The sequence below is a fragment of the Manis javanica genome, chromosome 7 (assembly GCF_040802235.1).
Source record: "Manis javanica isolate MJ-LG chromosome 7, MJ_LKY, whole genome shotgun sequence".
Classification (NCBI taxonomy): Eukaryota; Metazoa; Chordata; class Mammalia; order Pholidota; family Manidae; genus Manis; species Manis javanica.
The window spans coordinates 135876304-136020482 of NC_133162.1; the positions used below are offsets into that span (position 1 = coordinate 135876304).

At 42.1% G+C, this 144179-nt stretch overlaps 2 protein-coding genes and 1 long non-coding RNA gene across 10 annotated transcripts; all 3 read left to right on the forward strand.

The window, feature by feature from the left end:
• The first annotated feature begins 7879 nt into the window (after nt 1-7879).
• Nucleotides 7880-14597, forward strand: LOC118967929 (uncharacterized). The gene is made up of 2 exons (XR_012133457.1): nt 7880-13290; nt 13412-14597. It is a non-coding gene; the product is annotated as an uncharacterized lncRNA (long non-coding RNA).
• Nucleotides 14598-20430: 5833 nt separating this feature from the next.
• On the forward strand, nt 20431-97388 carry MAP3K2 (mitogen-activated protein kinase kinase kinase 2). Of its 6 annotated transcripts, none has more exons than XM_036995942.2 (17): nt 20431-21340; nt 54222-54290; nt 64061-64179; nt 64770-64810; nt 66392-66491; nt 70354-70467; nt 70848-70935; nt 71798-71928; nt 72884-72963; nt 74274-74341; nt 74507-74602; nt 75577-75783; nt 77429-77577; nt 77939-78070; nt 82598-82727; nt 87570-87747; nt 88598-97388. In XM_036995942.2, exons 2-17 carry the CDS (start codon nt 54284-54286, stop codon nt 88821-88823), a joined length of 1866 nt encoding a protein of 621 aa, XP_036851837.1. In that variant the 5' UTR covers nt 20431-21340; nt 54222-54283; the 3' UTR covers nt 88824-97388. The 6 variants fall into 6 exon arrangements, with proteins under 6 accessions (XP_036851837.1, XP_036851836.1, XP_036851840.1 ...); XM_036995941.2 differs by having other exon boundaries at nt 21194-21330; XM_036995945.2 differs by having other exon boundaries at nt 21194-21330; nt 74510-74602.
• Nucleotides 97389-108491: 11103 nt separating this feature from the next.
• On the forward strand, nt 108492-136878 carry ERCC3 (ERCC excision repair 3, TFIIH core complex helicase subunit). Of its 3 annotated transcripts, none has more exons than XR_012133456.1 (15): nt 108492-108644; nt 108880-109085; nt 109745-109981; nt 111598-111647; nt 112056-112191; nt 112383-112547; nt 112971-113175; nt 114365-114679; nt 120194-120378; nt 123235-123437; nt 127765-127861; nt 128880-128997; nt 132941-133059; nt 133548-134126; nt 134992-135129. XR_012133456.1 is itself a non-coding variant. In XM_036996020.2 (15 exons), the coding sequence occupies exons 1-15, from the start codon at nt 108617-108619 to the stop codon at nt 136528-136530; spliced, it is 2349 nt and encodes a 782-aa protein (XP_036851915.1). In that variant the 5' UTR covers nt 108492-108616; the 3' UTR covers nt 136531-136878. The 3 variants fall into 3 exon arrangements, 2 of the variants coding, with proteins under 2 accessions (XP_036851915.1, XP_036851918.1); XM_036996020.2 differs by lacking the exon at nt 133548-134126 and adding an exon at nt 136399-136878 and having other exon boundaries at nt 134992-135144; XM_036996023.2 differs by lacking the exons at nt 132941-133059; nt 133548-134126; nt 134992-135129 and adding an exon at nt 129216-132927.
• The last annotated feature ends 7301 nt before the right edge of the window (nt 136879-144179 follow it).

Below are 144179 nucleotides of genomic sequence, written 5' to 3' on the forward strand. Positions count from 1 at the left end.
ATATCAATAATGCCTTAATAAAAAAATTTTTTTAAGGAAAAAAAATACTGAGCCTTTTAGTCTGTTAACTTGGTATTTCTCTGCATTTATTTTAGTCTTTGTTAATTTCCTCACCAATGTTTGGTACAGGTCTCTAACATGTTTTGTTAAACTTATCTCTACTTATTTTAAGTCCTTAAAATGTTATTGTAAATGGCATTTTAAATATTCAATTTACAATTGTTTGTTGCTAGTATATAGAAATACAATTTTTTAATACTGGCTTATATTTCTTTTTTTCCAGTTGTACTGACATACAACTGACATATAACATTTTATTAGTTTCAGGTATATAACATGATTTGATATACATATGTAAAATGATCACCATAATAAGTTTAGTTAGCATCCATCACTTCACATAGTTAGAATTTCTTTTTCTTTATTGCAATGAAGTTGATATACAATATTATGCTGGTTTCAGATGTACAACATAGTATAATTGTATACTTTACTACATGCTTACCACACTAAGTGTAGTTACCCTGTTATCAGACCAAGATACAATATTATTGGTTAGAGTCTCTATGTTGTACTTCCATTCCTATGTCTAATTTATTTACAGTCTGCAGTTTATACCCCTTTATCCCCTTTACCTATTTATCCATCCTTCCAACTGCTTCCCTATGGTAACCAACAGTCTCTTGTCTATTTTTGTGGGTCTATTTCTCTTTTTGTTTTTTTAGATTCCACATGTGAGTGAACTCATGGTATTTGTCTTTCTCTGCCTGGCTTATTTTGTGTAGGATGATACCCTCTAAGTCCATCAGCTTGTTGCAGGATTTCCTTCTCTTTTATATTGAGTATATTCTATTGTGTTTATGTGTATATGCACCACATCTTCCTTATCCACTTGTCTGTTGATGGGCACTTATCCACATCTTTGGTTGCTTCTATAACTTTGCTATTGTAAATAATGCAGCAATGAACATAGGTGTGCATATATCTTTTTGAATTAGTGATTTTCTTTTCTTTGGGTAAATTCCCAGAAACAAAATTACTGGGTCATATGGTATTTCTGTTTTTAGTTTTTTGAGGAACCTCCGTATGCCTTTCCACAGTGGCTACACCAGTTTATATTCCCGCCAGCAGTGCACGAGGGCCCCCTTTTCTCCACATCTTCACTAACTCTTGTTATTTCTTGTCTTTCGGACAGTAGGCATTCTGACTGGTGTGAAGGGACACCTCACTGTGGTTTTGATTTGCATTTCCCTGATGGTTAGCGATGTGGAGCATCGTTTCATGTGCCTGTTGGCCATCTATAAGTTTTCTTTGGAAAAACATCCAGGTCCTCTGCCCATTTTTCAACTGGGTTATTTGCGCTTTTTAAATTTTTTTTGGTGTTGAGTTGTTTTAATTCTTTATATATTTTGGATATTAGCCCCTTGTCAGATATATCATTTGCAAATATCGTAGGTTGCGTTTTTGTTTTGTTGAGGGTGGAATTTTTTTTCTTGTGACGAGAACTTTTAAGATCTATTCTCTTAGTAACTTTCATATATGCAATACCGATTATTACAGTCGCTATACTGTACATTACATCCCTAGGACTTATTTATAACTGTAAGTTGGTATTCTGACCCCCCTCACCCATTTCTCTCACCCCCTTAGCCCCTTCTCTGGCAACCACCAGACAACACGTTCTCTTCGAGTTCAGGTTTTTTAGATTCCACATATAAGTGAGATCACACAGTACTGATCTTGAGACTTACTGTTTCCTGACTCTACAAACACAATCCAGGGTGGCCACCCATCTCAGTGGGCTGGGACTGTCCTGATTTTAGCACGGAAAGTGCTACACCTGGTAAACTCTTCCCTGGGATGAGACAACTCCCAGTTTTCAGTGATGGATATACAGAAGGTTCCGGGAAAGGTACAAAGCCCAAAGGTGACTCCAGAAAGACGGGCTGAAAGCAGCGCTGGTTTCCTGCCAGCAGATGCAGCGCTTCCCCAGCCTCTGTTGCTGACGAGAACCCCAGTGATTCGCAGCATGCCCCGGACCTCCACTGTTACCCCGCCCCTATGGGTGTGACTCACATGCACGGTCATCTGGAGCATGAACACCCACTTTGCCTGAGGCTTAACTGTGCTTTGTATTGAGACAGTGTCAGTTTAATTTTTACCATGGTGAATATTGTGCCCATGTATTTTAAGAGTGCAGATGAAGAAAACGAGACTGACTACCACATGAAGGCCAGCGTGAACCAGACGTCACGGTCACTTAAGCTCAATGACAGCATTATAACGGCTGGAATAACACATCAACTGGCCTAGGGAGGTAAATAATCACAGAGCGCGCTGCACAATATACAGAAGCAAGCGGGGACATGCTGGAGAAAGGCATGTGAAAGCCATGTAGAAACTGATTCTCACAGGTCCCCCGCGAGACGGGCAAGTGCTTCTAAACTGGTCTCCGCAGAGACGGCAGTGCTCAGCGGCTGCTGAATGGGCTTGAACATACCACCCGAGGAGTGAGCGCGGTGCTCCGCTGGTTCGCCTGTTAGGCTGAGTAAAGTTACATTTCCTCCTTGAGAGGCTGTAACTGAAATATCCTGTGGGAGAAAAAGGCTACATTTTGGTAACAGATGTGCTGGCCCTTCACTGTGCAGAGCCACCAACAGTCCCCTTCCTACCGTGTACCCAGTACTGAGTCAGACCACGGCAATAACACATGTTCTTCTACCTCGGAAGTAGTCGATATGAAAAATGGAGCTTCAAATTGTCTTCTTGATTTGTGAAGATTTTAATTAAACTTTAGAAAAAAATAAGACAAAGGAATGTTGACGATATCTTGTCCAAGCATAAAGATTTTGTTAGCCTGTCTGCCTATTTGGCAGATAAAGCAAGTGTAAATGTGTGCGAATTCCATTCATCTATGAACTTTTACCAAAGTAAATGAAAAAGATCGTACCTGCTAAGTGTCCTGCACACATTGAATACAACAAGGCTAATGGCGTGTTTACTCCCTTGGACAGGTTTTCAGAATGAAGGGCTTGGTTGCTTCTTAGTTTCCTCAAAACATGCAGAAGCATTGAATGAGCGACTTGATGCCCTAGAAAAGGAAAGAGATGGTCTCCTCTGAGACTTGTGCCTACAAGGTGGCTGTCATTGTTGCCAGTCACAGAAAAGATGTTTAACAAGGTAGCCTGCCGTAAAGTCCTGTTTTCAAAGTGTGGGATGAGAAGAATGCCCTTCTTTAATCAGAAATACGTTGAGAATGAGAATGGAGAAAAAGACTGCTGTCAAACAGGAATTTATAAACTGTTCCTCTAAAAGTGTTTGAAGAGGCCATAAGGGCTTAAAAAGGATTAACCGATAACCTGAGTAGTTCAACTTTATATGTAGGTAGTGACAAAAACTCATATAATGAAAAATGATTGTTTTTGCAAAGTAAAAAGATGACACCAGAAAAGGACAACCAATTTAAACAGGACTGTCTTGCTTCTTTACTAAAACTGGAACTTATTTGTAATCACCTTTAATTTCACATGTTCGAATATCTCTGCACTTTAAAACCATTTTCCCTGAGGGAAAGTGATAAGTTTAACTTACGGCATCCAGGATGCTTCACAATGGTTACAAAGGATGGTCATTTTAGACATGAACAGCCTACATGATGAATTTATAGATGCAAAGGAGCTGACTGACAAACAGATGGTGTACAAACCAGCCTACAGATAAAAAGTGGGTGGTCATTTTTGGAGAGCTGGAAACTAATCCCTACAAGTGTAAAAACCTGCTGTTGCTGGTGAGATCCTATGTATTCCATGCTCAGATGATTTTGTTGAGAGGATGGTTAGCTTGCTGCTGTCACATTGGACGGATGGCAGGAATCAGTGTAAGATGGGCTTAAAAAGAGCAGGCTGCAAGGCAAAGGATTTTATGTTTGACCCTGTTCAGTTTGATCACTACATAAAAGAAGGGTTTCATAAAGTCTGACGGAAAAGGAACAGGAAGAGGTAAAAATATCCTTTGTATAACAGGACAGAAAGGACATTATTTTCATTAAATATTGGTAATATGTTTAATGAGCCCCATTTACATTCTTCTTTCAAAAAGTCTTACATGTATGTATCTTTTTAAAAAAAACTTTATTTTTGTATAATAGTTGTAGGTTCACCGCAAAGTCGAAGAGAAGGTAACAGAGATTTCCCATGTGCCCGGCCCCACACATGCACAGATCCCCCATTATCAACAACCCCCATCAGAGTGGGATGTTTGTTACAACTGATGAACCTACACTAGACACATCAAAATCGGCCAAAGCCCATAGTTTCCACTGCGGTTTGCTCTTGATGTACCTTCTATGGGTTTGGACAATGGAATGTATCCAACACTCCAGCCTTATGCAGAGTATTTTCACTGTCCTTAAATCCTCTGTGCTTCATCTATTCATTCCTGCCTCCCCTCACCCTTTGGTAACCGCTGGTCTTTTTACTGCCTCCACAGTTCTGCCCTTTCCAGAATGTCATACAGTTGAGAATCATACCGTTTGTAGCCTTTTTCATGTATTTATCTTAAAACAAAGTTTGTGTCCGATAAGGAGTTAAAATTGTTGTATAGGAGGATGGAAACATAAAACTATTTCTTTCTCACACCTTTGTTTAATTAGTCCTACTACTAATTCATTGCTGTTGTTACCAATCCTAGCATTTTTTAGACATTGCATTATTATGGGTTTTGGGGGTCTGGTCTGGCTGTGTCCCACGTGGGATTTCCAAAGTTGTTCGCCCGATTTACGCGTCCGCACCCCTCTGCTGCCCAGGCGGTTACTAAGCCCCTGGAATGCAGAGCCTACTGAGACCCGGTGGATGTCCTCAAGACGCCATCTGGAGCTGAAGCTAGACCCAAAGAGCGGCAGAAGGCAACGTCGCAGGAGCCAGGATGTGAATTCCCCCAGGTAACCTAGGGCGGGTCCTACCGGCCCCGACAAGGTGCTCCTGGAGGGCTTCCTGGAGGCGGAGTTCCCGCCCGGGACCGCGGGGCGTGTCAGTGGGCGGGTAAGTGGCCCCTGCGGCCCCCGCCGCCCCGCCCTCTCCTGGCCCGCCCCGCCGGCCCCGGAACACAGAGCCCACTACGGCCCCTTCCGGCCCACCCCGCCTCCCTGTGGCCCCGCCCCCTCAAGGCCGGCCCGCCCCCGCGGCGCCCCACCGCCCCCGCCGCCCCACTGTCGTCTGCGGGCCGCGCGCCTCCCGCTGAGTCAGCCGGTGAGTCAGCACCCCCTGACCGCGGCCGCCGCGACTCTGCCCCGGAAAAGGGCCCGCGGGGGGTGGGGGAGAGGACAGCACCGAGCCGGCAGGGCGGAGGGGGAAGCCCGGGGCGGGCCCAGGGGAGGGAGGGCAACTTCTAAAGCAGGGGTTTGCAACCTGTGGCGGGAAAGCCAAGTCTCCTTGTTCACCTCAGGAGTTAAGAATGGCTTCTACTTTTCTTAATTGTTGTAAGATACCAAAAGATGAGTATTATGTGACAAATGGAAATTATATGAAATTCAAATGTCAGTATTCATGAAACTTGGAACGGCAGCGCTCGGCGCTGAGACTGTAGAGCCCCCAAAGCCTAAAATGTTCGCTGACTGCTTTACAGAAGGCTTGTGGCCCACATTCCTGGGGCCCTCAAGCCCGGCCCGCCCCCATCTTAGGAAGGTCTCCTTTGCTGCCTCCAATTATTTGTCAGTCTGTATATCAGTAATACCTTAATAAAAAAATTTTTTTAATGATGACCAGGAAACACTAAGTGGATTTTACTACCTACTAATAGGGTCCAACCTCTGGTAGCAACTAGTGGTTTCCAGACAGGTCTGTCTTCTGTTCTTCAGTAAGAGGAGGCCGCCTCCGCCTGTCCGCAGGGGCTGCCTGACTGTCTCCTTGACTTCCTTTGACCTGAGAGGGGGAGCCCCAGCCTCCTTGAGCAGCACACACCCAGGCCTGATCATTTATGCGGATGTGCTCCGAATCCTAGTGACTGATTACCTGGGGCCCTGGGGCGGCGAGGACCTGCAGACAGGAAGAGGACTGACTTTCCGCTGTACTTGGCTGCTATTTGACTCTTGTCGCACCTACACTACTTTAAAATCTTCACTTAAAAACATTTAAAACCTACAAAAAAAAAAAAGGTGTCAGGAACAGAGGCAGAAGTCCTGTGCTTTTAGCCCCCCTAAGTTCATGCTCTCTGCTCCCTCCTACTACGCCCACCCTCTCCTCCCCACAGACACCCCGGCTCATCTCAGCACCTTCCCCTGGGAGAGGGTGAAGCCTCAAAATCCTTCTTGTTCTGGGCAGCCCTGACAGTGATTGAGTCAGAACTTGACAGTTCTTTGCCATCCTGACACTGTCTGTCAGCACTGTCTTTTAATTTTGAATATTTAAACTTAACAAAAACATATAGCGCCCTTCACTCAGATTCCCCAAATGTTAATGGCTCATATAATGACAGCGTAAGGATTAAAGCCAGGGAATTCACAGCGATGGGATGCTCTTAACCCGTGCACTGGCCTTATTTTAATTTTGCCAGATGTCCGTGCTTCAGGACTTATGTCCTGCTTCTGGTCCAGGACCCCATTCAGAATCCCACAGGGCCCTTAGCTGTCCTGTCTCCTTTGCTGCCTCCAATTATTTGTCACTATGACACTTTGGCCACTTATTTTGTAGGACAAATGTCACATTGGGTTTGTCTCATATTTTCATTACTAATTGAGGTTATGCATTTTGGGTAAGAACACGGAAGTGATGCAGTGCCCTTCTTAGGGCACCGGATCAGGTGTGTTGATGTGTCTGAGTACTGGTTATGGTAACTCTGATCACTTGGTTAATGTCATGTATCACTGAGGTTTCTCTATTGTGAAGTTATTCTTTCCTTTGTAATTAATAAACATCCTGTGGGGAGATGCTGTATGCTTATGTAAATATCCTGCTTCTCACCATACCTTTTCCCCCCAATTTTACTATCTGTAGATAATTCTTGCTTGCAACAATTATTACTTTGGTTTTTATCAAATGGTGCCTTTTCTTTCCACATTTATTAATTGGAATTCAGTAAGAGAGCTGTCTCTTTCCCCCATTTATTTATACCGTTTTATATCTGTATGCATGGACTCTTGAATATTCATTCTGTGGATTATAATCCATTACTTAATTATTTTTGCTGACATTGTACGAGCTCTGGCTACTGCGAAGTCCCCTGAGTTGGTGCCTGTGTCCTCTGACACATCCCCATCGTGCTTTGAGGACTTCCTTACTGTTGAGCACAAGATGCTGCAAGCCCATCTGCTACTTACCCTGCCCCCGCTTTGGGATCAGCCGTGTCTCTAGGACCCCTGGTTTACTGTATCCGAGAATGGGATTCCGAAAGTAACCTTCAGGCATATGTCAGATTTAACTTTGTTAAGTGAAAGTGTAGAATGGGGCAGCTTGGGATGGAGTGGGGCACACTGCAGGGTTTGGGCTCCAGAGAGGCAGGGTGACAACCAGCTGTGGAGACAGCAGAGCCAGCCCCTGGATGGTGTCTTGGCTGCTCGGTCTTTGGCTGGGAGCCCTTGTGGAAAGCACAGCCTCCATGCAAATGAGAGTGGGGATCAGAGCAGCAGCCCTGTTCTTCTGTTCTTCATGCACTGGGCTCCATGCTACCTTGCCTCAGGGGTGCACCTGGGGCGCAGAGTTGGGAGGGAGAGGACTCTTCTTTTCTCCCCTGCATCAGTACTGTATGAATTTTTTTTAAAACCATAAGCATCTATTATTTTTAAAACTGTACAGAAAAGATCTACTTTCCTATTTTTTTCTTTAACAATGTATTTATCACTCCCTTTTCTGAAACTGAAGAACAATGGAGGGGGCGTGGATGGACAGTGGCGGAAGGGGGTTCCAGCTGCGCTCCAGTTCCAAATGACAGAGTCCTTGGAGAACAGAGGGAGAGGTGCTTTTAAGTTCTCCTGATTGTAAAAATACATTTTACACATGTGAAAAATATATACAAAGTAAAAAATTTATTTAACAACATGCCCTACCATACAGGCACATATGGAACTTAAACAAATTCACAACACAACATTCACTCTTGCTATGTGTGAGACATTGTATTTTCTATTCCATACAGGTTATTCGCCGCTAGTTTGATTTCACAACCTACTAATGAATGGATCAGGACTTGCAGTTTGAAAAAACACACCTCTGGGCCAATCTCTCTCTTATTGTATAAACAGGGAAATGGAAGCCCTGAGAAGTGAAGTGAGTGCCCCAAATGCCGTGGCCTTTCAGGATACATTTACTTATGACCTTTAAAACAATACATTTTTTTTGCTATTAGGGAGAAACAGCTCTGAGTAATAAGAGTAGATCTGTAGAAGTGCCAAAAGCTAGATGAAATTAGGCTGAGGGCCTTGAACCAGGTTTCTCTGCCCTAATTCAATGGCCCCAAAATTTTTATCGTTGGAGACCTCTGGCACTGTAAGATCTACCCTGTCTTGGCCGTCGTCTGCCCTCTCACCCGCTTCCTTTCAAGCACCCGCAGATTCAGTAGGCAGAGGCAGGAGGGTGCCGTACCCTCAGGGTGCTCTGTCTCCCACAGGCCCTGCAGTCAGAGTTGTGCAGGGTGGGAAAGTCTGGGTGGAGTCTGGCAGGATGGGAGTGCGACCCCAGAAAAGTCACTTCCTGAGCCTGTTTCCCCCTTGTCCGAGTATGGTGCTGCTGGGGAGGGCCTCAGGAGAGCACCTGTGGGGGCCTGCGGGGGCTGGGGGGCTGGAGGCCTTGGACCTGTACCTGCAGGCCCCAGAGGGCCAAGGAGCACCGCGCGGGGACTGCTTGGAGGATCTGGGGCCTGCAGATCAGCGGGTGAGAATGACCAGCGGCTGGAGGCGCAGAGGCCCGAGGGCGGCCCTGTCTGCCCGACCCGCAGCGCACTTTAAATGCCGTTCTGTTGGCGGTGGCGGAACAAGTGCCCTGAGAAGTGGCCGGACTTACGTCCTTTACACCGACTGAAGGAAACGTGGTCAGAATCGGACACCACAGCACTTGGAAGACAGCCTGGGAAGTGACTCCGGTAGAGAACAGGGAAGCTGGGGTCCCCAGGGAGCCGCTGACCGCAAGAGCAGGCAGGCTGGGGCAGGAGGGCAGCGGCGTCCCCCGGCCGCGCCGCTGCAGGGCCCACGGGCGCTTTTCTGACTCAGCCAGGGCGCCGACAGCAGAGAGCATTCCCAGCCCTCGTCCTCTGAGGACCGCCCTGGAGGGCCACACCGGGCCGAGCCCGGGGACTCGGGCCTGAAGCCCTGTGGTGGCAGGCATTTGGGCGCGTGCGGTGGGGGCGGGGGGGGCTGGCGACCAGACACACGGGCCTCTGGACCCCACGGACCCGAGCTGAGCCCTGCCTCCTCCACTTGGACATCAGGCAGCTAGCAAAGTTACCTAGCCTCGCACCGGACTGCAGGTTCCTCACGGTCAGGTGGGGGGGGGTGAATGGGCTGCGAGTTTGGAGTCCGCGGTGAGCACCCCTACGGAGTCTCACATTGAGGTGCTCGTGCATCTCCTTTTACAGATGAGGAGGCAGAGGCCAGAGAGGGTACGCGACTTGCTCAAGGCTACGCACACAGCCAGGCAGAAGCGGCGGCCCCTGCTCCGTGGGGGAGCCGGCGCTGCTCCAGGCCGCGATCCCGCCGCAAGGGGCGCCCCGCCGCCGGCACCCCGCCGGAAACGACGTGCGCCCGCGGACCTCGTCCCAGGGGCCGGCGCGCAGCGATGAGTCAGCCAGACCAGTCCGGCAAGCCGACCCGTCCTCCGCGGCCGGCACTCCGCCTGAGACCCGGTTGCCAGGCAGTAAGGCACAACATATACAAATAAACGCGATCTCTGGCTGTGGGAGTGGGGCCCGGCCCCCGCGCGCGCTTTCCGCGTCTCCCCTCCGCCCCTCAGCAGGCCCTGCTACGGGGGCAGCCGGCTTGGCGTCGGGCTGGAGGGGCGCGCTCCGCGGAGCCGGCCGCCGGGCTGGACCCTCACCCGGGCGCCGACAGGGCGTGCCCCCTCCGCCCCACCCGAGCCAATCCGAGGCCGGCGGAGGCCGCCCCCCGGCGCGGGAGCGCACGCCCGCTTCCCAGGGCCGGGAGGGGCGGGGACCTCAGTCGGAGGACCCCCCGGGCACCTCTCCGCGCGCCTGCGCTTTTCCGCCTCGCATTGCCTCGTCCTCAGTGGAGCTGCAGGCCTTCTTGAGAGCCCTTGCTTGCACACTTGTTCTGCTCGTGCCGGGGACCGAGCCCATGGTAACGGCTTGTTATTTAGGACTCCTCTGGTAGGCCCTGAAACTTGGGGACTGCGTAGGTATCATCCTATTAACCCTCACAATGGCACTGTAATGTATTAATTTTTATCAACTTTGTTAGGCTTAATTTACATACAACAAAATTCACCAAATTTATGTGTACAATGAGTTCTGACACAAGTACACACTCCTCTAGCCACGACGTTCCTGACAGAACATCTCCCTCACCCTGCTGCAGAGAGTCCTGCACGCTTGGCCCCCGGCAGCCACTGACCGCTGGTTTTACTTTTCTCAGACGTTTCTGTAGGTCTAAAATCACATATTACATATAGTCTTTGGCTTCTTTCACTTGGCAAATGCTTTTGAAATCCATCCGTTATCATTGGTTTGTTGCTTTCTTTGCTAACCAGTTGAATATTTGGTTTGTTTCCAGTTTGAGGTTATTATGAGAAAAGCAGCTATGAATGTACAGGGACAAGTCTGTGTAGACACGTTTTTCTTTTCTCTTAAGGAAATACTCAGCAGTGGAATGGTTGGTTCATTCAATAGGTTTTATCTCCAATTTTCAAATGAAAAGATTGAAGCCCAGGTGGTCACCCATAGGACTATGTATTTTTGAGTTAAGTGCCCTTCGTTGTTCAGTGGTCACTGTCGTAATGTGTACATGGGCTGAATTTCGGTGTGTCAGGTTCATAGCTGCATAAGTACACAGACACTGCCCACAGGGACGCAGGTCATTCTTTGAAGGCATTTCAGCAGGTTGACTTCTGGAAGCCCAAAGTGCCAGGTCTGCAGGGTTTGGGACTGCTTCCTTTCAGTAAAGGTGGTGTTTGCCAGGCCTGCACTGTAAAGTTATTACTTTCCCTTTGTAATTAGTAATGTGACAGGAGAGACTTTAGAGAGTTAAGTATCCTGTTCCTCACCAAGCCCTCACCCACTGGTTTAATATCCACTGTGCATTTCCTAACACCTCCCCTCCCCCATCTCTTCATTGGCATTCTCCTGCTGGGGAGGGAGCGCCTTCCTTTCTTCCTCATTTGTGTTTATATCAGTATGCCTCCTGGACTGTTTTATTATATGGGATATAACCCATGAATATTATTGGTTTAATGTTCAACAAGTTGATCCCTCTGTCAACACGGTGAACCAGGTGATTTTCTGAGCACTTCCTTACCCTGTGGTGTAAGACTTTCCACTCTAGTACCGCTGCGTCGGCCCCAGGCCCTTTTAGTGGAGAATGCCTCAGAGACCCAGACCGGAAGGCCGGGCATCCTTGTTCCTTGGATGCTGACTTCTAGGCCCCCTCAGGCTGCAGATTTTAGGCAGCAGGGTTAGATGAAAGGCAGGCCATGAGAGCAGACTTGTTAGCAAGGTCTCAGCAAAATCAGGCAGCAGCCTGGTGCCAGTTCACTGGGTGAGGGAACCCAGGCCAGGCCGACCAGGAGTGCAGTTTCTCTGTTAAGAAAAGTCTTTACAAACTTCATAAATTTATAAAGCTGCTGGGAGGTGTCATGTCTTCCGGCTCTTCTCTTTTTTGGCAGTAATTACTTCTGGGGCAGAGGATGTGAGGCTGACTCTCAAGGATACAGAGCGGGAGGAGGCACAGCAGGGGAAAGAGGGTCTCAAGGGCTCTAAAGATTGTGTCTCTGTGGTGACAGGAAGCTGCACAGATTTATCCTGGCACACACCCTGTGCTGTGCTCAAGGCTGGTCACTGGAGTGAACTCCAGGAATTAAGAGGTGGTGACTGATAACATGGCCCAGTCTCAGAATTGGTCTCCCTGAAAATATTTCAGTCCTCTGGCCGTGTTTGGGTGCCCTCTGCTCTGGAGGGCTTGCTGGGAATGGCAGTGCCTGCCTCTTGTGGGCAGCAGGTGGGAGCAAGTGTCATGTTCTCAATGGCTTTCATGTGCCCTACCCTGCTGGTTTCCGCCCCAGTGCTGGGGCAGGCAGCCTTTCTCTGTCTTCCAGATGAGGACATGGTGAGCTAGGCTGAGAAGAGCCGACGGCAACCTCTGCCAACTCTAGTGTTCTCTGTGGTTCAGACTGGGCAGAGCTAGCAGGCTCAGTGGTGGCAGGACAGCCAAAGGGAACCTCCTGAGACTGAAAAGCCTCAGCTGTCGGGAGGAACCACGGGCTAGAGGCACTGAACCCTGCCCCACTCAGCTTCCACGAGTCTGGCCCAGGATAAAGACCCAGGCCTCTAGATGGAGAAAAGCTGCCAGCCCTTGTGACTTAATCGTAGGAACCAGCTGTGAAGGAGCCACCTCCTTCTGGGTTGAGGGGTAGGATGTGCCAGAAGGATGGGGATGACTGTGGGTAAAATTGTAATATTTCCAGAATATCTCGCCTGCCTTTGGTACATCTGCATATCAATAAGCGTTCAGAGGTGGAAAAAAGTATGACTTTAATACGTTCGCATCATTCCTCAGGGGTGGAGAGAAGTTCATCTCCATATTAATGGCTAATTACCTGGGCAATGGAGGATGTGAGACGTGAGGAGTGGTGCTGGTTTTGCTTCTGCCAGAGCAGGAAAGAGGGAAGGGCCCGGACTGCAGTTTGTAAGCAATAAACGGGTTTTAAACTTTATTTCTCCCTTTGACTGATTTCAGTTTTTAGAGGTATTTTGCGACAGGATTTCCTCTCCCCGGACTTACATCTGGTGTAGTTGGCAGGGTTTCTCTGAACCTGGAAATCCATTATAATGGGTGCGACCTTTGGGAGGGCCACCCCTATAAATGATGGGGAGAGTGGTGCTCATGCTGAGGGACATGTGTCTACACTCGTGTGGTCGTGGAGGTCCCACCACCACTGCTGGCCGTGCCTCCCCAGCCCATGGCTGGAGCCTAAGGCTACTGCTTCTGCCACTGTTGCTGCTCCACCTGCTGCTGGAGCCTGGTCACCACTATGGAAAGGAGCAGAGGTCCGGGTCACCTTGACAGAGAAGCAACTGGCTGCTGTGTACCACACCTTGCTGGCTACGGAGCCCACTGCCGGAACGGCTCCGACCAAGGTAATAACCTCCTATCCCATTGCAGGGTGGGTGAGAGACTGGACCCAAAGGCCACGGAGTGGTGTGGCACAGACACCTACTGTATATCGTGTGACTGGACATTTGCCTTTGGCATCCCCAGGGAATAATGAAGCAGACGCATTGGCCCAGGTGCACTGGCTAGAAGGAAAGCCTGCCTCTCACGTGGCCAATGGCTACATCAGTGTTTGTTGCACATGGGGCAAAAGACAATGTGAGCTGTAACCCATCGGGGCTTTCCATTGACCTTTGAAGAAGTCAGCTGAGCCCAGAAGGAATTCCCTGCACGTTTTGCAGATCAGCAAACCACCGAGAGGAGCCTAGAGCGTCTCTTTGCAGCCAACGGCAGGCCACAGGTGATTAAGAGCAATCAAAGCACCCACTTTATTGGACATGTGTTGCAAGGATGGGTGCAGCAATTAGGAATAAAATGGACGTGGCCTTGGACATTTCAACACATGGATCAGTGATGGCTGGCTCTCCTGGCACCTTGGGGAAAAGGCCTGGAAGCTGGCCTCCTGTGTAGTCCTGGAGTAAGAGCAAAGTGGCCCCCCAAAATCACAGTTATTTGCTTCTATAGCCCTTGTGTCCTGGATGCATTCCATGGCTGCAGCTGCTGCATGATGGCTGGAATGGATGAGCTTCGGACTTAATCTGCATGGGACTTTGAACCTAGCTGAATCCTCTGGCTTCAGAATTATCATGATTGTATTGCTTTTGTCAAGAAAAAAATGCCTAAAGAGAGGCTTGATTTTGTCTAATGCTCAGTAAAAGTTTTGAGTAATCTAGCATGGTTGTTAGGAATGAGTAAACAAGTCTGGAAACATATTTTGTGCTTAGTGAGAGATTGTGCTGTGAAGTACATTTACTTAATCTGCATAGGATGAATCCCCTGGCTCGAGGATTATCATGATTTTATTGCTGTTGGCATTGTATGTCATTAGTTTCGTCAGAAGAGGGGGAATGAGTAGATTGTAAAGCGAAATTTCTGGAGGGGTGGCCTGTGGGTAAAATTGTAGTATTTCTAGAATATCTCGCCTGGCTTTGGCCATCTGCATATCAATAGGCATTCAGAGGTGGAAAGAAGTATGGCTTTAGCGTATTTGCATCATTCCTCAGGGGAGGAGAAAGTTCATCTCTGTATCAGTGGGTAATTACCTGGGCAACGGAGGGAGGGCTTATCTGTACCTGAGAGGTGAGGGGTGGTGCCGGTTTTGCTTCTACCAGAGAAGGAAAGAGAGTAGGGCCCGCACTGCAGTTTGTGAGCAATAAACGGGTTTTAAAGTTTATTTCTCCCTTTGATTGATTTCAGTTTTTAGAGGTATTTTGCCCCGGGATTTCCTCTCCTCGGACTTATACTAACCCTTTACTTGGCTTTGCTGGCATCCACCCGCTTAATGGTGGCCTGAAAGGGCGGTCCTGCAAACCAGCTGAGGGTCCAGGTGGGACTGGAGCGGAGGAAGCCAGTGGTTTTGACTAGCAAGCTTTTGTGAACCTGGAGAGTGGAGCCCCAGGTGTGGGGAGGGGCAGCTGAAGACAAGAGACAGGGAGTGGCACCCTGAGGCACTAAGCAATCAGGGAGGGGCTCTGGGACCGGGCAACCGGCCCCAGGGACAGTTTGGACTGATGGACTCTGCTCAGGGTCACTCCATTCAGTGTCCCAGGGGCTTGGTGACTGCAATCCAACCTTTCTCTGCCACTTTTTCCTTACATGCAAATGAGAACAGAAGTTCTTCTGACCTACTTCTCAGGATGTTTGTGAAAAACAACCAATAAAACATAGTAAATTACAGAGAGTAGGGAAGAGGCAGAGGGAAAAAAAAGAGGCACAGGGAGAGAAAAAGACCGTACAAACAGGAGAAAGGGAAGAAACAGAATCCTCAGTTTGCTGTCAAGGTACAGAGAGGAGCAAACCCTCAGTGGGATCCCACAGTGGTGGGGACTGGGGACCACCAGGCCACAAGCTCATGGCCAACTTCTAAAAATCAGGTGTTCTGATTATTAATAATTTGATGTTATAAAAGAGTATCTTTTTCTAGAAACTCTTAGAATGCACTAACTCGGATAAATCCATAAACTTAAGCACCTCTGGGTCCTTTTCCAGAAACAGGAAGACCTCCCCCAATGGTAATCCATAATCCTTTTTCATTGTTATCATGAAAGTGAGAAAAGTTAGCTCTCCCTGGGACAAGGGCTAAGGGCATGTGAAAAGGACAGTCATTCCCTGTGTGAGCTTCACTTCTCAGATTTAAGTTAGCATTGATCTCTCACGTGGTCTCTCACTCAAACACTAAGGGCAAAAAGGACTCTATTGATTCCCCAGCAGCCAAGAACTGTCATTAGTTCTATCTATTTTATGAGCATCTTTCATTTAAAAAAGGTGGAGTAAAATTAAAATTTTCGGCATGCGTACCAGCTATTCAAATTTGTTTGTAAGTATAAGGGACAGAGCGACAGTACTTACACTGTGCAAGTGGAGAAAGAATACAAAATTTTGGCAACTATCTAAAAACTATCTAGAAACACATTTAAAAATAAAAAGCCCAGCAAAACAAAGCTGTACACATAGAGGAAAAACTGGATAGAAAGAGCTACAGAAGGAATGGCAATTTTTCCTCCTCCCTTGTATTTTCCACATTTTCTATTATTAATACATATAACATGGTGAAAAATATGTAACCAACATAATTTAAAATAAACATACTAGCAATGATAAAGAATTAGGAGATGATCAAGATCATAGAAAATTCAAGACAATCCTCTGTTAGAAATCTTGTCACATGGCCTCTTTCTACACTCAGAAAACTTCTGGGGCAACTGGAGATAGAAGAAACCCTAGAAATGACTTTTCTTTGGCTGTAGAAGCACCATGCACTTTTTAGCAGGAGAGATGACTTACTAATGTTTTGCTTTCTGAAACAGCAAAGTGAGTTTCCACCCCAACTGCTTTGGGGATACTACTACTAATAGGCCTGCCACAGCTCACTTACACAGTCTAAGGGTTTGGCTCGGCTCCCCAAATCCTGACTATCCATGTGCTCCTTAGGACAGACACCATTGGCTGCTAAGCACCAGCCAGCCCTCCCTCAGCTCCCTTGTAACCTAACCTGGGTTTCTATCCAGAAATGGCCTGGCAGTGGGCCCAGCCCATGGGCAAACCTCATGTGGGGTGAACCCACGATGGTAATGCTGACTCCTGTGCAGGTGCAGGCCTGTGGCCCAGCTCCAGCCCACTGGATGCTATCAGTAGGTTGAGTTATGGGTGACAGACATTCACTCTTCTTATGTAGAGTTGGGAGCCCTGCGGTCCAGACTGGGAAGGTGGGTCTGCTTCCAGCCCCAAAATTCCTGTGCAGACACTTTATCCTCGCTTTCCAAGATGGCCTGTAGGTATCCCAGGATGGAGGAATGGATGAAGATAGAGGGGCAAAAGCAGTGGTCTCTCAAGGAAGGTTCTCTGATGGACATTTCCACTGATTCCCCTTTTGCCAGTACTTGCTCACATGGCTGGTCTAGCTGCAAGGGAGGCTGGAAAATGAACTTTTTATTAATGGGGGAGAAGGGACTATGTGCCCAGCTAAAATTTGATTATGATGGAAAGAGGAGAATGAACTTGGGGGCACCATTAGCAGACTTTGCTGCAAAAATAAAAGGGGCAGTATGCTGGCGGAGCTGATGTAAGACTGTCCTTAATCAAGAGAGGATCCCAAGAATCTCAGACCTTGGCTTCTAACTCCATTCTCTAATAAGCTCCTGAGCTCCCTGGAGAAATGGCTGATTCTAGGAGTAGGACAGGAAACACAAGATGAATCTGGCATATCTGGTAATGGCAGAATGTCAGGAAACTCAAAAAGTATACGAAAATGAACCCCACAATGATGTGGTATGTGAAAGGGTCACAGGGGCCAACAGAATAAAGAGCTCTTAATGGCCAAACCTTGAACAACTTCAGAAACAAAATACATAATGTAGTATTGATTACAACCTAAATAAATATCCATAAGCCCGTACTAACGTAAATGACTGAGCAAGTCGTAACTGACAGAGAAGAAATAAATCCCCCGTGTGGAAGAATTCCAAGGAATTTCTGTAGATACTCTGCACTCAGGGAAGTGGAGCATGACTTCCCCTCTTTCCTGTGTGGAGGTCGTAATATTTGGACCTGAGGTATCCATCCATTTGGCGCAGAGATGACAGTTCACAGTCCTAAGCAACTGGGAACCCATCTACTGGATTTCTGTTTTGAGAGAAAATAACGTTCACTAAGCTGTTCTGGGCCAGGTATCTTGTTCCTTTTAGCTGAATGCGTCCCGACTCACACCCGTCATGTCCTTCTCACAGGCAGTGCTGTGGTTTAGACCTTCTCCTCCTTGCTGAGGTGTTTAACACGCTCCAGCACCTGGTTGCTCTCTTCCTTCTCTGCCTTTACCCCCTGCTTGCATCTCTCTCAGCACCCCGAGGCCAGCAACTCTCGCCATTCCCTGGACAGTCATGTTTCTTACACTTCCAAGCTTGTGCACACTTGATTCTATCTGCCTGGAATATCCACTCCTCCATCCCTATTTCTCCAAGCAAAAACTATCCCTGAGGCAAATTCCAGCTGTGTGTATGTGGTAGGCAGGATTCTCTTATGTCCCTGAAGATCACTGCCTGCTGGTGGGACATGGCCTGCATACCCCCTGGGTCCTGTGAATAAAATAGATTTAGTTGTTCTCCTCTGGTTACGTTGTATGACATAGTGCACTTTAAGAATTATCTGGGCAGGCCTGATTGAATCATATGAATTCTTTTAAAGCAAAAGAGGAAGTCAGAGATTCAACAAGCTTGGGGGATCTGATGTGCAAAAATTCTCTGATGCTGGCTTTAAGGATGAAGGGGGTTCACACAGCAAGGGAAGCTGGTGGGCTCTGGATGGTGAAAGCAGGCCCTGGCTGGCTGACTGAAAGGAAATGGGGCCCCCAACCTTACAACCACAAGGAACTGAACTATGCCAACAACTAGAATGAGGCTGGAAGCAGATACCCCGATTTCAGCCTTGTGATACCGAACAGAGAAGCCAGCCGTAATGTGGTACAAACTCTGACCTATGGAACTGTGAGCTAATAAACAGGTGCTGTTTTAAGCCACTAAGTCTGTGAGAGTTTGTTATGAAGAAAGAAAAAACTAACACAGCATGCCTCCTCTCTGAAGTCTTCCCTCATTCCTCAGGCATATCTGTGGTATCTTCCTCTCTGCTGGTGTGGCACCCACACCCATCTCTGGTACAGGGCAAGTCACTCGGTATTGTAATGGTCCACTTCCCACCAGACTGTGAGTTCCTGGGATGTGATGCAATCCCAGGCACAGTGCAGGAAGGCAAAGAATATCTGCCACATGAAGGTTTTATCAAGAAAAAAAATTCCAAGATCACTAATTTGTAATCCTATGCACTAAAATAACCAAAGATGCAGGAGAGTTAATGTCTGAGCAAGAGGAATCGTTGCCAATGTAAAAAGGGAATGGAGGAAAAAAAAGAATATTATTAATCTACATGTGGGTGTTTCTAACGAACCAGAAGTGAATGAAGTCTGGTAGGTAAGGTAAGGATCTCTAGATTACTCAGTAAATTCAGACTGAATGCTTCTAAATAGGCTAGGAAATAGGGAAAACAATACACAAGTTCAAGATTTACATCCTGCCCTCAAGGATATGGACATCCTCCTTTCTGTGGCATACTAGGTTTAGGATGTTAGAACCAAAGGTATCTTAAAGACTTTGAATTCTGAAGTACATAAGCTTGGAAGTCCACTTTTTAAACAAGTAGAAACAAAATGATTTCTGTTGAGTTTTGTATTTTTGCCGTCCTCTGGTATCGGCCTTTCTTTGTGTTGAATTTTCTGCAGAACAGATGAACAATTATTTATCACCTCAGTCTTGTAGGTTGTTTTCACTGTTACAAACACCAAAAGGTGCCAATGAAAACCTTTGTTCTTGTGTTTTGTTTCTGTGCCTTTGACACCTCTGCTAATAGGTGTGTAATAAAAATTCCAGGAAGGGGACCCAGATTTTATTATGCACATTCGGTCCCTCAGTCCCTGCCAGTTCCCTCGGCCCGATAGGGCCTCTGAGTTGGGGCGGTTGCTTACCTCTGGGCCGGTGGGTGCCACTCCCATCTCCCTCACCCCAACTGCTGGGGTGGAAACGTGGTCTGGGATAGGCTAGAAGGGGTGGGATCAGAGCCCAAGCAAGTAGACGTGAAAGAGGGAGAAAACGGCACAGGAAGTTTTAAGAGGTACTTGAGGCCAAACCTTGAACTTAATGGCCAAACCTTGAACAACTTCAGAAACAAAGTACATAATGTAGTATTGATTACAACCTAAATAAATATCCATAAGCCCGTACTAACGTAAATGACTGAGCAAGTCGTAACTGACAGAGAAGAAATAAATCCCCCGTGTGGAAGAATTCCAAGGAATTTCTGTAGATACTCTGCACTCAGGGAAGTGGAGCATGACTTCCCCTCTTTCCTGTGTGGAGGTCGTAATATTTGGACCTGAGGTATCCATCCATTTGGCGCAGAGATGACAGTTCACAGTCCTAAGCAACTGGGAACCCATCTACTGGATTTCTGTTTTGAGAGAAAATAACGTTCACTAAGCTGTTCTGGGCCACTGAGGAGATGGGGAGGGAAAGATGCTTTCTGGATCAGAACAGCGGCGATCAGACACCGCACAGGGCCGCGCAGGCTAGCGCGGTGAACTTGAACCTCATTCTGCAGGAGACGGGGACGACGGGGGCATCCATCCAGAGCCACGGGCTTCAGCCTTGAGGTCTGCGGACGGTTCCCCAGCTGTTACACTGGAGAAGCAGCATCTGCCGGGCCGACCTAGAGTGCGGCTAAGAGCGAGACCGAGCGCCTTACGGAAAAGTCCGCGCGCCCATGTCCTGGCGGGGGATGGGGGGGTGGCTTACGGCTACGTGACAAGCCGACAATAATTTGTGACAAGCCGACAATAATTTAAGTCCTTTAGAAAAAAATTCTGAAACGCTCTCCAAAAATAAGAAGCAAATGGCTTTTCGCCTGAGAACGACTAGCTGCGGACTGGAGTCAGTGGCAGCTCCTCTCGCCCTGCGGGCAACCCGCTATCACCGCGGCCCCGCTTTCCGGGTCCGGCACGGAGACCCTTCCCGCTGTGCCCGGAAGTCTGCGCCAAGGACCCCGCCGTGCAGACTCCGACGGGCCGAGTGCGCGTGCGCGGGGCACCCAGCTGGAGCCGGGGCGGAGCGGCGCAGGGACCGAGGTGGACTGGGAATCCCCGTTCCGCCGACGGGCGGCGGCAACTGGGTGTGCGTGGGCGCAGCCGTGTACCGCGCAGGCGCGGGTGCGCGCCCCGAGGCCTCCGTGTAGTGCTCCAAGCTGGGCGCGCGCCCGCCGTAGGTTTCGTTCCTGGCGGGCGGAGGGCTGCGCGCGCACGAGCAGGCCGGCTGTGACGTGCGCCGCGCTACGCCCGACGTCATAGGTCCGTGTGTAGTGGCGGCCGGGTTGCCCTCAGCGGCGGCGTCTGACGACGGTGGCGCGGCTGCTGGGCGCGGCGTTCGGGGGTCGCGCGGCCGGCGGCGGCGACGAGGACGACGACCCGGAGGCCCGGCACCCCACGCCGCGCAGTCGCAGCGCCAGCCCCTTCTCGGGCCTCCGGAGGCGCCCGGTCTGCAGCTTCCTCCTTTCCTGACCAGCTTCCCGCGGGCCTTAGGGTCGCGGCGGGGAGCACCCCCGAGGGGCGCCGAGAGCCCCGGCCGGCCGCGAGGGACCACGCACCCGCCGTCCCGCCCGGGCCGGGCTCCATGTGAAGGAGGAACGGGCCTGGCCCCCCCGGCCCGCGTCCTACTCCTCGCGCGCCCCTCCAGCCCCCGGGGGCCCGCGGCCTCCCCAGACCGGGGGGCGCGGTGACAGGCCGTGCGGGGGCGGAGGGGCGGGCTCGGAGGCGGCGGCGACGGCGGCCCCTTCTCGGGCCTGCAGCTCCCTGCCTCCTCGCGGAGCGGCCGGTACGTGCCTGTGAGTGTCAGGGGGCGGGGGCGCGGGCCGGCGCGGGGAGGGGGCCGCCGGAGGCCTGTGCGCCGCTCCGGGGGCGGGGACTTTGCGAGGTGCTAGCCCGGCTCCTGGTGGGCGGGTCCCGGGCCCCCGGCTCGAAAGCCTAGGTCCCCGCGCAGTGGGCTGCGGGGCTGTGTAGCTGTCAGAGACGTACTCTGCAGGGGTTTCAGAAGGGAGATTGCAGCTGGTCCCTGGGAGAAGCAGAAATGTTCCAGGCAGCAGGCGAAAACGTGCTTGTCTGCGCTGCCACGGTGTGGTCGTCTGTTGACAAGGGTTGAGTTCCCGTTCTCTGTGGAACGTTCAGCCAGCGCTCAATTCAGTGTTGTCGTGCATTGTCTCGCATCATCTCAGTGGGTACGTGTCTCCACATTTTACAGATGAAAAAAATTGAGTCTCAGAGATTAAGGCATTTGCCTACGGTCGTGCAGCTGGTAAACTGGGAAGCCTTGATTCGACTATGACTTTTCTGTAGGACTGTATTTTTGCGTCTTGCAAAATAAATATGAGGAAAACGAGAATTTACTTCCTGGGGGTAAATTCGAATACATTGGTAGATGTAGTTTACTTGCCGCTAACGTAGGCTGTTCGATGTGTTTTCCTGCAGTTTAGCCAAATCATTTTCTTGGCTTTTTAAGAGAGAATTACTTTTAAAAGGTGGTTCCGGGCACCTTTACTTTTTTTGCAGTAAGGACTGAACAGGGAAAGATTTCCCCGTATCAAAAAGAAGAAATACGTTTGGTAAAACTGCATATTGAAAAGTTAAAATTTTACTTGTGCAGTTTTTTCTTGACCTGCATACAGGGAGCTCGCAGTTGGTTTGTTTGCTTGAGATTTCCTTATTGCAAAATTTGTAGCTGGACTATGTGGCAATGGCAACAACACAGTAATTTGTGCATTGTCTTATGCAATATTTTTGAGTTCAGTGTCAAAATTCAATGTGTAGAATATTGTAGAAAGTTATCCTTTAATGGTGTTACTTTTTCTTTTCATTTGTGTGTACTGACTAATCAGTGTTTATAAACTAACTGAAAATTCTCACTAGTTCTTTTGAGTATAACTAATGAAGAAGTAAAGAGCTTTTACATTTTTCTTTACAGAAGAAAATTCGTGAGAAATTCCTTTGAGTAGTTGAAGCTTCACGCATAGTTGCAAGTGTTTAAGAACTCTATTGATGCCTAATTATAGTACTGCTTTCTCTAGTATATTACCAGGTTTAAGAAAATTTGTGGTTGAATGTCGTTGTATTGTCTGCAGAGAAAAGGTCAAATTTTCAAGTTAACGAGTGGATGGTTCACAAATTGATTTGTTGTTTGGTTAAAATATAAGCCAGTGTTGAGTCATGTTAAATATGATACCATTATAGGATGGTTATCTAGTCATGCTCCCCCTGTGTCTCTTTCAAGAGAAGTAGATGTTGATTAAAGACTTATCTTAAAAAATTGGATTACGTTATAGACTCAGTTTTTAAAAGCAGTGTTTTAGGTGGAGCTTTCATTCCCAGTTTACCTCATTGCTACCAAAGGGATAGGTAAATTTAATAGATGCTATATTACATTGAGGTCGTGTTGGTTCTTAACAGTTCCCATAGCTTTGGTTTGAGGTTGGGTTTTTTTTTTTCCTTGTAGAGTTGGAGCTGTCTAGGTTCTCCCTACCCACACTTGTTATTATGAAACAATTTCATGCATACAAGAAATTGGTAATAGTGAAAATCCATATGATGACCCTCTATAGATTCAACATTTGTTGACATCTTGCCATATTTGTTTTATGTATAAATATGTGTATGTTATTTTAGGCTCAACCACTTGAAACTAAGCTGTAGACATTATGACACCTTACTCCTAAACTCTGATGAGTTTATTAGATTTTTTCAGTTATATTTTTTATTGTTAATTAATAGTTTCTTATTTATATTTCCTTAATGCAATTTAATACACATCCATATTTAAATCTCCCCATTTGTACTGAGAGGTCTTTCATAGCTTTTATTTTATTTCTATTTTTATTAAAGTATCATTGATATACAATCTTATGCTCAGGTTTTGCATGAGCAACTTTAATATCTTTTACATCCAAGCACACCAAATCAGGATCCCATCAAGGTTTATTCACTGCATTTGGTTAAGTTTATCATCTCTTTTAATCTACGACAGCCTTACCTCCATCTTTTGAAATGATGTGGATTTTTTTTTTAAGAGATCAAGCCAGTTGTCTTACAGAATGAGAGGTTCTTTTGTCTGGTTCTTTTCACTCATGGTGTCATTTAGAGAATTCCTCTATTCCCCTCATATTAGCTACCTGTAAGCTAGGTTTAAAGGGTTGATTAGTTTCAAATTAAACATTTTGGGCAAGAATACCTACTAAGTAATGCTGCTTGCTATCAGGAGACATACACTGTCAAGTCCCATTATTTGTGATGCTGTTTGATCACTTCATTCTGGGGGTTAAGGTAAGTTATATTTTCCCCACTGCAATTAGCAAGTAACCTGTGGCATAATAAATTAGCACTAGTAAATTATAGCCTGTTCTCCAGCAGAAATCTTTCGTCTAATAGTTGTAGCATCTCTTGATGATTCTTGTCAGGCAAACTTTTGAATTTAACTGTTAATCTTTTGTTAGTTTATAGATAGAAGAAAAATCACAAGAAATGTAAAATATCCTATACAAATGTATTAGTCAGATTCTGATTTTGTGGATTTTTAAGATTTTTATTATGAATAGAAACAAACCTGGCTTGAGAAAAGGGGGAAGAACTCAGTGTCTGCCTTTTCTTATACTATCACTGAAGGAATATGTTCCTTTTAAGTTTTTCTTACCCAACATATGTTGCACAGAAGTAGCCAGAAGTATAAAAAGGGAATGTGGATTTACTAAAAAAATTTTGAGGAAACTGTTTTCTGGTGTAACACAAGGAACACTGCACTGGGAGCTTCAAGATCTAAATTCCAGTCCTAATCCTACCACTATGTGAAGTTCAGAAATCATGTTTTTTTAAACTTCACTTAGTGTTCTAATTTTATAGTGGTTACATTAGTAACATTTGTGAAGTTCTTTTTTTATTGAAGTATAATTGATATACAGTACCCTACCACGTTCACGTGTATATCATGATTCACTTTTATACATTGAGATGATCCCCGCTATGAATCTAGTCACCATCTGTCACTGCACAAATTTATTACAATATTATCAACTGTATTCCCAATGCTGTGCATTACATCCCCATGATTTATTTTATGAGTACATGAATTTCTGATAATGAGATATGTTGGTTACCTTTAGAGTTGCACCTCATTTTAATTAAGCCAGATAGAAATAAACAAAGTTGAATGTAATATAAAATTGAATTTATTTCCCAACAAATTAACTGACAGTAGGTGATAGTGATAGAGAAGAGTTCTTATAATAGAATTAAATTACTTAAGTCACACGTTCTCTGCTTAATAACATGATTCAGTTAATGAAACAGTTTACTTGAAGTTTTTCCACATATCTCTTTTGTAAATCGAGATAAACTGTATATGGAAATAAAAAATCTTCTATTCTCAAATGTTGCATATACACACACAGATTGTAAGACATGTATCTGTAATCTTGCCTTTTGTCTTGGATATCCCTGGGATTTATTGGGAGAATAGGTCGACTGCTTTTTTCTTGGTGGTTAATCATATATTTCCTTTGTAATGTCTTTTGCCTTTATTATTGCTTAACTCTTAGATTGTTGCTTAATTTTTTTGTATGCTTTGTTTTCCCAACTTGTGTTTTCTCACCTGACTGAAGGCTAGGGATAGAATCATCTTTGGAGTTCTTTCTGTAACTAGTACACTGCCTGTCTTCTGAGTGCTCAAGAGTGTTTTAAGACGCTTAGTACCATAAATTTAAAAATTAACACAACGTGGTTTATAAACTTTGGAAGTTTTTCCTAAATGTAACATTCCTCCTGCCACCCCTCCCTCTTTATGCATTTAGTCATTCAGTATGGACTTTAATAAAGACAAATTTAAAGAATAGTTTAAGACATGATTTTGTATCAGTGTTCTCTTGCTAATTTCCAAGTTAGGGTCCCTCAGCCGCAATGCCTTGGGCAGAATGCCCCTCCAGCACACTTCCCCACGGGGCCTAGAGCCAGCTCTGTCTCCCAGTAAGGGGTTAGTTTTGAAAGGAGAGAGACAGTGCTTCGTTGATTTCGGTGCCCCAGCAACCTAGCACAGTGCCTGCAGCCAGGTGTTTCTTTGAGAATTACAGACAGAAAGGACCTCCTTTTCTAGTGTTCTAAGATTGTTAAAAGGTGATGCCTACCGAATCACTATGACTTACAAAAGTTTTTTTCTGAATTTACTGGTCGAGTTTTCTTTGCTCTCTCTCATTGTATTATTTTATTTAGCAAACTTAAACAATTTCTACATTTTAGGCACTGATTTAAGTACAGTTGACTGTTGAGCAATGCAGAGCTTAGAGGCACAGTCCCTTGCACCGTCAAAAATCTGGGTATGACTTTACTCCCCACTTACCTACTAACAGCTTACTGTTTGCTGTTAACCAGAAGCCTTACCGATAACACAGTCGATTGATACGTGATTTTGTATGTGATGTGTGTTTTACCCTGTATTCTTACAATAAAATAAGCTAGAGAAAAGAAAATGCTTTTTCAAATTGTTGGAGATCTCCAAAAAATTTTCTAGTATATTATTGAAAAAAAATCAGCATATAAGTGGACCCAGGCAGTTCAGACTCATGTTGTTCTAGAAGCAATTGTACTACTTTAAAGATATTAATTTAATCCCTATTAACAACTCAGTGAATTAGTTACTTATACCCATATTTGAGATGAGGAAACTGAAGCACAGAGATGGTAAGTGATTTGCCCCTGTTCACACTCCTTGTGCAGCATGGTGGAGCTGGGACTGGAATGCTTTCTAAAAGCAACCAGAAAATTGGAATTGCTTTACCAAAGTAAAATTGTCATTCCTGGAGTGCCTGTTTCATACTGGGGCGGAAAGTGTTCTTCCAGAAGGCCCTGAAGAGAAGGCCACAGTTGAACTAAATTAACTAAATTAGCACATCCTGCACATTAACTGATTGTGATTATAATGTTTATTGAAAAGTGTTTTAAATATAGAAAAGATAAAAAAGAAAATAAAAGTAGTGAGCAGTAAAGTATATATTTGGGAGTCAGACCTACATGTAAGCCCCAGTTCTACTGTTTAACCTCTCTAAGCCTTACTTTCTTTATTGGAATATATAGGTAATAGTACCGAACTCATAGGCATGCTTTGAGGTTTAAATGAGATAATATGTTAGAAACCTAGTATATTATCTGTTCAAAACACATTGTCATTATGGTAAAAATCTCCCATAGTCCACACAACTTGTGTCTATTCTAGTGTACATAGAAACCCTCTTACTGTGATTAGGACCAGTTGTGTTCAGTTTAATTTTTAAAAAGTAATATGAAGGAACAAGACAAGGATCACCACTCTCCTCACTTTTATTTGACGTAGCACTGGAGGTCTTGGCCACTGCAGTCAGACAACACAAAGAAATAAAAGGCATCCAGATCGATAAGAAAGAAGTTAAACTGTCACTGTTTGCAGATGACATGTACATAAAAAAACTCTAAAGAATCCATCCCAAAACTGCTAGAACTAATAACTGAATTCAGCAAAGTTGCAGGATACAAAATTAATACACAGAAATCTGTGGCATTCCTATATACTAACGATGAACTAGAAGAAAAAGAAATCAGGAAAACAGTTCCATTTACAATTGCATCAAAAAAAATAAAATACCTAGGAATAAACCTAACCAAGGAGGTAAAAGATCTATACCCTGAAAACTACAAGACACTCATGAGAGAAAAGAAGACAACAATAATGGAAATACATCCCATGCTCATGGATAGGAAAAATTAATATTGTCAAAATGCATGTCATGCCTAAAGCATTCTACAGATTCAGTGCAATCCCTATCAAAATACTGACAGCATTCTTCAACAAAGTAGAACAAATAATTCTAAAATTCATATGGAACCACAGAAGATCCCTAATAGCCAAAGCAATCCTGAGAAGGAAGAATAAAGCTGGGGGATTATGCTCCCCAACTTGAAGCTCTACTACTTAGCCACAGTAATCCAAGCAATTTGGTACTGGCACAAAAACAGACCCATAGATTAATGGAACAGAATAGAGAGCCCAGATAACAGCCAATTAATATACGATAAAGGACTATGGATATACAATGGGTAAATGACAGCCTCTTCAACAACTTGTGTTGACAAAACTGGACAGCTACATGCAAGAGAATGAAACTGGATTATTGTTTAACCCCATACACAAAAGGAAACTTGAAATGAAAAACCATAAAACTCTTAGAAGACAATGTAAACAAAAATCTCTTGCATATAAGCATGAGCAACTTTTTCCTGAACAAATCTCCTAGGGCAAGGGAAACAAAGCAAAAATGAACACATGGGACTACATCAAACTAAAAAGCTTCTGTACAGCAAAGGACACCATCAGTAGAACAAAAAGGCATCCTACAGTATGGGAGAATATATTTGTAAATGACAAATCTGACAAGGGGTTAACATTCAAAATTATTATAAAGAACTCACATGCCTCAAAATTCAAAAAGCAAATAACCTGATTAAAAAATGGGTGGAGGATCTGAAGAGACAATTCTCCAAAGAAGAAATTCAGATGGTCAACAGACACATGAAAAGATGTTTCACGTTGCTAATTATCAGGGAAATGCAAATTAAAACCACAGTGAGATAACACCTCATACCAGTTAGGATGGCCAACATCTAAAAGAAAAGAAACAGCAAATGCTGGTGAGGATGCAGAGAAAGGGGAACCCTCCTACACTGTTGTTGGGAATGTAAATTAGTTCAACCATTGTGGAAAGCAATATGGAGGTTCCTCAAAAAACTAAAAATAGAAATACCATTTGACCCAGGAATTTCACTACTAGGAATTTACCCAAAGAAAAAAAGTTCTCAGATTCAAAAAGACATATGCACCCCTATGTTTATCACAACACTATTTACAATAGTCAAGATATGGAAGCAACCTAAGTGTCCATCAGTAGATGAATGGATGAAGAAGATGTGGTACATATACACAATGGAATATTATTCAGCCATAAGAAGAAACAAAATCTTACCATTTGCAACAATGTGGATGAAGCTAAAGGGTATTAATGTTCATTGAAATAAGCCAGGTGGAGAAAGACAAGTGCCAAGTGATTTTCACTCATTTGTGGAGTATAACACTTAAGTCAAAACTGAAGGAACAAAACAGCAGCAGACTCAAAGAAAACCCAAGAATGGACTAGTGGTTACCGAAAGGAAAGGGAATGGAGAGGATGGGTGGGGAGGGAGGGAAAAGGGGATTAAGGGGCATTATGATCAGCACACATAATGTAGGGGGGTCATGGGGAAGGCAGTATAGCACAGAGTTGACAAGTAGTAACTCTCTGTCATCTTACTATGCTGATGGACAGTGACTGCAATGGGGTGTGGGGAGGGGACTTGATAATATGGGGTGAATGTAATAACCACAATGTTGCTCATGTAAAACCTTTATAAGGTTGTATATCAATGATACCTTAATAAAAACAAAGTAATATAAAGGGAATAAAAATGATACCTTTTAACCCTACATACTGTATTTTGTTTAAAATATGTAGAGATGTAAAGCTGTGTGAGGTTTTTTTTTTGTATCATTAATATACACTTACATGAGCAACATTGTGGTTACTAGATTCCCCCCATTATCAAGTCCCCACCACATACCCCATTATAGTCACTGTCCATCAGCATAGTAAGATGCTATAGAATCACTACTTGTCTTCTCTGTGTTGTACTACCTTCCCCGTGCCTCCCTTCCCCCACATTACTTGTGCGAATTGTAATGCCCCCTTTTCCCCTTATCCCTCCCTTCCCACCCATCCTGCCCAGTCCCTTTCCCTTTGGTAACTGTTAGTCCATTCATGGGTTCTGTGAGTCTGCTACTGTTTTGTTCCTTCAGTTTTTGCTTTGTTCTTGTGCTCCACAGATGAGTGAAATCATTTGGTACTTGTCTTTCTCCACCTGGCTTATTTCACTGAGCATCATACCCTCTAACTCCATCCATGTTCTTACAAATGGTAGGATGTGTTTTCTTTTTATGGCTGAATAATATTCCATTGTGTATGTGTACCACATCTTCCTTATCCATTCATCTACTGATGGACACTTAGGTTGCTTCCATTTCTTAGCTATTGTAAATAGTGCTGAGATAAACATAGGGATGTATATGTCTTTTTCAAACTGGGCTCCTGCATTCTTAGGGTAAATTCCTAGGAATGGAATTCCTGGGTCAAATGGTATTTCTATTTTGAGTTTTTTGAGAAACCTCCATATTGCTTTCCACAATGGTTGAACTAATTTACATTCCCAACAACAGTGTAGGAGGGTTCCCCTTTCTCCACAACCTCACCAGCATTTGTTGTTGTTTGTCTTTTGGATGGTGGCCATCCTTACTGGTGTGAGGTGATATCTCATTGTGGTTTTAATTTGCATTTCTCTGATGATTAGCAGTGTGAGTTTGTGATCCATCTAGAGTTGTATGATTTTTTCCCCCCTAGTCTTTTGCAGTTTATTCATCTATGCCTCCTTTACCTTTTCTTTATTTGTAACTGGCCATTGAGTCTTTCTAAACATCAACTTTATTTTCATAGAAACAACTCTCTCTTCCACATTCACAATTTCATTGTTTTTATCTAATACTAAACTATGTAATTATCAGAACAAGTACATAAACATACCTAATTCTTGAAAGTTGATGGGAGCAGAGATGTACTGATTTTGATTAAAAAATAAACTTAATTAGTTTTGAATGTTCAGCAGTTTATCAGAGGGTTTCATAGAGAGGATGGAGAATGTTGGTTTGCCAAATTGGTTTGTTAAGGAGGTTGGCTAAGAGAAAATATTGTTTCCTTGCCTTCTGTCTCTGAGTATATGGACATACGTATTACACAATATTTTAAAAAGGATTCAAGCTACATAATTATACCTCAATTTGATTTCATCTCCTTCAGGGTTTTTTTTCATTTGTACTTTTGCTTTTTCTTTGTATTCTGGTTCCTTGGAGGTGTGTATAGTTTTTAGATTTTCATTCTTTATATTTGTCATTGAATCTCGGTATTTTCATCTCTTTGTTATTTTACTGTGCATTCTAGGAGAGCTTCTTGGGTGTGACCTCCATAGCCACACTGACAGTTCTGTTCTTTATGCCCTCCAATATATATTAAAAAATATTTTTCATCTCATGAGTATTTTAATTCTGTAGTTGCAGCTCTCTTATCTTGGCAGCCCTCAGTCTTGCCCGTTTCCTTTCCATCCTCCCTTTGCGTCTCAGCTTGGTGTCTCCTTTAGCTTTCTGTCTTTGTTTCATAAAGGCATGTCTTCTGGCTTTGAAGATATCTATCACACAATTTTCTGTAAATTTCAAACTAGGGAGGAAGAAAAAGTAGTATTTGAGTGTTTCATGTGTCAGAAATTTCACACACATTAATTTCACAGTAACTATGGTAGATTGTATTCTGATTTTATAGGTGAGGAAATGAGGCTTAGAGATGTTAGGAATCTTGCTCAGAGTAGCAGAGTTGGGGATTTTATATGGCTTTTCTATTTAGAGCAAGGGTTCCCTGGCCTTCTCTGCCTCTGCTTTGCTTACATGCTCTCATTACACGCAGCATTCTGTATGGGAATATGTGCACTGGAATTTTCTGGGGGTTGGGCTAACATGATTTTGAAAAAAACAAAACATTCAAGTTCAGATGCTATTTTCACTTCTCATCCTCAATGATCGCTAAGTCAAAGAGTTCTGATGAATACTTGGGTAAACCCTAATGGTTATCCTATTATGTGCACTTTTCAGTGGGATGAGAATAAATTAGTCTAATTTGAATAAATGGTATGGGTAGTGAGTTAATTATTCTGGTATCTAGGAAAAGTAGTATGGGAGAGTTTAATGTACGTGGTCACAAAACTGAGCAAATTTCCTGAAAATGAATAGAATTAGGAATTTTCAGTGGAATTCTTTTAAGTTTTTGACTTATTTTGAATAGGCTATGAACAATAGCCCTCAAATCTCAGTGACTTAAAACAACAGATGTTTATTTTTTGCTCATGCTGTGTGTTCGTTGAGGGTCAGTTGGGCTTCTGCCCAACGTTGTTGTCCTTAGTTTCTCACTTTGGGACCTCACTTGGGAGCAGCCACTATCTGCAACAATACTGGTTTCAGGGTGTAGAGAACACAACGCACTGTATTTTTTTCCTTTATATTACGTTTGTTGGGGAGGAAACATTTTTCCTCTATCTTTTCTGGGTTCTTTGGCTGGTAAGTTAATGTAAGACATTAACAGGATAAAAAAAAACCTAATTTTTTATGTACAAGAGCACCATGAGACTATGAGACTAGCAGGCAGGCAGTTGAGGCTTACAGGCCATCCTGAGCTAAGGGGAAGGGGTTGGGGCCTGAGACTTGAAAGGGGAGAAAGGCAATTTACAGGAAGGTGGGCAGAGCAAATGATTGGTAAACAGTGTTTGCCATGCCATGTAGAGACCATGGGACACAGAGAGGAATTTGATCTCCAGGCCCTTCCAGGTTCCTTCCAGGTTCCCACACCTTGTCCATATTCTTTGTAGTTACCCCTGGTGATAGTTCTCTTCCTGGACCACGCCCTCTATGTAGATGCTTTGAGGCAGTTGAAGGGGGGCTTAAAGTTCTTCCTGAGTCTTTTGGGCCTTGATTGACTTGAGTTCAAGGTAATCTATATGCCAAAGTGGCATATTTTGGGGAGGCTCATTCTGCACCTCTTCATACTCAATACTTTCGATACTTCTGATCACCAAGTATATGTGGGTGAGGTTTTCCATACATCCAGCAATTCTGCAATGCCAGCTGGTATGCTGCAGTTTAACTCAGTTTTGACGCTAACTTGGAGATAGTGTCAGATCCCACAGGTTAAGGGCTCAGTCCCACACACTGCCTTCCCCCCTTCAGACCCAGTTACAAGGCCAGGTAGTAGTTAGCTGTGCTTCCAATGAACTGTTTAAATGGGAGATTCCTATCACCCCTCCTTGGGTTCAGTTAATTTGTTAGAGCGGCTCACAGAACTCAGGTAACACTTTACTTACTAGGCTATCCGTTCGTTACAAAGGGATATAACTCAGGAACAGTCATATGGGAGATGCATAGGGCAAGGTTGGGGAAAAAAGAAGTGGAGCTTCCATGCTCTCTCCTAGTGTGCCACTCTCCCAGCACCTCCAGGTGTCTAACTAGCCCAGAAATTCTCCAAACTGCTTCCTTTTGGGTTTTTAATGGAAGCTTCATTATCTAGGCATGATTGATTAAACCACTAGCCATTGGTGGTTGGACTTAATCTCTAGCCCCTCTCGCCTCCCAAGAAGCCAGGGAATGAGGGTGTAAATTCCAACTCTAATCACCTGGTTGGTCAGTATCCAGCATCCATCACTAGGTGCTTTTTTCAAGTCCTCTTGTTGACATAAACTCAGGGGTGGTCTAAAGGGATTTGTTATGCATATCCAAGGACACCCACATTGTTCTTACCACTTATGAAATTACAAGGGTTTTAGGAGCTCTGTGCCAGAAATAAAGATAAGACCAAATATATATTATTTTAAATCACCATGTCCCACCAGGATAGAGGGAAAACAGAATGTGTCAAAGCACATGCTCGCTTTTTAAAGCTTCCACCTGAAGGGAACATTCACCACTTCTACCCATAGATATTGGCAGGAGGAAATCTTGTGGCTGTAGCTGATTTGATCAGGATGGGGAGGTTCAATATTTCCTTATGCCCAGGGGGAGAACATCAGGTATTTGTGAACAGCTCTATTGCAGAAGCAATGCTGTGGAAAAATGTCTGAAAATTGTTAATAGGAGCCAGAGAGAAAAATGTTAAGTTGATTATTTTTTATAAGCCTTTGGAAACAGATCGGTAGTCTAAAATGAAGCCAGTTTTTGATTTTGTTCTAAATGTTCCTAAGTTGTATTTTATTTTAGATTTGTTATCATTATTTAATAAGTTTGTGAATGTTCTAATTTTGACTGACGTGGCTACATTTGAATGGTATTCGTGAAGTTTGAATGCAAAATATTTTGTTCTTTAATTACAATAAGGAAATGAGACTAATGTCCTTTGATTCAGTTTAAGGAGAGAATAATATGATTTATTATTTATTTATTTATTTATTTATTTTAGATAATTATTTTTTATTGAAGGGTAGTTGACACACAGTATTACATTAGTTTCAGGTGTACAACACAGTGATTGAACACTTAAATACATGATGATTCTAGGTACCAGCTATCACCATACCAAGTTGTTACAATATTTTGACTATATTCCTTATGCTATACATTACATCCCGGTTACTTACTTATTTTACAATTGGAAGTGTATACTTTTTTTTTTTTTTTGTGAGGGCATCTCTCCTATTTATTGATCAAATGGTTGTTAACAACAATAAAATTCTGTATAGGGGACTCAATGCTCAATGTATAATCATTAATCCACCCTAAGCCTTAAATTTGGTATTCTGTCATTTTTTTTTTTCCTTAGGAGAGCAAGGTACCGGCTTTTATTTAGAGATAAAGTGAAAGGACAGAGCTCCTGGCTCATGCCAGGAGGGGATAAAAGAGTCTGTAGTGGTGCATCGCCCAGGGGTTTAAACAGGCAGTGGCGAGCTTTTTGAGAACATGAAAAAAGGCTTAGGGGTGTGGACTTATTAAGTGGTTCCTGAATATTTAGTATTAATTTAACACAAGCAACTTCCTGCTCTGATGATTTTTCTCTGAGATACCAGAATCTTGGTCTGGGGGCATATGAAACAAGGCCACCTGCCCAGCCCCCAAGGTGGGCTGAGGTATTGTTCGCTAAAGAATTTCTAATGTCTTAACTTCTTGGGTATTAAAATGCAATCTTATCTTTAAGGTGGAATGCTTCTTGCCTTTTACTGTGTGGTTTATGGCTGGGCCTGCGTGCTAAATTAGTTGCCCAGTTTGCAAATCACCTCATCAGACAAATCTGAAGGAGGAAAGACAGCACATAGGCTTGGGCTTTTTACTCTGTCATTTTTAAAGCAGGTTTGTAAGGGGACATATTTATACACATTAGGCAAGTGTTAAATGTTGATTAAAGAAATAAATAAATGGGAGGCAAAAAGATGTAGCGTGTAAGAGTGGATTCTGAACAAGATTGTCTGGGTTCTAGTGTTAAACGTAATAAATGTTAGGTCTTGCTATTTTTTTTTTACAGATGAGAAAATGGGCACCAAGAGCCATTATATCATTATTGTGAGTGAATGTTGAATGATGTTTCTGATAAACCAATTATGAGTTTTTCTTATTAGTGCCTGATAGAAATATCAGGGAATGACAGGGTACAAATACCTTTCTGCATCAGCCTGCAGTGATTTGAGAGTTTAAAAAAAACCTGAATTTGTTGGAGTATTGATTTAAGAGTTGCTCCCTTCTTTCTCCTTTAAGATAAGCTGATACAATGGAGGAAAAAATTAAGATTTGTACACTTTTAAAACAAATTTCCCAGCATCCTCAGTATGGTTTAAGAACTAAGAGAAAAAAAAAAATCCTAAATGTATCAACTTCATTTTAATAAACATTTACTAATTATGACTACATGTCAAGCCCCTTCTAAGTACTTAACAAACATTAACTTGTTTAATTCTCATGACAATCCAGTGATGGTATCCTACCAGTGTAAATCTTCATATTACAGATAAGGCAAAGAGATTGAGTCATTTGTCTAAGGTCACACAGCTAGTGAGCAGCAGATGCAGATTTCAAAGCTGGGCAGTTCACCTCCACAGTCTGTTCTCTGCTTGCACTGTGCTCTCTGTTTTTATTTTTGTAAGGAGCCTGACCCATTGGGAGATAAAACATGGATTAAGCGTGAAATAATGTTGCACATTACAAATATATTTAGTTTCTGTGTAATACTTTAAAACGGAGAAAAATCAAAATTTGTTATTTAGAGTTGAATCCACCTTTAGCTGTGAGCTATTTGGAGGAGAAGAAAGGTACTACTGATGTTTATTAAGTTATTCTATGTCAGATACTTGTGTTAGGTGCTGTATATGATCTAACTCAGTGCTTAACACAAACCTGGGATTATAATCTCTGCTATCTTCATTTCATTAACAAGGACATTGGTATTCTGATTGCATTCAGAATGGCCAGTCACACACAACTATGGCCAGGTTTTGAACCCAAGTTCCCCTGTGACTCTAAAACATTGTATTCCAGTATTCTGCTTCCCAAGGAAATGTGAAAACAAAAATTTGGTTGGCCAGATAAACTACATATTCTTTTGAAATGCCAGTTTAAGAAATGATAAAACATTTTATTAACTAAAAAACCCTTTAGAACTTTAAAAGAGAAAGGAAGCAAGTTTATCCTTTATCCTAAATATGATTAACATGACAACAGGGACCACTAGATGAGAATTAGATTTTTCTCTGCCTTTTGAGGATGTGCAGACCTGTTTACAGATGATTACCACTCAAATTATATATGAGTATGGGTCTAAGTTATTAAGAAATAACCAAATGTATTGACCATAGTTAAATATTGCTTTCTTTAAACATTCTAGGAGACTATATATTTATTATTATTAGTTACATTATTGCTTAAGATGCTTTGGGAACACTTTTAGGATTTTCTTCAAATTTGAATTTTATATGGTTTTGAGTAGATAATATGGTGCAAAGTTCAAAAAGAATGAAAAGATACACACTGATACTTTCCCTCCCCAGCCACCCTGTTCTTAAACAGACTGTGACCATTGTTACTAGGGGAATACTTTTGTAGAAGTTGTCTTCATAATTTTTGAATACCTGGAGCTAGGATATACCTGACCAATGATGGCAGATTTTATTTTTTAGAGTCAGAATTCATTCATAGTCTGACAAGGGGCTAGCAGTTTGGGTAATATTTTTAAAAATCAAAAGGGAGGGGTGTCTGTAAGGTAATGAGATTTGTGGTGTGACTCATAAATTGGCTTAAAGAAAGCGGTCAGTTGCTGCGCTAGTAGCACTATAAAATACAATTTTTGTAGCTTGATATCAATTGATACAAACTGTGCATTTAAAATACGCACTGTGGTAAATTTTGACATGTGTATATACCTGTGAAACCACCATCCCATCAAGATAGTGAACATACCCATCACCTCCAAAAGTTTCTTCATGCTCCTTTGTAATCCCATTAATATCTTGTCTCTACCTGTTGTCCCTAGGCAACCAGTGATTGGCTTTTTGTCATCATAAATTAACTTCACCTGGGGATGGACATTTGAGTTTCTATTTTGGAGCTGTTACACATAAAGCTGATATTTACATTTGTGTACAAGTATTTGTGTGGACATATGCTTTCATTTTTCTTGAGTAATTACCTAGGAGTGGAATGGGTGGGTTGTAACAAATTGCCAAACTGTTTTCTGTAATATTTCTACCATTTGACATTCTTACCAGCAGTGTGAATGTTTTAGTTGCACAACATCCTTGCCAACACGTCAAATGGCCATTCTTTTGGAATCTCATTGTGGTTTCTGTTTTTTCCCCTTTCTGAAGGTGAAAAGGAATTTCATTCCTTCTGAACCCCTTTTAGTTTCTCCTTTTATTAACATCTTGCATTAGCACAGTACATTTCTTAGAATTGATGTACCCATATTGATACATTATTATTAACTAAAGTCCCTAGTTTAGGGCTTGCTCTTTTTGTTGTACTTTGTATGGGTCTTGACAAATGTATGACATGTATCTACCATTATCACAGTACAGAATGGTTTCACTGCCCTGAAAATCTCCAGTGGTTCACCTTTTCATTCCTCTCCATTCTCTGAACCACTGGCAGCCACTGATCTTTTTAATGTCTTCAAAATTTTACCTTTCCCAGAATGTGTATACTTGGAATCATATGTAATGTAACCTTTTCAGATTGGCTTCTTTCACTTAGCAATAGGCATTTGAGGTTCTTCCATGTTTTTGTATTTGTAGCTTGATAGCTCTTTCTCTCTTTTTAAATCACTGAATAGTATTCCATTGTCTGGATGTCCCATGGTTTGTTTATCCATTCACCTACTGAAGGACTTCTCAGTCACTTCCGAGGTTTGGTAGTTATGAAGCTGCTATAATTGTCCATGTGTAGGTTTTTTGTGGGAATATAAGTTTTCAACTCCTTTGGTTAAATATCAAGGAGCATGATTGCTGGATTGTATCATAAGTGTATATTTAGTTTTGTAGGAAATTGCTAAACTGTTTTCTAAAGTGATGGTACCATTAGACATTCTCAACAGCAGCGTATCAACATTGTATTTGCAGTGTCCTTTCCAACATTTAGGATGACCAGTCCTTGGGAATCTCATTTTAGTTTTGATTCCATAATGATGAACTTCTTTCATGTGCCACTGTATCTCTTACTTGGTGAAATGCATATATGAATCTTCTGCCTTTTTAATACATTGCTTGTATTTCTTTTTTGGACTGTATGAGTATTTTATATATTCTAGATACAAATCCTTTGTTGGATATATGTTTTTTATATGTATTCGCCTAATTCTGTGGCTTGCATTTTCCTTCATAGTTTTTTTTTGAGAATGAAAAGTTTCTAATTTTGGTGAATTTCAGTGCATTTTTACTTTTAAAATTTGTATGGTTGCTCTTCAAAAGACATTAAAAAATGAAATATTTGCCAAATTCAAGGTAACTTTTTTTTTCTAGTAGCTTTATAGGTTTAGCTCTTGTATTAAGATGTGTGAGCCATTCTGAGTTAATTTTTGTATGTTATGAGGTAAGGACTGAGGTATCCAATTGTTCTGCCACCATTTATAGAAATTTTCTTTCCCAAATAAATAACTCTAGTACCTTGTCATTGAGCTATAATTCACTTACCATACAGCTCACCCATTTGAAGTATACAGTTCATTGGTATTTAGTAATATTTACAGAGTTGTGTGACTATCATTGCAGTCAACTTTAGAACATTTTTGTTACACCAAAAAGATGCTTTATACCCTTTTGACATTACCCCCCAGTCCTCCCATTTTCCCCCAGTCCTCCCATCTCCCAGTGCTGGACAATGACTAGTTTACTTTCTGGATCTATAGATTTGCCTATTCTGTACATTTCATATAAATGAAATCACACAGTGTATAGTGTTTGTGACTGGTTTCTTTCATTTAGCATAATGTTCATGTTGGATATATCAGTTCTCCACTCCTGTTTATGGCAGAATAATATTCCATTTTGTAGATACATCACATTTGTTTGTTCATTCATCCCTTGATGTACATTTGAGTTGTTTTCACTTTCTGGCTGTTTTGAAAAATGCTGCTATGAACATTTGTTTACAAATTTTTGTATGGACATATGTTTTTGATTCTCTTAGTAGAATTGTTGTTGACTTGCATAGTAACTGTATTTAACCTTTTGAGGAACTGCAGACTATTTTCCAAAGTGGCTGCACCATTTCACATTTCTGCCAGAAAAGTACAAAGGTTCTAAGTTTTCACATCCTTGTCAGCACTTGTTATTATCTGTTTATCATAATCATCCTAGTGTATGTGAAGTGGCATCTCCCTGTGGCTTTGATTTGCATTTCCCTGATGACTAATGATGCTGAACATCTTTTTATGTGCTTCTTGACCACATCTGTGTCTTATTCAGGGAAATACCTATTCAGAGTTTTTGCACATTAAAGAATGTGTTGTCTTTTTATTATTGTGTTGTAAAAGTTCTTTATCTATTCTAGATATGAATCCCTTACTATATAGGTGCTTTGCAGAAGTTTTCTCCCATTCTGTGGATATTTTACTCTTTAGTAAGAGTGTTTAAGTAGAAAAATTGTTTATTTTCAGTAAGAGTAGTTTATATAGAATTTCATGCCAATTTTATTCAAATACATTAACTCCACTCAAAAGTTTACATTTTATCAAAAGTTTAGGAAAGGATTTTCAAAACACCTCTGTAGAAGAGGGTATAGCAAGCATTGTAATAAAGAGTAAAGATGCGGAGTCAGAACAAGGAGGTTTGACTTGAACTTCCACTAGTAGCTGTGGAAACATGGGAATACACCTCTGTATTACTTAATTTTTTTATTGCGAGATTTTATTGAGAGCATTAGATTAATTTCAGGTTACAGCATAATGATTTGATATTTGTACATATTGTGAAAATGATCACTACAGTGAGTTTGGTTAACATCCATCAATGCACAGTTACAATTATTTTTTCTTGTTGGGAGAACTTTTAAGGTCTTCCTTTACAACTTTCAAATGTACAGTACAGTATTTTTCACTGTAGTCACCATGGTTACATTATATACCCAGGACTTATTTTATAGCTGGAAGGTGGGACCTTTTGACTACCTTTACCCATTTTGCCCCTCCTACCTTCTGATAACCACTGATCTGTTTTCTGTGTCTGTGAGTGAGTTTTTCTTGGGGGATGTGGGAGGTGTTGTCTGTTTGTTTTTTAGATTCCACATGTGAGATCAAAGGTATTTGTTTTTTTCTGACTTACTTTACTTAGCATACTGCCCTCAAGGGTCCATCCATGTTGTCAAATTGCAAAATTTTCCTTCATTTTTATGGTTGAATAATATTCCATTATATATATTTTTGTTACCTGTTTATCCTTTGATAGACACTTAGGTCTCTTCCTAAGTTCACAATGTCTTAGCTACTGTGAATAGTGCTGCAGTGGGCATGGGGGTATGTATATATTTTTGAGTTAGTGTTTTTGATTCCTTTGGATAAACCCCCAGAAGTGGGATTGCTGATCGTATGGTAGTTCTACTTTTAATTTTTTTGAGTTGCCACCATAATGTTTTCCATACTGGCTGCACCAATTTACACTCTCACCACAGTGCCCAAGGGTTCCCTTTTCTACACCTTGCCAACACTTTCTCTTCTTCTTCTTCTTCTTTTTTTTTTTTTTTTGTGGTTCAGAACTCATTTTATTTTATTTATTTTTTATTTTGGTATCATTAATACACAATTACATGAGCAACATTGTGGTTACTAGATTCCCGCCATTATCAGGTCCCCACCACATACCCCATTATAGTCACTGTCCATCAGCATAGTAAGATGCCACAGTAGTCAAGACAATTTGGTACTAGCACAAGAACAGACCCATAGACCAATGGAACAGACTAGAGAGCCCAGATATAAACCCAATCATACATGGTCAATTAATATATGGTTAAAGAGCCATGGATATACAATGGGGAAATGACAGCCTCTTCAACAACAGGTGTTGGCAAAACTGGACAGCTACATGCAGGAGAATGGACCTGGATTATTGTTTAACCCCATACACAAACATAAACTTGAAATGTATCAAAGACCTGAATGTAAGTCACGAAACCATAAAACTCTTAGAAGACACCATAGGCAAAAATCTCCTGGATATAATAAACATCAGCACCTTCTTCCTGAACACATCTGCTTGAGCAAGGAAAACAAAAACAAAAATGAACACATGGGACTACATTAAACTAAAATGCTTCTGTACAGCAAAGGACACTATCAACAGAACAAAAAGGCATCCTACAGTATGGGAGAATATATTTGTAAATGACATATCCGACAAGGGATTAACATCCAAAATATATAAAGAACTCACAGCCTCAACACCCAAAAAGCAAATAGCCTGATTAAAAAATGGGTGGAGGATATGAACAGACAATTCTCCAAAGAAGAAATTCAGATGGCCAATAGGCACATGAAAAGATGCTCCACATCACTAATTATCAGGGAAATGCAAATAAAAACCACAATGAGATATCACCTCACACCAGTTAGGATGGCCAGCATTGAAAAGACTAAGAGCAACAAATACTGGCGAGGATGCAGAGAAAGGGGAACCCTCCTACACTGCTGGTGGGAATGTAAGCTAGTTCAACCACTGTGGAAAGCAATATGGAGGTTCCTCAAAAAACTAAATATAGAAATACCGTTTGACCCGGGAATTCCACTCCTAGGAATTTATCCAAAGAATACAAGTTCTCAGATTCAAAAAGACATATGCACCCCTATGTTTATCGCAGCACTTTTTATAGTAGCCAAGATATGGAAGCAACCTAAGTGTCCGTCAGTAGATGAATGGATAAAGAAGAAGTGGTACATAGACACAATGGATTATTATTGAGCCATAAGAAGAAAACAAATCCTACCATTTGCAACAACATGGATGGAGCTAGAGAGTATTTCCTTAGTGAAATAAAACCAGGTGGAAAAAGACAAATACCAAATGATTTCCCTCATTTGCAGAGTATAAGAACAAAGGAAAAACTGAAGTAACGAAACAGCAGCCGAGTCACAGACTGTAAGAAGGGACTAGTGGTTACCAAAGGGGAGGGGTGTGGGAGGGCTGGTGGGGAGGGAGGGAGAAGGGGATTGAGGGGTATTATGTTTAGTACACATGGTGTGGGCAGGTCACGGGGAAGACAGTGTAGTATAGAGAAGGCAAATAGTGAATCTGTGGCATCTCACTACACTGATGGACAGTGACTGCAAGGGGATATGGGTGGGGACTCGATAATATGTGTGAATCTAGTAACTGCATTGTTTTTTCATGCGAAACCTTCATAAGAGTGTATATCAATAATACCTTAATAAAAAATAAAAAGAAAAAGCACAAACTCCCAGTTATAACATAAATAAGTACCAAGGATGTATGTACAACATGATCATTATCGTTAACACTGCTGTTTGATATATTTAAAAGTTATTAAGATAATAAATCCTGAGGGGAAAAAAATCCAATTTGAGTAACTTTCTTTTAATTCTGAAATTCAGAACATTTGTATTTAATGAGATCATCTCTATGGATTTAATCCATTATTTTGCCTTTTTTTTTGGTACTATTGGTCATTTTTTAAATTATTGCATTTTATCTTTTTTTGGAAAATCAGGTCTTGCTTTTTAAAACTTTTTGTAGTGTTTGGTTTAGAGTTGATAGTATGGTTGACCCTTAAACAAAGGTTTGAACTGCATAGGTACACCTATACATGGATTTTTTTCCCCCAGTAAATCCTGTACAGAACTCTTAATTTACTCTCTCCTCTTTATGGTTTTCTTAATATTTTCTTTTCCTTAACTTGCTTATTGTAAGAATACAGTATATAATGCATATAAAATGCAGAATATGTGTTGACTGCTTATGTTATTGGTAAGGTTCCCGTCAGTAGTAGGCTTAGTAGTTAAGTACTTGGGGCATCAAAAGTTATATACCCCAACTCCTGCATTATTCAAGGGTCAACTGTATATACCTTTAAATTTTACCATTTAAATGATAAAGTGGCAAAATAAATGCCATTTTATGTAGAATGTAATATTATATTCCTATTCTCCATCTCCCTCCTTTTCTGGCCTTTGTGATATTTTTAATTTACATACACATATTTCTTAAACCATGTAACACAGTTATCTTCTTAAAGAGACTTTTAAAATAGGAAAAAAATTTCTTTTATGTATAATCCACATATTTACCGATTTTTTGTGCTCTTCATTTCTTTGTGTTTTGCCTGATTTACATTTGATGTCATTTTCCTTCTGCCTGAATGGCTCATTTTAACTTTTCTGGTCTTTTGGAGCAGGTCTTCTTGTAATGATTTCTTCAGCTTCTTATTTTTATTTTTTAATACCGCTAAGACTTTATTTCTCCTTTACATTTGAAAGATATGTTTCTGGGGCCTAGCATTCTAGGTTCACAGGTTTTTTTCTTGCAGTACAGACAGTCCCCAACTTAGGATGGTTGAACTTTAGATTTTTCAATTTTATGGTGCTGTGACAGCTACATGCATTCAATAGAAATTGTACTTGAGATTTTGAATTTTGACCTTTTCCTAGGCTAGCACTGTGTGCTATGATCCTCTCTTGTTATGCTTCACAGTGGCAACGAGCCAACTCCCAGTCATCACTGATCATGAGGGTAAACTGATAAATTTACAGCCATTCTGTTTTTCACTTTCAGTACAGTATTCAATAAATTATGTGAGACATGCAACACTTTATTATAAAATAGGTTTTGTGTTCTATAATTTTGCCCAACCGTAGATTAATGTAAATGTTGTGAGCATAGTTAAGTTGGACTACATTAAGCTGTGATGCTCAATAGGTTAGGTGTAGTAAATGTGTTTTCAACTTAACCATGGGTTCTTGAGAATACAGTCTCATTGTAAATCTAGGAATATCTTTATTTTAAAGATGTTCTCCTGTCTTCTGCCTTACTTTGTTTTTGATGGGAAACTTGCTGTCATTCTTACTGCTGTTTTCATGAATGTGATGTGTCTTTGAGCAATTTGATTGTGATGTGGCTTTATATAGTAGTCTTCATATTTCTTAACGCTTCGTGTTCATTTAGCTTTTTGGATCATTGAATTTATAGTTTCTGTCAAATTTGGAACAATTTTGGTGTTTCTTCAAGTATACTTTCTCCCTTGCCCTACTTTTACTTGAGGACTTGAGTTATATGTATGTTAGGCTGCTTCACATTTTATCACTGATGCTCTTTTCTTTCCCCACTCTTTTTACTGTTTCATTTTTTAAAATCTTTTTTTGTTATGTGTTTACTAATTTTTCTCCAATGTCTGATTTTCTGTTGTTAATCCTATGTGATGTATTTTTTTTTGAAGTGTAGTTGATACACAGTCTTATATTGATTTCAAGTATACAACACGGTGGTTCAACAGTTACATTATAAAGCCTACCCCAACTAGTGCAGTTTAATATCTGTCAACACAGGAAGATGTTACCAGAGCCATTGGCTGTGTTCTCTCCATGCTGTACTACCATCCCTGTGACCAACTTATGTTACGATTGAGAATTTTTACACCCCTTAATCCCCTTCCCCTCCTCACCCACCCACTCCAGCCCCTCCCCCATGGTAACTACCCGTCACTTCTCAGTGTCTTTGAGTCTGCTGCTGTCTTGTTCTTTTTTGTTTTGTTTTGTTTTGTTTTTATATTCCAGAAATCCGTGAAATTAGTGGTATTTGTCTTTCTCCACCTGGCTTATTTCACTTAACATAATACCCTCTAGTTCCATCCCTGTTGTCACAAATGGGAGGATTTCTTTCTTTTTTATGACTGAAATAACATTCCATTGTGTATATATGTATCATATCTTTATCCATTTACCTATTGATGGACACTTAGGTTGCTTCCATTTCTTGGTTATTGTAAATAATGTGGTGATAAACATAAGGGTGCATATATGTTTTTGAATCAGGAATTTTTGGTTTCTTTTGGTAAATTCCTAGAAGTAGAATTACTGCATCATATGGCATTTCTATTTTTAGTTTTTTGAGGAACTTCTGTACTGCTCTCCACAGTGGCAGTACTAGTTTTCAGTCCTACCAACTGTGTAGGAGGGTTCCTATTTCTCTGCTCCCTCATTAACATTTGTTATTTCTTGTCTTTTGGATAGTGGCTTTTCTTACTGGCATGAGGTAGTATTTCATTGTGGTTTTGATTTGCATTTCCTTGATGATTAGCTATGTGGAGCATCTTTTCAGGTGCCTGTTCACCATCTGTATTTCTTACAGCCATTCTAGTGGTTGTGAGGTACTGTGCCATTGTGGTTTTGATTTGAATTTCCCTAATGACTGATGATATTAAGCATCTTCTCAAGTGCCTATTAGACATTGTTATATCTTCTTGGGGGGATTGTTTGTTGAAATCCTTTGCCCATTTTATAATTGGGTTAGTTATCTTATTGTTGAGTTATAGCAGTTCTTTATATATTCTGCATGTGTGTGTACAGACACACACACACACACACACACAAACACACATACACACACACACACTACAGAACTGACCTTTGTCAGGTCTGTAATTTGCAGATATTTTCTCCCAGTCTGTGGGTTGTCTTTCATTATCTTGACAGTACTTTTGATGCACAAAAATGTTTAATTTTGATGAAGTGCAGTTTATTTGTTGCTTGTGCTTTTGATGTTAACATTTAAGAAACTATTGCCTAAATCTGAGGTCATGAAGATTTATACTATACTTCTGTTCCCTTGTTGCAGTTTCATCAATTTAGCTTTTACGTTTACGTCTTTGATCTATTTTGAATTAATTTTTGCATATTGTATGAAATAGGGGTCCAAAATAATTTGACCATAGAGGTTTGGGTTTGTTTCTGGATTATCAGTTCTGTTCCACCTGTCTCTGTCCTTATGTAAATACCCTACTGTTTTGATTGCTATAGCTTTGTAGCGAGTTTTGAAATCAAAATGTGAGTCTTCCAACTTTATTTTCCTTTTTCAATATTTTGTTTCAGCTATTCAGGGCCCTTAGTGGTTCCATTTGAGTTTAAGGGTCACCCTTTCCATTTCTGCAAAAAAAAGGCCATTGAAATTTTGATAGATACTGCATTGAATCTGTAGGTCACTTCAGGAGTATTGCTATCTTAAAAACACTGTCTTCACGTCCATGAACATGGATATTTTTCATATGTTTAGATCTGTTTCAGTTTATTTCAGTGTTTTGTAGTTTTCAATGAAGTCCTGTGTTTTTTTATTAAATATATTCTTAAGTTCTTTATCCTTTTTGATGCTATTATAGTTTATTTTTAATTTCATTTCCATATGTTCATTACTAGTGTGTAGAAATATAACTGATTTTTGAGTGTTGATCTTGTGTTCTGCAACTGTGCTGACCTCCTTCATTAGCTCTAAGAGTGTTTTTGTGAACTTTTTAGGATTTTCTGTATACCAAGATTGTTGTCATCTGCAAGTAGGGATAGTTTTTCTTCTTATCCAACCTGGATTCCTTTTTACTCATTTTCTTGCCTCATCTTCCAACTAGAACCTCCAATACAGTATTAAAAAGGAGTGGCAAGACTGGATATCCTTGTCTTATTCCTGATCTTAGGGGGCTTTCTTCTAGCCTTTCACCATTAATGTGATGTTAACTGTGGGTTTTTCATGGATGCCCTTTATCAGTTTAAGGAAATTCTGCACTGTTCCTAGTCTTTTGAATATTAAAGGCAGTTGGATTTTGGCACATGCATTTTCTTTGTTGGGATGGTCATATCGTTTTTGTCTGTTTTATCAATGTGGCTTATTACATTGATTGGTGATAGCTCACTGACCTGCTTTGCTTTTGTGGGATATGTCTTGTAGGTTTGTGGTGTACAATCCCCTTTTTTATGTTCTGGATTAGGTTTACTAGTATTTTGTTGAGTACTTTTGTATCTATTTTCACAAAGGTGTTGATCTATAGTTTTCTTAAAGTGTCTTTGGTTTGGTTTGGTTGTCAGTAGTAATTGCTTCAGTTTTCTGTTTTTAGTAATTGGTGGTAATTTTTCTTTAAATATTTGAAGCCGTCTGGTCTGGGACTTTCATTTTTGGAAAGTCTTTCATTTCTAATTCAATCTCTACTTTATTTTACAGATCTATTTGTGTTTTAAATTTTTTCTTCATTGGTTTTAGTAGTTTTTTTCCTTCCGTTTCTTTACCGTTTATGAGGTAATTTGTCTATTTCATCTACGTGATCTAATTTTTTCACACAGTGTTCATAGTATTCCTTATCCTTTATATTTCTGTGAGGTTAGTAGTAATGCTTCTTTAACTACTGAGTGTAGTTGTTTGTGTTTTCCCTCTTTTTTTCGTGGCTATTCTAGCTAAGTTTGTCAGTTTTATTGATCTTTTCAAATAACAGATTGTTTGTTTCACTGATTTTTAAAATTTCTCTATTTTTTATTTTCTAGTTCATTTATTTCTACTCTAATCCTTATTATTTCCTTTCTTCTGCTTGCTTTGGGTTTACAGCACACTTCTTCCAGTGTCTCAAGGTGGTAGATTGGGCTATTGACTGGAGATCTTTCTTGTTTTTTAATATAAACATTGCTATAAATTTCTCAAAGTTATACTTTAGGGGCATCTAATAAATTTCAGTATGTTTCATTTCACGTGTTGTCTAATTTCCCTCATGACTTCTTCTTTGACCTGTTGGTTCTTCAGGAGTGTGTTGTTTAATTTTCACGTATTTGTGTATTTCCCAAATTTCCTTCTCTAATCAATTTCCAAATTCATTGAATTTGTCAGGGAACATTTCATATGAGTTTAGTATATTTATTTATTTTTTATTTTTTTTAGGGCTTATTTATTTATTTTTAATTTTTATTTTGGTATTATTAATCTAATTAGATGAGCAAGATTATGGTTACTAGACTTCCCCCATCATCAAGTCACCACCACATACCCCATTACAGTCACTGTCCATCAGTGTAGTAAGATGCTATAGAATCACTAGATATCTTCTTCAGTATATTTATTCTTGCTGAGATTAGTTTTACTGCCTAACATATAGCCTGTCCTGGAAATTGTTTTCTGTACATTGGAGAAGAATATTCTGTTGTTTTGTGGTTGAGTGTTCTAAAGATGTCTGTTAAATGTAATAGATTTAGTGTTACTGAAGTCTTCAGTTTTCTCATTGATTTTCTATTTCTTTATCCATTATTGAAAAGAGGGTATTGAAATCTCCAACCATTGTTTTTCCATTGTCTGTTTCTCCATTCAGTTCTTTAATTTTTCTTCGTGTATTTGAGAATCTGTTGTTAGATACATACATGTTTACAGTTACTGTATCTTGTTGATGCATTCACCATTTTTCATTATAAATGTCCTTCTTTGTCTCTAATAACAATTTTTGTATTATATTCTGTTTCCTATTACTACAGCCACTCCAGATCTCTTGATTACTGTCTTTTTCAATTCTTTACTTTCATCCTATTTTATCTTTGAATCTAAGATGTGTCTGTTGTAGATAGCCTGTAACTGGATCATGTTTCTAATTTATTCTCCTAATCTCTGTCTTTCAATCCATTTATAATTAATGTAATCACACAAAGTAGGATTACATTTGCCAGTTTGTTTATATATGTATTAATGTGTTTTTTTTGTTCCTCGCTTCTCCATTGCTGCCTTCTTTTGTGTTAAAGAGATACTTTCTAGTGTGCTATTTTAATTCTTGTTTTTTCTGCTATTAAAAATTTTTTTAAACCTGGGGATTAAAATTAACATCTCAGCATAAAACAGTGTAGTTTGGGTTAATCCTAACTTAATTACAGTGGTCTACAATCACTTTTATATATTCCATCCCTCTCCTTTGTGCTCTTATTGTTAAACAAATTACATCATTATATATTATATGCCCAGCACACTTACAATTATTGCTTTTGCAGTCTCTTTAAGCTTCTGTATTACTTTCCTGTTGCCCCTTATGTATAGAAAAGAGGTAACATAGCAGGCCTCACTGTTTATCCTTAGACTGAACCGTTTATGAGGTCTGCCCTTGACTAACATCCAAAAACTTAGGAGGGGTCCCACCTGCCTAACTGATAAGAGTGGCTCACTGTACTGAAGTTGTTTATACAAATCAATATATTTTATGCTGAAAACATGCTTTCTTCTGGGAGTCTGGAATTTTGGTGTGCCAGGCAGAGGGTGCCTATATGATTAGCCTCTACTAAAAACCCTGGGCACTGAGGCTGTAATGATCCTTCCTGGTTGGTCACATTTCACAAATGTCATCGTAACTCAGTGCTGGGGAATCAACTGTGACCTTCATGGCTGTCCTCAGAAGAATTCTGAGGTGTCCCCCTGCCTCCCTTGGACTTTGCCCGGTGTGCCTCTGCCCGTGATTTTGCCTTATGTCCTTGGCTGTGATACATTGTAGCTGTCAGTACAACTGTACTGCTGAGTCCTGTGGGTACTCTAGCAAGTCTTTGAAACTAGAGGTGGTCTTGAATAAGGCAGATCTTGTTTTATTACTCTTTGCTTTACAGATACTGCTTCTTTTTTTCTTTTTTTTTTTTTTTTACAAATTGAGGGTTTGTGGCAACCCTGCATCGAGCAAGTCTGTTAGCACCATTTTTCCAACAGCATTTGCTCACTTTGTGTCTATTTGGTGTCTCACCACATTTTGGTAATTCTCATAATTCACACTTTTTCATCATTTGTTGTGGTGATTTGTGATCATTGATTATGATTCACTGGAAACTCAGATGATGGTTACCAGTTTTTAGCAATAAAATATATTTTTTGTTTTTTTATTAAGGTATCACTGATATACACTCCTACGAAGGTTTCACATGAAAAACAATGTGGTTACTGCATTCACCCATATTATCGAGCCCTTTCCCCCATACCCACTGCAGTCACTGTCCATCAGTGTAGTAAGATGCCACAGAGTCACTCACTACTTGTCCTCTCTGGGCTACACTCTTCTCCCCATGATCACCCCCATCCCCCATACCCCTCAATCCCCTTCTCCCTCCCTCCCCACCTGCTCTCCCCCACCACTCCCCTTTGGTAACTGCTAGTCCCTGAGAGTCTGTGAGTCCACCGCAGTTTTGCTCCTTCAGTTTTGCTTCGTTGTTTTACTCCACAAATGAGGGAAACCATTTTGGTATTTGTCTTTCTCTGCCTGACTTATTTCACTGAGCATAACACCCTCTAGCTCCATCCATGTTGTTGCAAATGGTAGGATTTGTTTCTTTCTTGTGGCTAAGTGGAACTCCATTGTGTATATGTACCACATCTTCTTTATCCATCCATCTACTGATGGACACTTAGATTGCTTCTATATCTTGGCTATTGTAAATAGTGCAGCAATAAACTTAGGGGTGCATATGTCCTTTTGAATCTGAGAACTTGTATTCTTTGGATAAATTTCTAGAAGTGGAATTCCTGGGTCAAACAGTATTTCTATATTTAGTTTTTTGAGGAACCTCCATATTGCTTTCCACAATGGTTGAACTAGCTTACATTCCCACCAGCAGTGTAGGAGGGTCCCCCTTTCTCTGCTTCCTCTTCAGCATTTGTTGTTTGTAGCCTCTTCGATGCTGGCCATCCTAACTGGTGTGAGGTGTTACCTCATTGTGGTTTTTATTTGCATTTCCCTGATAATTAGCGATGTGGAGCATCTTTTAATGTGCCTATTGGCCATCTGAATTTCTTCTTTGGAGAAGCGTCTGTTCATATCCTCCACCCATTTTTTAATCAGGCTATTTGCTTTTTGGGTGTTGAGGCATGTGAGTTCTTTATGTATTTTGGATGTTAACCCCTTGTCAGATATGTCATTTACAAATATATTCTCCCATACTGTAGGATACCTTTTTGTTCTGCTGATGGTGTCCTTTGCTGTACAGAAGCTTTTTAGTTTGATTTGTCCCATGTGTTCATTTTTGCTTTTGTTTCCCTTGCCCTAGGAGATGCGTTCAGGAAAAAGTTGCTCATGTTTATTTACATTCAGGAGATTTTTGCCTATGTTTTCTTCTAAGAGTTTTATGGTTTCATGACTTATATTCAGGTCTTTGATCCATTTCGAGTTTACTTTTGTGTATGGGGTAAGACAATAGTCCAGAGTTATTCTCTTCCATGTAGCTGTCCAGTTTTGCCAACACCAGTTGTTGAAGAGGCTGCCATTTCCCCATTGTATGTCCATAGCTCCTTTATCGTATATTAATTGACCATATATGCTTGGGTTAATATCTGGACTCTCTAGTCTGTTCCATATGGGTCTGTTTTTATGCCAGTACCAAATTGTCTTGATTATTGTGGTTTTGTAGTAGAGCTTGAAGTCAGGGAGCATAATCCCCCCAGCTTTATTTTTCCTTCTCAGGATTGCTTTGGCTATTTGGGGTAGAAATAAAATATTTTTTCATTAAGGTATGTACATTTGTTTTTTTTAGACATAGTGCTGTCGCACACTTAATAGGCTACAATGTAGTGTAAATACAGCATTTATATGTGCTGGGAAACCAAAACATTCATTTGACTTGTTACTGTGACATTTGCTTTATTGCGGTGGTGTGGAACTGATCTCTCCAAGGTATGCCTATCTTGTCTTCATACTGTAACGTAACAGATCACCACACGTTTGGTGGCTTAAAACAACGTAAGGTTAATGTCTTAGAGTTTTAGAAGTGCGAAGTCTGAAATGACTCTCACTGGGCTAAAATTGTCAGCAGTGCTGGGTTCCTTCTGGAGGTGCTGGGGAAAATCCATTTTCTTGAGTTTCCAATTTGTAGCAGCTGCCTGCACTCATTGCCTCACAGCCACCCGATTCCATCTTCAAAACCAGCAATGACTGGTCAAGGCTTTCCTATGCAGCATCTTTCTGACACTCACTTTCCTCCTTGTTCCTTTCATTTATAAGGACCCCTATGATATGTTGGGTCCAGCTGACCAATCCAGGGTAATCTTGCCATCTTAAATTTCTTACATCTGCAAAGGCTCTGTGGCTATGTAAGGTAATAACATATGCAAATATTCTAGAAATTGGGATGTGGACATTTTTTGCAATGGACCATTTTTACACCTACTACGTTGAGGTAGGAGAAATAAAGATTTAGAAACATTTATGTTGTCTTTTATCTTTATTTATGTAATTATTCTTACTGGTGCTCTTGTGCATGTGCATTGGACTTACTGTCTAATGTCTCCTATTTCAGCCTAAAGGACTTCTTTTATATTCTTGTAGGGCCAGCTTGGTTGTAATAAATCTCTGTGCATGTTTAATTAGGAATATCCTAATTTTGTCTTCAGTTTTGCAGGGTGGTTTTGCTGGCTGTGGAATTCTCAGTCTTTTTCTTTCAGCACTTTGAATATGTTGTCCCACTGCTTTCTGGCCTCCTAAGTTACCAGTGAGAAAATTGGTTGAGCATCCTGTATGTAGTGAGGTCCTTCTCTCTTGCTGCTCTTAACATTGTCTTTAACAGTTTGATTATGGTGTGTCTAGGTGCTGATCACTTTGATTTTATTCTGTTTGGGAGTTTGTGGAGTTTCTTGGATGTGCAGATTGTTTTTCACTAAACTTGGGAAGTTTTGGGCTATTATTTCTTGAAATATTCTCCCTGCCCCTTTCTTTTTCTCCTTTTCTTCTCTCCTTCTGAGACTCCCATTGTGCATTTTTTGGTGTGCTTAATTGTTTTAGTTAGGATACTTTCCAACTCAAGAATTTCAGTCTGGTTCCTTTTAATAATTTTTGTTTCTTTATAGATACTCTGTGTGGTAAGAAGTCATTCTCATACATTCTTTACTTCTTTAGAGATGGCTTCCTTAGTTCAGACATATTTAAAACAGCTGATTTAGTGTCTTTGTCTAGTTTGTCCAACATTTGGGCTTCCTCAGGGTCAGTTTTTGTTGTTTTTTCCCCCTGTGTATGAACCATATGTCTGTGTGTCTCATAATTCTTCCTTGTAAACTGGACATTTTAAATACAATAATATGTCACCTTTGGAACTCAAATTCTCCTCCCTCCCCTGTATTTTATTTATTGTTATTATTTATTTGGTTAGTAGCTTTTTAGAACTAGTTTTTTAAAGTCTGTATTCTTTGCTGTGTGTGTTCACTCAAGACTAGATCAGTTAATTTAGTTGTGAGCTAATGATTAGACAGAGATTTCTTTAGATGCCTGGAACCAAAAAGTCTCACCATATGTTTTTTGTTTGTTTGTTTTATTTTTTATTTTGGTATCATTAATCTACAATTACATGAGGAACATTATATTTACTAGACTCCCCCCTTCACCAAGTCCCCCCCACATACCCCATTAGTCACTGTCCATCAGCATAGTAAGATGCTGTAAAATCACTACTTGTCTTCTCTGCACTGCACAGCCCTCCCCGTTCACCATCTGTTTTGAAAGGTTCTCTGTGCGTGTGTTGGAGCTGGCCTTCAACACTGCCACAGACATTCACAACTCTGACTTAGCCTTCACTTACTGCTTCACAGAGCTCAGGGTCAGCTAGCAGTGAAAGCCTAAGGCTTGCTTAGGCCTTTCTTCTGTACGCAGCTGCCCTGGGCATTTGTGTGACTTCTACATTCCCAGGAATCTCTTGGAGTTTTTCAGGTCTCCCTATGACATCTCATTCCTCAGCTTTTCTAAAAAAAAATTTTTTTATTAATCTATTGTTTGCCCCAATTCTTCTCCCCTTCCTCAGACAGTTGAGATATGCGACAATTGACCTGATTGCTTTCAACAAACACCCCAAGGTTTTGCACTGGAAGAGCTTTGAGACAGGTTAAATAAAGACAGCCTCCCAAGTGGGGTCTACCAGGCCATCACTAGACAGATCAAATAATGACAATTTATTTGAAATCGGACTCTCTTGGAATCAGATTATTTTCATGATCTGTGGGCTGTGGGTTTACATGACCACTTTAGAACTGCGGGTTGGGGGTGGGGGAATTGGAATAGGGAAGGTCAGAACACCACAAGCCTCTCTCTTTTTACCAAGATTTGTAAATGCTGCCCAGATCGCTGCAAGCCTTTGGTTAATTCCAGAGTTCTAAAAATGCTGATGCTGACAGTTTCTCTTTTGTGGAAGAGAGAAGTTTTACAGTTCCTACTGCTGCTGTTTATGTCTTTCCTTCTGCCCCTAAACATAACCTTTTCCACTTAATCTTTCTATATGCCATTGCCTTGTAGGGATTTGAGTTTCATTAGATTATATCAAGGTTTTTGACTTCAAAAATTCTGTGTGATTTTTCTAACTTGGGTAGCCAGGAGCCTGAAAAATACTGAGTTAAATTTAATATAAAATAATAGTGGTCTTTAGCACATTCTGAGTAATTTGAGTATCTGGGAAAAAATAAAGCACCTCTACACCCCAGCTTCTCATTAGTATTGATGTTATATACTTCTCATTAGTATTATTTATACTGACTTTTTTCTTTTGGTTGCTGCCTCTTCTGTTTCTTCTTATTAACATGTTTATCTTTTTACTTGCTAAGGCAGTAAAGAATGCTGATGGGACAACCGTTTCCCTGATTTTCATATTGTTGAGCTGCTTACCATGATGGGTGAGTTCAAACTAAAAGCATTTTTCCTTTGTATTTAAAGGATAAAATGGAGAAAATTTTTTCTCTTTGATTATAAGTAACATTTTTATAAAGAAATTTTACTATGTAGGTTTATGTGATTTTTAAAATATTTATTTACTTAACAGATTTTCAGTTAATGCACTTTTTGTTAGCTGTTACAGTTTTGGAATGCCCATTTTATGCAGGACATTGTAGGGACATTAAAAGTAAACAGATGGAGAAGGGAGCCAAGATGGCGGCATGAGTAGAACACTGGGAATCTCCTCCCAAAAACATATATTTTTGAAAATACAACAAATACAACAATCCCTAAAAGAGAGACCAGAAGATACAGGACAACAGCCAGACACATCCACACCCGCCAGAACCCAGTGCCTCGCGAAAGGGCTAAGATACAAGCCTCGGCCCGGCAGGACCCGAGCGCCCCTCACCCCAGCTACCGGTGGGAGGAGAGGAGTCAGAGAGGGAAGGGAGAGGGAGGCCAGGACTGCTAAATAGCCAGCCCTAGCCATCCACACCCAGGGCGCAGACACACAGTGTGAGGAGTGTGGGGAACTAGCGAAACGGGACAGTAAAACCTGCGAGCGGGTCCCTGCAGCTGGCGCCCCTGGGACAAAGAAAAGCGAGTGCTTTTTGAAAGTCTTAAAGGGACAGGGACCCCACAACTGGACAGAAGCGTCCCAGGACACTTAGCCCGGCAGCTCGGAATCCCGGGGAAGTCCAGGCACCTTAACCCCCTGGGCAGCAGCGCAGCTCTGAGACCCCTCATGGCGATAAACAGCCCCCCGCCCGTTTCCCCTCCTGTGTGGCCCCTGCCATAGCAGAGTAGCAGCCTGCGGCTGGCCACACCCTCAGCAAGGGAGCTTCCTCCATAGGGGCCGGGCAAGAAACAGAGACCCAGTTTATGTGCAACTGCCCAACACAAGCCGCTAGGGGTCGCCATTGTCCCAGTAAAGAAAGGCCAGGAGCAAGTGGGAAGGGTCTTGGTTCTCCCAGCTGACAGACGAGCCAACAGCATACCACTGCATCTATCAACATGAAAAGGCAGAAAAATTTGATCCAGACCAGACTAACCCAGACATCCTCCCCTGAGAAGGAATCTGGGGAGATAGATTTAACCAATCTTCCTGAAAAGGAATTCAAAACAAAAGTCATAACCATGCTGATGGACTTGCAGAGAAATATGCAAGAGCTAAGGAGGGAGAATACAGAAATAAAACAATCTCTGGAAGGAGTTCAAAGCAGAATGGATGAGATGCAAGAGACCATTAATGGATTAGAAAACAGAGAACAGGAATGCAGAGAAGCTGATGCAGAGAGAGATAAAAGGATCTCCAGGAATGAAAGAATATTAAGAGAACTGTGTGACCAATTGAAACAGAACAATATTCACATTATAGGAGTACCAGAAGAAGAAGAGAGAGAAAAAGGGATAGAAAGTGCCTTTGAAGAAATAATTGCTGAAAACTTCCCCGAACTGGGGGAGGAAATGGCCTCTCAGACCTCAGAAGTACACAGAACTCCCATGACAAGGGACCCAAGGAGGGCAACACCAAGACACATAATAATTAAAATGGCAAAGGTCAAAGTCAAGGACAAAGTATTAAAGGCAGCCAGAGAGAAAAAAAGGTCACCTACAAAGGAAAACCCATCAGGCTATCATCAGACTTCTCAGCAGAAACCCTACAGGCCAGAAGAGAATGGCATTATATACTTAGTGCAATGAAACAGAAGGGACTCGAACCAAGAATACTGTATCCAGCACGATTATCATTTAAATATGAAGGAGGGATTAAACAATTCCCAGACAAGCAAAAGTTGAGGGAATTTGCCTCCCACAAACCACCTCTACAGGGCATCTTACAGGGACTGCTCTAGATGGGAGCACTCCTAAAAAGAGCACAGAACAAAACACCCAACATATGAAGAAGGGAGGAGAAGGAATAAGAAGGGAGAGAAATAAAGAATCATCAGACCGTGTTTATAATAGCTCAATAAGTGAGTTAAGTTAGACAGTAAGATAGTAAAGAAGCTAACCTTGAACCTTTGGTAACCACGAACCTAAAGCCTGCAATGGCATTAAGTACATATCTCTCAATAACCACCCTAAATGTAAATGGACTGAATGCACCAATCAAAAGACACAGAGTTACAGAACGGATAAAAAAGCAAAACCCATCTACATGTTGCTTACAAGAGACTCACGTCAAACCCAAAGACATGCACAGACTTAAAGTCAAGGGATGGAAAAAGATATTTCATGCAAACAACAGAGAGAAAAAAGCAGGTGTTGCAATACTAGTATCAGACAAAATAGACTTCAAAATAAAGAAAGTAACGAAGGATAAAGAAGGACATTGCATAATGATAAAGGGCTCAGTCCAACAAGAGGATGTAACCATTATAAATATATATGCACCCAACACAGGAGCACCAGCATATGTGAAGCAAATACTAACAGAATTAAAGGAGGAAATAGAATGCAATGCATTCATTCTGGGAAACTTCAACACACCACTCACTCCAAAGGACAGATCCACCAGACAGAAAATAATAAGGACACAGAGGCACTGAACAATACACTAGAACAGGTGGACCTAATAGACATCTATAGAACTCTACATCCAAAAGCAACAGGATACACATTCTTCTCGAGTGCACATGGAACATTCTCCAGAATAGACCACGTACTAGGCCACAAAAAGAGCCTCATTAAATTCCAAGATTGAAATCCTACCAACCAACTTTTCAGACCACAAAGGCATAAAACTAGAAATAAATTGTACAAAGAAAGCGAAAAGGCTCACAAACACATGGAGGCTTAACAACATGCTCCTAAATAATGGATCAATGACCAAATCAAAATGGAGATCCAGCAATATGTGGAAACAAATGACAACAACAACACAAAGCCCCAACTACTGTGGGATACAGCAAAAGCAGTCTTAAGAGGAAAGTATATAGCAATCCAGGCATATTTAAAGAAGGAAGAACAATCCCAAATGAATTGTCTAATGTCACAATTATAGAAATTGGAAAAAGAAGAACAAGTGAGGCCTAAGGTCAGCAGAAGGAGGGACACCATAAAGATCAGAGAAGAAATAAATAAAATTGAGAAGAATAAAACAATAGCAAAAATCAATGAAACCAAGAGCTGGTTCTTCGAGAAAATAAACAAAATAGATAAGCCTCTAGCCAGACTTATTAACAGGAAAAGAGAGTCAACACACATCAACAGAATCAGAAACGAGAAAGGAAAAATCACGACAGACCCCACAGAAATACAAAGAATTATTGGAGAGCACTATGAAAACCTATATGCTAACAGGCTGGGAAACCTAGGAGAAATGGACAACTTCCTAGAAAAATACAACCTTCCAAGACTGACCCAGAAAGAAACAGAAAATCTAAACAGACCAATTACCAGCAACGAAATTGAAGTGGTAATCAAAAAACTACCAAAGAACAAAACCCCCAGGCCAGATGGATTTACCTCGGAATTTTATCAGACATACAGAGAAGATATAATACCCACTCTCCTTAAAGTTTTCCAAAAAATAAAAGAGGAGGGAATACTCCCAAACTCATTCTATGAAGCCAACATTATCCTAATAACAAAACCAGGCAAAGACCCACCAAAAAAGAAAACTACAGACCAATATCCCTGATGAACGTAGATGCAAAAATACTCAATAATATATTAGCAAACCAAATTCAAAAACACATCAAAAGGATCATAAACCATGACCAAGTGGGATTCATCCCAGGGATGCAAGGATGGTACAACATTCGAAAATCCATCAACATCATCCACCACGTCAACAAAAAGAAGGACAAAAACCACATGATCATCTCCATAGATGCTGAAAAAGCATTTGACAAAATTCAACATCCATTCATGATAAAAACTCTCAACAAAATGGGCATAGAGGGCAAGTTTCTCAACATAATAAAGGCCATATATGACAAACCCACAGTCAACATTATACTGAACAGCGAGAAGCTGAAAGCTTTTCCTCTGTGATCAGGAACCAGACAGGGATGCCCACTCTCCCCACTGTTATTCAACATAGTACTGGAGGTCCTAGCCACGGCAATTAGACAAAACAAAGAAATACAAGGAATCCAGATTGGTAAAGAAGAAGTTAAACTGTAACTATTTGCAGATGATATGATATTGTACATAAAAACCCTAAAGACTCCACTCCAAAGCTACTAGAACTGATATGGGAATACAGCAAAGTTGCAGGATACAAAATTAACACACAGAATTCTGTGGCATTCCTATACACTAACAGTGAACTAATAGAGAGATCAGGAAAACAATTCCATTCACAATAGCATCAAAAAGAATGAAATACCTAGGAATAAACCTAACCAAGGAAGTGAAAGACCTATACCCTGAAAACTATAAGACACTCTTAAGAGAAATTAAAGAGGTTACTAACAAATGGAAACTCAACCCATGCTCCTGGCTAGGAAGAATTAATATCGTCAAAATGGCCATCCTGCCCAAAACAATCTACAGATTTGATGCAATCCCTATCAAACTACCAACAGCATTCTTCAATGAACTGGAACAAATAGTCAAAAATTCATATGGACACACCAAAGACCCTGAATAGCTATAGCAATCCTGAGAAGGAAGAATAAAGTGGGGGGGGGGTGGATCTCACTCCCCAACTTCAAGCTCTATTACAAAGCTACAGTAATCAAGACAATTTGGTACTGGCACAAGAACAGGGCCATAGACCAATGGAACAGAATAGAGACTCCAAACATTAACCCAGACATATATCGTCAATTAATATTCGATAAAGGAGCCATGGACATGCAATGGGGACATGACAGTCTCTTCAACAGATGGTGCTGGCAAAACTGGACAGCTACATGTAAGAGAATGAAACTGGATCACTGTCTAACCCCATACACAAAAGTAAATTTGAAGTGGATCAAAGACTTGAATGTAAGTCATGAAACCATAAGACTCTTAGAAAAAAACAGGCAAAAATCTCTTAGATATAAACCTGAGTGACCTCTTCTTGAACGTATCTCCCCGGGCAAGGGAAACAAAAGCAAAAGTGAACAAGGGACTATATCATGCTGAAAAGCTTCTGTACAGCAAAGGACACCATCAATAGAACAAAAAGGTATCCTACAGTATGGGAGAATATATTCATAAATGACAGATCCGATAAAGGGTTGACATCCAAAATATATAAAGAGCCCACACACCTCAGCAAACAAAAAGCAAATAATCCAATTAAAAAATGGGCAGAGGAGCTGAATAGACAGTTCTCTAAAGAAGAAATTCAGATGGCCAACAGGCATATGAAAAGATGCTCCCCATCACTTGTCATCAAAGAAATGCAAATTAAAACCACAATGAGATATCATCTCACACCAGTAAGGATCGCCACCATCCAAAAGAGAAACAGCAACAAATGTTGGCGAGGTTGTGGGGAAAGGGGAAGCTTCCTACACTGCTGGTGGGAATGTAAATTATTTCAACCATTGTGGAAAGCAGTATGGAGGCTCCTCAAAATGCTCAAAATAGAAATACCATTTGACCCAGGAATTCCACTTCTAGGAATTTACCCTAAGAATGCAGCAGCCCAGTTTGAAGAAGACAGATGCACCCCTGTGTTTATCGCAGCACTATTTAGAATAGCCAAGAAATGGAAGCAACTAAGTGTCCATCAGTAGATGAATGGATAAGGAAGATGTGGTACATATACACAATGGAGTATTATTCACCCATAAGAAGAAAACAAATCCTACCATTTGCAACAACATGGATGGAGCTAGAGGGTATTATGCTCAGTGAAATAAGCCAGGCGGAGAAAGACAAGTACCAAATGATTTCACTCATCTGTGGAGCATAAGAACAAAGCAACAACTGAAGGAACAAAACAGCAGCAGAATCATAGAACCCAAGAATGGACTAACAGTTACCAAAGGGAAAGGGACTGGGGATGATGGGTTGGAAGGGAGGGATAAGGGTGGGGAAAAAGAAAGGGGGCATTACGATTAGCATGTATAGTGTGGGGGGGCACTGGGAGGGCTGCGCAACACAGAGAAGACAGGTGGTAAGTATACAGCATCTTGCTACGCTGATGGACAGTGACTGTAGTGGGGTGTGGGGGGAACTTGGTGAGGGAGCCTGGTAAACATAGTGTTCTTCATGTAATTGTAGATTAATGATAGAAAAAGAAGTTTGTGTGTATAGAGGGGGAGTCAAAAGGAGAGAGGATAGATGGTGTAAGGAAGGAAAATAAATACAGCAAAATGTGAATTGTGTGAAGGAAAAAAAAAAAGTAAAGATGGATTGTGATTCTTGGAGTCTGATGGCGAGGGAATACTAGATAAAAAACCTGATTTTAAAAAATTGAATAAATGCTGAGGAATGAAATTGTTATAATTACCTAACAGTATAATAATATAGATGGCCTAAAGAAAATAGCAGCATAAAACAAACTTTTATAATAGTGTCGCAAATCATTGATTCTCAGAGCGGATGGATATATTAGAACTCTTGTGAATGTTAATGGAAAGAAAGGCTAAATATGGGAATGGATTGTGGCTATTCATTTTACATATCATTTTGTTTTCTTTTTTACTTCCTTTTTTCCCCTTTTCACCTTGGGGTTGAGGGTTTCAGTGTGAGACAGGGAAACACTAGAAAGAAATGGAGCAAATGGCCTGCCTTATCCTAAATCGGGGAAAAAATGGACTGAGTAGTTGAATTTAAAGCAAAGTTTTTAAACTTAGACTGATCCCGGTATCTTAACTGTAATGTACCCATGTCAAAATATTGTCATCACACTTTTTCTTACCATTTGCTTAACAGATTGTATTATTTCCTTTTATATGGATATATATGACTTTACAAGCCAAAGAGCTTAAGTTTGTCCATGTTCTTTAGTGGAAGGGCTAGCACACTTTCAGTGGCTACTTGTGGAAAGTGTATAATCCAAAGCTCCACCTTACTGTTTTTAAAATTTCCACTTTCCCTTTTTGTAACTTTAACTGCAGTGCCATCATGTGGCCCAGATTCTCCACTCTCATCAGCTTCACCTCCAGTTCCAAATTGCATGTTTTTCCGGAAGTGCTCTGAGTTTTTTTTTCATTTTAGTTGCTCTCACTTGCAATATGAGCTGTTCCTTAATCAGATGTATTTCTACCATATTTCTCAAATAATACTTCCCAAGAAAGCAAAGAACAGCCCTTGCTTGAATACATATACAAATACGTATGGATGTTTGAAAGTGTGAATCACAGATACTTGTGAATTTTTGATTGAGGATATTCTGTTTTCAAGTATGATGAATAAGCATGGCATGGTAGCTAAATATTTCTGATGGAAGATTTTATTTGAATTCATTTCCAAATACTTTGTGTTTTTGTGCTCAATTAAATGTCCTTTGGACTTGTGTCAGAAGCCCACTGCTGCTGCTTTGTGACTGTTGGTCGGACTGGGCTCCTCTAGGTATTCTCACTGCCTGTTGGGTCAATTTAGGAGCCTGTCTAATCTGCCTAGTATGTATAGCCGCCATGTAATTTCTTAGTAGAGTGAAATAGTCTTAAGAATGATCAGAGCAGTGCTTATATTATAGTCCAAGTACTTTCACCACTTTGGCGTGGATTTGTTAGCTTACATCTTGTTAGCCTCTTCAAAGTAAGTTTCTTATTGGGTACTTATGTATCACGTGATTCTTCTCTAAGGCAGAAAAAGAAAGAACTCGATTACGTTGCACTTGATTTGTATGTTATCTAAGTTACTTTTATTCAAATGATCCTCTTTTTTATATCTACTATAGAAAACATATTTTTCATTTTAAATTTCACTATCCACCATGAAAAGGAGGGAGGAATTAATTTGAATTCAAACTGATTTATAATTTTGATATGATAATTTATAAGTTAAAATTGTCAAAATTTCTTTGCTGCTTTCTAGGATTTTTTTTTTCTAGATGGGAAGAGTAGAAACAGGGCAAGGTCTTTTGTTTTGAATTAAAAATTTTTTTTTTATATTGAGGTACATAACATGCACAAATCTTAGTGTACAGCTTGGTGAATTTTGACATTTATACACTCATGTAGTCACCACCCAGATCAAGATATCAAATATTCTAAATATTTTTCCTTCATCTGTTCACCCATCTCTCCAGGTACTTTTATTTTAATGAAGAAATCAGTATATGTAAATATGGCAACAGATCTAAGCCAAATCCTTCCCAGGAATTAATTTTTCTTTGGCGTTCTGATATTAAACACGTGGAAATGTCTAAATTCAAGTATTCTTTGAACATAGATATATTTAAGTACTGGAGTTCCCTTCTCCCCCTTGTAGAATTAAGGATCTTACCTTTCTTAAGAGGTTTACACCAGATTAACTGTATTACAGTTGAATCATTCTCAGCTTATTCTCTCTCTTCCTAAGGGAAGATTTATTTTTACCAATAAATGACAGTCTGGTTGTGACCCATGGCCAGCACATCTGTTGTGATTACATTATACCTGACTGGCTCAGTTGCTGTTTGGCTAAGCTGACATGATGAAATTTTATCTTACAAAGGATACTTTGTGAAGGACTATTAAAGTTTTTCTAAACCCGGAATTAATTAATAAAACCCTGGGAGCCATTAATTTTAATTTTAATATGCAAAGAGTTTCACTGCAGAGATTGATTGTTAATACATAATGTGTTAATAAAAAATTCATACATTAGAGAAGTCAACTATGTTTTTGAAAGACTCATGAAGCCATTGAGTTGACACATTATTTTTAATGATGCTCTTACAAGATAAAGCATGTTTTAATTATTACTATCCTGAGAGATAAATTATTGCACACCAAAATGGTTATGTTTTAAAATGTAAGCTATGAAGTCCTTCAATTCCTTTTTTTAACCAATTATAGATTATCATTAGTAGAATTGGTTTACTAGTAAAAATAATTTAAATTGTCTCTGAAGTTTCCCAGAGAACATGTACTTGGCATTACTAAGAGGTCTTACAGTCTTAGAAAATGTGTGATGTATCTGGAAGAGATTTTAAAAACTCATGGTTCATGACCCTTTCACTTAGTTTTATGGATTCAGTACTTTTTTCTAAGTAATGAGTTTTTCTTGCATTGTTATCATTTAACTGGTCTGTTAAATGTTTGTACTCTTGTTGAACCTTAGGTGAAGAAAGTTCAAGAAAACACTTCTAAGTATCAGTAGGCCATTATCTACAGATAAAACTTTTTGTTTCTGACTTGAAGTACTGATGAAAGAAAAACTCTAAAAGGAATTCTGTACTTTGAACATAAATGCTAAATAGTGATGATATTTATAGAAAGTTGTTTTTTTCCTCCTACTTTAAGATTTTAGATAACTTGTTGATGTTGTTTAGGAGTCATAGAGAAGAATGTCAACACAGGGCTGTATTGACCCATATCCTGTGATGCTGCATTGTTGGAACGAGTCAGAACGCTTTTCTCTTGCCTTAAATGTCTCGTGTGGACACCTGGCATGAGGCTAGTGCTTCAGTCTAGTGTAATTCTAAGATTACTTGTCTTCACTTTTTAAGTAATTTTATTTCAACAGAATAACAGAAGTTAAGGCATTGAAATGTTCTGGATGCACTTTTTTGCATTAAATGAATACATTTGCATTGAATTTCATTGTAAATTTTGTGTTTGATGTTTGGTAAATAAATACTGAAATTACAATTCTGTGTATATGTTATTTTTTAAATACCTAGATGATCAACAAGCTTTGAACTCAATTATGCAAGATTTGGCTGTTCTTCATAAAGCCAGTCGTCCAGCATTATCCTTACAGGAAACCAGAAAAACAAAATCTTCATCACCAAAAAAGCAGGTATTTGTTTCAATAATATTTTAACATATATAGTTCTATGAATTACTTTTCTTGAATACACTGATACTGTAGAGGGTTTGTTTAAAGTGTCTGTTACACTTTAGAATCAGATACTGGTGTCTGTCGTAATTTTTTTAATAAGGGCATTAAAAAAGGTAGCATTTCATTTCATTTGCTGTTTTCTAAAGCTGATACTTCATCCATTCTTAAAGCACTTAAGATAAGCAAATTGTTTATTTAAAATAATCTATTCAGTATATTTACAAATAAGGATCATTTTGATTTTTAAAAATTTATTTGGCTGTCCAACATGAAAAATGAAAATACAGTGTTCTGTATTTCCCTCTAACAGGATTAGCAAATGTCTCATACCCAGATGCCTTTCTGGTGCTCTTTCCTGTTGAGCCCAAATTCAGCACCATAATTCTCAACTCAGCTCTTTGTCAGACACTATTAATTGATTGGAGTTCACACTGAAAATGAAGCCTCCTTCTCCCCTGCTCTGTTTTAGGTGAATGACTAAGAAAAAGTGATTTAGAAATTCTAAAAATTTTACCTGATCTCTGAAATGATTTATCATTTCATTACAGAATGATGTCAGAGTCAAATTTGAACATAGAGGAGAAAAAAGGTAAGGAAAGAAACATTACATGTCAATTTATTGGTTTAATCAAGTGTGTGTCCTAGTTAAAGACATGAGAGGTTTTTTCCTAGATTTAAATGAAAGTTCATGGCTTGCAAATTGAGAATGGAATAGACCTTGGTAATGTGTGACATGTACGTAGACTTAAGATAAAATACCCTTGAAAGAGCAGGCTAAGTATTTGAAATGGTTAATGTTTTTTACTTCGCAGTATTGTATAATACAGCCTTTAAATATTACAATTTTCTTCTATTTTTACTTTTGGAAATTAAATATATTTCTCCTTATAATATCTCCTTGAGATACTGTACAAAATTGATGGTATGTGGATTTAACATACACAATTTTTGATTATTGTCGAGATACCTCAATCATATAACATGTATTTGATTAGTAGCAGTGAGGAAGGTGAGTTGGAGTGGTGGCTGTAGGTAATTTAGCAGAGGTGTAAGCATAGCCTTCCCAGGGGTACCTGTGTCTCAGTGCACTGGTAGAGGTGGTGGTGGTCATGGCAGCTGCCAGCAGAATTGCTAACAAGCCTAATAGGAGTTAGAGAAAAAGTGATTTCATTTCTGTAATTAGTGTCTCATTAATTTAATGGAAGATCTGTCCATTAAGGACTTTAAAAATCAGGCTTGAAGATTATATAACCTGAAAATGTAAAAATGTTTTACTCAGAGATATTAACAAAAATGAGATATACCAGATATAATTTGTTTTCCAATCCACTTTTTCCCTATTTACAAGTTCTTTATGGATATTTTCTCATTTTTTTTTTCATTTGTTGACACTGTTTATTCAGTACTTACTATATGCTGGGCCAAAAAGGATAAAGTGAGTGAAACAGACATGATCCCTCCTCTTACAGAGCTTATAGTCTGGTCTAGTAGTTTCCAAGTTCAGAATAATGCTCCCCAGGGCAGCATAGGCCAACCCATTGTGATAGGAAGAAACTACTAGATTTAAACATACTTATTTCGGAGGGATGCTTACATGGTATATATGTGCTCAGAAGCATTGATTGAATTGATAAGGGTACAGAAATAAAAACATGAACCTCCAAAGAACAACTTTATATTCTTTTTTTTTTTGAGAGGGCATCTCTCATTTATTGATCAAATGGTTGTTAACAATAAAATTCTGTATAGGGGGGTCAATGCTCAATGTACGATCATTAATCCATCTCAAGCCAACTTTATATTCTTTTTAATAGTTTTCATAGCATTCCATTGTATGGATGTCACATAATTAAGTTCAGTCATTTTCTTTAATGAATATTTTGCATTGCTCTTTCATATAACAGTTTCAGTGCAAATTATAAACTGCAGAATGTTTTGAGAACTTTCCTCTTAGAATTTTTATTAGTCTAGAACAAACTTGAGAGTTTTTGAACTTCGTGTTGAGAATTACTGTATCTGATCAAAAAAGAGCCATTATAGTGTTCAAGTACAAGTACACGTTTACGTTGTTACTTAATTTTGTATTTTTCTACCCAAGAGATAACTGTTGCATCTATGTCATTTAATTATACCTAAGAAAATAAAATATCTTAAAATTCTGTCTGTATAGAATCCTTCAGTTTCCTAGACCAGTTAAACTGGAAGACCTGAGGTCTAAAGCTAAAATTGCCTTTGGACAGTCTATGGATCTACATTATACCAATAATGAGGTAAATGTGTACAGTCTAACTTTAGTAGTTTTTATTTTGGAAAGTAGTGTGTTCATGCCAGAGATTATTTTGGACTGTTGTGCCTATATTTAGGGATTGATAAGGATATGGTATGTGAGAGGAATTAAGGTATCACAAGTAAATTTGTTAATTATAACCGATTAAAGTGGATTTTTTCCATTGTGGAAAATATTAGAAGGTGCTACCGTACAAATAATTGAATGAGAAACTATTAAAGGAGGAAATATGTATTACATGGAAGTTTGCTCTTTATTTGTGCTGTATTTTTACTCTGTGTACTTCCCGATGAACTTTTTCCCTCACATTCCACACATGACTGCAGAGACAGTAGAGCTTTGCCAGTTTAGTTTAAACTTAGGGAATTGTTTTCTTGGTGGTTAGGACATGATCAGCTCATTATGTTTATGTTCAGGAGTTCAGTACATGTGATCTTAGGAGCTTGCTCAGTTACTGAGGAGCTCTGTGTTCTGAGGAAACCCGTTTTGAACCTCTTGTAAAATTCAGATTGGGTTAGATGATCTCTGAGGTTTCTTTCAGATCCTATGAGATCTCAAGCTACTAAGATCTTAAAATTTTCAGGGACAGTTTTATCAGTTGTCAGTTTGTTCTTTTTTTGTTGTTGTTTAATTTGCCAGGCAGAATGCTGTGATTTATGAATTACAGCCCCTTGTGGAGTTTATAGACAGTAAACTAATGGATGATGTAAATATATGAAGTTCTTTGAAGGAAATGGATAGAGTATTGTGATAAAGAACAAAGGCGAGGGCAGTAGGTGTCCTGTTTAGATGGTACTATGGAAACAGGGTGGGGTGAGGGGTGGGTCATGAGATGAGCCTCAGGGATGGGGTGGGAGGTGGGAATGGATGGGCCCACTTACCCTGTGACTGCTGGATAACACACCCTGCACGGGCCCCTCTTCCTCCTTCTCCTCATCTGCCTACCAGTGGTCGGCTGTATCTTTCCATATAGAAGCACTTGGACTTGGATCTTTACCTCGTGGTATGATTCTAAGGGAACCCAGATATATCTTTCTTTATGTTTGGTCTGAAATTGTGTGATGGAAAGCTTTCAAATGCCAAGATACATTAAGACTACAATTTTGTCTTAATCTGCCAGTCTAGTAGGTCTATCAAGAAAAACGAGGTTAGTCTGACATGTTTTGTTCATACTCTACCTATTCCAGCTCCTACAATTGCTGTTTCTTTTCTGAGTCCTCCCAATTTGTTTATATAATACTTGATATAATTTTTTCTAGGGTTTTCTTCAGGATTGATATCAAGCTAACTGATCTGTAGTTTCAGGAGCTCTCTCCTATTTTCTAAAAATGAAAAATTTCTCAGTTTTCAGTGTTTTTCTTTCATGCTTTCTGAAGGATTTCTGGGAGTGGCTCTGCCATTATATCTGGGTGTTCTCTTGGCAGGAATATAGTAGAGGGAGCATTAGGGTCAGATGATGATGTTTAAAATTTCTTGCAACCCAGATACTGTGAGTTAACCATGTCCTGATTCACATGATGACAGACCCAGTGCATGCCCTCGGACACTGGGCATGCTAGGAAAAAACTTCAAGGGTTGTTAGTTTTGTGGACCTGTGGACAAAAAAAACTTTCTTATAGTACTTTGTTAATCCAGTTCTATAATTTTTTTCTAGTGTAATATAAATCTCTCTGTTCTAAAAGAAACATTACTCTGTAAACTTGCAATTTGCCAGAATTGAAATGACCATGAAATTTAATCTGGGGTTGGTTGGATTTGTTAGTTGTGCTCCTGTGTGTCTAATATGGTGTCAGGGTATGTGTGTCTGTGTGTTGTCATGGGGGATAGATTTGGGGATGTGCAAGCAATCTAAGCAGGTTTTCTAAGATCGTTCCCACTTCAGATGGTTAAAAGGGGAAGGCCTCTTTATGGGCTATTTTCATGTTTCACTATGTAAAGTCAGGAAGATAAGTCACTTCCTTTAAACTTAGGTTCTATTTAGTGGGTTTTGAACTCAATTTTTAGCTTCCTTTCCAGAAAGGATTATGTTAACATACAACTGATTTATCAATAATAAGCCAGAGGGAAATAGATTTATGAATGAAGCTGAAATGAATTCAATAAGCAGGAAAACGTTATGTGATTTATTTAGTATAATTTAGACAGACTGGGACTTGTTCTTGATTCTTAGTCCTCATCTTAAAATTTGGAATAGGTGACCTTAAAACATAAGAGGGATCATCACATAGGAACCACTAGGTAGTAATCCAGCCTGCCTCTCCGGAGCGTCCAGATTTCATATTAGCTAACTGAAAAAGAGCAGAATCATTATGTTAGTATTTTGTTACTGTGATTTAAACTAGTGTCTTTTCCTCCAAAAGCAACAGTATGTAGTATCTAGCAACAGAAGTAAACAATCCAGTTATTAATAAATGTATAGTAAAAGTAAATATTCAGGTTTTCTCCTCAAATGAAAAATTGGAAAACAGTTCCCATCATTGCTTTAAAATGTTCTGTATTGCTTAAAATATAATGAAAAAAAGATAAGATGTAACAAGATGTGCTAATATTCATAATTGATAGGAAATGAAAAGAATTAAGTAGGTCAGGCTTGTTCTATGATACCAAACAATTAAAATTCTTTTTTATTCTTATTAAAAAATTCTCATAGACAAAAAGGCCTGGTTAGTAGATAAGTTGTAGTAGTATGGGAAATTATCTACAGAGAGAAATTGGGGCTGTAATTTCAAGTCCAGGGTAAGTAAATATAAGCAGATTGTATGATGGGATTCACATTAGTCCTGCTTTATATTTGTGTCTGAGCCTTTCTGAGAACAGGGAATGTACAGCTAGTGGGCTTGGTGCAGATGAAGCTCTCATCCTGTTACTTACTAAAAACAATTATCAAATGTTTGCTCCTTGCTGTACTCTGTTAATTACTATTGTGGGCGGGGTGGGGGGTGTTCCTTGTCATCAAGAGGACCCCAAACTAGCTAGGCCTTTATATTCGAGCAGTTTATATACAGGCTCACAGTTGTGGAATTTGTTTACTTTTTCTTTCAATGAAATGGAATATACCCTGAAGACTATTGATAGAATCATCTTAAGCTGCTAAGTTTACATTAAAAAAAGACTGTTTTATTTTCTTAATCAAGTTGTGTGAAGCATGCTTTCTCTCATATACCTCTCAGGTGCTTTTGTCCTCATGTTTGATTCATGAGAAGATTAATGAAAGCAAATTTCCACACTCAGGGTTTACTATAGGATGGCTGGCCCATTTAGCTTACTTGTTTTAGGGTGTAGAAGTAGAAGTCAAGTCACCAGGGTCAGAGAGAGGAGCCCTAGGTGGGTTCTAGATTGCGGGTCCATTACTACTGGCACCCTCCCTGGCAGCTGCCACAGGTGCTCATGCATTTAGTATGTTGATAAGCACATGGGAGAGAGTGCAGATCCATGGCTACTAATGAAAAAAAGCTAAAAAGGTCATCAGTGCAAATGGAAGATAGTACTTTTGTTTTAAATGCTTGTGTGTGCTCCTTAATGCTGTTTTGGCATGAAGATACTGTAACTTAAGTTTAGCAATATTATGCAGATGTCCTAGAAAATCAATTTGAAATATTTGAATATGTCTTCTAGAAGAATTTAATGATTAATAAAGCAAAAAAAATTCTCCATATTCTATGATTTTAGTGGCGGTAGGATGGGAAGAGCAAAATAACCTACAGATATTCATTCAGAACTTCATTTACTCACAAATTAAAGAGCAAGGTATTTTGAGATTTATAATTCTGTAGTAATGGAGTCGCTCCTGGATGGAGTTGGCTTGGTGAGATGGCTATAGATTCATTATGCTCCTTTTTGTTCAGTTGGTAATTCCATTAACTACCCAAGATGACTTGGACAAAGCTGTCGAACTGCTGGACCGTAGTATCCATATGAAGAGCCTCAAGATATTACTTGTAATAAATGGAAGTACACAGGTATGAACTGGGATTTTTTTCAATAGGGGTTATAGAATTTATGCCTTTAAAAGTCAGTGTGTTAAATATAGTACATTCTGTAATCATTGATATATTGTCAATATGATTAAATATAAACTTAGACATTGTAATTGCTATATAGTTGAATATCCGTGCTTCTCAAAACTATAGAGTCCAAATTACAAATAAGTATAATGTACTGTGTATATGAGACATATAGAAATTGAGACCTGGGAAGAAGTCTTAGAACTAAAATTTCTAAGAGGAGATTTGATCAAACCCACAAACAATAAAGAATATCTAGGTTTACATGTTAGGGGAGAAGATTCTGTTTGCAGCCCTTAAGAAGAATAGCGTCAGTCATCCTTTTTCCTTTGTAGGCCACTAATTTAGAACTGTTGCCATCACTCGAAGATTTGGATAACACAGTATTTGGAGCAGAGAGGAAAAAACGGCTCTCTATAATAGGTAAGAATTTGTGTCTGAATTATGAAATGGGTGATTTCTCAGTTTTTTCTCCATCCTTTAATGTAGAGTGACATGATCATGATAAATGGTAGCCAGTTTCTGTATTACATGCAATTTATCTCAGGGACTCCTGAATTCAGATTCCAGCTCTCTACTTAACCTGAGCGAGACTAACTTTGTTCATCTTGAAATCATGGGATTATTGTAGCCAATAAATTGAAAGGAAAATTTTAAAGTACCTTTTACTTTTCAAACTAGAAAGCATGACTATTACTAATCATACATTTCTTAATTTATTCCCTTTTCTTATCACATTATAGTACCTATCATTTTAAAGTAAAAATTTGGCAGTTTACTATAGTTGCATTAGGCAGAACAAGCTAAGTGCACTAGTTAAATTGACGCTTTAAATACATTTTAAATCAAACTGAGTACTGAATAAACTGAGACCTGACTTTAAAGCCCATATTCTTTTCACTACGTCATGATGCCTTCCATAAGTTATGTTAAAGGGCAACATATACCTGGGTACAAGTGATCTCTGAAGTTCAAAAGCAGTGGCATTTAGTTAAAAATCTTTATTGTATTATTAACCCTATAATGTAGTTGTCAGCAGTCAGAAGAACCTAACACAGAATGTAAGAATATTACAGTGAGGTTAATAATTACAATATGGTGGGAGTTTAGGAAGGTATAAAAACATTTAAAGTTGTACAGACATGAATGTTCTGCTAAGTTGTAATAAATACTGGATTTTCTAAAACTATTGGTACCATAGCCCAGAAATTCTGTGTGTATGTTTAATAAAATAAAAATTGTTTCCCTGTGGATATTTATAAATTCATCGTTTTTCTCCTTTGAGGTCCCACTAGTAGAGATAGAAGCTCCCCTCCCCCAGGATACATTCCAGATGAATTACACCAGGTGGCCCGGAATGGGTCCTTCACCAGCATCAACAGTGAGGGAGAGTTCATTCCTGAGAGCATGGACCAGGTAAGCAAAGTTGGACGTGGTTTTTCATTCATTTAAAGGGATGCTTGTCAGGGTCATTGTGGTTTGGCAGGTATCTGAGGGTGTGGGTGGTGGTGGTGGCAGCGTGTGGATGCGCGTGCGCATGTATGTGTGTTTTACCTCTTCTCCAATCCCGTATTTTCCTTTATAACTGAACAAAACAAAAAATACAGGAAAATGTCCACTAATTTACATGTGCCCATGTGCATTCATGTATAAACAAAGCCAGAACAATCTTTTATTGTCCATCCATAAGTGATTGAATGCATTTGTTTATAATCCTGGGATTAACACTCAGATTTGTGACATTTGAAAACTACAGCAAAATTATAAATGTTTAACTTTGTGAAGCTGATGTTTGTCAGCTGTCTAAGACATATTAAAATGTTTTTGAAAACTCTGTAGTGTTGAAGTATTTTCACGGATTTGCTCTTGTCTCTTCAACATTACGCTGGCTGCTTGTACTACTGTAGTTTACATTTCCTCATAATGTGGCGGTCACAGTGTCGTTAGTGGTGGGGTCAGTGTCACGGTGTCAGTTTGGCTGGGGCCATTCTTCAATTTTCAGTAAGCAAAACTATGTGAAATCTTTTAGTTTTTAGTTATTTAGCTAGTAATCCATAGAGAAAGAATATTTTTCTCTTAGGAAATTTTGAAGTTAGCCCAGCTCCAAGGGACAACTACATTTAAAGCATCTAAAATGAGTAACTGTGGTGGGGGCGGCTGCTCTTGGGTCTGTGGTTTCTCTCTGGCACTGATAGTGCTCTGAGGTTGTGGTGCTCGTCACACGACTTACTATAATGAAAATCATTGAATTGTACACTTGAAAGGTGTGGATTTTATGTTTACATGAATTATATCTCAGTAAAGCTGATTTTTAAAAAAACAGTGACTTCTGGTGGTAGCACACTGAATCATGGTAAAACTATTTTTCTAGATGCTGGACCCATTATCTTTAAGCAGCCCTGAAAATTCTGGCTCAGGAAGTTGTCCATCACTTGATAGTCCTTTGGATGGGTAATGTTGATTATAATTTGTTTTTTAATATATGTGGGTAAGTGTGCACATACATAGCATGTTGAATTAGCAACTCTTGTGCTGCATTCAGAGGATTTAATTGATACTCATCTGTATACTTAATGGCAAATGAATTTTTTCACAGTTTGGACAAATCCTTTAACCTCATGGTGCTTAGTATCTTCATTAGTTAAAATATATCTGGTTATAATATTTTGGGTATCCCTGCTTGTCAAAAGTATGTGTTTGAAGCTAAATGCAAACTTAGAATTTATATACCTTTATTTTTAAAACTGTTGGTGAAACTGTATCAAATTTTTCATTAATATGTTTGGTTTTGAAATTTCTTGAGTTGTTTCACCTGTTCAGGAATATGTTCATTCTGGCATCAAAATATCACTAACTTACGATCTTAGTAATTGTGGCCCAGTATGTTGATTGTCATTGAAATTTTAAGTACTTTTGTTTTGTGAAATAGCTAGCTATTCAGGAACATAAGCCCTTTAAGCCGGGTCAAGTTGCACCTGTGGATTTTTGTTACAAGTGCTTCCTCACTCCTGGTCTCAGTAGCACAGTTCTCACCTGTAGCACACAGAATCAGTATCTCTAGTAAAATCTTTACCTGTTTAACTCCTCTCAGATTGCTTTATGAAAGCAAATTCTGAAAATATAACTAACATAGGAATATACGTGTAATTTTCTGTTAACCATATACATGAAACCTTTGAGCCCATGTCTACCTCCAGATAGACATTTCAAACATTTAAGAAATTCAGGGCAATAGCAATGTGAAAGCTATATATCAAACAGTTAATATTTGAAAGACACTGTCCTGAGTACCGTATATATCTGTCTATCTATCTATCTATATATATATATACACACACACACTCGATGACTTGGAAATTATTACCCCCTTTTTATAGATGTGGAAACAGTCTCAGAAAGGTGATTTGCCACAGTTGCAATACTAATTAAGTGGCAGAGCTAGGATTGAAACAGGTGTTTGCAAGCACCTATAGTTTTAAAATGTATTATTATTACCCTGATACTATGTGGATTATTTTTAGAAGACAATTTGCCTGCATATACCAAATAAGTGTTTAAAAGGAAGTTTCTCTTTCTCCAAGTGTTTAAAAGGAAGTTTCTCTTTCTCCAGTTATGCAAACATTTCAGAGTGACCTCCTTTATTTATATATGTACATGTATCTCTACACATACATACAGATAGATATTGATATTGAATAAAGTTCTTTTTAAATGTCTATGTACATACTTTTTAAATTTAACATGACCTTTTCTACTCTTAGAGAGAGCTATCCAAAATCACGAATGCCTAGGGCACAGAGCTACCCAGATAACCATCAGGAATTTTCAGGTTAGACCATCAGCATTCTAAATGTTTAAATGTTTATGTTATTAAATAGTGTTTTGTTTGGGAGGGAGAAGGGAATTTTTTTTTAATCAGATTAAAATGTATAGATGTTTTTCATCGTTAGAAATACTCGACTTTTTCATAACATAACTTTATTACACGTTTTAGTAGACTATGATAATCCTATCTTTGAGAAATTTGGAAAAGGAGGAACGTATCCAAGAAGATATCATGTTTCATACCACCATCAAGACTATAATGATGGTAAGTTTCTGGTAATTAGACCATAAGAACAGTTAAAGAATAAATCAAAGTAGAAAATTTTAAATTGCTTATTTAAATAATATCATTAGAAATAAATTTGTTCCTCAATTGTTTAGTTTCCTTCTTAAAAAAAGTATTTTAATTGAAGTGTGGTTAATAGACATTTTTTATTGGTTTCAGATATAGAAAGTGATTTGACAGTTACTCACCTTATTAAATACTCCAATAAATGTAGTTACCATCTGTCAACAAACATACTATTTTTGACTATATTCCCTGTGCTGTACTTTTATCCCCATAACTGATTTATATTATAATTGGAATTTTGTGCCTCTTAATCCCCTTAACCTATTTCACCCACACCCTATTAAAATTTTTTTTAAAGAAATTGGATCAAACTGAAACTATAATAATATCCTGGCTTTTGCCAATTTACCTTATAATCCTTATTTTTCCCTTAGAAGAAAAGGAGTAATTAAAAAATAATTACTTAGAAAATTCCTTCTTGATGCAATTCATACTTGCATTGTCCTTTTAAGGAAAAAACTGCTACCTATAAACTGTCCAATTTTTTTTTAATATTTTGAATCATTATTGGAAATGATAATAAAAAATACATTTTTTTCTTTTTGTCTAGCATTTGCTGGAGTTTTTTGATTTTATGAATGTGTGTATTTATTTTAACATGAGATCATTTGGATTTGCATTCAGATCCTGTTTCTTTTTTCCCCCTTTTCCTTTCTGCTTTCACCTTTTTTCTTCCTTTTGTTGCCATTTTTTACTTTATGATTCATTGCTAACAAGGATATTTCCTTGAACTCTTAAAAAATACTACTCTTAAGTATAATCATTGCTATTTTAGTTTCTAGCCTAGTTGCAGGACAAATTTCTATTCCTTAATTATAAATTTTAAATACTTTGAATTACAACATATCAATAAGAGGTTGTAAAGCAATTCTCGTCTGATTTTGTAGGTCGTAAAACTTTTCCAAGAGCTAGAAGAACTCAAGGGACCAGCTTCCGGTCTCCTGTGAGTTTCAGTCCTACTGATCACTCCTTAAGCACTAGCAGTGGCAGTAGTGTGTTTACCCCAGAGTATGACGACAGTCGGGTAAGAAGAAGGGGCAGCGATATAGACAACCCGACTTTGACCGTGATGGACATCAGCCCGCCCAGCCGCTGTGAGTAATAGGGACCGGTGTAGTGACATGTATAGCATTAAAAGCAGTACATGCCAAGCCAGTCCTCTGGGTGAGACCAACTTTTCAAAAGAGGTAAAAATAATACTTCTAAAGGTGATTGTAATGTCAGATATTAGCACGGTATTACTGCTAATTACTGTAGACGAGTCATTTCTTCACTTTTATTAGGAAAATTGGTACCAATTAGTCATTCATTTCATATATCCTTGTTGAGGACCTGACCCTGAGATTTCAAGTAGAATCTGTAAGATGTAGTCTAGTGCAGGAGAATGATGTGTGGAGAAATAACTGTAATTATATAATTACAAATTATACTGCACTATATTCTTATATAGTTTGTATATATTTTATATATATGTATATACATATACATGTGTGCATATAATAACACTTAATCTAGATTTTTGACACGTGCAAGAGGCCATGGCCAATTCTGAAAATAGGACATAGTTTGTTTTTGGCTGAAGTGGAGGCTATCTTACTTGAAACAGTGGAGTTAGGACTAGAATAGTAGCTAGGGCCGGACTGTAACGTGTTTGGACTGTGTCACTTAAGCAGTGCATGCATAATCTACGCTCGAAGGTGTTACTGTGGCAATATCTGCATACTCCCAATTTCTCCCTTTTTTGTTAGTGTTGATATATTTTACTCTCATATCTATGGCCTCACACTACATTGCTGCTGTTTTTGCTTTAGACAGCTTTATTTTAAAGTGATTAGAAAAAAGAGAAGAATGAATTTTATAGATACCTTCAGTTTCTTTCTTTCTTTCTTTAGATCTTTATTTATGTAGCTCCAAGATTCTGTCAGGTATCAAATTCTTCTGCTTGAAGAATTGCCTTCACCCTTTCTTGTAGTATCAAGTCTGCTGGTAATAAATTCTTTCAGCTTTTGTTCATTTGAAAAAAGTCTCCTTTATTTTAAAGTGTGTGTGTGTGTGTGTATGTATATATATTTTCTTTTTTCTGGTAATAAATTCTTTCAGGTTTTGTTTGAAAAAGTCCTTATTTCTCCTTTATTTTGAAATATATATATATATATATATGCAGGTGTGTGTGTGTGTATTTATTTTTTCTGGTATAGAATTCTCGTTGGTTTTTTTTTCAGCACCTTAAAGCTATGTCTCCATTATCTTTTGGCTTGTATACTTCCTGAGGAAAAGTCTGCTATAATTCTGTCTTTGTTGCTCTGTAGTATGCATTTTTCCCCTCGACTGCTTTTAGGATTTTCTCTTAGAATGAGAATGATGTTCTTTCCAGCTTTGTACATTGTAGGCAGATAGAAATGTGATTGCAAATAGATTGGTGCAATAAAGATTAGAAACACAGCACATCTTACAATCAGTGGCATCTTAGTTTGAGTGCAAGATGCTATTACATTTGTAATCAGGAAAAAATCTGGGAAAAAGGCATCATGGAGATTGAACCTTGTTTGGGTTTAGAATTCTTAGAGAATTGAGGAGAAACATTTTGAAAGGTGATCATTATGAATTCAGATAATCATGATTTTCCTTTATATCCAATGATATTCAATTAAGGGTATCACTAATGCAGTATACTCATTTAGTCCTTAAACACTTGTATGCCATCTGGCTTTTCCATTTTAATAAATTGTTCTTTTTTAGCACCTCGTGCTCCAACCAACTGGAGATTGGGCAAACTGCTTGGCCAGGGAGCCTTTGGCAGGGTCTACCTCTGTTACGATGTTGATACAGGAAGAGAACTGGCTGTTAAACAAGTTCAGTTTGACCCCGATAGCCCTGAGACCAGCAAGGTAAAAAAATCACTGTATAAGCTTTGTCACATCACAAGAAGTATTTTTACTAAAATAAATATAACACACGATAGGGTTGTTTTTTTTCCCTTAACATAAATTATTTGTAAAACACATGGATAATTAGATATGTTTACCTACTTTGTGCTGGGAATTTTCTCTTTCAGTATCACTTGTATTCCCGATCTCATTTAGTGCTGCTTTATCATACCATCAATGGCTTAGAATAGTTAGTGTTTGGAGACTTGAAAATACTTATACCTTGGAAAGTAAAAATTTCAGAATGATGTCCTATGAAGTTGAAATTGTTTGCTTGTACTAGCAATGCCGTAAAAACTTAACCAGGAGTTCTGTCTTTCAGGAAGTAAATGCACTTGAGTGTGAAATTCAGTTGTTGAAAAACTTGCTACATGAGCGAATTGTTCAGTATTATGGCTGTTTAAGGGATCCCCAGGAAAAAACACTTTCAATATTTATGGAATATATGCCAGGGGTAAGTAGTGTATCCTTTGAAAATAGACATGTTCTATTTAAAGTCTTAGTTGAAGAAAAAAAACAAAACTTTCATTGTAAAATGTTAGACCTAATTAAGGACATTTGAAAGAGTTTTAAATTAGAGTTGAGTAATACAATTTTATTTTCTATCTTCTTCTGCCTTTGTATTCTTTTAGCTAATTTTTTTAAAATGCTGAAATATATTAAAATAGGTTACAGATAGAGCAGTCCATACTCAGATTTCCCTAAATGCCCTAAAAATATCCATAATAGCTGGTTTATCCAAACCAGGATCTAGTGCAGGACCAAACATGACATTTAGCTGTCCTATCCCTTACTCCTCTTTTAATCTCACTTTATGGATTTCTCAACTTGCATCCTCATTGTGTTGTTTAATTTGTTCCTTTATTCTGTTACTTCTTATAAACTCTAAGTTAGATCTAAAGTCTAAATTAGATTCAAATTCAACATTTTTTATTTCTGATCTAACACTGTGCACTTCGTGTTGCGTCGTGTTAAGAGACACAATTTCTGGTTGTTCTACTGTTAGTCACGCTAAGGTTGATTGCTAGATCAGGATGATTGGCATCCTGATTCCCTCATTGTAAATTTCTGTTTTTTCTTGAAGATCAGAGAGTAATCTGAGCTATAGCAATGGCACATACGGGTGAATATCCAATTCCTTTTCAGCAATCCACCTAATGCTTCTACACAGACTGATAATCATTGCCTGATTCAATAATTTCATTAGGAGTTGCAAAATGTGATTTGCAAACTCCTGTTATTCCTTCTGTGTTATTTTTAGTATTTGTAGGGTACATTCTATACTAATTATTTTTAAGATGGTGATACATTTACTCATCTAAAAATACATGCATTCTCATAATTTAATAGGCAGTATATTTATTTATTTTTATTATGGTATCATTAATAAACAATCAGATGAGCAGCATTATGGTTACTAGATTCCAAGTCCCCCCCACATGCCCCATTACAGTCAGTGTCCATCAGCATAGTAAGATGCTGTAGAACCACTACTTGTCTTCTCTGTGTTATACTGCTTTCCTTGTGCCCCACCCTATATTATGTGTGCTAGTCATATTGCCCCTTTTTCCCCTTATCCCTCCCTTCCCACCCATTCTCCCCAGTCCCTTTTCCTTTGGTAACTGTTAGTCCATTCTTGGGTTCTGTGATTCTGCTGCTGTTTTGTTCCTTCAGTTTTTGCTTTGTTCTTATACTCCACAGATGAGTGAAATCATTTGGTACTTGTCTTTCTCCACCTGGCTTATTTCACTGAGCATAATACCCTCTAGCTCCATCCATGTTGTTGCAAATAGTAGGATTTGTTTTCTTATGGCTGAATAATATTCCATTGTGTATATGGAATATTCTTTATCCATTAATCTGCTGATAGACACTTAGGTTGCTTCCATTTCTTGGCTATTGTAAATAGTGCTGCAATAAACATAGGGGTGCATATGTCTTTTAGAATCTAGGATCCTTCATTCTTAGGGTAAATTCCTAGGAGTGGAATTCCTGGGTCAAATGGTATTTCTATTTTTATTTTTTTGAGGAACCTCCATATTGCTTTCCACAATGGTTGAACTAGTTTACATTCCCACCAGCAGTGTAGGAGGGTTCCCCTTTCTCCACATCCTCACCAACATTGTTGTTGTCTGTCTTTTGGATGTTGGCAATCATAAATGGTGTGAGATGATAATCTCATTGTGGTTTTACTTTGTATTTCTGCGATGATTAACAATGTGGAGCATCTTTTCATGTGCCTGTTGGCCATCTGAATTTCTTCTTTGGAGAACTGTCTGTTCAGTTCCTTTTTCCATTTTTAATCAGATTATTTGCTTTTTGTTTGTTGAGGCGCGTGAGCTCTTTATATATTTTGAATGTCAACCCCTTATCAGATCTGTCATTTAGGAATATAATCTCCCATACTTTCAGATGCCTTTTTGTTCTACTGATGGTGTCCTTTTCTGTGCAGCTTTTTAGTTTGATATGGTCCCACTTGTTCATTTTTGCTTTTGTTTCCGTAGCCTGGGGAGATACGTTCATGAAAAAGTTGCTCATGTTTATATTCGAGAGAGTTTTGCCTATGTTTTCTTCTAAGAGTTTTATGGTTTCATGACTTACATTCAGGTCTTTGATCCATTTTGAGTTTACTTTTGTGAATAGGCAGTATATTTTTAAAAACAGACTTGCTTTCTGGGTCTTCAGGAAACAGCATATTAGAATTACACAGAATGTACAAAGTTGCAGTTTGAGCTTATGGATCAATAAAACTAAAGATCAATATCTGATAGTAAAGGTCTTTAATCATTCTCAGTCTCAAAAAGCAACAGTAAACTTTGTTTCTTTTTGTCATGAATTATTGTTAATAGTGACATTATTGTCATTGCTACTTTATATTAAAAATTCTATTGACAGTGTAAATTGGTTATGTTTAAAATCCCACTTGGAAAAAAAATTGGTGGGATGTATTAAAGGCCATAAAAATATTGAAGCTTTTTGACCTGGTAGTTCCACAGAAATTTATTCTGCAGCAGTAACCTAAAAGAAGAAAAATGTTGTGTACATTCATCTTAGTATTATCTGTGACAGAAGTATCAGTACCCACAATGGAAGTAAATTGTGATGGCATTGTCCAAGAGAATGTATGTTAAAAATTAAAAATGTGAAGGCTATTTAGCAACGTTGAAGAAAGCACTTAGGAGAGAGATAAATAATATAAAATGCTTTTTAATAATGATTATGATAATTTTAAAAGTCTGTATTTGGACAAGGACAGAAGACACTTAGAAAAATGAAAATTTGTTTTGTTGGGATTGTGATTTTTCTTTTGTTCAGATTATTACTGTTATGCAATAAATATTTAAATTAAAAATAGGAAATAATTATGAATAATTGGAGACCTAAATTGTTGAAGATAAGATTAAAATGTTTAATTGGTTAGAACAGGTTTACAGCACAAATGGACATGGGTGATCTTTATAATGGAGCAATCTTAAAACTAAACCAGGATGTTCAGGGAGAGAGTTACATCATGTTTCTCATTATTTACACTTGGTTTTATAAAGGCTGCTCTCTTCAAAGTATAGGAGTTCCTTGAATTTGAAAAGCATGTTACTAAAGTTTATTGACAATTTAAATAATATATGTATGGCAAGCCCATGGCCTATATGGGCTGGACATACACGTTCTTAGAGTTGCCTGATCTCCAAGATTGTGAATGATGCTATATAATTTCTTTCATTAAATTTAGTATGAAGGAACTCTTTTATGCCCTAGATTTAAGCTTTGCCAAAATTGTCATTCCATTTTTCAGTTTTCCCAAATGCAGCATTCCATTCCTTGGTTTATTATCTAGAACTACTTTTAGACTAGAACTGTAACATACTTTTATTTTCCATACCTGGACTAGCATTTAATTTCTTTACCCTCACCCACCACAAACGGTTTTCCACTGTCACAGTGCTTCCCATCCTGTTCCAGTGGTTCAGACTGAAGAAGAGAACATTTTACTGGGATGCGGGGATAAATAGACTATGCTGATGGAGCTGCTAGAAGCTGTGGGCCACTGCCCCAACTGCCCAAGGGCCCAGAAGACCCCTGAGTCATCACTCATTTGCAGCCTATATGTATTTGGGGGGCTTATTGTTTGTAAAGCTCAGAATTTTACTTTGTGTGTTCCTGTAAATAGGCTGAACAAATGAGCCACATTGAATTATGGGTGTCGGTAGTTGGCAGGGTTCACTTACTCCCGAGGGCACTTTCTCACATGTGTCTGCAAGCTTGGGTCAGCAGAACTGCATCTCGCTGTCTCTTGAGGGATTGCCCATGAAGAGCAGAAAGAGCAGAGGGGCAAACCTGAAAAATCCAAAAATCTACTTTTATGGACAGTTTTTAGCATTTTTCAGAGATGGCACTTCATCCTACCTTAAAAATCACTTTAAGAAAATTTGAAATTCCTCTTCTATGTATTTTCTTGTTTTGAACTAGAATATTGAGTATATAACTTAAAAATCTCATATTCTGTTTTTCTTTTCATACCCATTCTTTATCCTAAGAAGTAAATCAGCAGATATCAAAACCTGGTTTAAAAACAGAGTAAGAACAAAAATAATATTGAAATAGGACAGATAAGAAGAGCAAGTAGGAAAAACAAAAATACATTCAGGGCAATAAAAGGAAGGTAAAAGTACCGGAGAATTTTTTAAAACATGGTTGCAGTGGGAGATAGAACTCTTGTGTCGTAGAAACAAGAGAATCTAGTCAAAAAGGAGTTTTAAAGGATTCCTTTAGCTGTGACCCATGCACTTCCAAGGTTCTAGTCAGGGAGGATAGCAGTGGGGCTTTGTCTTAGATCGGATGGCCTATAATGTCCTTACTGAGAGATTCCGGTGCTCTCCAGCTAAAGCCTCCCAGCAGGGACTAGGGTTCTCTAAAAAATAAAGATGTAATAGTGGTTTTTATTTCGAACCATATCAGTTTTCTCTTGTTCTCTTTTATTTAGGGCTCAATTAAGGACCAGTTAAAAGCATATGGAGCTCTTACTGAGAATGTGACTAGGAAATATACCCGTCAGATTCTGGAGGGCGTCCATTATCTGCATAGTAATATGATTGTTCATAGAGATATCAAAGGTAAGTAATGAGGTTGTTTAAGTACACAGTTCTTTTTCTGTGAATGTGAGTGGAACAAGTGATATGGTTAAGAAATTTAACGTTTAAATGAATATGTCTATCTTTAAAATACCATAGGAAAAAAATTCTGCTTTCTCACTGACTCAGTCAATATTCTTACTAGTCTTTATGTTTGGGTCTCCACAAATGGGTAGCTTTCCTAAGGGGTTTCACAGAATCAATAAAGTTAAAATTATCATAAAAATGAGACCATGTTTTCATAGAGAGCATAGTCATTAGAACATAGTGGTTAAGCGTAGAGGCTCTGATACCAGATATCCTGATTCAAATTTGGGCTTTATTTGTCACTCACTTTGTGATCTTGGACAACAATCTGTCTATGCCTCAGTTACTCATTTTTTAAGGAGGTTGGTAATAGTATCCAACTCATAGGATGCTTGTCAGTATTAAATGGTTAGTGCATATAACATGCTTAAAACTGCCTGGTACCTAGAAAAACTTGGGAGTCGGCTCTGCTGGTACGTACTTCATGTTGAAGTCACACTGAAAGCCATGGGAATGGATGTCACTACCCGGGAGAAAATAGGAGAGGGGGGAAGAGAGCCGAAGGCTGAGCTGTGATGAGCTCCTACTCAGTCAAACTCACTTTTTAAAATTCAAAAACTCAGCTTTTTTCAGGGACCAGGTACATAAGGTAAATGTGTAAAGTGAGACAAGTGAGTAGTGGAGACCGGTAAGATCTAAGAGTGCTTAAAATTTTCTACTGCAAAGCATAGCTGGACGTCTGATTCTATAAAAACTGGGCTGTGACCACTTAATTCAGTCAATCAGTAAGAATAAATGCATACACTTTAATAAATTAGAAGTTGGTTTTTTTTTTTTGGTCTTTCTGAGGGTTCTTCTTATGAACTCCCAGGTATTTGCTTCCTTCCTGTGCTATGCCACATCCTGGAAAGAGAACATTTCTAACCAGTTTCTGGGGAAAGAGTTGAATCTGCGGCAGAATACCTGTGCCCAGTTGATGTTATGGAGTGGAGCTTACACTAGCCTGAGAGGATGGGGCCGGGGCTCATGATCTAGAAGTACTAGGAGCTTGTCTTTTACCTCCAGATCTACCTGACTTACGCAGACCTTAGGGTCAAGTACAAAGCCTGGTAGTGTGAGCCACAGAGGGAAATTAGTTCCAAATTAGTCTGTTAGGAATAATCTCTATTCAAGCCAGCTTTGCTTTAGCTCTTGGGATGAGACAAAGTAAAGGACCTCAGGGGAAGTCCCCCCAAGTAGATCCTCCTCTAACCTTGGCCAGGAATGATGAACCATTCTGGTAAAATGAGGAGGTTGGAAACAAACTGATTTAAAAGCATTATAGGGCAAATATGTTCATAAGAGAAAAGTAGGATATAAAATTGGATATGCAGTATGATCTCAAATTATAAAATTGAAGTGTGACCTAGAAGAAAAATTTCCATATGATGAGCAGTGGATATTTCCAAATGACAGGATGAGTGATAGTTGTTTTCTTTTGCATATTTTTTGCTTTCTGTATTTTCCAAATTTTTATAAGGAGCAGTTTTTAAATAGCATGGGAAAAAGATAGTTGATTACTCTTAAGTTTAAACCCAAGAGTTCATAATGAAGCTTAGGATAACTAGGGAGGATGGGTGGGAAGGGTGGGATAAGGACTGGAAAAAAGAAAGGGGGTATTATGATTAGCATGTAATTAGCATGTGGGGGGGCACGGGGAGGGCTGTGCAACACAGTGAAGACAAGTAGTGATTCTACAGCATCTTACTACGCTGATGGACAGTGACTGTAATGGGGTGGGGGGTGCTTGGTAAAGCGGGGAGTCTAGTAAACATAATGTTCTTCATGTAATTGTAGATTAATGATAACAAAAAAAATTCATACTAAAAAAAACTGATTAAGATAAAAACTCATTATTTCCTATTACAGAGTTCCTTTATTCTGCCTTTCTTTTTACAAATTATACCATTTAGGACCAAATGCTGGATGAAAGGACACTTAACTTTATAGAAGTATTTTGGCTAACAAATGAAGAAGGAATGATAGAATAGACCACTTTGCAACCACCAGTGAATTAGTAGACATAGCACTAAATGCTAACAGCTGCTGGTATCACTAAAACAGAGACAGTCTAGCATTACATCCTGTTTGTAGAACACATGATCATCTATGAAGTAGCTGCCCTCCCCAGAATGAACCTAAATCTGACTAAACCTCCAGATTAAGCTACCGAATTACAGAATTATAGAACCATATATATAGGACAGATGAGCATGTTAAATGACCCCTTGCAATGGGGTCAGCAAAATCTAGACCATAATAAAGCTACAGGTAAACAGCTTAGATTCTTCATAAATTGCAAAGGGACAGAAAGATATTGGAGGGAACTTTAGATTAGGAAGACTTAAAAGATGTATCAGTGAGTCTCAGTGTATGGATCTTACTTGGATTCTGATTTTTTTAGAAAACTGAGTATATATTTAATAATATTAAGGAGTTATTGCCCGTCCTCTTAGGTGTGATAAGAGTCCCTATCTTTTAAAGATATGTACTGAACCATTTATTGATCGTATCTTTAACTTGCTTCACGTAGTGTGAGGGTGGAAGAGGGAGTGGCTGGTAGTGTGGTTGAGAAGAGTGTCCTCCTGGTTGCTGGGCTGGGTGATGGATGCGTATGCCATTCTCTCTGCTTTTGTGTATAGTTGACAAGTCTCCTTAATAGCTTACTTTCAGTGCATCCATAAGAAGTTTTAAAAAATTAGAAAACTGTATGGGGAGCCTGACTATACATTTTCTTCTGAGCCCTTCGAATGGGTGGGCATTGGTTCAGCATTGGCAGCTACTCCCCAGAGGTTGCTCTCCCAGTCCATGACCTGCCCTGGACTGTTCTTCCCAGCTTATTGCTTATTGGTTGTCCTTCCCCTGGTGAAATACTTTAGAGACATTGGCTTTTTGACAGTCCTTTAAGTATTGGACAGTGGGAGAGGTTAATAGGCAGTGCTTGTTTAGGGGGTCTACATTCTTCTTGGTCTGTACTAGAGATTTTCTTCCCCCATTCATTCTCTTTCTTAGGGACCATTGGGGATAAAAAAGGAATTTTAAAAATATGAAATTTAGTTAAGGTTATAGAAGACTTAAAAATAAGAACTGAAGTTTAAACATTAAAATTAGGTAAGTTAATAACTTGTTTAAAAACAAGTAGTTTATAGAAGGAACAAAACAGCAGCAGAATCACAGAACCCAAGAATGGACTAATAGTTACCAAAGGGAAAGGGACTGGGGACAATGGGTGGGAAGGGAGGGATAAGGGTGGGGAAAAAGAAAGGGGGCATTACGATTAGCATGTATAGTGCGTGGGGGACACGGGGAGGGCTGCGCAACACAGAGAAGACAGGTGGTGATTATACAGCATCTTACTATGCAGATGGACAGTGACTGTGAAGGGGTATGTGAGGGCGATTTGGTGAAGGGGGAAACCTAGTAAACATAATGTTCTTTCAGTTATTGTAGATTAATGATACCAAAATAAAATAAAAAATAAAAATAAAACAAGTAATTTATAGAAAAAGCTAGAAATGAGAATATAAATATAAGACAGAAACTAGAATTACAATCCTGGAAAAAAGGTTAAATTTAAAAAATGATAAGGGGAAAATAGAGAATAAAAAAATAAATGACCCTAGTGCCTAGACCTTGGTTTCTGATACTTCTCCTCTAAAAGGAGCCAGGGCTCTTTAGAGAAATGGCTGATTCTAGGACGGGGATGGGAAGTCAACTAGTTGAACCTGGCACATCTTGTGGTGCCAGTAAGTAAGAAAATGCTACAACCAATCAAGGAAAAAACCTCTAAACCAAACAAAAGCACAACTGGGTTATGGCAGGGGGACACAGGAGCCAATAGAATGAGCTCCTAATGTCCAAAGCTGAAACAATGTGAGCAAAAAAATAGTCATATTGGATTATAACCCAAAGTATAAAATAGATATCCATGTATTCATACTGATATAAATGAATGGTCACTTAATAAATGGAAGAGAGGAGACAGATCTCCCACGCAGGTGATTTATGTAGCCACTCTGCCTGGAGCATAGCTCTCACTTCTGAATTGTGGGCTGTGCATAGTGGGCTTTTTCTGAAGCATGTAGTGTGGAGAAGGCAGAAGAGTAACTTACAGTGGAGAACTCGGCGACCTCTTCAAGCTGGGCAGGCAAGGTTGGTTTATAATAAATAAGATTTTAAAAGTTTATTATAGGAGCCAAGGAAAATTCAAAACAGCTCAAAGCTTGTTTAGAAATCTAAACTATATATAGAAATTGGGAAGTAAAATTAATACAAACAAACCCAATATTAAGAAACCTGTAAAATGTGAAATAAGTAACATTAAGTTATATGGGGCTGGGGGAAAGTGCTAGATTGTAATTATTAAGGCCTCTCAGGAAGTTCCTGACAAGCAGGGAAGCGGTCTGCAGCCGCTGTTGACTTCCTGCGTCCTTGGAGTGTCACTCTTAGCCCTTTACCCCTTGCTCTTCCTTTTCATCCTCACCCCCTTTCCCCCCATCACCCCACCGCCCACACTAGCCCTTCTTAGTGGGAGAACCTTCTTGGGTTCTGAAGCACTCAATTGACTTTTAAAATTTGGTGTTCATGTGGTAAATCCTTCATGACCGTGTGCCTTGCATTATGCCAAGCACTGCTGGGGAGATGAGGAGCGGCCTGATTTTAGAGACAGATTAGAGTCTACTAAGTAATTCTGTCATTTTCTTTTATATTCCGAATTGCCAATAAAAACAGTGAAATGAGGATGTTTCTTATTTTTAGGTGCAAATATTCTGCGAGATTCAACAGGCAATGTCAAGCTAGGAGACTTTGGGGCTAGCAAACGGCTTCAAACCATCTGTCTGTCGGGGACGGGAATGAAGTCTGTCACAGGCACGCCGTACTGGATGAGCCCCGAAGTGATCAGCGGAGAAGGCTATGGCCGAAAAGCCGATGTCTGGTAGGTCTGGTGCTGGGTTTGCCTGAAAACATCTGCCTTCTTACGTATTTCCACCCAGGATGGAATTTACTGAGCCAGATTTAAGTTATCTTGTGTATTTTTGAAATGGGATGTCAGGATTACAAGGATATCATTTTGATTGTGCCTCTTCGAGGCTCAGTCATTGACCGCATGGAGGCCTTGAACCTGTCTTCTTTTAGGAAGGATTTAATCTTAAGCAACTTTAGCATTAGAAAGCTACCTTCATTTTGTTTCCCTGAAGAACTTTAAAAGTAATTAATCTTTATTGTCAGTCTTTTATAATTCAGTTAATTTTAATTGCTTAGTTATTTTAAGTTAGAACATAAAATGGCCATTTCCTACTTCCCAACCAGGAAAGTGTTTAGTAGATACTCATTTCAGGCACCTCAAGGCAAATAGAGAATTTCTAATGTTTGTGTTCTTTGTAAGATGAAGACAAAAAATCATCATTTAATATCAGGCTAGAAAATTGTATAAAGCAAAAATTTTAAGGTGAGTAATGATCTTTGCCTAACCATTTGCCTCAGTCCTTAAATTGTGAATTATTTTCACTGATCATATGTTTAAATTACCGTTTTATTTAATTGCAACCTTTTAATCAAGCTTCAGACTTGAAATCAAGCCCTGTTGATATGTGTGTGGCCTTGACCCCCGCGCCTCACTCCGTAGCGGGCTGGCCTACTTCCGGGATGGCAACGTCTGTGTGACGCGTGCGTGTGTGACGCGTGCGTGTGTGACGCGTGCGTGTGTGACGCGTGCGTGTGTGACGCGTGCGTGTGTGACGCGTGCGTGTGTGACGCGTGCGTCACACGCCGTGCGTGTCTTTCAGGAGCGTGGGCTGCACGGTGGTGGAGATGCTGACCGAAAAGCCTCCATGGGCGGAGTTTGAGGCCATGGCCGCCATCTTTAAAATCGCCACGCAGCCCACGAACCCAAAGCTGCCGCCCCACGTCTCGGACCATACCCGGGATTTCCTCAAGCGGATCTTCACGGAGGCCAAGCTGCGGCCGGCGGCCGACGAGCTGCTGCGGCACGTGTTCGTGCACTACCACTAGCTGTGCCGTCTCCCTGCCCTGGCGCGGGCGCCTCTCCCACGGCGTTTGGCTTTTTTATACAGAGAGACGGGGGAGAAAAGGACAAGAGGGAAAGTGTTTCTCTTGATTCTTGGTTAAATTTGTTTAATAATAGTAACCTAAATTTTTTATATTTAATCTTTTTTTTTCCTTACAAGGACTTGAACCTTTTTTTTTTCTTTTTTTAAAAAGAATTTTTATAATGTACTGATGTGGTTCAGAGATAAAGCACTTTAGTACATAGTCACTCTTTTTAGTACAAACAAATCATCTGGAATACCTAAAGATTGTAGAGTCTCCCCATGTCACTGACGGGTGGGTGGTGAGGGGGACATGGAGAAAAACAGGAAGAAAATGATGTGTCATTTGTAGTTTTTAGTGATAGTATTTAAAGTAGATCCTCATTTGTGGGATTGAGCCCTAAAATTGAGTTTAGGGTAGGTACTCAACTTAAAGAATATAGGTTCCTTCTTATATCTGTATTCTTTAGATCCTAACCTCTGTCCACCAAGCTTTTTGCTCAGTAGGAATCTTTATAGAAAATAATAATCTCTAAGAGGTATGTTTATCTGTTAATCCTAACCAGTATGATTGCGACTACACTATAATAGGTCCATGTTACTGGAATCCGTAAACCTTGAGGGATAGCTTTCTGCTGAAAAAAAAAAAAAAGGTTACCATTTTATTTGAAAGCAGATACAGGAAGTCAATGAGCAAATCCACATTAAAAGACAAAGGAGATTGTTCTGCTTAAATGTGTGAGCAGCAGAAGAGACCACACTTGCCAGTCAACAGAAACAATGAAAGGAAGAACAGAGTGTTTATTGTATTTTAAACTGTGTTCTTTACATGAGAGGGAAAGCCCCAAGGTGAAGGAAAAGGAGAAATAATTAACATCATGTATACTAAATCTTCCTGTTTCTAGCTTGATTCCTCATAGATAACATTCTTTAGGAACTGAATGTTTAACCCGGAGTACCCCAGTGTCAAAGCTGTGTCATGTTCTTGGGGTCACAGGTACTGAAGCATCTGAAGAATGGCTGTCATTTAAACTGGTTCTCAAGGGTGGCATGGTGGGGATTTTGCTTGGCATTTGTCAACGCCTGGTGTCATTTTTTGTTGTCCCAACTGGGAGGATGCTAGTACTACCAAGTGGGTAGTGGCCAAGGATACTGCTGAACAAACTAGAGTACACACAGCACCCCTCTCCCAACAGAGAGCTCTCCTGCCTCATGTGTCAAAGGTGCCAAAGCTAAGAACCCTGATGTAAAGACCAGCCCCACTTATAAGCTGAAAACGGCCCTTTACAAAGCAGGTTCCTTTCAAAAAGTAAATTACAGAGCGAAAGTGATACAATGCATAGTGAGGGTTTTACAAGAGCAGAGATCACTCCTTCAAGTCCAGGGTGAGTGACCCAAGGAACAGTAAGTAGCAATCCCTTCCTTGCCAGCTGCATATGGCGCCTAAGTCAGTAACTTCCATTTTAGAAACAAAGTGAATTTAAACAGAACCTGTTGAAAAGAAAAGCATATCAAAACAAAGTATTAACTACTTTTTAAGAAGGTTACAAACTGCCAGGTATGTATCTGCTGAGCGTCTGGACATTTGGTGGAAGGACCAGCTGGGAAAGGTCCACTGTCTCTAATGGACTTGGGCTCCTGAGAAACATGAATGATGTCAGTAATTCGGCCACTTGCCGTTTTTCTTCAGCCTATAAAGCAGGTGCTAAGTACTTTATTTTTAAAGGCCTAGGAAGCAGTAGTCTTCCTGGAAGCCCTAAATGTGATGCCTTTGATGGGACTTATAAGGGGCTCAGGTATTTCATTTTCTGCTAAATGGTATGCTGTTTTAGGGACTGTTTTAAAATACTTTGTTTCTGAAGTGAGATAGGCCTTGGTTTACTGTGTCAAGGTGCGATCTGACATTGAAATTTCACTAGCTAGTTTGAGAGGAAGTCAGAGCACAAACGTAGTTCTCAAAGCTTCTCCCCTACCCTGAAAATTAAAGTAAGCTGCTTGCAAGGAAGCATACAAATCAGTAGCCCCCTCCCCCAGGAAAATCAGCTGCCAAATCTTGTACTAAAATACAGTCTTCAAGGGTGTGGATCTATTACAATAATTTCTTCATCTTTTATGAGTGAGGACATCTCTTCTACTTGAGCAAGACCATGGTGTCTGTACCAGTGGACTTTCCCTTTGTGTGTGTATGTGGTTGTTATCCCCTTCTGGCTCATTCTTGGTCTGTCAGGGTAGTCAGCAGTGCAGAGTATGAGACGTGTTTGTTCTTCCGAGAGAAATCTCGAGAGACTGTGAAACCCAAAGCAAAATTGTTTGCCTTTTCAGTCTGTTTTTCTTTTCTTAATGCTATAGAAAATAAAATCATCTGAAAAGAAACTACTACTTTAACACTGCTGCAGAAGACCTTTGTTTTATAAGAAAAATATGGGGAAGTATTGTTCTTTATGTAAAGACTTTAAAATAGACTAATAGTTTACAGAGTTACTATATAAAATGTGATATGAATTTATTTCAAATAAGATGTAAAGGTACCAAAAGCCACAATAAAAGTTAATATATAAAAACTACTAGAACAAAAAAGCTTGAAGTGGGGTGAGGTATGGCAGACCAAAAGTAAACTTAGGAATGTTTTGAAAGGCAACACCTTTACTAGGGGCAGTTAGGTATATAACACTCCAATTTTTTCTTTCTGAATGGTATGGATCAACAAATGAAATTTGAACTGTTTTAAGGTGACTCTAAATGTGTTTTGTTTTTTAAGTGCACAACTTGATTCTTCTATACTGTAATGTTTCTTTGCTGAGGCTGGAAAATGGCCAGACTGCTGACTTTGTGCCTTTAAAATGCGTTCTGCTTTGATAGTGGCAGACTTCTGGTGCTGGAGAAGATTCACTTGCAGTCTTACGTGCTTTTCAGGAAATACCTTTCTACGTAGGCCTGAGACCCACAATGGCTTGGCTTGCGCTTGGACTTGGACCAAATGTAAGATCTATTACATCGCAATGTGTACTGAATAAAAGGGTTGAGAAATATTGATGACTAATGAAAAATTTGATGGTTGGCAATTATTTTAAATGTATTTAAAAGTATACACACTGAAATTTTCAGTGTGAGTATCTTGAAATTTTTTCAATTTTCCTTATTCAGCAAAACATGTTTCTAACTTGAAAAATGGTGAAAGACTGTTGTGTTAGATTTCAAAGGCACAACCTCAATTTGTATTTAAGAGATTGAAATGTTACTGCACAGGCTGAGCTGTAAAAGACAAATTAAAATGTGTATCAGAGTAAATTGACCTTTTATCTTTATCTTATTCCCAGTAGAAACTATATTAAAAAGGTGGAATTATTTCTTTAGAGTAGCTTTCTGCTACTTCTTAACATATGTCAGGTCTGGTCTGGTCTGTAGTATTTCTGAGATTGAGTTGATCTGAGATATATGACATCACTAAGAAAATAAAACCTGACTAAGGATGGCCTTATTCTTAAGAGATGACCGAACTTGGATGTAAAAGCCATGATGTTCACCAGATTTCTCTGGCCTGTGGCAATCCTGTGCCAATGATTTCATTTGGGGCCTGAGGACCAATAGCTTCATATAAAATCACCTGGTGTCAATTAAGTATAGGATTCTATCACTTTTTTCCTTAATAAGATGAATCTTTTTTATTTGCTTATTCAATAATTGGGGCTTCTTGTGTCAGGTACTGAATTAGCCTATTCTGTAGGAGGTCGCGGTCTAGGAGGAAACATGGGCAGGTGTGTACTTACTTTACGGCACACCTTAACTCCAGAAGTTCAGCAAGCGTGTTTTAAAATGTTCTTATTTTTTATGAAGTGAGGGGAAAGCAATTTTGAGTAATCTACTGGCTTTTATAAACTAAAATGTCATTAACAACAGGGAATTAAAGGTATCCCCAAATTGGAGGGACTCCCGTGGATCAGTAGCCTCTCTCAGGACTCCCTCTTAAAAACCCAGCCTCTGCTTAAATTGTTCCAGTGATGGGAGGCATTTATTCCATAACAGTTTTTTTTTCTGTTTCTTTTGAAGAAAAAAGTTCATTCTTTTGGTCAAAATTGTTAAAATACACAAAACATTTGATGGAAATTGAATTCTGTCAATATGTTGTTTATACCAAGATCAGGATATTCTTGAGACTTTATTGTTGGGACCCATTAAGACCAATTAAGTTTGCCTTTATTACAAAAGTAATGTTCATATCTACTTGAATTTTGAGGTTGGTTAAATGTTAATGAAAAGCAATTTAGTTCATTTTTGGTAGTGCCTTTTTCTCTGTATGCCTTAATTTTATTTTGTATCAATAATAATTCAAGTTACCCACTGAATTGAAGGTTTTTCCAAAATCAGTAGGCTTCAAGAGTTCATTTGGCCTCAGACTGTACTGGCCCGGCTTCTTAATGCCTGCTTCCTCCTCCTACCCTTTTCTACTTTTTTTTTTAATGTTGGAAGGAAAACATCAGCATTATTCTGTGATAGACATATTGCAATCTCCACTAGACACAAATTCCCAAGATAAGGATAGAAAAGTACTCTGATTCTAAAGAGACCTAGTAAACTGTTCTCCAGGTTGATGACTTAATTTCAGTCACCTTGATGGTGGTGAGATTCTCTGCATGTCACTGTTCAGTTGTGACTTTGATACAGAGCTGGAAGGGTGGTTTCTGCCCTTATAGAGGTGATTTAAGTGATTTACTGCTAAGGCAATAATGAGACAGAAGTCAGTGCGTAAGAGATCCAGGGAGTGAATTCTAAAACTTAACTTCTTTAACTAGCATTTTGACTAAAACTCTAGCTTTTTTGTGAAGTGTGTGTGTCCGTGTCTGTGCGTCTGTGTTTGGAGTTGGATAGGCACGGAAAGGAAAGAAAAAGTGTGAATGTTCAATTGGTTAGTGTCTGTTCTCGGAGGAGCAACGCAGATGTGTTTATGGCCAACTGATGAGGGATGGGTGTCATCACGCTTGGATAGGAATGCCAGCTCATTCCCCACAGGTAGCTAGTACAAATGATTGTTTAATAAAGGTATTTATTGTAAATTGCCAAGCTCTTGGTTCCTAAAAGTAGATTAAAATGGAATTTGTATCTGTGTATATAAAGAGCTTATATATAATTCTTAAATAGGAAGTAACTGATTTTGCATACTTCATGAACTCTTTGGAATAGAAATTCTGCCGGACATTATCAGAACAGGCTTCCTTAGCTTACCAAGTGTTCACAAGGAAATTGTCTTACACCTCTTTTTGGTTGGCTGGGAAGGCACTGCTCCTTCTTAAGTTGCCTTTAGCTGTGCTTTGGCATGTGCCACTGTCAGGACAGATGCCACATGAGGTGTGGGAAGCAGCAAGGCCAGCCGTCTGTGCTTGCCATTCAGGCTGTAGGTGGCCATAGGCTCTCGGGCCTAGAGGACCTTCCCAGTTTAGTTTCAGAAAGTTAAGGGAGGACTCAACAGCTATAGTAAAGAAGGGAACAGATGTTATCTGTTGCCTGTATACAGTCTCTTACATAATCTGTATTTTTCATAGTTGTGCATTTTAATTGACAGTAATATTTTTGTTAATAATAGCAAAGGCATTAAGTTAGTACTGTTATTCCCTGTGCCGGATGACTTGTTTGTATTTACAATCTGTATTATCAGAATCACTTAAACCAAAGCTTGTATATTCCCTGCACACATAGCCAAATTAATAGCACTGTTACTTCTGCCCACGTGTAGCTGAATAGGATAGAAATGATAAAGCAGGCACTAGGAGTATCTCAGTCTACCCTTCCAGTAAAAGACAGGTGTTCAGTGTGTGCATTTAGACATGCAGAATTTACTTCAGCTGTTATGGAACTACATAGACACTATGAACTTGAGCTTGTACACGTGCCAATCTTAAATGTCCTTGACCGTAGGTGCATATACATACACATTGACATATGATGCCTCAGGTTGTGGTGTACTTTCTTCCTAGTGTCTTTACATTTATGAACTTGTATTTGACTTGAGGGGCATTTCAGGAAAGCTGTGAAGAAAAATAGGTTATGGACTGATGTCTGCTTTGTGCCATAAACATTTTGAAACATTACGGAAGAGTCTGCTCTCCAGTATGCATGCAGAATTTGTCCCCAAATAACTTCTCAGCCCCTTAATGCCAGTTTTAAACAGTAAAGTTTGTGACTATACTGAAAAGCACTTTTGTGTTCACTTCAAATTTTTTTAGAATTGATTTTTAAAAGTGTAAGTAACTAGTGGTGATTTTGTCATTAGCATTACTTGGAAGGGGGAGAGAAACAACAAAATCACGTCTTAAAACTGTCAGGTATTTAGGCTCCAAAATGGATTTGATATAATTTCCTTTTCCCAAAGACTTTTTTCCACCTGGAATAAGGAGAAAGGACTAGTGGAAACATTTGAGCTGGAAAGAAAGTGGGCCCAACCCTTGCAACACACCCTGTTTGGTAAAAAGTGCATCTAAGAATAAGAATACTCTAAGAACAATTGTTTTTAATACAATCTTAATTAGTAAGTAAAAGGTTTACATTTTTTCTATTGCTATTGGTTTTAAAATTTGCTACCCTGCTTTCTGAAATATTATAAAAGAATTAATACCAAAAATACTTTTAATGTCTGACATCTCTTACATTTCACATGGTTCTTTTTTTATTCAGATATCATTGTAAATAAGAGTAAACTTGGATAAATTTGAGAATAAACTTTGAATCGTTGCAAACTATAATTATCAATTTGTAAAGTTACCCTTTGACTTAATGTACATTTTTAAATGTAACCATTAAATTCTTTATATTTAATCTATTAGTTTCTCTCTGTAAATGTTTTTAATCTTAGTTGATTGCTGGACAGTTTATAATTATGTATTTCCTATCAAGGTTGACTTTTTTGCACATTTTTGGAAATGTTTAATTTGTACACTGACTTACTACTCTGACCAATAATTGTTAATGGGTGATGAACATCCTGAATGCGTGCGTTGAACTACTGTCTGTCTGTGTTTTAACTTCTTCCAAGATGTAGCCATCAGTACCTGCACTGCTATTACTGATTTAAATGGCTCTTCTTGCTTTCACAAAGTATACTTACCTATGGTTCTCTCTTTCTTGAAGAACTCAGGAGTTCAACATCACTTTCTGATTGTATATGTATTCTAAAACTCATGGCTAAGTTGCAAGTGTGCTTGTAATATTGCATATTGGAATGTGTGTGTGTGGAGATGTCTGTCTCTGTTTGTAGGCACATGTATATATATCCCAGTAACTTCTTATTTTCATTTCATTTCTACATTTTTATGAACTTGTTTTATAAGGGTACTGTTTAGTTAGAATAATTAAATATATGTTAAAGCTTTCTGAGAGATTATTTACTATATGAATATATTTTCAGCTGGCTGATGAAAAATATTTTTTTAATTTTGTTTTTAACCATTCAGAATGTATTTGTATTCCCAGAATTGGATGCAGATTTACTCAGATATCAATTAAAATGCTCTTACAAGGAAGATATTGAATTCTCTTTTGAAGGTTCTATGAAATGCATATTAAGAGGAAAAGATAAGTTTAAGCAGTAGCAAAACATACTGTCTACTAAAGTGGCTTTGACTTCTCAGAGCTATAGAAAAATGTAAGCAAGTAAATTGTCTTGTAGAGATGTCAAGATTTTTCCAGCTGGAGATATAATCCAGTTGCTGTTGGCTTGTCCTTTTGTTTTTGAATACTTCCTTTATTCTACCCCCAAGATTTCAACTTGTAGTTTTTATCTTACTGGGCAAAGTCAGACCCATTTACAAAACAGTTCATTGACATATTGTGTTCCTCTGTAATTGACTATAAATTGGTTTAGAAATATCCAAACATACAATATTGTATCTTTATACTGTACTGTGTATTTTAAGTAACTGGCAGAACAAGAATTGGAAATTGACTTTCCAATCTGACAGTGTTACTGTACTTAGGGGAAACCTTGTTTTTAATATGCGGTACCTTGTAAAATTACTTGTGTTAGGAGTGAAGTCCACTGTTGAAGTTGAATGTCACTAGCTTATGTTACAAGGAGCCGGTGTGATTAGAAAAATTTACCAGAAGCCAGATACAGTGTGGTACTTGCCACATTTCATGCACATTTTGACTTTGTGTTGTTCATTCAAAATTGTGCTTGTAAAAATGTATAAAATCTCTGAGTTTTATAATTTTTATGTACTTGTTTTTTCTTGCTGGTAAATAGGTTTTTTTAAAAAAAATCTTATGTGAAAAAACCATGTTTATATTTTGTTAGTGATCAATGACTTTGTTTATATGGAAATTTGTATATTGTTGGCACACATCTTTGTTTAGATTTATCGTGCATGAAGGCCTGCAATAATTAGCACAATGAAAATTGCTTTTCTTATATGTTAGTTCATTTTTTGAAAGATTGTGGGGCAAAGGCTTACTTTAAGTAACCTTCTGGACTATGGAATGAATATAAATGAATGGCACTTCTGAGTGTTAATAAAGCTGATATTTATTTCCACTGTGACTGGTTTGTCCAGATCTGCTCCTGAACACACCGTGTTCTCAGTTGTTGCTCTTGTTTTGAGTTGATTACTTTCTAGGTCAAGCACAGACTAACCTAGAAACATTGGCATGAGATCTTTCCAGGATGTAAGTCTATAATGTCCTACCCAGCGTGTGCTGGTATACCTTTCAGGATATTTGATTACCCAAATCAGAAATTGAGTGATCAAAACAAAGCCTACTGTCAACAGCGTAAGGAATGGTCACTTCCATTGTACTGGAGATCATTTAAATCAAAACCCTTACATAGAAGGCAGTTTAGCAACGCAAGTGAAAAGCTTTAGAACCTTGTATAGCCTCTGACCCAGGAATTAACTATTATCTAGGAATTAATCCTGTGGAAATGATTGCAGATGTGCTAATACATCTATATTAACCAAAAGTGAGCTCTACGTGTTCAACAATAGGGGCTGTTGTAACAGTACCACAAACTGGGTGACTTACATGACTTCAGAGATTTGCTGTCTCAGCCCTGGAGGCTCGAAGTCTGGAAGTATTGACAAGGCCGAGTTTCCTCTTGAGACCTGCAGGGGCAGACTTGCCTCTGGCGGCCGCTCGTAGCCCTAGGCATTCCTTGGCTTGTGGCAGCAAAACTTCACGTGTCTTCCCGGTGTGTGCTTCCCTTTTTCATAAGGACACCGGTCATCCTGGATTAGGATCCACCCTAGTGGCCTCATTTTAACTTACTTACCTCTGTAAAGACCCTATTTCTAAGGTCACATTCTGAGGAACTGGAGGTTAGGACTTCAAAATTCTTGGGGGTTGGGGGCACACAAACCTTTACCAATTTGTCCTCTGGTCCCTAAAAATACCCTTGCTATACGTAAGATACATTCACCCCAGCCCAATATCTCCCAAAATCTAAATCATAACAGCATCAACTCAAATCTCATGTAAGTTAATTATGGCTAAGATGCAGGGTATGATTAATGGTGGAGCACAATTCCTCTTGATCTGTGAGCCTGTGAAAGCAGACTACCTACCTGCTTCAAAAGTACAATGGTAGGGCAGGACCATAGACAGTTCCATTTCAGAAAGGAGAAAAATCAGAAGGAAAAAGCGACATGGGTCGCAAACAAGTCTGCAGCCTAGGTAGATGAATTCCACTCAGTTGGGAGACCTGAAAATAATCCTCACGGGCCCCACCATCTATCCTGAGGAGCCCACTGGGGTGATGGCACTAAACTCTCAAACCAAGGAGGCAGCCCACAGAGTCAGCAGACCTGAGTGCATCGTGGCCTGGTCCCTGCTGGCCCCTGAACTGCTCTTTTTTTTTTTTTTTATCGAAGTATCATTGGTATACAACCTTAAGGTGGCTTCAGTATACAACACAGTGGTTCAACAGTTACCCACATTACTAGATCCTCCACTAGTGCCGTTACTGTCTGTCAACGTAGGAAGATGTTACAGAATCATTCACTGTATTCTTCATTGTGTATTACCATCCAACTTATGTGTGACCAACTTATATTATAATTGAGAGTTTTTGTCCCCATTTATGCCCCTTACCCTCCCCCCAACCCACCCCAATCCCTTCCCCATGGTAGCCACCAGTCACTTCTTAGTGTCTATGAGCCACTGCTATTTTGTTCATTTGGTTTACTTTGGGTTTAGAGTCCACATATAAGTGAAATCACATGGCTTATTTCATGTATAACACCCTCTAGGTTGTCATACTGTTCTGTTGTCACAAATGGCAGGGTTTTTTTTTAAATGGCTGAATAAACTCCATTGTGTACATGTACCCCATCTTTATCCATTCATCTATTGACGTACACTTGGGTTGCTTCCATATCTTGGCTATTGTAAATACTATGGCAATACACATAGGGCTGGTATATATTTTTGAATCAGGTTTTGTTTTCTTTGGGTAGATTCCTAGAAGTGGAATTACTGGGTTGAATGGTATTTCTATTTTTAGTCTTTTGAGGAACTTCCATACTGCTTGCACAGTGGCTACACCAGTTCCCTTTTCAGTGTAGGAGGGCTCCCTCTTCTCCACATCCTTGCCAACACTTGTTATTCCTAGTATTTTGGATAGTAGACATTCTGACTGGTGTGAGGTGGCTTCTCAGTGTGGTTTTGATTTGGATTTCCTGGATGATAAGCAATGAGGAGCATCTTTTCATGTGCCTGTTGGCCATCTGTATTTCTTTGGAGGAATGTCTGTTCAAGTACTCCACCCATTTTTTAATTGGGTTGTTTTTTGGTGTTGAGGTGTATGAGCTCTTTATATATTTTGGATATTAACCCCTTATCCAAATAATTATTTACAAATATATTCTTCCATACTGTAGCTTGCCTTTTTGTTCTGCTGATGGTGTCCTTTGCTGTATAGAAGCTTTTTTGGTGTAGTCCCACTTGTTCATTTTTTGTTTTGTTTCCCTTGTGTGAGGAAATGTGTCCAGGAAAAAAATAGCTCATACTTATGTTGAACAGATTTTTGCCTATGTTTTCTTCTAAGAATTTTATAGTTTCATGTCTTACATCCAGGTCTTTGGTCCATTCTGAGTTTACTTTTGTGTACGAAATTAGACAGGAATCCAGTTTCATTCTCTTGCATGTAGCTGTCCTGTTTTCCCAACACCACCTATTGAACAGGCTGTCTTTTCCCTGTTGTACATTCATGACTCCTTTCTCATATTTTAATTGACCATATATGCATGGGTTTATATCTGGGCACTCTATTCTGTTCCATTGATCTATGAGTCTGTTTCTTGTGCCAGTACCATACCATTTTGATTACTATAGCGTTATAGTATAGTTTAAAGTCAGGGAGCGTAATCCCCCCAGCTTCATTCTTCTTTCTCAGGGTTGCTTGACTACTTAGGGTCCTTTGTAAAGGTTCCATATGAATTTTAGAACTATTTGTTCTAGTTCCTTGAAGAATGCTGTTGATATTTTGATAGGGATTGCATTTAATCTGTAAATTGGGCAGGATGGCCATTTTGACAATATTAATTCTCCCTATCCATGAGCGTGGGATAGATTTCCATTTAGTTGTGTCTTCTTTCATGAGTGTTTCAGAGTGGGTCTTTCACCTCCTTTATTAGGTTTATTCCTAGGTATTTTATTATTTTTGGTGTAGCTGTAAATGGAATTGTTTTCTTGATTTCTCTTTTGGCTAGTTTGTTGTTAGTATATAGGAACACAACAGATTTCTGTGTAGTAATTTTGTATCCTGCAACTTTCCTGGATCCATTTATTCTAATAGTTTTTTGGTGGAGTCTTTAGGGTTTTCTATGTATAATATGTCTGCAAATAGGGAGTTTAACTTCTTTCTTAATAATTTGAATACCTTCTATTTGTCTTGTCTGATTGCTAGGCTAGGACCTCTAGTATTATGTTGAATAAGTGGTGAAAGTGGACATACTTGTCTTGTTTTTGTTCTTAGAAGAAAATCTTTCAGCTTTTCACCATTGAGTATAATGTTACCTGTGGGTTTGTCATATGTGGCTTTTATTATGTTAAGGTACGTAATCTCTATACCCATTTTGTTGAGAGTTTATCATGACTAAATGTTGGATTTTGTCACATGCTTTTTCAGCATCTACTGAGGTGATCATGTACTTCTTATTTTTATCCTTTTTGTTAATGTGGTGTATCACACTGATTGATTCACGAATATTATACCATCCTTGCATCCCTGGAATAAATTCCCACTTGATCATGATGGATGATTCTTTTGATGTGTTTTTTAATTTGATTTGCTAATATTTTGTTGAGCATTTTTGCATCTATGTTCATCAGGGATACTGGTATATAATTTTCTTTTTTTGTAGTCCCTTTACCTGGTTTTGGTATTAGAGTAATGCTGGCCTTACAGAATGAGTTTGGAAGTATTCCCTCCTCTTCTACTTTTTGGAATACTTTAAGAAGGGTGTGGGTATTAGCTCTCTTTAAATGTTTGGTAGAATTCAGCTGTGAAGCCATTAGGTCCTGGGTTTTTGATTGTTAGTTTTTTGATTATCAGTTTAATTTCATTGCTGGTAGTTGGTCTGTTCAGATTTTCTGTTCCTTCCTGGGTCAGTCTGGGAAGGTTGTATTTTTCTAGGAATTTGTCCATTGCTTATAGGTTGTCCAGTTTATTGACGTATAATTTTTCATAGAATTCTCTAATAAGTATTTGTATTTCTGCGGTATCCATTGTGACTATTCCTTTTTCATTTCTGATTTTGTTCATGTGTGTACTCTCTTCTGTTTTTTTCTTGATAAGTCTGGCTAGGGGTTTATCTATTTTCTCAAAGAACCAGTGCTTGGTTTTGTTAATTTTTCTGTTTCATTCTGTTATTTATTTATGCTATGATCTGTATTATGTCCCTCCTTCCACGAACTTTGGGTATCATTATTCTTTTTCTGATTTCTTTAATTGTCAGTTTAGACTGTTTGTTTGGGATTGTTCCTGCTTCTTGAGGTAGGCCTGTATTGCTGGGTACTTCCTTTTTAGAACTCTTGTGGTGTCTCAGAGATTTTGGACTATTATATTTTGGTTTTCATTTGTGTCCATGTATTCCTTGAATTGTTTTAATTTGTTCACTGATCTATTGATTATTTAGACACATGTTTGACCTCCATGTGTATGCAGGCTTTTTGCTTTCCTTGTGTAATTTATTTCTAGTTTTGTACATTGTGGTCTGAGAAGTTGCTTGATAGAATTTTAATCTTTTTAAATTTATTGAAGCTCTTTTTGTGGCTTAGTATGTGATCTATTCTGGAGAACATTCCTTGATCACTTGAGAAAAAGGTATATTTTGCTGGTTTTGGGTGGAATGTTCTGTAGACAGAAGTTCATCTGACCTAATGTTCATCTGACCTCAGGTATTGTTCAGTGCCTCTGTTCCATTATTGTCTGTCTGGTTGATCTATTGATGTGAGTGGAGTGTTAAAGTCTCCTAAAGCAAATGAGTTGCAATCTATTTTACCTTTTAATTTTGTTAGTATTTGTTTTACATATTTAGGTGTTCCTATGTTGGGTGCATAGATACTTATAATGGTTATATCCTCTTGTTGGACTGAGCCCTTTATCTTTATGCAGTGTCCTTGTCTCTTGTTACTTTCTTTGTTTTGAAATTTATTTTGTCTGATACAAGTAGTGTTACTCCTACTTCTTTCTATTATTTGCATGAAATATCTTTTTCCACCCTTCACTTATAGTCTGTGTATATCTTTGGGTCTGAAATGAGTCTCTTGTAAACAGCATATAGATGGGTCTTGTTTTTTTGTCCATTCTGCCACTCTGTGTCTTTTGATTGGTGCCTTCAGTCCATTTACAATTAATGTGATTATTGATAGGTATTCACTTATTGCCATTTTGTCTTGTGGTTGTTTTGTTTTGTTTTTTCTTCTGGTTGTTTTATAGTTCCTCTCTGTTCCTTTCTTCCTCTCTTACATTCTTCTCTTATTATTTGATGGCGTTCTTTAGCGTTGTGAGTGGATTTATCCTTTTCATTTTTTTGTATATCTATTACAGGCTTTTGGCTGTGGTTACCATATGGTTCAAGGATAGCTTCCTAACTGCTTAACAGTCCATATGAAGTTGCTGATTGTTTTATTTAAAAAAAAAATGTAAAAGTAATTTTTTCTTCTTCCTCCACACTTTATGTATTAGATGTCATAATCTGCACTTTTTTGTGTATCCCTTGACTGATTTTGTATATAGTTGGTTTCACTACTCTTTTTTTTTGGGTTAATTTCATACTTGTTTGGTAAGTAATTGGTCTACTACCTTTACTGTGGGTTTATTTTCACTGGTGAAAACTGTTTTGGCTTAGAACATGTCCATCTACAGAAGTCCCCTTGACATATCCTGTAATGCCAATTTAGTGGTTAAATTCCTCAGCCTTTTTTTTTAAATCTGAGAAGTGTTTAATCTTGACTTCAGAGTTGAATGATGATACCCTGGGTAGACGATTCTTGGGTGAAGGTCCTTCTTTTTCAATACATTAAATATTTCATGCCCCTCCCTTCTGGCCTGTGAAGTTTCTGCTGAGGTCTGCTGATAGCCTGGTGGGCTTTCCCCCATAAGTGATTTTTCTTTCTCTCTCTCGCTGCCTTCAGTACTCTCTCCTTATCCTTATTCTTTGCCATTTTAATTATTATATGTCTTGGGGTTGTCTTCCTCGGGTTCTTTTTCTAGGCTCTCTGCATTTCCATGACCTGAGTGTCTTTTTCCTTCCCAAGATTAGGAAAGTTTTCAACAATTATTTCCTCAAAGAGACTTTCTACCCCTGTGTCTCCCTCTTCCCCTTCTGGTACCCCTATTATGAGAATACTGTTTTGCTTGGCGTTGTTACACAGCTCTCTTATCCTTCTTTCATTCCTAGAGATTCTTTTTACTCTCTGTTCCTCAGTTTCGTTATGTTCCTGTTCTCTAATTTCCATCTCATTGATTATCTCCTCTACTTGCAGTGATCTATTGTCCATTCCCTCCATGAGTTACTATGTTCTTCAGCTCTGAGCAGCTCTTTTTCAGTTCTTGTATCTCTTTATTGAAGTTCTTCCTGAGATCTTCAGTACTTTTCCGCAGATCTGTGAGCATATTTATGACTGTTACTTTGAAATCTGTATGAAGAAGATTGGTGATCTCTGTTTCATTTAGCCCTCTTTGGTGTCTTATCCTGTAGTTTTCTTTGGAACATATTCCTCTGCCCCTCATTTTTGTTAGAGATTCTCTGTTTCTTCTTTTGTATTAGGTAGATCTTCTTTGCCTCCTGATCTAAAGAGTAATGGCTTTGTGAAGAAGGTGCCCTGTGGTGCCCAGGAGCTCGAGACTCTTTCCTCTCTAGTGCCTGGGTCTCCTTTGTGGTGGAGCCCGGTGGTGGCGGGCAGCGGGTGGGGCCATCTTTCTGTCTGTCTGCCAGCAGCCCTCTATCTCAGTCCGCGGCTGGCCCAGCCATTTGCCTCAGCTGGCCTTTTGTGGTCAGAGAGGAGGAGCTGCTGCTGGGGTTGTGGGTGGGGCCGTCCTCTGCCTGCCCTGCAGGGAGGGTGGGGCCACTAGGTTAATCCGCAGGAAAATATGGGAAAGCAAGTTTTGAAGGTGTGGTTTCTCCAATTCTTGAGTAAGGGGGCATTTAGGGCCTGAACCGACACACCTTCAATTCATTGAAGGCTATTCAGTGAGAGCTGACCTGCACACCGCAGATCCCGTGGCTGAATCTGTTTTCAGTTGAGCGCGATCAGCAGCATCTCACACATTTGATCATTTCCTCCACCTGGAGATGACATGCAGCAGTACTTCCAGGTGTTGCCCAATTGCACCTCAGTTGGTGTTGCCCAACTCTCCTTTGTCTTTCAGCCACTTCACTGTGAAATGTTGCCAGACCTTGTTTTTTTTCTTCTTTTTTTACTGGCTCAACCCAACTCCACGCTTTCATCTCATTCCATACAAGATGTGCTTCCTTCAGGCCACCATGGAGGTGTTTTGTTCTGGCCAAACTCTTCTGAGCCCCCCACTCCCTTTTTAAATTAATCTATTTTTCATTGAAATATAGTTGACATGAAGTATTATATTAGTTATTGGCATACAACATAGTGATTTAACATTTATATATACTGCAAAATGCTCAGCATGATTGTAATAAGTAGTTACCATCTGTCACCATAAAATGTTATCGCAATATTAGTGACTATGTATGCTGTAACTTTACATCCCTGTGATTATTTACTTATAACTAAATTATAACTAGAAGTTTGAACCACTTAATCCCCTTCACCTATTTTGACCATCCCCCACCCTCTCCCATCTCACAATTACCAGTTTGTTCTCTGTATTTATAAATCTGCGTCTGTTTTGTTTGTTCATTTGTTTTGTTTTTTAGACTTCACATGTTAAGTGAGATCATATGGTAGCTGTCATTCTCTGACTTCTTTCACTAGCATAATATCCTCTAGGTCCATCTGTGTTATTGCAAATGGCAAGATTTCATTCTTTTTTATGGCTGGGTAATATTCTATTTTATATCTATACCCCACATCTTCTTTTTCCATTCATCTGTTGGTGGACACTTAGGCTGCTTCCATATCTTGGCTATTGCAAATAATAAGGCAATAAACAAATACACATGGGGGTACATACATCTTTTCAAATTAGTGTTTTTGTTTCTTCTGGATAAATACCGAAGTGGAATTGCTGTACTGAATGTCATTTCTACTTTTAATATTTTTGGGCACATCAATACATTTTTCCACAGTGGCCGCACCAATTTAAATTCCCGCCAGCTGTGCACCAGGACTCTTTTCTCCACATCATTGCCAACACTTGTTATTTCTTGTCAAGATCAATATCAAGGAGCTTTTTCTATTTACTCTCAGGAGTTTTAAGGTTTCAAGTCTTACATTTACATCTTTGAATTTTATTTTTGTATATGGTATAAGAAAGTGGTACTGTTTCATTCTTTTGCATGTAGCTGTCTAGTTTTCTGAACACTAAACATTTATTGAAGAGATTGTCTTTTTCCCACTGTGTATTCTTGCCTCCGTTATCATAGATTAGTTGACAATATAAGTGTGGTTTATTTCTGGGCTCTGTTGTGTTCCACTAATCTGTTTATTTTTGTGCCAATGCCATACTCTTTTTATTATTATAGCTTTGTAGTTTAGTTTGAGTGGGATTGTGATATCTCTAGGCTTATTCTTCTTTCTCAAGACTGCTTTGCCTATTTTGGGGACTTTTGTAGTTTCATACAAATTTTTGTTTGTTCTACCATTTGTTCTAGTTCTGTGAAACATGCTATTGGTATTTTGTTAGGGATTGCATTGAATTGTAGATTGCTCTGAGAATATGGCCATTTTAACAATATTAATTCTTCCTATTCCACGATCATGGCATCTTTCCTTTTATTTTTGTCAGCTTCAATTTCTTTCATCAATGTCTCAGTTTTCAGAGTGTAGGTCTTTCACCTCCTTGGTTAAATTTATTTCTAGGTATTTTATTCTTTATGATTAAATTTTAAATGGGATTGCTTTTTAATTTATTTCTGCTAGCTTTTTATTAATATATAGAATCAGAACAGATTTCTGTATATTAATTTTGTATCCTGCAACTTTACCAAATTCATTTATTAGTTCTAACAGTTTTTTGGTGGATTCTCTAGGACTTACTATGTATAGTATTATGTCATCTACACAGTGACAGTTTTACTTCTTCCTTATTTATTTGGGTGTGTTTTTTACCCCTCACCTGATTGCTATGGCTAGAACTTCCAGTACTGCGTTGAATGAAAATGGTGAGAGCGGGCATCCTTGTCTTGTTCCTGATTTTAGAGGAAAAGTTTTCCGCTTTTTACCTTGTTACTGTGAGTTTGTCACATGTGGCCTTTATTATGTTGATGCATATTCTCTCTATACCCACTTTTTGGGTTGAGAATTTTTATCATGAATGGATACTGAATTTTGTCAAATGCTCTGTCTTTTGAGATGATCACATGATTTTATCCTTCATTTTCTTGATGTGGTTATTTGATATCATGTTACTTGATTTGCAGATATTGAACCATCCTTGCATCCCTGGAAAAAATCCTATTTGATCATGTTGAATAAACCTTTTTAGTATTGTAGAATTCCAGACCTTTCTTTACCTACATTCATTCTTTAGGTAACCTCAATTAGTTCTATAGCTTCAATATTATAGACATGTTGACAATTACCAAACATAGTTCTAGGTCCCGGAACTTCAAACTTATATCCAGCTGTCTTCTTGATACTTCACTTAATGGTGTAATTGGCCACTGCTGTGGACTGAATTGCATCTTCCCCAAATTCTTATGTTGAATCCCTGACCACCAATGTCACACTGTATTTGGAGATAAGAGACTGAGGTGATAAAGGTTAAATGAGGTCATAAGGCTGGTACCGTTATGTGAAGAGCAAGATATACCAGGGAGCCTGACTATCCCCTCAACCCCCATGTGAGGGCACAGAGAAAAGACAAGAAGGTGACCATCTGCAAGAGGAAGCAAGCAGGACCTACCAGCCTCCAAAACTGAGAAAATAAATTTACATTAAGTCACACAGTCTATGGTATTTTATTGTGGTACTTGAGAAGACTAATACAACCACTCACATTCAGGATGTCCAAAACCGCCCTTCAAACCTCCCCTTCCCTAAGGCATGCAACTTTTGGCACTTGAACAGGGCAAAAATGTTGGGCGTTAGCGTTTAATTTTCTCTCATTTTCCATATTCGGCCAGCCAGCAAGCCCTGCTCAATCTTCAAATCACATTCAGACTGGAAACCCTGTTCACTTTTACCCCAAGTCAGCAATTTTTCAACTGTTGTGCTGCAATAGCGGCCCTTGACTCTTTAAAAGTCTACCTTCAACATAGCAGCTACGGTAGAGTGATCCGTTAATATTAAATCAGATTGTTATTTCTCTGCTCAAAACTCTAGGAATTTATTTTGTAATAAAATACAAAGCTTTTGCAATGGCCTACAAGGCCCTGCATCAGTGATTCTCAAACTTGGGCATCAACATCTTCTGGAGCCCAAGATTGCTGGTCCCACCTCCTGAGCTTTATGATTCATTGGTCTGGGTGGGGCCGGACGCTTTGAATTCGTGCCTTTACAATGAGTGTTAACAGGCTCCTATCTGATGGCGACGCAGCCAGGGCAACCCCCGTGAGAACCGCTGCTCTGCACCTGCCGCGCAGTGCCCCGTCCGCCGCCCCCGCTCTCCGCGCCCTCTTCCACGCAAACCGCACAGACGCCGGCCTCCCACGTGGGCCGGCAGGGCTCCTCCCCTGGTGTCTATAGCGGACAGCGCCTCACTTCCCGAGTATCTTCGCTCCAGGGACCCAGCCTATTTAGAACGGCGGCACCCGTGACTCCGGGTCCTGCCGCATTTCTCCTTACAGCACATAACGTGTTTGTTTCCCGCCCGCATCTCTGCCACATTTAACTTCCAGGAGGCCAAGGCCTTGACCTTGTTCACGGCCCTACCCAGCGGCTAAAGCGGCGCCCGGTCGATCACAGCAGGTGCCCCGCAAACACCCGCCGCCGGACCAGAAGGGGGTCCCGGAGCCCGACCCGCGCGCCTCACACGCACTGTGGCCCCGCCGCCGCCGCGCTCGCTCCGCCAGCGGCCCCCGGCGCCCTGGGGCGGGACTTCCGGCGACGCTGCCGGAAGGGCGCCCGGCGTGAGCCGGAAGTCCTCCGGCGGCCGCGCTAGTGGGCCGCAGTGACGCCGCCGGCGCCATGGGCAAGAGGGACCGGGCCGACCGCGGTGAGCTGTGGCGCGCGCGCGCACCCCGCGGCCCCGCCGGACCCCAGGGCCGGGCGATCCCTGACGGCGCCGCGAGCGGGCCGGGTGGGGAGCTTCGCGGGGAGGACGCCCGCGGCCGGCGGCTCTCGGCTGGGCGCGCGGCGCCGGGAAAGCCCCCCGGAGCCGCCGGGCGGTGCGGAGGGAGCCGGGCTCCTGCCGGGCTCCTGCCGGGCTCACTCTGGGCCCGTCTCTGCAGACAGGAAGAAGTCCCGGAAGCGGCACTACGAGGACGAGCAGGAAGATGAGGACGACGCCCCTGGGAACGACTCCCAGGAAGCGGTGCCCTCGGCCGCCGGGAAGCAGGTGGATGAGCCCGGCAGCAAAGTGGACGAATATGGAGCGAAGGACTACAGGCTGCAGATGCCGCTGAAGGACGACCACGCGTCCAGGCCCCTGTGGGTGGTAAGCGTACAGCCGGCCAGCCGAGGCGGGCCCGCGGGTTTGGAGCCAGCGGGCGTGCAGGACACTGCCCCCCAGAGCCGGCGCGGGCGCGGGGGGCTTCCCCCCCTCGGGAGGGGCCGCGCGCGGCTGGCGGGGCCGGGGCCGCACACCCGTGCCCGCCAGACTCGGGCCCCTTCGTGTCCGCTGCCTGCCCGCTTCGTGTCCGCTGTGTTTGGGGATACTTTTATCTGCCGAATAAATGGCATTTATTACGCAACATTTTAATTTATTATATACATTTACCACGTGACATTTAATTTAAAAAGTTAATGGCACAATTATTTATTTGTTACGCAGTATTTTTGCTCAGCTTGAAGTAATTTATGTTTTACATTCGTTTGAAATCTCGCCAAAAGGTGGCATGAGGATAGCCAGTAAGAGGGCTCACTGTACGCAGACTAGTGGGGAGCAGCCACTGACTTAGGAAGCCTCTTCTTCTGTACCCTCTCTACTCCTTGTATCTGATGAGAGCAACAGGCTCCACAGTTCGTTGGAGTTCTTACAAAAATGTCCTGGGTGTTGGACAGCTTAACACGTCTTTGGCAGCTCATCCTTTCTAGATAATGATAAGTCTAATAGTCTCTACAAGGCACAAGTTTCTTTTCTGTTGTGTTTCCCAGGCTCCTGATGGCCACATCTTCTTAGAAGCCTTCTCTCCAGTTTACAAATATGCTCAAGACTTCCTGGTGGCTATTGCAGAGCCAGTGTGCCGACCAACCCACGTGCATGAGTACAAGCTAACCGCCTACTCCCTGTATGCAGCCGTCAGCGTTGGGCTGCAGACCAGTGACATCACTGAGTACCTCAGGAAGCTCAGCAAGACTGGAGTCCCTGATGGAATTATTCAGTTTATCAAGGCAAGTGTGGCTGGGCTGGCTCTTCTGCTCTCGTAGTAGCGGGGACAGGTGCTTTGTTAGCCTGTGGCAGTCGTGGCCATGCCTTCTGTGCGGTGGGGACGTGGAAACGTTACCGCAGCTGCTACATCTGCAGATCCAGCTCCGTGGTCCTGTCGCGGCCTCATGTCCCATGACCTGCTCTTAGCCAGTGGGTGCCAACACAGTGGGCATACTAATGCAGGCCCATTCTGGCTGGGGTATTTGGGAATATAGCCCAAAGCGACCAGTGCTGTGGACTGAACTGTGTCCTCTCCAGCATTCCAGGGTTGAAGCCTTGGCCCCTGATGTGGTTGTATTTGGAGTAGGCACAAGAGTGGGCACCTGATCTGATAGGATTAGTGTCCTCATAGGAAGGTGCACCAGAGGACTTGTACCAACTCAGTCTCTCCCTGCCTATGTACAAGGGAGATGTGGACACGCCATGAGAAGGTAGCCATCTGCAAGCGGGGGAGAGAGCCTTCACTAGAAACCAAATCATTGGCACTGTGATCACAGACTTCTAGAAATAAATATCTGTTGTTAAACCACCCCGCCTGTGGTGTTCCGTTTGGCAGCCTGAGGAGGCTAATATAGATGGTAAACTTCATCTGAAGTTGAATATCTGCAGAAGAGCAATAGTCAATAATTTCCATTAGGAAAAACCAAAAAGCACTTCACATGCTGGAGTGGATAGTGTTCCCTGTGAAGAGTCTTTATGCATGCCTGAATTGTTCTGAGAGATAGGTGACTGCCTTCAGAAGAGGTGGACAGTGGCCTCTGGATGGCAGAAGCAGGGAGCCATAGGCAGCCAGTGTAGTAATGCATCCAGTCTTAGAGAAGTTGGCAGGAACCCTGGAGAGAGCTCTTCTCTCTTGTGCCGTGGAAAGGTGCCTAGGAACGGGCCTGCGCCTTGTCTGAATGAGCCTGCGTCAGCACCCTGGCTGTGCTGGGTCTCTGCTGAGAGCACCTGCAGGAGTGTAGGTGTTGGTGCAGCATGGTGGGGGGACCCAGAAGGGCGGCAACCCGAGATGTGAGTGGTGAATTTGCATGGCCACCACACACCCTCTGCTGCATTCCATCTGAAAGACTTTTGGGAACCTGGGAGGATCAGCTGTATTTTCTACCATCAAGAAGCTTCCATTCTAGTTGGGGCAGTAGGAACATTCGTGAGGGGACCAGAGGGCTTTGCATTTAATTTACACAGCACAGTTACTGAACGCATGCTCTGTTCCAGCTGTGTGCTGGGAGCTGTAGTGACATTGGTGTGGCGGAATGAGCCTCTGGAATGGGATGGGCCTGTGGGGTTGGAGAAGAAAGGGAGAGGGGAAATAAATGAAAGATTTTAAGTAGCATTTTATAAATTAAGGGATGTGCTCCAGAATCAGCCAGACAAAAGGAAGGTTTTGCTCTTAAAAAGTAGAGGCTAATAGAAAAGCTCAGTTCAGGCAGATTGTAGCCCTTAGGGTTGCACGCAGGCTCTTCCTGAAGCAAAGCGAAGTCTTCACGTGGCTGGCGGGTAGTGAGGCGTGCCGCCAGTGCGCGTGCTCCGGGCCAGCCGTGCCGTGCTCATCTTGCCTGTTTGTCGTCCCTCCTTGCAGCTGTGCACTGTCAGCTATGGAAAAGTCAAGTTGGTCCTGAAGCACAACAGGTAAGGCCTTCTGCCAGGCTGTCCAAGGCACTTCCACCTTCTGCACACGGGCAGGCTGGGGCTGACATGTGGGTGCTCTGCTCTGTGTAGCACCTGCTCCCCCAAATAAGGGGATAAGAAGAATGAGAAGTGAGGTGGCCAAAACTAGAAACTGGCTCACTGGCCTCTGCGCTGTGTCCAGGAGTGGGGCTGGGCTCAGACTCTGCTTATCTGACCTGGCAGCGGGCCTTTGCCTGTGGCCCTCAGGCTGTGTCGCCACCAGTGCTCATAACTCAGGCTTAGCAGCAAGTTGTGGGAGAGGAGAGAGGCATGGGGCCACTATATCCAGACCATCCAGTTAAATGAACAGCAGAACCTTCTGGAAATGGATTACCGGTCCTGAGGCACCGCCATCTTCCCATCTTGTAGGTACTTCGTTGAAAGTTCCCACCCCGATGTCATCCAGCATCTTCTTCAGGATCCGGTGATCCGGGAATGTCGCCTGAGGAACTCCGACGGGGAGGCTACTGAGCTCATCACAGAGACTTTCACCAGCAAATCAGCCGTATGTGGGCTCCTGGCCACCCTGGGTGGGGGAGCCTCTGGGTGTCACCTCTTAGGTGTTTCCAGGCCAGCACTTGCAGCCTGGTGGCCCTGCGGTTTTCGTACAAGTGCCACGTCCCCTCGCAGCGAGGGCTCTTTCTTGGTAACGGGGTTGAGCGTGCGCGCAAGCACGGGTCTGTCTTTCTCTTCCAGATTGCGAAGACTGCTGAAGGCACTGGTGGGCCCTCCACTTCCCAGGTGATGGATCCACAGGGCAAATCTGACATCCCCACGGACCTGTTTGACTTTTATGAGCAGATGGACAAGGATGAGGAAGAAGAGGAGGAGACGCAGACAGTGTCTTTTGAAGTGAAGCAGGTGTGTGAATGCACCCCTCATGCAAACTGTCAGAAGCTGGCGCAGCCCTACATGGACCCCAGTCTGTGTGAGGAGGAGGAGCGCCCCCCCCCCCGCCGTGCCTGAGTGGCTTTCTCCCTGGTGTCTGTGGGCATCGCACTGTTCTTCCTAACGGAGTTAGCGCCTCAGGCTGGCGGGTCTGCGCTCACAGGTCTCTGACGCGATGCGAGAAACGGCCACGGGGCATTTGTGGAGGCTTACTGGATTTCATTCTGTCCACCTTAGTTTGGGTTGCTTTTCCATGTTTAACCCAGATGTTACAAGATCTGAAATTTCAAGTCTAGGTAAACTGCTGGTTTTGACGTTAGTCCTCGCAGACTGTGCGCTCAGTAGTCAGCTTTGGAGTCAACAGGCTTATAAAACCCCTTCACACTCGCTGCCCAGGAAATGATCGAGGAGCTGCAGCGGCGCTGCATCCGCCTGGAGTACCCTCTGCTGGCCGAGTACGACTTCCGGAATGACTCTGTCAACCCCGATATCAACATCGACCTGAAGCCCACAGCCGTCCTCAGGCCTTACCAGGAGAAGAGCTTGCGGAAGATGTTTGGGAACGGGCGTGCCCGCTCCGGGGTCATCGTGCTTCCTTGCGGTGAGGGCGCCTGATGCAGGGGTGGCCACGCCCTTCTGTCGGCCTCTGTCAGCTGCCTCCCATTCTCCTGTGCATCGTCCTCTAAATTACACCTGGCCTCGGGCAGCCAAGGCCACATGACTCCCCGATTCATGATTTGACAGACATTTGAGCTGCTCTTGGGGATAGAACAGGGGTGGAACAGCATTCCCGACCTGTGGCTCATTCTTGCTGGTAGAGACATGGTAAACAAAGCAGTGTATGGAATTGCGGGCAGTGAAGGGAGATTGAGTAGGTGAGGGCTTAGGCTGTGAAGTGGGGTCAGTGCTATTGCACATACGGGGCCAGCCTCGTTCTCTGCAGTCTGCCTTGTGAGTTGTGTGTATTTGGAGGCTTTGAAGCTCCTTGTTCCTGGATGGCTTTTTTACAGTGTGTGCACCCAAGAAAGGGCCCCGCAGCCCTCTCGGCTCCCCTTTGCCCTAAGTCAGGTCAGTCCTGGCCTAGGTTCATGGCTGGAGGCCACAGGCGTGAGGAGGCTGACTCCTCGGGGGGCGGCGGGTGCCTTCACCATCGTTCTTTTCTTCCTAAAGTTCCAGGGATTATTTTCACGCACATCTCTAGTGAAGGAAGAATTGCTGTTTAAAGGAATAGCTTGATTTTTATCTTGCTTTTCAAATGGTAGATGGTAGTAAACTCAGAAGCTCCTGGAATTTCACCTTTGTCTCTGACGTAGTGAACACGCTTAGTGTGTTCCCCAGTTCTTGGCACAGTGTGTCGTGCGATTGTGACGGCTGTCTTTTATCGAGCCCCTCTGTTGTGCTGTGTGTGTGCAAGGCATGCTGTACGCAGCAGCACGCTTTCCCGTGGCCTGGGGCAGGTTAGCCCTTGGCTTTAGTGTTCCCATTTTTAAGATGGCATAACAGGAGTGCCTCTTACCTCTGGTTTGTTTTGAGATTTCAGCATTTAGACAAGCTGCATGGCAAGTGCTACCCTAGGGCCTGCACTGTCTCTCTATTCTCAATGCTTGTGTGTGAAGTGGGCATGTCTCCTTTTTATGAAGAAGCAGGTGGCTCTGGAGCAGTGAGTCCTCAGATATCTGCTGTGAGGGTTGTTACAGTAATTCACCCAGATTGGTGTGCTGATGACTTATTCTGTCTGTCCCTGCCTTCATTCAACCTGGTCTTAAAAGATTGTCTTCGGTTTCTCGTAGGTGCTGGGAAGTCCCTGGTTGGCGTGACAGCTGCGTGCACTGTCAGAAAACGCTGTCTGGTGCTGGGCAACTCAGCTGTGTCTGTGGAGCAGTGGAAAGCCCAGTTCAAGATGTGGTCCACCATTGACGACAGTCAGATCTGCCGCTTCACCTCCGACGCCAAGGATAAGCCCATAGGCTGCTCCATTGCCATTAGTACCTACTCCATGCTGGGCCACACTACCAGGAGGTCCTGGGAGGCCGAGCGGGTCATGGAGTGGCTCAAGACTCAGGAGTGGGGCCTCATGATCTTGGACGAAGTACACACCATACCAGGTAAGCAGGCTGAGAACTGAGCTGCCCGCTCTGCGTGGACAGAGGCAGACTTCAGGTATTGGGCTGAGGGAGGGGACTGCTTTGTAGACATCTGTCTGCCAGAGGGATTTGCTGGGGAAAGCTTTCAATAAGTCACAAGCTTGTGTGTATGTCGGGGGGACTGGGTGGGTACAGCCTCCTTAATCACTGGCCCGGAGCTGTCAAGTCCTTGCGCAGTAGTGTTTGTGTTCTTTGAAGACTTCAGTATTGATCCTTAGCATGTTACAGAAGCTCTACTTCTCTAAGTACTGTGGGCAGTCCTTTTTCTTAACAATTTTTTTTTTATTTATGCAACTTATATACCATAAGCCTGTAGGTTTGCAGTATACCACCCGTTGTAAGTGTACAGTTCAAGATTTTCAGTGAATTTATGGAGTTGTGCAACTGTCACCACGATCCACTTGTAGAACACCTCCCTTGTGCTCTTTTACTGTCATTGTTTTCAGCCATAGTCCCAGGCAACCACTGAATTGCTTTCTGTCTCTATAGACTTTCCTTTTTCAGAAATCTACTAACAGGAACATATAATGCATATTTTCTTACATCTGGCTCTTTTTGCACCATCGTTCATCTGTGTTGTAACATGTATTGATAGTGTGTTCCCTTGACTGCCGAACTGAATTCCAGGCAAACCTTGTTTGATAAAACAAAAGGGAGCCCTACTGTAATTAGCACTCCCAATATAGGTAGTTCACGGGAAAGGCAGAGAAGACAAGTAATGATTGTAGCATCTTAATACACTGATGGACAGTGACCGTGGTGCAGGGGTGGGGACTTGATAATATGGCTGAATATTGAAACCACAGTGTTATTCATATGAAACCTTCATAAGATTGTGAATCAGCAAAACTTAAAAAAAAATTTTGGTATCATTAATATACAATTACATGAGCAACATTGTGGTACTAAATTCCCCCCATCATCAAGTCCCCACCACACACTCCATTACAGTCACTGTCCATCTGTGTAGTAAGATGCTATAGAGTCACTGCTTGTCTTCTCTGTGTTATACTGCCTGCCCCATGCGCTCCCCCTACATTGTGTGTGCTGATCATAATGCCCCTTATTCCCCTTCTCCCTCCCTTCCCACCCACCCTCCCCAGTCCCTTTCCCTTTGGCAACTGTTAGAGTCCATTCTTGGGTTCTGTGATTCTGCTGCTGTTTTGTTCTTTCAGTTTTTCTTCGTTCTTGTGCTCCACAGATGAGTGAAATCATTTAGTGCTTGTCGTTCTCTGCCTGGCTTATTTCACTGAGCATAATACCCTCTAGCTCCATCCATGTTGTTGCAAAGGGTAGGGTTTGTTTTCTTCTTATGGCTGAATAATATTCCTTGTGTGTATGTACCACCTCTTCTTATCCATTCATCTGCTGATGGACACTGAGGTTGCTTCCATATCTTGGCTATTGTAAATAGTGCTGCGATAAACATAGGGGTGCATGTGTCTTTTTGAATCTGGGATCCTGCATTCTTAGGGTAAATTCCTAGGAGTGGAATTCCTGGGTCAAATGATATTTCTATTTTTATTTTTTTGAGGAACCTCCATACTGCTTTCCACAGTGGTTGCACTAGTTTACATTCCCACCAGCAGTGCAGGAGGTGCTCACCAGTACCTCCGCATCCTCTCCAGTCTTTGTTGTTCCTGTTCCTTTCTGTGTTGGCCATCCTAACTGTCCTGAGGTGATATCTCATTGTGGTTTTATCAGTGATACTTTAATAAAAAAAAGGGAACCTTAATAAATTTAGAGGTTAAAAAAGAAGTATTAATTAGAGATGACTCTGAATGAAATGAAATCAGAGGCATTTTCATATAGACTATTCAAAATATTGTTGAAACGGCCTTAGCATCTGGCTTTTCTCTGTCATGAGTGCTCTTCCGGCTCCTCTGGGTGTCTCAGGACGCCTAGAGATACGTGCTGCCAACCCGGGGGGAGCAGGGTCTTTTAGGTTGAAGGAATGGGGTGCAAGTCTGGAGGCGGGAGAGAATGTGGTGTGGTCCGCAACAGCAAGGTGCGCCTGCACTAGCAGGGAGCGTAGAAAGAGCAGTCAAAGCTGAGGTTAAGGAGGGGTGGGCAGGAGAGAGCAGCAGGCGCATCCTGTAGGTCCTCCCAGGTCACCCGTAAGGTCTTTGGCTCGTGCTCCAGTGGGTGGGGAGCCGTTTGAGGGATTTGAGCCGAGGGCGATGTGATCTGACTTAGCACTGTGAACATATTGCCCTGGCTGCTGTGCTGGGAATGGACTAAAGGAGCAGGGGCGGAAGCAGCTAGGAGGGTGTTTGCGGACCCCAGCGAGAGGCTTGAACTGGCCAGGATAAAGGTGACCTAGTTCTGGGTGTGTCATGAGGGGTACCGTGAAGGGCTGGATGAGGGATGGAGAGAAAGGGAGGTCAGGGGTGCCTGTAGGTTTTTGGTTCGAGCAGTTGGAAGGGTGGAGTGGACATCCATGGAGGTGGGTAACAAGAAGTGGAGGCCTGGAGAACGGCAGTCAGGAGTTAGGCTGCAATCCCTGGATTGCCTGTTGGACGTTCAGGGAGTGGGCACAGTGTTAGCAGACGGGCAAAAGACCCAAGCAGACATTTCGCTGGAGACTACAAATGCCAAGAAGCATGTGAGACGACGCTCAGCATCACTGGCCCGTGAGAGATGCTGCTAATGCCTGTGGCTAAAATAAAATCCAGGAACAGTGACGAATTCTGATGAGAGCCCAGACCAGCTGGAGCTGTTGTATGCTGTCAGAGGGATCACAGACATGCAGCCACTCCAGGAAGGCCTGGCAGTTCATTAGGAAGTGACCGTACCAGTCCTAGCTCTGGGCACCTACCCAAGAGAAATGAGAACTAAAGCCCCCTCAGAAACCTGCACAGGAATGTGTATAGGACTCTCGGCATAATCTTGCAAACCTGGGAACAAGCCAGATGCCCATCACGGGTGACTGGGTACAGACTGGGGCCTCCACCCACGGGAAACGCTCAACAGTGAGGAGGAACGCACTGCTGTCATGTGTGGCTGCTTGGTCGAGTCTCAGGTATGGTGCCCCCCAAAATCAGCTGTGCTCAGCAGGTTACCTAGCAAACGACGCCTTTGGTAGGACATGCTTGAAAAATAAGACTCTAGTGATGAGAACAGATTTGTGGTGGGGAGAGGTGGGGAGTGGGGAGGGTGGCTATAAAGGGGCAGCATAAGGGAGTTTTCCAGGGTATTGGATTGGTCTATCCTGATGGTGGTGGTGGTTACATGAATCTACATGTGTTAAATTTATAGAGCTGATCACCCATGTACCCACAGAAAAGGGTCAGTCTTACAGTGTGATAATTTAAAAACTAAAAGAAAAAACATTTTAGGGGAAGGTGGGTTTCGGGTCTGATCGGATTGGAAATTGATGGCCCGGAGAATCATTTCCTACAAATGAGTTTGGAATTGCTGTGTAGCAGTTCTCCTGGAGGCCGCGTTTGGAGCTTTGGAAGGCCCGAGGCCTGCGGCCCGAGTATGTGGTTAGTATGTGCTGATGGTTCTCTCTGCCCTGGATCCCAGGTCCCTGGGGGTGGCAGCCAAGCTTGGGGTCGGTCATCCCTGGTGATGAGGATACAGAGGTACACCCACATGGTCCATGCTCACCTTACATGTCTGTCCATCTCTCTCCTCCGGTTCACTGGGTCAGTTTGTCTCTGATTGTCTTTAGCAGCTCTGAAGAATTTTGAGTTCAGGCCTTGTAAGCCCCATGGCCTGACAGTGCTTACCAGGCCAGAGAGCAGATGTTGAATAGGGGAATTCTAGCAAATCGGAGCAAGCTTCCTGACTGCCCAGCATTTACTGCATTAGAGTAGGTCAATAGTAAACCTTGGAGGCTTACCTCAGAGGAGAAAGCTCGCTGTGTTCCTTACAGATCTCCTAAAGGAACCCTGTTCAGCCATTGTAAGAAACTCTGTTATAGTCCTGCCACATATTAAGTGCTCATGGCATGTGAGGCACTGTTCCAGTTTCATGATTTTAACAAGTATTTATTGAGAACCTCCTGAGTGTCCAGCACTGTGTTTGGCACTGGAGACAAAGTGGGAGGGGTAGTCAAAGAGCCACAAATGTCAATTGACAGTCATGACAGTGTCCGTGAGACAAGCCACACACAAAAAGCATGTGCTGTGATTCCCATTTTCTGAAGTTCAGATAATGGAGGGAGGCAGACCTCCTCTCTGAGGACTGACGGGTAAGTGCTGCACTGACAGGAGAGGCAGAGGAGAGACTTCTGCGTGCTGACCACACCTGTGCGGTGACCCCTGTGGCTCCTGGGCTGTGCAGCTGTGTAAAATTTATGGAGCCATGCACTTCCTAGTGTGTGAGTTCTCCTCCAGTGGCCGTGCTCGGGCTATAGGAGAGCGTGACCCCGGGGATGGGACTGGTTTGCAGGCAGGCGCCGCTGGAGGGCTTGTTTCTGGCTGCAGAGCCGCCAGGCAGGGTCCGTCTCATGCTTCTCTTGCTTGCTGGGGCCCCGGGGCCCACGTGAGGCTGGTGTCTCCATTGCCCGGCCGCACTGTCCTGCCGTGGGGAGCCTGGTCTGCGGTCCTTGGCTGCCCGCCTCTGGAGCTGGCACAGTCCTTGGAGATACTCCTGATGCTGGCGTGTGTTTCCCACGTGTGCACAAACCGCGTTAGGCTTCAGGATATGAAACTCGGAGGCCTGTGCATCTCCTCGGGGTTAGACAGTCCTCTGATGCGTCACTGTTACATTTTCGGCTGTGGCTTATGCAGTGTGGCCTCTTTCCTTAGGTTGTTACGTTGATTGAAAGTGTCCTTCACCTTTAGTTGTAGTAGAGATTAAGTATGATTTAGACATTTTAACTTCCCTTCAGAGTATTAGAATTTTTAAAAGGTGAGCCTTTGGAAACCCATTAATTGGGTCTTTTGAAGTTAATAATCTTATGCCCTGTTAATGTGTTTATTTAATTTAATTTGGTAAATCAGAAAGAATCGTAACACTCAAAAGAAAGGAAGGCAAAGGAAGTTGCTGGTTGGCCCCAGTGAATCTCACCGGAGCAGGGCGTCCCCAGGGCAGGTGGGGGGCCTGGGGTGGCATCACTCCCTGAGTTTCTGGGAAGATGGGGGGAAGCTGTGCAGGTCTCGCTCCTTTCGTTCCTCTGATACCCCGGTTTCCCAGCTGTCTTTCTGGTAACTCAGGCACAAGTTTCGGGGTGAACAAATTCCTTGCATAACTTGGGTTCCATGGTGTGTTAGGTGTTGCGGAGCGTGTGCAGACTGCCATGCACGCTCCTCCTGACGGCCTGGCTGGGGTCTGCTGACTTGGCACTTCCCTAACGGGTCTGGGTGCTGGCTAAGTGCTCTCCTCTAGTCGGTACTGTCTAGAGCAGGTTCCCGTGACCCACAGACCTGGGGGTTGGCTCGTGTAGTGTCACAGGCCAGGGTTAAATCTCAGGGCTGCATGTGGTACCCGAGCGTTTAACAAAGTGGCCTGTGAATGTCTCCCCAGCCAAGATGTTCCGACGGGTGCTCACCATTGTGCAGGCCCACTGCAAGCTGGGTTTGACCGCAACCCTCGTCCGGGAAGATGACAAAATCGTCGACTTAAATTTTCTGATTGGGCCCAAGCTCTATGAAGCCAACTGGATGGAGCTGCAGAACAGTGGCTACATCGCCAAGGTCCAGTGCGCTGAGGTAGCTGCTCCCGGCCCAGCCTCCTGGGGGGGCTCCTTGTGGGGTTAAGGGCACATGGGTCAGGCCCGTTCCTCATGGGCAGATGCACAGGTCAGGCCCTGTGCGCACATGCTGCCTCCTCCTCCAGTCCCCGTGGTTCCCTATGAGGTGGGCAGAAGCCACCTACTTCCCACGTGTATAAAACAAAACCACTGCTCCGGGGCACAGAGCAGTAGGTGGTAAGGTGGGTGCTAATCCCGGAGGGCTCGGATGCAGGGTCCATGCTCCTCCGCCTTGGGAGTAAGCCACTCAGGGTATTCCTGCTCACCCTCACCCCTAGGGGATTCTGGGTTGGTCTGTGTAGGCCACCATGCAGGCCACCCTGGGGTCAAGGCCTCTTGGTTCTTGACACCCCAGAAGGCGCCTGTGGTCTTGATCATTTTATTCCTAAGAATACATTTCCCCAGTACTGTTCTTCAGTGGAGGCCTGCACAGGAATATGTTTAGAATACATGTTCACAGCTAGGTCTTAGAAGGGCCAACAGAAGTATTTCCTGGCACCTTAGAAGGACTGTCACCCAGTGGCTAGTATAGGCAGCCTCTGTCCTGAAGGGCAGAAAGGGGCCTCCCGGGTAAAGGTGAGTGTGACCGACCTGTGCTCGTGGACTTGGTCTTTGAGAAACTGCCTCACCCTTACTCAGCAACTTCCTGGCACAGGGTGTTGCCGGCCTGTCTCCCCTCCTCCAGCCAGGGTGACACTGTCTTGGAACTTCTGTGTGTCATTCTCTTGCTCTTTATTACTTTACCTCCTGTGCATGTTTCCCTACACCTAAATAGAAGTAAGTAGGTTATATATGTTCTTGTATGATTTCTGTCTTTTGTTCCAAATTTTTATTCCTTGCTGAATGCCTTATTTTTTTCCATGATGCATCTAGCTGTAGTTCATTCCTTTGAATTGCTCTGTAGTATTCTATTGTGCAGATACACCACAATTTGATATTACATGCAGCAAAAATAGTCTGCTAATGTTGACAGACATTTGGATTGCTAAGATTTTTGAACAGCTTTATCAAGGGATAGTTTTTTTCATAACATTGATCTGTTGTAAGTAAATACTATGATCTGTAAATCCTGTGGTTTTAGTACATCTAGAGTGTGCAGCCATCCACACCATCCAGTTTCAGAACATTTCCACCGTCTGGAATTTTCCTTCTTGCCCATTTGCCATGAATCCCTTCTACTTCCAGCCCTTCGCAGCCACTGATTTATTTTCTGTCTGTGGAAATTTGGAACTTAGTTCTTTGCTGTTATAACAGTGTTGCTGTGGATATTTTTACAACTGTTTCCTGGGGCCCTTGTGTCAGAGTTTTTCTAATGTGGTGGGGTTCGCACTGTGGCCTGTGATCCCATAGCAGATGGTGACATCACTTCACTGGGTCCTGACCAGGATAGAATAGGATCTTCGAGGGAGTACATTATGCATTAAGGGAATGTATTGTTTCACAAAACTATGTTTGTGCGTGTGAATGTTTAGTTCGTGCCACGTTTGAAGGCCACTGCTCTGGCAGATACCCTTAGAGGTGGCGTTGCTGGGTAGCCTGCTATGTGGATGGTCACTTCACTGGTCATGTCACAGAAAACTGTTTTCCAAAGTGGCTGAACCAATTAACACCCCCATCAGGGGTGAGTGAGGTTGTTGCACATCACCAATACCTAATACTGAATTTTTTTCCCTTTAGTTTTTGCTAACTTGACAGGTGGGAAATGGTATTCCTTTATGGTCTTAATTTGTGTTTTTCTGTTTACTAATTATATTCGGCATCTTTTCATATATATGGGCCATTCACACATTCTGTGAAGTGCAGAATTTTAAAGATCTCACTACGTAAAAAGAATTGTTTTGGCCATAAAGAATGAGAGACTATGATGGGGTCATACTAGGATGTGGCCCAGAGGGAACCAGAAAGTGTAACAGCAGTAAGATCTATGCATTTGAGCTCAGCCGGTGTTTGGCATATCGTCATGGCAACTAATTCCGCAGCGGTGGGAGCATGAAGACCGGGGCTGGGATCGCACAGATGTGGCGCTGGGCACAGCCGAGCACTCCGCGCCTGTCAGTGTAGGCTCCGTGGTCTGGTCGGTGCAGAGCTTCAGTGTTCTGGGTGTTTGGTGTGTACACAGCCTTGACACCTGTAAAATCCATGGCACTTCATCGTGTTTGTGCGACCTTCCTTTAGGTGGTCAGCAGCCCAGGCACAGGGCCCAGCATAAGGAAGACCCTCAGCGTGTCACCGTCATTCTTACGTGGATGCTCAGGTCATCTCAGACAGACCAGCGGGGCCACCTTCCAGCTGGCTCCTGCCTCCATTTGCCATGTGCCATCTTTCTTGCTCTCTGGCAGAGCAAGATATTTGAGGCTCATTTGGTGCTTTCCCTACACTGGCTCCGGAATCAGCCATTTCTCCAAGGAGCCCTTTGAGTAGTTAGTGGAATTTAAAAAGCCAAGATCTGGGGGGTAGCTGTATTTGTCACTACTCTGATGTCATTGCTAGGCTGACCCCACAGGCGGAGCTGGGAGATGCGTGTGCGGCTGTCTGTAGCAGGCCGGGTGGGCTTGTGTGGGAGGTTCCGTCTAAATGGGAGGGGTTGGCTTCCCTCGCTCAGGGCTGGTGTGAAAATAGTTCCCTGGGTATTGCTGCATTTAGAAATATTTATGTTAAGTGACTAACACATAATAGTGTTCTGAGTCAGCATTAGGTAATAAGTTTTGTTTTTGTTTGTTTAAAGCTCTTTCTGCTAAATGAATGGTCTTCCAAAGTTTCCAGTCATGTGATGTTTAAACTTGCAAACTGACCCTTGATTCTTACCATGTCACAGGTTTGGTGCCCAATGTCTCCTGAGTTTTACCGGGAGTATGTGGCCATTAAAACCAAGAAACGAATCTTGCTGTACACCATGAACCCCAACAAATTCAGGGCTTGCCAGTTTCTGATCAAGTTTCATGAAAGAAGGAATGACAAGATTATTGTCTTTGCTGACAACGTGTTCGCCCTGAAGGAGTATGCCATCCGGCTGAACAAGTAAGCACTGAGAAGAGCGGTTGCCTCCTGGCAGCGTACCCCCAGGTGAAGGCGTAGTGGTGCCTCTGTCCCTGCCGGAAGCCCTCTGGGACTTGCATAGGGCTTCAAGGCCTGGGGCTGTGGCCTCAGTCCCAGGAAGCAGGCAAGAGGAGCACCAAGTGATCACAGTCGGAGGTTAGAGCCCAGGGAGCAGGGGGCAGAGTGTGCTGCTCTGGTGGGGCACCATTGACTAGCTGGGCTGCAGCGGTGGGCATGAGTTGGCATCTGGTGTTTTAGGCTGAGTGAGCACTCTGGGTGGAGACGAGGTCAGCCTCTGGGCCAAGGGCCAGGAAGGAAGGTTGATGCGACCAGCACCTCATACAGGGCCTGGCATCTAGAACGAGCTTCTCAGGAGTACCCAGCAGCACCCTCACAGGCCCACGGCCCCGCCCTGACACCTGTGTTCAAGCCCTGGCGATTGTAAATTCCCTGACCAGTCAGGAGGAAGGGGCCTGGGCTTCCCTCCACAGTGACACAGGGCTCAGATGCTACGAGGACAGCAGAAGGCAAACCTCTGTGGAGACAGGCCTTGTGTTTCTGTGGGGGTAGGGGGTGTGGAGGGCTTCTCCAGCAAGCTATGCTTTAATCCTTGCCCCAGCCGTGTGAGGACCGTTCCCGTGTTACCGGTGAGAGTGCTGAGACACACGAAGAGTAAGTTCCTCAAACTTCCAAAATTGTACCTTCTTTTGATTTAAAAAAGGTTTCATTTTTTTCACCAAAGTAATATATATATTATTATGAAAAAAAGCAATTTCTTGGACCTGTCTTCTCATCCACAATTCCTGTTTCCCAAAGGCAGCCACTTACAACTCTCTTTGCCTTCACATATGTAAATAATAACTTCTTTAGCAATTTCTTAATTATCAATTCTTAATTATCAATTGCTATTCATTTCCTACTATGGAAGTTGAGGATTTAGCTCTCTTTCATGTGCCACTCCCCTGCTTCATCCCAACGTGTTTGGGGTTAAATTAGTATCCAGTGTTACAGTATTTTGACTGTGTATTGTTTAAGTGAAGCCGTACAGTGTACTATGGTTGCATTTTCTTTCTGTAAACATTTGTTTTTCCTGGAGTTAAAACTGCCTTGTCTTTGCTTTTGCTTGGTTTTCTATGTACATAAGAATTACTTTTCTCCAGACTCTTCATGCAGCCATAAACTCCCTCTCAGTAGGTCAGACCTGTCATGTAATCCCCCAGTTTCTCTTTTCCGTCTTGCCCTGGTGGGGTCCCTGCCAGCCCTTCAGCCTCTTGCTCTGCTCTGGCCTGCTTGCTCCCTGGAACTAGAGATGCTGCCCAGCCGTCATCTTAGGCTTCCCTCCAACATAATCCTTTGAGTCCCCTGAGCCTCTTCCCTGTGTTGGAGCCCCTGTTTCCGTATCTCATTTCCTTTCTTGGTCACCCATTCCGATGGAGCATATCCTCCACTAGATTCCAGAGAGAAGGGATGTAGGATGAAAAATTTAAGACGTCGCTTGCAAATGTTCTTATTCCCTGTCACGCTCGATCAGGTTTTGGCTGGGCCTGGCATGTTCAAGGCAGAGCTCTTTTCTCAGGGCTTCCAGGGCGGCTTCTCAGTCTGTTGACCTTCTCATTCCTCCCTATACATGATCTATTGTGGTGGTCGTGTATCTTCCTTCTCTTGAAAGTTTTTAGGATCTTTTTTCTGTCTGGAAATTTCCAAGCATGATGTTCAGTGTGGTCTTTCTTTCACTGTGATGGGCACGTAGTAGGCCCTTTCCATCTGGAAACTATGTCCTTCAGTTCTGAGATTCCTTTCTGCTTTTTCTCTGTTATGCATCTCAGTTTTCTGTTCTCTTTTGAATCTCTGCTGGCAGATGTTAGACCTTCTGAACAGCTCCTCCAGTTTTCTCATCTTTTTTCCCTATTCTTTTCTCCCTTTGTCTTCCACCCCTTCTGTGCAGCTTGTGCTATTTCCCAGAGTGCTCCTTTGCCAGCTGTCTGGTGGGGGACTGTGATTCTCTGAGGGTATTAAAGCTGCTGAAGCTTTCTTCTAGTCCCTACCCTGCTTCTCTTAAAGTGTTTTTGTTTGGATTATTTCGCATCTGTCACTAGAACCCTTCTGCGTTTGGGTAATCTTTGGCTATATTTTCATGTTTAGAGTCAGCCATTAAGAAGCTGATTGGCTTTTCTGTGTAGCTTAGCAGGTGTGCTGTCCTGGCGTCACCATCAGGCGGGGGCTGTACTATTTTGTCAAGAGATTGCCAGATGCCACTATGTATAGGTCTTTTCCGTTGGGCTAGTCAGTTTCTCCAGAAAGAATCTTCTGATCTCCTGCTACCAACCAGCATGTAGGACGGGAGGGGGAAGGGGATCCCCTTCGTCCCTCACTGTCAGTCTCACCTTGGTCTTCATCCCCGCCTGAGGTTCTGAGTGCAGACCTGCCTTACTTAGAGTCTAGCATGTAAACCCCCGCTTTTTGCCAAGTGGGAGGCATGTCTGGCGGCTGGGGTTGGGGTCTGACACTGCTGCTCGCTGGGGTTGGGGTCTGACACTGCTGCTCATGCAGGTTGGCAGTCTTTGCAGCCCTGCCCCACCATCCACCCTCTGAGGCGACAGTGGCTAGTTCCTGAGCCCGTCTGTTCTGCAGAGAACACGGGCTTGCTTTGTATCTGCTTCGTTCCCACCCAAGTGGGCTGCTCCTTTCCCCGGCCTGCTGGCTCCTTACCGTGCCCGCACCCTCTGCTGTTGGACGTCCGCAGCGGCACTCACTTCTCCACCTGCTGGTACTTTTGTTCTCTTTGCCCTTGTGGGTGTGTCCTTTGAATCCCTTGCTGTCACGTTCATGGGGAGTTGAGGGGACAGTGAGGCGAGGCATACGTTGACCATGTTGTATGCAGTGGCCCCCTTGCCTCCCTGTTCGCCCCCGTCCTGTTCCAGAACTCCACTCACATTCTTCCCCTCTCAGGTGGTCTCCCCCACACCTACATTCAAAACACACTGTTCTCAGGGCATTCTTGGGCCTGGCATCTAGTCAGAGTTCAGCAAATGTTAGGTTCTCTTTCTGGAGGGTGGTTACAGCTGTTTCATTTCCTGTGTGGGGGAAACCTTCAGAAACTGAGGATGCCGCTGTGTGAGTAGTTTTTCCTGATGCTGGGGGAGGGGCAAGAGTCTCCTAAAAACCTGGGTATTGAGAGAGAGGCTACCCTGCAAAGTGGAGCTTCCTGGCCTTTTTCACAGCACGACACACATGGAAGATGAAAAGATTTGTATGGTGCCCTGAGCACCTTGTAACAGGCAGGGTAGCTGGTGGTTGTGGTGACCAGACGCCACCAACCTGGGGCATCCAGCTGCCCTGGGCCCTGCCCGGCTTGCCTACAGGCAGGGGACTTGCTGTTGGGCCCACGCATAACCAGCTCACAGAGTAGCGTTGGGAAGTGCTGTGCGGGGTGGCCAAGGCAGAGAGTGTATCCTGAGCTGTCCGAGGTGTTGCCCCCACAGGCAGTGGGACAGCCACGCCTGGGCTTAGCTCCCTCAGGCGCTTGTCCCTCAGGGCCCTGTGAGTAAACTAAACATGAAACTACCTTTCCTGGTACGGTAGGGACAGAACGTAGTATCCAGCCTGGTGCTTGGTGCTGGTGGGCCCTTTGCACCTGGTAACTGGCCTTGTCACTGTTGTTACTGACCCTTGGGAAGTGTGCAGACTGTTCACCAGACCATTCAGAGAAAGGCAGAGGAATGGCATTGCCAGTTGCCCAGAGATGATAACCAGTGAAAACGTCAGATAGGGCTGTGCCCTTGGGCAGAGCTGGAAGTTAAAGGGTTTGGATGTTAGTGTTTTGGGAGGTCAGTGGGAACAGGGCTGGAAGGGGCTGGTGCTCCTTCGGTTCTTTCTGCTCCTTCCTGAGAGAATGCCTGTGTCATTAGGAGACAGTTGCCTCCAGTCTCCTGTTGGCAGACCGCAGGGTTTCTTACCCACAGTGGGCTTCATGAGGTCCAGGGAATCTCCTTGGATGGACACGAAGCTTAGAGCAAGAGAGGTTGAAGCAGGGAAAAGCGCATCCAGAGACAACAGAAGGAGTGAAGGAGGGGCTCCTGGACAGGCGGTGACCAAAACCTTGGCTTGGTGGTGACGGGGGGTAGGTGTGCATGTTTGGAAGGGGTGAGGGGGGCAGTCTGTAGCCCCCCGTTGTATGGGTCTCCTGATAGTTGCATGACCGAGCGTCCTAGGAGAGAGAAACTTTGCGGAATGCCCTTGCCCTCTGACGAGCTTGCAGGATAATTGAGTGAGTCTGTGGTCTTCCTAACACAGCTTCTTTCTTCTTTAGGCCCTATATCTATGGCCCTACATCCCAGGGAGAAAGGATGCAGATTCTCCAGAACTTCAAGCACAACCCCAAAATCAACACCATCTTCATATCGAAGGTCTGTGTGGCATGCAGGCTAGTGGTGAGCCCTGGCAACCCCAGGGCAGATTTCAGGGTAGATTATTCATGTTTGTGGAGGGAGTGTCACGTGTCAGCTTTCATTCCGCTGTTTCCAGTGTCTGGGGGCAGAGGAATGTTGCCTATTGAGCAGTGGAAGAAGCGGATTTAGGTTTTTAATGTATTATGAATAATCTGTAAAGTCTCTTTGCTTGGCTAATGTTTTTCCCACTTTTTGGGATGCAGGAATTTTAAATTGTATTTTGTTTATACAAGGGGTAAAAGTTCTTACCTATTCTGGCAAAAGTAAGCATTGCGTGAAGTCCTTTTGTAGAGCTGGAGAGTCCTGGGGGGTCGCAGGCAGCCTTTGTCCTGGCTCCTGATGTGCTTGGTGCTAAGCACATCGCAGACTCACGCAGGCCCGGCCTGGAGATGGTTTTAATCTGCAGTTTGACACTGTCGTCTAACATGTAGAGCAGTTACTTAGATCAGAGCAGACCCCAAACCCAAAAGAAGTGAGATTTACCTAGAAAGTGGTCACAGCTAGGCAGCAACTTTGATGTCTGGCTGGAAACTTTGATGGTTGGAAACCCGGGCTGGGGTAGCTCCGGTGAGCCAGAACCTAGCCCAGTGTGGGCACTGGCCCCCACCAGGTAAGACCATGGATGGTTTTGTGCAGCGGCATTTCTGCAGCAAAAACTATGAAGACTCACTCAGAGTCCCTGTTGACAGGGCCCTCTTGTCTTGTGGACGGGGTCTCTAGCAGCACCGTGAATGCTGCTGAGACAGACATGGTGACTGCAGGTCCTGCCACTTCTTTAGGACAGCTGTCTGAGGCCACACCAGGTCCTGGAGGCCTGCCTGTCTCCGCAGGACCTGGGACAGAGGGAAGGAGAGAGTGATTTTTCCTCTAAATCGTCCACAGGGCTGATTTATACCCGAGGCCAGCAGGTTTTGTTGTCTCTTTTTGCCCCATACGTAAAAGTCCTGCCACACTCACAGCTGTTTCACTTGCCTAGGTGGGTGACACGTCCTTTGATCTTCCGGAAGCAAATGTTCTCATTCAGATCTCCTCTCACGGTGGCTCCCGGCGGCAGGAGGCTCAGAGGCTGGGGCGAGTGCTCCGGGCCAAAAAAGGTAAAGGTGGTCTTTCCCCTTCTGCTGCAGGATGTCTTTCCTTTGGAACTGCTCTGGTTAGGAGGAGGGTAGGGCTCAGGTGCCTGAGTGTCAGTGATGGTGGGCGAGCGCCCTTGGGCTCAGTGGACTGAACAGAGGGGCCCCAGAGCCAGGACTGAGCGCTCCGGGTCTTGCTCCTTGTGCCCTGCTGGTTCATACGTGGTTCTTTTCCTTGGCAGCTGTCTGGGATTCACACGGACATCCTCTGAGCTGAGCAGCCGTGTTGGCAGGTAGTAGGAGGAGCCAGGAAAGCAGTGCCGCAGGGGGGCAGCAGAGCTGGGCCTCCAGGGGAAGTGTCGGAGCCGGACGCTGTCCCCTGGCCTCAAGTCAGGAGGAGGGGCGGGCCTGGGAGGAACAGCTCAGTGGCTGCAGGAGGGACCCCTCGTGACCTCTGAGGAGAGTTAGCCGGGGGCAGCCTGCAGCTGCTGGCCAACTGCTGGGAAGGGGCCCAGAACCTGATCACGGGCCTGGCACGGACTGACACTGCTATGAAGAAATGGCCACGTCTCCCCTCCTGGGGCCTGGCAGGGCCTAGGACAAGGACACAAGCTGTGTCCTCACAGAACTCACTTACCTTCGGAGATACCTGGCTGTTTGACAATGACGAGGCTGTGGGCACGAATGGGAACTGTATTTGAATCCAGGTAGATCTTAGAGATTGGCAGCTTCAGTTCCAGGTCCCAGTGATAAAGTGAGTCAGAGCAATGTTTTGGTTTCCCAGTGCACATAAAAGTTGAACTATACTGTAGTCTGTTAGGTATGCAATGACATGGTATCTAAAAACACAATGTACAGACCCTAACTAAAAAATGTGCCATTATCTTTTTGCTGGTGGCTGCTGACGCATCAGGGTGGTGGTTGCTGAATGTTGGGGTGGCTGTGGCCATTGGTTAAAATAATAACTAATGAAGTTTGCCTCACTGATTGACTCTTCCTGTCACTAGAACACTTAGAAGTTGTAGGTTATTAACTGGCCTAATTTCAGCATTGCTGTGTCTCCGAATAGGGAGACCTTGAGGATGGGGGATTGGCCAATTGGTGGAGCAGTATGAGTACACAACAGCACAACACTTACTGGTTAAGTTCTCCACTGTATATGGGTGTGATCTGTGGCACCCCAAAACAGTTAGAGTGCAGTCACAGTTACCTGTGTGCGCTCCCTCCTCGGCCTGATCCTCAGCAGCCTGCCCTCGGGTGGTGTGCTGTCTATACGTGTCAGCAGCTCCGGCAGGCGAGCAGCATTCTGGAAGCCAGAGGCAGCAGCTCTGCCTGAAGGTGATGCAGCTGGGCTGGAGGGAAGGGGATCTGCGGGGGTCCCGGAGGGAGCTGGCCCGGTCAGCAAGTGCTACAGGGGAGCAGACAGCTTGCCAGGAAACCAAAGAGCAGTTCCAGGCCTGCCAGTGTGACAGGAGAAGACAAAGGGGGCCTTGCCAAGAGAGGAGGTGCAGAGGAAGGCCACGGAGCAGGGGCTGGGTGGCGTGCAGGACACCCTGAAGCCCTTGTGCAGACACCCAGGCAGGCGCCTGTGTCCTGTGGGATGGATGCGGAGCAAGCAGTTGATTTTACATCTCACTTACCGAGAGAGGTTGGAAGGAGAGCCAAGAATCTCCTCCCTCGCCTCTGAGATGGCGGCTTTCATAGATCCAGATGGCGGCCATTCTTCGCACTGGGAAACCCTTGCCAACAAGAGCCTGTGCCCCTTCCCCCTGACTGCAGCCTGCAGGTCCTCAGAAGCTCTCTCCTCCCTGCGGCGGCCCTCACTTTGCTGAGACAGGGCCCAGCCCTTCTAGCCAGTCTCCTGCCTGCTTGAAATCCTGTCCCAGAAACTGGACTGTTCCTGGGAAAAGGACAAAGGAACCTGTAGAAGAGGTTTTGGCTTCCCAGAGAACCTCCCGTAGTGGAATGGACAGGGGGAGGAGGGCACACAGGCTAAGTGGATAGGGCACCCTGGGGCCAGCCTGTCAGTTTTACTGAAATATATTGAAGTTTATAAATAAAATACATCAAAGATAGCATCACCATAACAAATATAATAATAATGAACAAGTTTGAAATACTGCAAGAATTACTAAAATGTGACACAGAGACTCAAGGTGAGCAAAATGATGTTGGAAAATCATGCTGACAGATGTGCTCAACACAGAGCTGCCATAGACCTTCAGTTTGTAAAAATGCAGTATCTGCAAAGGGCAGTAAAACAAGGTGTGCCTGTATGTTTAAGAGACAGCAAATCGGTTGTATTTAGAATGGAAACGGCATGTTAGTAGCAATAGCATGAACTTGGCCCCCAAACCAGTCTTAATGACCGTGGGCAAGTGATTTGCCCTTCTGAGCCCGGTTTCCTGTCCAGAGTGGGAGTAGCTGTCCTGTCTTGTAGGAACATTGTGAAGAATAAGACTTATGCAGCAGAATAGAGCAGGCTGCTGGATAAATTGTAGCTTTTATAAACTGACAGTATGATCTGACTAGCATATGTGAAAGTAATTCATTACTTAGTCCTTACTTTTCACCACACAAAAAAGAAACAAATCTAATTTGAAAACCCCCTTTGAACTTCATTAAAAAAAAATACTGTTTGGGATGTTTGACTATTTTCTTTGCATCTGTGAGCTCTTGAAAGAGTAGGAAACAATTGAATTCAGAGGCAGTACACATACACTTAACCTACTCCTATTTGAACTGTGAGGCAAAAATATTCAGATTATCCAGGCTGCAGTATTTTCTGTCCTAGTTTCTGTGATAAATCTCTTTTTCTAGGTTTTCTCTCTGCGCTTTTTTTTTAGCAACATTTTTGAGATGTAATTCACATACCATACAATTGATCCATTTAAAGTGTACAGTTCTGTGATTTTTAGTGTCATCTCAAAGTGTGTAGCCATCACCGCAGTCTATGTTTGACCTATTGTCATTGCTCCAGAAAAGATGTCCTTCACCATTAGCAGTAACTCCTTGCTTCCCCTTGCCTCCTGTCCCCAGCCACAAGTAAACAGCTCATCTGTTTTCTTTCCTATGCATGTGCCCATTCGGGACATTGTGGATAAATGGAGTAATACGGTTTGGACCTTCCGAACTGCCTTCTCTCACTTAGCATGATTTCAAAAGAGTTATCCACAGATGATTATTAGCATGTACCTAGTACCACATTCTCTTTATTGCTGAATAACATTCCACTGTTTGGACATGCCACATTTCATTTATCCATTCATCTGTTGATGGACATTGGGTTTTTCCACTTTTTGGTTCTTAGGACTAGTGCTGCTGTGAAATTCATGTGCACATTTTGTGTGGACACATCTTCAGTTCTCTTGGGAATATATACAGGCGTGGAATTAAACGTCCAGGTCATGTTTAACATCTTAATAAACTGCCAGACTTTTTCAAAACAGCTGCACCATTTTATTCTCACCAATAATGTATGAGGTTCCAGCTTCTCCGCATTCCCTGACAGCAGCTGCAATTACCTTTTTGATTCTAGCCATCCTAGTGGGTATCATGTGGTGTCCTGTTGGGCTGATTTGCATTGTCCTTTCATGGGTTCGTTGGCCGTTTGCTTACCTTCTTTGGAGAAATGTCTATTCAGATCCTTTGCCTGTTTTATAAGTAGTGGGTTGTTTGTCTTTTAATTAATGAGTTGTAATAGTTCTTCCTATATTCTAGATAAAAATTCCTTATCAGGAATTGCTTTGTAAATATTGTCTCCCATTCTGTGGGTTGTCTTTTCACTTTCTTGATGGTGTCCTTTGAAGTATAAAAGTTTTTAATTTTGGTAAAGTTCCCGAGCAAAGTCAGGACAGTCACCTGCCTGGCTGCAAAGTTCTGCCGCTTCGCACTTGTTTTGGGGCTCTGGGCCCTTGGCTCCTGGCGCCCTGACAGCTGACACTGCCTTCTTTCCTGCTCTCCTAAGGGATGGCTGCAGAGGAGTACAATGCCTTCTTCTACTCACTGGTGTCCCAGGACACCCAGGAGATGGCTTATTCAACCAAGCGGCAGAGGTTCCTGGTGGATCAGGGTTACAGCTTCAAGGTATGTATTTGGTCTCTGCTCAGAGTAGAACCAAGGCTTTTTCTGCACCCAAGCCCCGAGGAGAAGTGGAGGCCACCACTGACTCCCGGTAGGGGACAAAGCTCAGGCAGGCACAGAACCTTAGGGCACTGGAGGCCCTGCTTCAGACTCGCTTTGTCTCCTTGTGGCTTGGGAGTGTTCAGGGAAAACACTGTTCAGGATCCCCTCCTGCCCCCAGTTCCCCAACAGCAAATGGTCAAAGAATGGGGCCTGTGAAGCAAGAGGCGCAGGGTTTCTGCGTGTTAGCTTGTTACAGTTGTCTTGTAGAAAGAACATTCATGGTTGGTTAGGGAGAAAGTGTGCCAGCCTGGCAGGGCTTGAGGCGCCAAGGTGCTTTGGCCCATCATAGTCTGAGCCCTTCGGGTCACTTTCACCAGAACTGATGGTTGCCAGAGCTAAAATTTCCCAAGTTGTTCAGACCCCTGACTTGTAGGCATGGGTCTCTTGAGGTGCCCCTCCAGGAGGCTGGGAGGCCTTGTCTTTAGTCAGCTGGTGAGCCTGGACCTCGGCAGGCCTCATGGGCATCAGAGCCCTCCGTGCCCCACTGATCGGGTGTGAACAGCCTGGGGACTCTCAAAACTCTGGCTGACTTCCGTTGGCTGAGACGTCTGCTTTCTTTCCTGTTAATGCACACAGTAAGTCGGTTTGTGTTTGTGGGGTGGGTGGAGGGTGCTGGAAGCAGGATGTCACTAGAATGTACAGGTTCCCGGGTCCTTCGTTTGTGGGAGTCTGCCGGCTGCCTTTCCAGGTGCTTCTGCTTGTGTCATTACAAACGGGTGAGCATTCCTGTTATAGCCACAGACAAGAGGATGGGGTTGCTTGACCCCCCTGTTAGCCAGGGGCAGTGACACTTCTTGGACTTCTCACACTGGGCTAGAGAACAGGACACCTGACAGTTTTCCAGAGGATCTGCATGGTGATCTTTTTATCCACCTGTAAAAGGATGTGATGAGGACAGTCTTCCTGCCTCCTGACTTGTGGGGTCAAGGCAGGTACAGAGTGCGGAGGAGCTCTGAGCCCTGTGAAAGGTGAGCGCCACGTACAGGCTCCCGAGCGCATGCCTGTCCGTGTTGTCTGGACCTGCCTTCGTCTTCCTTGTCTTCGTTGCTGCCCGCTGAGAGCAGCCAGGTTAGGGTTCCTGGAATCATGGCCCCAGAGTTCCAGGAGGGGTGGTCAGGCCAGGGCAGCAGTGCCCCATTATCTGTACTTTGTATCTGTGGCCACCTCAAAGGCTCGGCCAAATCCTTACTTCTAGGAATTTTCTTTTAATTAAAATTACAAGAAGAATTAGGGAGGGAGACAAAGAGTTCTCTTTACACAGTCGCCCTGCCGGCTCTCTGCAAGGAGAGGTAAGCCTTGGAGTAAGTTGTCCCCAAAGAGGTGAGAAAGAAATCACCACCTGGCTGTTTGCTTGCTATGTTAGAAAAAATCCTGTAAATGCATCTTGACATCCTGTCATTTGTAAGTGCTCCGTCCTGGGAGCCTGGTGCCAAGAGGTTGAAGACCATTGTCATAGGGCAGCAGACTGTGCCTTTCCATCTTTGGTCCCGTCCTTTACCTGGGTCAGGTTGGGTGCAAGATGGAAAACCACCAGAATGGGCGTTTTAGAATCACCAGGATCCTTGTTGGTCATCTGCTGCTGTGGTTTGGGAGCAGATTTCCCTGGACTTCCCGTACCCTCCCCTGCCTTGCAGCCGTTAGTTGAACTCTGTTACAAAGGCAGCACCTGAGGCTGGTCCTTGGATGCCAAGAGGAACTCTCCATCGTTGGCCACGTGCTCAGCTGGGTCTGGGGGAGGGAGGTGACCGGAGCACCTGAACCCGGGAGAGGGCCGAGTAGGGCCTGGGGAGAAAACAAACGCGGGCACACGGCTTGCCGGCTTTGGCTCTGCAGGTGATCACAAAGCTTGCTGGCATGGAGGAGGAAGAGCTGGCATTTTCGACGAAAGAAGAGCAACAGCAGCTCCTACAGAAAGTCCTGGCAGCCACAGACCTGGATGCTGAGGAAGAGGTGGTGGCAGGGGAATTTGGCTCCAAATCCAGCCAGGTGAGTTGAGTGGGTGCAGCTCTTCTGAAGGACAGAATTCTTGCACACACATGCACATGCAGTCTCCTGTGTGTATGTGCCTGTGTGAGTTTTTGAAAAACTTGGAAAACCCAGGAAATTGTAGAGGAGAGAACAATAGAAAATAATAGGGAACAGTGTTAGCATTTGGTATGTATCTTTCCTTCCGTACACATTGTCGTATATGGCTGAGCCCATGGTGGCTGTAATTGGTCTCCTGCTCTGTTCACGGAAGAATCCGGCATAAGAATTTGTCACTGTCTTGATGTCGGAGCCCCATCATGGCAGAGGTGCCCAGGGCCCTCCCCAGGGCGGCTGCAGGGGGCAGTGTGGACGGGCCTGGGCTGCTGTGCCTGACGTTGGGCAAGTCAGTTCCTCCGTCCTGCTCACTGATAGAGCCGAGCCTTCCAGTGTGCACGATGCTCTGAGGGTCGGCCCATACTGTAATTTCAATACTAATTTTGAAAAATTTAGAGTTCTCTGAAAATACCCAACTTTTAATTTATTCTGCAAATACTTATTGAATCCCTACTGTGTGCCAGGCAAATACAATATGGTGTAATAAATGAAAGTCATTATGGGGGTTTTCTCAGGCTCGTCCAAGGGGAGAAATACACTGGTCAGGTGCCAGGGGAGCTGAAATTGACAGGAGAGCCAGGGCAGCCGTGGCTGGAGTCAGGGAAGCAGGCGTCAGCGCTGCTGGAGGCCTGGCTTCGGCCCTCTCCACACATGTCCCTTGTCATCTGGGGCCAGTGGTTCTGGGCCCTGGGTCAGACCCTGACGTGGGTGATTTCTCTTCACCCCGTGTATGTCATAGCAGCTGTGTCACCCCTGAGCTTGTTAAGGCACAGGCAGTCGGTGTTTGCCCAGGGTCACCCAGCGAGAGGTGGGGCCAGGACTCAAGCCCAGGCCTTCCGGCTCCCCACTTGGTTCTCCTTAGGTGGGGTGCCGGCAGATTGTCAGGGACTGCTGCCCTCACTATTAAACACATTCTGTTCATGATTGTCATGAAGGGACGCAGGGTAGCACTGTGCTTAAGAACAGGAAGTCTGCAGCTGGGTGGTGATCTTAAGACAAGTTAACTCAGTCTCTCTGTGCCTGTTGCTGCTTCTGTGAAATGGGGATTATAATGGTTGTGAGGATTAGATGAGTTAGACTGCTCAGAACAATGCCTGAGACACAGTAAGTGGTCAGAGTCTCTGCCCTCGGAAACTAACATGGGCTGGTGCCCCGCAGGTATCTCGACGCTCTGGCACCATGAGCTCCCTCTCTGGGGCTGATGACACCGTGTACATGGAGTACCACTCGGCACGGAGCAAGGTTTCCACAAGGCACGTGCACCCGCTTTTCAAGCGCTTCAGGAAGTGACACCACAGGGCACGTAGGTGATGGTGGGTGCTGAGCACCAGCGTCGGGAAGGGATTTCACACAGCATTGCCCTCCACGTCCAGGCTCTTTCCTCTGGCGTTGGCCAGATTGGCCTCAGTTCTCTGTTTGTTGACTGTGTTGAAGAACTTGCATTGAGAGCTTGGTTCTGTCTTCCTGGGTCATCCAGGGTTTAAGAAAAGTTGGGGGGACTATATATATATATATTTTCTTTTTGTGAACCACTCTTCAGTCTTGTTAGAGAATGGTCATTCCAGGATATAAAAATTTGTAGTATTTAAAGTGTATTTGTCATAATGTTCTCCTGAATAAACAGAAATGGCATGTTTAGCCTCTCTTTGTCACCAATGGTCTTGTCATGGGCAAGGATTGTGTCGAGATGACAAACTTCCATCCAGGCCCCCCTTGGTAGCAGGCACAGAGCATTACAGTGCCCCTTCCCTTGGGGCTCCTGGGGGCTCACTCCCAGTTAGAGAAGGCTTGCCATGTGGCGGTGCAGTGCTGGCAGGAGAGGCCCCAGGAGCCTGGGGAGGGCGGGCCGGGTGGAGGGAAGAGTGGGAGCAGTTTTGAGTGCCACCTGCCCACTGTTCCGCCTCCGTGGATGCCCTGTAGGCCCCACAGTGTGTAGGTCCTCTCAGCCACCTCCTCAGGAAGCTGCAGTGTACCAGCTCAGCTCATGACAATTGTTTTTTTCTAGGGGAACAATCTCATTTCTCCCTTGAAATACATTTTTGATATTGCTGGGAGGCTGGATTTCTTTCCTAACAGCAGCAGACCTGTGGGTCTTTATTGGCTAGTTCCTTTATCCTGAAAAATGACTTTGGGCTTTTTCACCTTGTTCCTGTGTGAAAGAAAAGGTGCTAGGGAACAGAGATGAGGCAGGATGGTTCCATTAGAGAAGGGTGCACACAGGGCCTAGGTCAGGAAGAAAATCTCGTTATTTTGAGAAGGCTGATCCTAAGAGACATCAGCACTCGCCTCTGGGGAGGCTCAGGGTGCCCAGTGAGGCCTCCGCGCTGGGAGGCCCTGCGCCCTGCAGCCCGGCGGCAGCGGTTCAGTTCCCGTGCCACGTCAGGCTGGTACAGCTGCTCCAGGAAGCAGGCGTGGGGAAGGGACGATCCGGCTTGGCGGGAGCACTCTGAAGCAAGCGCTGATTTCGCTTCCCCGAGGCGGCTTTCTGGGACGGACACGCTCTCACAGCCTGGGCAGCCGCTGGTGCGAACCCCGGAAGTGGCCCTGACAGCCAGACGCGTTGGAGCCGCGAGGCCTTTCTGTAGACTGTCCGTCACCACGGTGGGCTGGCGTCTGGAGGTCTCAGACTTGATTAGAGCCTCATTACTTCCAGAGTCGTCTCCCGCCACACCTTTATGCTTGGGTTACTCAAGGAGGACCAAGGTCCCTCGTGTTCTCACATTTCTGTCCTCAGTGCTCCGAGTGGCCCGGGCCGCTCACCTACCGACAGCGGTGGACTTTCCCTGAGCCCTGTGAGCCTGCCGAGCACGGCCCATGGAAGCAGTCCCCCGTCTTCTGTGTTGGGGAGGACATTTGCTGTAGAGAACCAGCCTTCCGCCTAATAGGTGAGACCCACGGAGTGTGCTTGTGCCGAGGCCATGCACAGACCTTCCACACGCCCCTTCTTTGCCTCAAACGATTAGCTGAATTTCTTGTTCTCACTGATCAGTTGGATCAAAATGCTTGTTGACTAAACTTTGATTACGGGTCTCTCCTTCGCCAGGCCCACCCTCAGCCTACAGCCCAGATGAGAACAGGCTGAGCGGACGTTCCGAGCAGGCAGCTCCCGCGCTTCCCGCTGCCTGGTGCCCTCTTCCTACTTGTGTCCTCCTCCTCGTTGCCTAACCCTTGAGACGCTCGCAGCTGTTAAGGGTCGCGTGTTCTTCCTGTGGCGGTGCTGCCCCCACCCTGGCCCCTGTGCACCAGTGCTCACACACAGTCCCTCCTTACCGAGCCTGCATTTGTTTTCTATGTGACTCCATGTAACAAATACATTTCTCCTCCGAAAGTAAGTTGAGACACCGTCCCAGGAAGCTTAACTCCTGCTCGTACCCCCAAAGGGACCTCCTTCCCTTTGTGGTGCCCTTTATGCTATCCTTCCTTCCTTTGTTTTTTATGTTCGTATCCCACCAGTCGGAGCTGAATCTGAACTCCAGTGTCTGGTGTATGTCAGGTGCCCAGTAACTGTTGGATTGGAGCTGGAAGGGTAGTGGACTTACAAGGAAGAGAGTTAATAGACTGAGAGGGAATCTGCCTGCTTATGCCTTGAGGGAAGCCCTGAGTGAAGTGCTCACTGGGAATCCCCTACCAGTTACTCCTTCCTCCTGCCTTTTCCCTGGACCGGCCCCACACACATGGCATTGGCAGGACAAAGTCGCGAAGAGAAGAGGGGCCAGAGAACTGCAGAGGTTTGGTTAGGGTCCCAGGGGGCTTCCATGAGCACTGGTCAGCATGTGTGTGTGTGTGAGGAACCACGTGGAAGGATTAGGGGGAGCCAGGGGCCTGGCCTTGGGGCCTGGCCCGCACTACTGCCGTTCCCGCCAGCCAGAGTGAAGGGCCCCGGGATCGCAGGCCTCTGCTAGTGTGCTCAGAGGGCTTTGCCTCGGTGCTATGCCCAGCATGGTAGACCTGAGCTAAGCCGCACTGGTCCTTCCTGACAAAGTGTAAGAGCGAGATCCGAAGGGATAGGACCGTTTCCAGGTAACCACCTCCTGGAACAAAGCTGATGATTGCTGCACAAAAATATTCAGTCACCAATAAGGTAAAACTCACGATGTCTGACATCCAATCAGAAATTACCAGGCAAGCAAAGAGCCAGGAAAATGCAACCCATAATGAAAAGGAAAAGAAAGGACCCGAAAATCGCCCAGACGGTAGAATGAGTACACCGGGCATTAAAAGTTGTGACTATTCCATATGTTCACAAAGCTGGAGGGAAGAGTTAACATGTTAAGTTGACACAGAAAATACAAAAGGCCCGCATCAGACCTCTGGAGATGAAAAGCTACAATGTCTCCAATGAAAAAAACACTGTAGGTGTCTTGGGTGGCTTCTGAAATGGCTCCCAGTTATCCCGACCCCTGGTGTTCAGGCCCTGGTGATTTCCCCTCCCTTTATGTGTGGCTGGAAGAATGGACTTCCATAATATCCATCAAAAGTGGTGGGGCAGCACTTCCAAGACGACGTGGCAGAAGGCCTTGGCTTCCATCTTGTCTCCACACTCTAACGTGGGGCTTGCTCGCTGTCACTAAGCAAGCTGCTCAGCAGAGAGGCCCCCATGGCACAGACCTGGGGTGGGGGAGCCTCAGTCTGACAGCCCAGGATAGACTGAATTGTGCCGGCAACTATGAGTAAGCTTGGCAGCAGATCCTCCTCAAGTTGAACCATGAGGTGACTGCAGCCCTGACCCGGGATTGCCCCCTGGGAGACCCTGACCGGAGGACTCAGCTGAGCACCTGAACTCCTGGATTCCTAGTGCACAGAAAATGTGAGATCATAAATGTCATTTTAGTCCCCTAAAGTTGTATTTTCTTAATTTAAAATTTTAAAATAATGACTTACATTTCTTTTTTTAAAAGAAGAATTGATTTCCAGGTTCTGGAAGTGGATAGTGGTCATGGTTTCATGTGGTTACACAGCAGTAGATAATACAGATTTGGGGACTAAGTGGGATACTCCTGTGACAAATATCTAAACATGTGGCAGTGGCTTTGGAACTATGAAGTGGGCAGAGGCCGGAAGGATTTTGAGGAATGTTGGGGGACACCTAAATTGCCGCCCATTCACTAGTAGTAGAAATATGGACTTTGAGGGGCACTGCCATTGAGTACTGAGAAGCAAGCAAAGAGTCTGTTTCAAACTGGTGGAAGGGGTATCTGTTACACACTGGGAAAAACGTAGTGGCACCATCATCTGCAGAATGTGCCTAATGAACTTTGTGGTCTGCTGTGCAAGATTTGCTAAGATTTGAAAGCAAAGTATTCAAGGTGCCACCTGGCTTCTTGCTGCTTAAATAGCAGAATGTGAAAGGAGACAGAGTGAGGGCAGAACTGTTGTAAGAGGAGCTAGTCCTTGATGGTCATAAAATTCTCAGCCTCTCCCAACTGCAGCTGGTATCTGAGACAGTGGGACCGTTGGAGATCGGATGTTGTAGAAGGAGAGATGAGCGAGCTGGATAAATGTCCAAAATGAAACACACAAAAGGACAGACAGAATCTGAGCAGAGCGTCAGGGAGCCCATCTGTTCTAGTGTGTTGTTCAGTGCCTCTGTGTCCTTACTTATTTTCTGTCCTTTGTCGTGAATGGTGTGTTGAAGTCTCCTAAAATGAATGCATTGCATTCTATTTCCTCCTTTAATTCTGTTAGTATTTGTTTCACATGTGCTGGTGCTCCTGTGTTGGGTGCATATATATTTATAATGGTTACATCCTCTTGTTGGACTGAGCCCTTTATCATTACGTAATGTCCTTCTTTATCTCTTGTTACTTTCTTTGTTTTGAAGTCTATTTTGTCTGATACTAGTACTGCAACACCTGCTTTTTGTCCTTGTTGTTTGCATGAAATATCTTTTTCCATCCCTTGACTTTTAGTCTCTGCATGTCTTTGGATTTGAGGTGAGTCTCTTGTAAGCAGCATGTAGATGGGTTTTGCTTTTTTATCCGTTCTGTAACTCTGTGTCTTTTGATTGGTGCATTCAGTCCATTTACATTTAGGGTGGTTATTGAGAGATATGTACTTAATGCCATTGCAGGCTTTAGGTTCGTGGTTACCAAAGATTCAAGGTTAGCTTCTTTACTATCTTACTGTCTAACTGAACTCGCTTATTGAGCTATTATAAACAAGGTCTGATGATTCTTTATTTCTCTCCCTTCTTATTCCTCCTCCTCCATTCTTTATATGTTGGTTATTTTATTCTTTGCTCTTTTGTGTTTCCATTGACTGCTTTTGTGGGTAGTTGATTTAATTTTTTGCCTTTAGTTAGTATTTGGTTGGTCTCCTTTGTTTGCTGTGACTTTATTTTCTCTGCTGACATCTGTTTAGCCTTAGGAGTGCTCCCATCTAGAGCAGTCCCTCTAAAACACCCTGTAGAGGTACTTTGTGGGAGGTAAATTCCCTCAACTTTTGCTTGTCTGGGAATTCTTTAATCCCTCCTTCATATTTAAATAATAATCGTGCTGGATACAGTGTTCTTGGGTCAAGGCCCTTCTGTTTCATTGCACTAAGTATATCATGCCACTCTCTTCTGGCCTGTAAGGTTTCTGTTTAGAAGTCTGATGATAGCCTGATGGGTATTTCTTTGTAGGTGACCTTTTTTTTCTCTCTGGCTGCCTTTAATACTCTGTCCTTGTCCTTGATCTTTGCTATTTTAACTATTATGTATCTTGGTATTGCCCTCCTTGGGTCCCTTGTGTTGGGAGTTCTGTGTGCCTCTGCGGTCTGAGCGACTGTTTCCTTCCCCAGTTTGGGGAAGTTTTCAGCAATTATTTCTTCAAATACACTTTCTGTCCCTTTTTCTCTCTCTTCTTCTGGTAGCCCTATAATGTGGATATTGTTCCATTTGGATTGGTCACACAGTTCCCTTAATACTCTTTCATTCCTGGAGATCCTTTTATCTCTCTCTGCGTCACCTTCTCTGCTTTCCTGTTCTCTGATTTCTGTTTCATTAATGGCCTCTTGCACCTCATCCAGTCTGCTCTTAGGTCCTTCCAGAGATTGTTTTATTTCTGTATTCTCCCTCCCAACTTTATCCTTTAGCTCTTGCATTTTTCTCTGCACCTCCATCAGCATGGTTATGACCTTTATTTTGAATTCTTTTTCAGGAAGATTGGTGAAATCTATCTCCCCAGGTTCCCTCTCAGGGGATGTCTGTGGGATTCTGGTCTGGATCAAATTCTTCTGCCTTTTCATGGCGATAGAGGTGGTCATGGGCAGTTGGTGCGTGTGTCAGCTGGGAGAACAAAGTCCCTTCCTGCTTGCTCACCGCCTTCCTCTCCTGTGAAACCAGCAACCCCTAGCGGCTTGTGCTGAGCAGCTGCGTGCCGACGGGGCCTCTGATTCTGGCCGGGGCGGCTGCGGGGGAAGCTCTGCATGGCTGCTGTGGGCGTGGCCGGTCTCGGGCTGCTCCAGAGGGGGAATGGGCGGGAGGCTGTTTATCGCTGTGAGGGGCCTCAGAGCTGCACCGCCGCCCAGGGGGTTAGGGCACCCGGAGTTCCCCGGGATTCCCAGCTGCTAGACTGAGTGTGCTGGGATGGTTCCATCCAGCTGTGAGGCCCCTGTCCCTTTAAGACTTTCAAAAAGCACTCTCTTTTCTTTTGTCCCAGGGGTGCCAGCTGTGGGAGCCCGCTCACAGGTTTTACTGTTCCGTTTCCCTAGTGTCCGGCACACCGTGCACTGTGTGTCTGCGCTCCCAGTGGGGATGACTAGGACTGGGTGTTCAGCAGTCCTGGGCCCCCTCTCCCACCCAGCTCTGACTCCTCTCCTCCTGCTGGGGAGCTGGGGGGAGGGGCGCTTGGGTCCCGCCGGGCCACGGCTTGTATCTCACCCCCTTTGTGAGGGGCTGGGTTCTCGCAGGTGTAGATGTAGCCTGGCTGTTGTACTGTATCTTCTGGTCTCTCTTTTAGGAATAGTTGTATTTGTTGTATTTTCAAAAATATATATGGTTTTGGGAGGAGATTTCTGCTGCTCTGCTCATGCCGCCATCTTGGCTCCTCCCTGAGGGTCCATGCCCTTTTTTTATGTTTTCAAATTTTATATAAACTGTCTTACTGTGTCACTCCATAACTGCTTTTTTTCTCAGTTGACATGATTTTGAATGATTTGTGTGTAGTGCTATTTCCTAATTTTAACTCTCCATGGTATTTCTTTATGTTAATAGAGCATAATTTATTTTTCTATACACTTGGGGAATGCCTTTTCAACTAACAATTTCTCTGATTATTACTATTATTATTATAATACATTTTATTGTACAAACTTCAAAGAACCCGAAATATAAAATCATGAACTTCACCCCATGTATCCACTGTAATAATTATAGCCAATCTGGTTTTATGTCCCTCTCCACTTGCTAGAGTTTTTTTGAAGCAAACATTCTATATGTGTTAATTGTTCAATGTTTTATCTCTGAGACATAGGATTATTTAAGAAAACCGTAATACCGTAATGACACCTAAAAATTTAAGTGAGTCATCATCATTATTAAATATTCATTCGGCATTTAGACTTACAGTTGCTTCATAAATATAATTTTTAAAATAGTTTGACTCAGTTCAAATACAGTCCATTCATTAAAATTGACTGATTTGTCCCTTAAGGCATCTTTTAGGGTTCTTTTCCTCTTTTTATTTCTTTTTGAAATTTCTTTATTTGTGAAGAAACCAAGTTGTTTGCTCTATGGAATTCCCCACAATTTGAATGTTGCTGATTCTCATCCCTATCATATGATTTCACATGTTCTTCTAACCCCTGTTTTTCTTGTATATTTGTAGCTAGATCTAGAGGTTACCCTCAATCTTGAATAATGTGGTTGAATATAAAAGTATATTGGTGATTATTTTTTTTCAGCACTTTGAAGATATTATTTTGTTATCTTTAGGCTTAGGTTGTTATTGAGAAGTCTG

Coding starts and splice junctions, on each gene's coding strand:
- ERCC3 (XM_036996020.2), top strand. CDS start 108,617: ATGGGCAAGAGGGACCGGGCCGACCGCG. Junction 109,982..111,597: donor GAATTATTCAGTTTATCAAG/GCAAGTGTGGCT, acceptor CCCTCCTTGCAG/CTGTGCACTGTCAGCTATGG. Junction 123,438..127,764: donor TATGCCATCCGGCTGAACAA/GTAAGCACTGAG, acceptor TTTCTTCTTTAG/GCCCTATATCTATGGCCCTA.
- MAP3K2 (XM_036995942.2), top strand. Junction 71,929..72,883: donor TTCCTGAGAGCATGGACCAG/GTAAGCAAAGTT, acceptor CTATTTTTCTAG/ATGCTGGACCCATTATCTTT. Junction 78,071..82,597: donor TTATGGAATATATGCCAGGG/GTAAGTAGTGTA, acceptor TCTTTTATTTAG/GGCTCAATTAAGGACCAGTT.